The sequence below is a fragment of the Rhinolophus hipposideros genome (assembly GCF_964194185.1).
Source record: "Rhinolophus hipposideros genome assembly, chromosome: 7".
In the NCBI taxonomy this organism is placed as follows: domain Eukaryota; kingdom Metazoa; phylum Chordata; class Mammalia; order Chiroptera; family Rhinolophidae; genus Rhinolophus; species Rhinolophus hipposideros.
This window is the reverse complement of record NC_138053.1, coordinates 23,386,415-23,530,593: the sequence shown is the minus strand read 5'-3', so window position 1 is coordinate 23,530,593 and position 144,179 is coordinate 23,386,415. Positions and strand designations below refer to the sequence as shown.

Genomic DNA, 144,179 nt, shown 5'->3' with positions numbered 1-144,179 from the left:
AACAGCAGTTGACTTTTGGAAAGTTACTTACATTCTTCTCTGGATATCACCTGTGAAATGGGGATGCACTTCACACAATTATTGTGAGGATTAAATGTGGTAACTCCTGGCATAACACCCCATATTATACTGTAATTACATTATGTCATAATGGTCTAAAGCAGAGCCATTCTACCATTTCAGGCCCAAGTTACAAAATGACACTCAGTGTAATATAGATCTACCTTAGAACGTTCTACAAGGGACTCTGTAAACAAATATGTTTCAAGCATCTAGTGAACACTTTTCTCAACACTACTCGGCACTGTGGAGAAGCTGAAAAATTATATGGCCCCATATTTCAAGGAATTTTTATATTTAGTTGGGAAAAACACTAGAATATACATAAATGTTACAATATTAAAATATTAAAGTTAAGTAGATGAAGAAGTGCTGATTTGGGAGTGAATTTCCTCAAGCTTATAGGAGAGAAGAAAGAAATGAGACGGCTGGGGTTGCCGAGGGAGGTGTCAGAGTTTTCTCATACAGGCTCCTCTGGCTGGGAGGTGACCCATGGCAGAAGGTGGGAGCAGTGTCTTCTAAGACCACAGTTCCTGAAACCAAAGACCAGATATCAGAAACAATCTTTAGGGGCCCAGGATCACTGGGGGTATACATTCCACAATGCAGGGCCAAGGTCTGAGCTAAGGAAACAAACAAACAAACAAACAAACAAACAAAAGGTTGAAAAACCCAAGGGATCACATGGAAAAGTGGGAACCAAGGTTCAGTTTGGAAAAGATGTAAAGAGCCCAGGTTACTGATAAGTTAGGCGGGCCAAAGCTAGGGGTTTGGGGAGCAAGACTCGTGGTCAGTAGTAGGCTCGGAGCAAAGTTTCCGTCAAATCCTAGACGTGAGTGTGGAGGCATGCCGGGTGCATTTGAAGGTGGCTAAGCAGGGTTAGTTAGTATTATAGACAGAGGGATGGATGGAGGTGATGAGACAGGTGGGGCCTTGCGATAAGGGTAGGGGTTATACAAGTAGATATACATAGGTTAGACAGGGAAGGGGAAAAGCACCTGAATAAAACTCAGAGAAATGAATAAATGAAAAAGGACAAACCTTTACAATACGGACAATGCTGCAGTGAAATCGGGATGAATACAAAACGGCAGGTGCCCTCAGAAGGTTACTCAGTGCCCTGGGCTACCTCACAATGGATGGGACTCCGAAGAAAACACCAGTAGTCAGTCACAAATTTTCTGCTAGAGACCCAGGACACTGATAATAGATGAAGAAGCAAAATCCTAGGCTGGGGCCACAGTTGATCAACTGATTCAATCTCTTTGAGCCTCAGCATTCACATTTGTAAAATAGTGACAATAATCATATCTATCTCATAGAAGTGTTGCAAGGAACGAATAAGATAATGATGGGTAGTGCTCAGCAAAAGGCTAACACACGTTAGCTGTTCAACGAGTGCTAGCTGCTATTATTATTAACGGTCATTGTATTTATTCCATCTGTGCCATCGTTGTTTACGCTGCCTTCATGCATAACCCCTTTTTTCTCACCCAGATGCTGTGACAGCTCCTGACTGGACTCTCTGTATCCAGTCTGGCATTTCTCCTCAGTGTAGCCTCAGTATTTTTTATTAAAGACAAATCTGGATAGTTTATTCTTCTACTTCAAACTCCTAAATACATCTCCACAAATGCCCCTGGAACCTCATATCCTTCAGCATGTGGTTACTGCTATTCTCCCATAACTCTTTCAGATATTATCCTTTAATTGTATTCTCCACATCTCTTGGCTCTGAGCCTTCGTATGTGTTTCCGACCCTGCCTAGACTGCCTTCTCCCCTCTTTTATCCCTGACTCTGCCTTCATTTCAACATTCCCTGACTTCCCTCTTCACCCCATCCCCAGTGGGATCACAACACCTTTTATCACAGGCACATAACAGTCTACAGTGTAGGTGTTCATTTACTTATGTGTCTCTCCAAATGTTTCCATGGTAAATATCACATCTTACTTGTTCCTGGATTCTCAGTGAGAAATGCTTTGTAGGGCCTCAATAGATATTTGTTTTTTAAAAAGGAGAAAAACAAGAAAGTAAAAAAGAAACAGAAGGAAACAGGAAAAAAGGTCAAGACAAAAAGGAAAGAAGGAAGAGAAGAAAAAAAAGAGGGAAGGAAGGAAGGAGAGAGAAAAAAAGGAAGGAAGGAAGAAAGAGAGGGAGGAAGGCTGGAAGGGGTAAGTCTATATTATCTAAGGAAACAGGTAAACTCATTTTTAGTAAATCTGTTGACAAATGAGGAAAGAAGAGGAGCAAAAGGTAACAGGAAAGAGAAAAGGAGAAGAAGAAAGAAAAGGAGACTATATCAGGAGAGGTTTGACAATGACATATAATTACCATGGTTGATAATGAAAGATACCACCTGATTTTGCCTATTACTGCTGAAGTCATGGTGTGATGCGGACAAAAACTATTAATACATAAGAGTTCACAGCTGCTTCTCCTCTTCTCTACCCCCTACCCCCACTGTGTATTTGCAGATTAGGTTAATAGGGCAGATGAATAACCAAGAAAGACAGATGGGAAATCAGAAAAAAAAAGAAACAAGTTATATTTGCAGTACAGAAAAGAGAGTGGTGTAGAACAGGTGTTAATAAACATAATCTCTGAAGAGCCAGGTAGCAAATATTTCAGGCTTTGAGGGTAACACGTGGTCTCTATGCCAAGTTCTCTTTAATTTTTTTGTACACTTTAAAAATATAAAAAAAAAACATTTTTATCTTGAAAACTATACAAAAATAGGTTACAGGCCAAATTTGGCTGGCAGGCCATTGTTTGGCCATCCTTGGAAAAGGGGGTGGTGAAGAAAGAACAAAAGAGCATGAAGGCCTGGAAAGAGTTTCAGTTAAGAGTGTACAGTGAGGGATGAGAAGGAAGATATTGGAAAGCGACAAGGTAAAAGACATAGAAACATTGGGATTATAAAATGATAGTTGTAGGTTACTAATTGAATCTACTGTGAGGTCCTTCAAGAGTTACTGGACTGAGTTTTCTTTGAATGAAGAAAATAGGAAGCAAGGCTGGGCTGTGTGGACCCCAGATTTATTAGGTAACAATTGTATAGTCTGCATCTAGACCATACAACCTTGAGGACAATCAAGGAGAGGGGGATGTTTGGCCCTCAAACCAATGCCTGGTTGCATCACTGAGACTCAAAGGCCATCTAGCTCCTTTTCTTACTGCTGCTATTGATTCCTGTCTCTTTTATTTCTGCTAGATGAAAAGGCTTCTATTATTCATCAAGCATTATAGCTCTTTTAGGTTAATGGCTCATTTAGTATTATAATTCTCTGTATTGAAGGTCTGGAATCAGCTTCTAGGCCAATGACCCAATGACAATAACAACAACAACAATAATAATGTAAAAGTGGGCTTTACACTGTTTTATGTCATTTACCCCCACAATAACCCTATAAAGGAAGTACTGCTATAGATGAGGAAACTGAGGTTCAAGCCCGTTAAATAATTTACCCAAGGTCAGAGCTAGTAAAGGGCAGAGCTGTATGCTTAACTATGACGTGATGCAGTCTCTTAATCTTAAATCACTCAGTTTCCCTGAAGGATCACAAATGAGTATCTCAGATACAGCCCCGGCACTTAACTATCTCCACCTTGGAGTATGGTCCCTAGTCTCACTTTCCAGCCCCAACTTCCAGGAAGGCGGGGGCAGCCTTCTTTGTCTCTCTGAGCCCTAAATGGGGTTCCAGACACCAAGTGTAGGGAGTCTTGGGAATATGATATACTTATAATTTGTAGTAACTGGTCCAGTCCTCCCCATACCCTCCTTTCCTCACGTCTGAATAAACTTTTCTCCCTGAGCGTTTGCAGGTACCTGTGTAAATTACGAGCCCACTTTGATTTTTCTACAGCTGAATTTGCAGCTGGAGGAGGTCTTAGAAATATCTAGTCCAACTATGTCCTCTGACAGATGAAGAAGACCACATGTTCAATATGAATACATTTTGACATTCTCTTATAGTTGGCTCATTCCCCAAGGATTTTTTAAAAAGATATATCTTTCTTTCTTTTTTTTAATAGAACTTGAGATACTATTAAATTGGCTAGAATTCAAATGAACACATCCTCCCCACATTCTCTCTTCGATCTGCTCTCTCAGAGATGGAAGACGCTACCTCTGAGACTGTTGAACACATGGGGCCTCTGTGCACGTGCCAAAAGTCCAGCAGTGTCTGGAACTGCCACGGGGTGGCCCACCAAGGGAGAGCATTTGGAGTGAGGGGGCCAGCTGCCTGATGCCGGGACAATTGCTAGAAGAGGGCCAGAAAATAGCTGTGGCTTTGTTGAGCTTATTCAGGAGTCCTTTGGGGCTGGAAGCTGGTCACTATTTGGGGAGAAAGAAAAGGAGCTGGGAAAAGGGACTAGGGGGAAGAGGAGGAAGGAAAATGAAAACTACCTTGAAAACTATAGAATTGAAATGTGGATTCTACCACCGCTGTAAATAGAATGAGGAACACATACAACAGCTCACAATGGGTGGTTTCTGTCATTTGCCTACTCGTAGCTTCCAAATGTTTTAAATTATTCTGAGGCTTAGAACCTTTTTCAAGAGATGGAACATGCCCAAGTTGAGTGGGAGCCGCAGTAGTAACAGGGTCAGTAGGTCTTGCCTCCCCTTTCTTCTCCTTTCTGGTGCATAACCTTTGAAAGAAGAACATATGTGGAAGAGCTATGAGTCTGGTAAGGACACATAACTCGTGAAAATATCATGGTTTCAGACATGGCTGGCTTCACATCAGAAAAATCCTTCCAGGGTAAACATTTTGTTTAAATATTAAACTTAAGTAAAGCCAGATGCAAGAAAACAGTCTAAGTAGCAAAGAAAGACAGCAATGACCTCAAGTGAAAGGGAATGAATAAATGCTTCCCCAGATAGACAGGCCCTAGTCACAGAATGATAGCTGTAGGACCAAAGACGCCTGAAGTCTTTTATTTTTCAGATTTGATGCACCGTCTTCAGCTATGAAACATAGAGACCCCATCTTTTTAAACATTTAGACTTGGTACTGATAGGAATAAATACCCTGTTTTTGCAAATCAAGGATTTCTTCTTTAATATTTCCCCCCTGGCATTACAAAATTGTCACCTTAAAAAATTGGTGCTGGAAAGTCCTTAGAGTTCAATGCTAACAGGGAAGGAGGAGGTGTCTAAAAACAAGGAGGGATGATCTTTAGTCTCTAAGACAACTACAAATGAAGACCTAACATTTGATTCTGAACATTTGATTCTGACGTTGTCAATCTTGTATTTGATTTACTCCTCTCTAATAAAGAAGGCTTGCAATATAGATTCAATTTTTAATTAATCCATTTTGTGGCATGTCACAGGTAAAATGAACAGTTTGTTTGTCTGGTGCTCTGATTTACTATTAATGCTCAACCACTTATTAGTTCCAGTCCAATCTCTAATGGTCACCAGGAAAATTCTACAGAAGACCAGCTTGCCTGGTTACTGGAAATAAAATAGCACAAATGGCTCATGAGCTAATCAACAATGTAATTACTCCCAGGTCAGGGCAGACCCTTACTGGAAGACAGTTTGATATTCCTCAGCACCAGGAATTTTAGTGAGAGGAAATCAGCTAATTGTAAAAGCTAAAGAATAGGACCTAGGAGGAAAGCTAAAAGAAAAAAATCACATAACCTGGAAAAGACAAGGCTGAAGAATGTTCTAATAAATGTTCTCCTTACATATGAAAAGCAGAAAAGTTGGTTGGTGCAAGGAAGAGAGAACAAGAATAAAATGAGACCAATATAGTGATGTCAGGAATTCAACACTATAATTGGGAAATAAGAAAAGGTCCTTTCATTCATTCATTCATTCATTCATTCATTCATTCAACAATGCGTCATAGGTATGTACTCTCAGCAAGACACTAGTTGGGGGCTGCCTCAGCACAAGCCAGTCATACACTTTCCTGTGATGATTTCTGTGAGGTTTACTCTAAAGACAAGGGATAAAGTGGAAATCAGCTACTTGAGATTTTCTTTTGTGAGGGAAGGGAGCAGGGTGGAGTGAAGTAGGAAAAGAGCAGTATCCAGACTTGGAGCAATCACTGAGTAGGATATGAGGTGAGACTGCCCATGAGTTACAGACGCTCAGCTCCAGGACAGTCTACATGAGGGTTTGGAAGATGAAGGAAGACAAGTACTAGGCAAGCACTTATCTGTTTGGTCACATTGGTCTACACTGATCCGAACAGCATCTTCAAATCATGACAAAAGAATGATGATTTAAAAATATATATGTATTGCCAGATTAGAAACTTTTAAAAATTTAGCCCTGTATGGAACAAGGAAAAGAACGCCTTTGTTCAGATGAGAAGACCTGGGTGGTCTCACATGTAGCTGGAATATGTGTATTCGGAGTAAGAATACATTTGGAATATGACTTTCTCTATTTAAAAAAGCTTACTTTTTCCTTTATGAAGGGAATGCAAGTTCGTTACGTACAATTTGAAGAACACACTGCCAAGATTTTCATAAATTTTTTAAGATACGATTTTATGGACATTGGAAAGGCCTTTCCCTATATATACACTCCCCCCAAGTCTCTAAAACTGAAATTCCTTCATTGGACTCTTTCCTTCAGGTAGAGTAGAAGTTCACAGTTAAAATCAACTAGTGGGTTGGGAAGAAATAATATTAAATGTTACCTTACTTACTTAGTTACCTTACCTTACCTTACTTATTTACTTACCTTGAATTTCTTTATTATTTTAAGCCTAGAGAACTGCCTCTAGGAATCTAATAGGCCACAGAAGGGCTCAGGCTGCTGAAGGGTCTCTGGGAGGAGGTGAAGGTGAAAGCCACGACTGCTGTAGGGTTCACTGTGGGCCTGGCCCTACTGGAGATACGGCAGCCAGGGACAGTTCTTTTGGCAAATATAATTTGACTGATATGATGCCCCCAAACCTGGCAGCATCACAAACAGAAATGTGTGCGAACCCCAGGAGATAAAGTATTTTGGCTAGGACCATTTGATTATCATAACGCTAGGGGACCCAGCAAGCATTTGAAGCCATTTAACAGATGTTCTCACAGCATATGCCACATGAAGAAATGCTTGTAAGGTAGTTCAGAATCTCCACCACCCTCTCTAAAGCTGATCTGGAATTTCTTTTCATAAGCATTTTAAAATATGTTCCCCTTAAACTGCCTCTTCCACAGTATACGTGTACATACACGCCCGAGAAAATGTCCTTCTCCGGAGGGAGCACTTTTGTAATGCACCATCAGCATCTCTGGGACCCTCTGCAGAATGCAAATTCCTGAAATACTTTTACAAAGACCTACCTTTCTATTCTGGAAGGGGATAATTAGTCTTCATTCTTATTATCAAAACGTATTAGCAGAAAGGCCTTTTAGGTTGTAATTTGTCCTTTGTGAGGACAGCACCTACCCTCCTTTAACAGTCTATTTTCTTCCCCATTCTCTCTCTGACCCCACACTCTTTCTGCCTTTTTTATCCCCATCATATTTTCTTTTCCACAATTGTATATTTTCCTTTCCTACCTATGATGTAGGTCAGCACGTGCCACTACACAGTTTTATCCCCTTAAGTGGAATTGAGAGGGTAAAATGAAAATCCCTACCAGATGGCATACTCCCGATCACACCTGATGAGATGCTTTACCCCAGGACCCTTCTTCAGCTCTTCTTCATACCCCTGAGATGAAGCCAAACCGTGTGTGGAGGGCTCCGAGGGGGTGGTGGTGAGGAGGGTTGGAGAGATTATAGAAAGGTGATATGCCCTTATTATAATATTAATAGCTAACACTTATTAAACACATCACATACTATGTTCCAAACAGTAGTCTACATTCTTTACATGTATGGAAGGCTCCATGCTTAAATAACAATTTTCAACTCCATACTTAGAAGCAGAAAAGAGAATATGCTTCATGTGCAAACCCTTTCATTTATGACCTCTGTGAAGTAATTCAGAGAAACTCTTCTCAACCAAACATTGAAATGTTTTTATATTTGCAAATAATTATACACATACATACATGTGTACATATCAAATTGTCAAAAGAAAAAGGGCTAACTGTAGAGGAAACACTAAAACAAATGTTTTAAATATGCTGACTGAGGTGGTATTTCTTTACATATATACCCTCCATAGGATCTTCCTTCTCTCTGCATTGTAACAAAAAGCCTTAAAATAAAAAAAAACCAATTCTTTGGGAAGAGATGAAGAAAAAAATAACAATTCAACAACTAGCATTTTAAATTCAATTTACAGTTTATCCAGCACATCTTCTTATAGTATATTACTGGTCACCATGACAAACCTGTGAGGTCAGTATCATTTCTATAATCCCTATTTTACAGATTAAGAAAACTGAAGTTGGGGATTTGCCCAAGCTGCCCACCAAGTGTTTCAGTTATATACTATTGTGTAACAAAACTACCCCACAATTTAGTGGCTTAAAAATTAATTTATAATTACTTGTGATTCTACGGGTTGGTTAGGCAGTTCTTCTGGTCCACAACATGTCCCCTGGGATCTTGGCCGGGGTGAAGACAACCAAGATGGCCTAACTCTCATGCATGGCTGTAGGTGCTGGTGATTGGCAGAGCACCTTGGTTCCCCTCCACATGGCCTCTCATCCTCCAAGATCTCTCTTTTCATGGTCTCTCTAGTAAGATAGCCTAGACTTCTTTATAGGACAGGACTTCCACAAGGGCCAAAACGGAAACTGCCAGGTCACTTCTATTGCATTCTACTGGTCAAAACAAGCCATGGCCAGGCAGATTCAAGGTGAAGGAAAAGATTTAGTGTGTTGATGGAGAAGCCACATGCATGTCCAGGAATGGTGTCGGCAGCTCTATTTGGAGACAATCTACTAGACCAAGAGGGGCATAGTTGGAACTCAGAAATAACAGTGAGAATGGCACTATTGCACTAATTTTTTCATGTCCAAGTATAGGGTTATGGTTTCAGCACAGACACATACACAAGTGCAGGAAGGTACGTCTCCATTTGCCCTCAGGTGATGCTGGCATCCATCAGCGCAACTCTGCCTTTTTGTGTCATTTATTTGGAAGGCAGAGATTAACATAGGCCCATAATAATTGCTAATTTGATTTAATAAGCTGTCTAATGCTAATGTTCTCAATAAGGATTTTAAGAGCATGGTATGAGGTGACAAACAATTGGCTGAGCCATGGTAATGGCAAAGAGCCAAGTGGCAGCAGGGATCATGGGAAGAAGGTTGTTTATGTGACTGACTCACAGCCTTTCTCAATTTTCCAGCCTGAAGGCACAGTTAGTGGTCAACCAATTAAGCCCTCTCCTTAGACAGAGATATTGTTACAGCTGAGATTCTTTTGGGTATGAAACTCCTCAAATGACTAACTCACCCACGGTTCTCGGTCCCCAACACACGAACATACACACACACGCACACACACACATGCACACACGCTCCCTCCCAGTACTAAAAAATGTTACAGAACAGCTCTTTTAAATAAGTGAATTTTAACGTTGACACTTTTTTTTTTTCAGATTTTCACAAATCTCTTGAAGCAGTTGGAAACTCCATGGAGTGTCAATCTACGCTGTCATCACCAGTGCTTCACAAGCAGTCCCTAGTCAGCAGTGGCTGCGACCCTTTCACCTTGCTAGGTCAAGGGCATGTATGATGATTCCCTTCTTGGTTTTGAACCATCAGGAAAGGTATTTCCCTCCTCTGACTTTATAGCTGCCTTCCAGTTATTTTTCTGCGTTGCCACAGTTAAACTGGTTGGGACAACAAGAAGAAAGTAACAGAAGATCCCTGGGGCAAGGGTGCGGGGACTAGTTTAAAAATGATTAGAGAGATAAATATAGTATAAAGACTATTTTAAAAAGAACCCCTCCAAATTTTTCCTCCCTATTAAAAATGGATTGCTCTGTTTGTTTTCGTTTTCATATAATTTAGTAAATTTTATAGCAGAATCGAGGGCCCGAAGCAGATGGGTTGCTTTCCTGATAAAGTGTCACTTTTCTATCTAGTTAAATATCAGTCATAATAAAACCCTAAGTAAGACTAATTGGGCTAAGAATTTTAAATGTTTTAACCTGGTCAACTGACTTCAAAGGGAGAATCATCAACAAAAATGATAAGAAGAGCATATAAATTCAAAAGATGTTCCTACATCATCAGCATTAACTGTAAGTGCTTCATATTTACTCTGAAGTGACATATTTAAAGAATTCTATTACCTACAAATTTATCAGTTGAAAAATCAAGTGTATATGATAGGAGGAATCAATGAACATATACTGTACATTTTGATAGTTATTTAAATATTTTGTCTATTATGTTACACAGAATGTACTAGAAATTATTAATCTGAGAGGAAATAATATGTGCATGCACACATGGAGTCACATACTGAATAATATTAAATAGCAACTGATATAAATAATTACATCTTGAGGACGTATACACACACATACTCAGAGATGTCATCCTTCACTATCTGTCCATGGTCTCCAGGGTAAAACCTACATTTTCATTAGACCCAGGTTACACTCCCTCTCACCTGTTTGCCTTACCTTCCCACCCTGCCACAGATCCAGTCCTACATGGCTTCCTGCAGTCCCAAAGCACGGCAATCCCATGCTCTTGCATCCTTTATCCTTTACTTGGAACACCCTTCTTCATGCCCATCACTTGGCTCAGCTGATGTTCCAGGCCAGCAGTTTCCAGGTCTCTCCTTAGAGCAGGGGTGTCCAAACTGCGGCCCGCGGGCCAACTGCGGCCCGTGATCCGTTTTTTTATTGGCCCGCAGCAAATTCCAAAACTATATTTAGTTTACTTAAATAAACCAGGTGAGGCAATATGTACTTCACCTTGAGTGAGTGGCCCGGCTGTTTGTGTATTTTACCGCATATGGCCCTTGGTGAAAAACGTTGAAAAAGTTTGGACACCCCTGCCTTAGAGAGACAAGGCTGCAAAGCCATCTGCCCTCTTGCCCAGCTTTCCTCACCCGGTATGCCTGTCCTTCACTAGACCAGGGATCCTTGAGGACAGAGGTGGCATCTTTTATCCTACCTTCCCACCACCACCACCACCCTCCATCCACACTTGGCACATGGTAGGAATTCACTACATATTATTTAATGAGTAAGGTTGTATTTCAGGGGTCTGTAAACTAACATAATTTATAGTCGGCCCTCCACATCCACAGGTTCAACATCCACAGATTCAACCAACCAGGGATTGAAAATATTCAGGAAAAAAATGGTACATTGTTGCTAATGTGTACTATGCAGTTAGGCCTGCGACAGTTGTGCCTGTACTGAACATGTACAGTCTTTTTTCTTTTCATTATCCCCTAAACAATACAGTATAACAACTATTTACATAGCATTTACATTATACTGGGTATTGTAAGTAATATAGAGATGATTTAAAGTATATGAGAGAATTGTGTAGGTTATATGCAAGTACTATGCCATTTTATATAAGGGACTTCCGCATCCTCAAATTTTGGTATCCATGGTGGTCCTAGAACCAATCTCTTTGGACACCTAGGGATGATTGTACGTGACAGGCTCTTGTCAGTGTTGATCCCTCAATGGAAGAGGCACAGAAAGTCTAAATTGGGGTGTGACCATTTGTTGTTTTATCCAATTAATATTTGTATTAATGTCTTTCTTTCCCGTGAATTTTCTCATCAGCATCCCTTCCTCTTTTTCTTCTCTTTTCCCCAAAACACAGTACACCTACTGTGTCAGTAGTTCCCCCAAGCTAATCAGAGAACTAACTTCCAACAATAAGGATAATGGCTTCTTCCCATTAAAAGCTGTGTGAAGGAATACAAAATCAATATACAGAAATTTGTTGCATTTATATGCACTACTGAGAAGCTACCAGAAAGAGAAATGAAGAAAGCAATCTCATTTACAATTGTATCAAAAAGAATAAAATACCTATCAATAAATTTAATCAAGGAGGTGAAAGATCTGTACACTGAAAACTATAGGACACTGATGAAAGAATTGAAGACACAAATAAATAGAAAGATATTCTGGGCTTGTGGATTGGAAGAATTAATATTGTTAAAATGTCCATAGTACCAGTATCAATCTACAGATTCAATGCAATCCTTATCAAAATTCCAAGGGCATTTTTCACAGAAATAGAACAAACAATTCTCAAATGTTTATGGAACCACAAAAGACCTCAAATAGCCACAGCAATCTTGAGATAGAAGAACAAAGCTGGAGGCATCATCATGCCTGATTTCAAACTGTATTATGAAACTATAGTAATCAAAACAGCATGGTATTGGAATAAAAACAGATACATAGATCAATGGAGTAGAATAGAGAACACATACATATATGGTCAATTAATTTATGACAAAGGAACCAAAAATATACAGTGGGCAAAGGACAGTCTCTTCAACAAATGGTGTTGGGAAAACTGGACAGCCACATGTAAAAGAATGAAACTGGACCACTGTCTTACACAATACATAAAAATTAACTTGAACTGGATTTAAGACTTGAATATAAGACCTGAAACCATAAAACTCCTAGAGGAAAACATAGGCAGTCAGCTTCTTGATGTTGGTATTGGCAGTAATTTTTTGGATTTGACCTCAAAAGTAAAGGCAACAAAAGCAAAAATAAACATTAACCTAAAAAGCTTCTACACAGCAAAGGAAATGATCAACAAAATGAAAAAGCAACCTACTGAATGGACGAAAAAAATTTCCAAATCACATATCTGATAAGTTAATATCCAAAATACATAAAGAACTCATACAACTTAATAGCAAAAAAAAAAAAAAAAAAAAATCAAGCAATCTGATTTTAAAATAATGGACAGAGGATCTGAATAGACATTATTCCAAAGACATACACATGACCAACAGGTACACAAAAAGATGCTCAACATCACTAATCATGAGCGAAATGCAAATCAAAGCCTCAGTGAGATTATCACCTAACATCTCCAAATTGTTATTTTTAAAAAGACAAGAAATAACAAGTGTTGGCGAGAATATAAAGAAAAGCAAAAACTTATGCACTGCTGGTGGGAATGTAAATTGGTGCAACCACTATGAAAAACAGTATGGAGGTTCCTCAAAAACTTTTAAATAGAACACCATATGACCCACTAATTCCACTTCTGGGTATGTAGCCAAAGAAAATGAAAATACTACCTCAAAAAGATAACTGCACCTCCATATTCACTGCAACAATATTTACAACGGCCGAGTTATGGAAACAACCTAAGTGTCCATCACTGGATAAATGGATAAAGAAAATGTGGTGTATATATACAATCGTATATTATTCAGCCATAAAAAAAATGAAATCTTGCCATTTGTGACATGGCACGGATGGACCTAGAGGGCTCTATGCTGAGTGAAATAAGTCGGGCAAAGAAAGACAAATACTATAGGATCTTATTATATGTGGAATCAAAAAACACCCCAGAGACAGAAAAACACCAAGCTCACAGAAATAGAGAACAGATTGGTGGGTGCCAGAAGTGGGGGTGGGGAATAGGTGAAGGGAGTCAAAAGATATAAAATATCTTTTGGTGAAGGGAGTGGGGGTGGGCAAAATAGGTGAAGGGAGTCAAAAGATATAAAATAAATAATCCATGGAGAATTCATGTACAGCATGGCGAATATAGTTAATGATACTGTATTGCCTATTTGAAATTTGCTAAGAGAGTAAATCTTAAAAGTTCTCCTTACAAGAAAAACAATTCTGTAACTATGTGTAGTGATGGACGTTAACTAGACTTACTGTGTGGGTCTGACAGCGCCACACTGGACATTGTGCGCTTTATGCCCACAAAGCTGCAGAAGAGAGGGTCAGTTTTAAGTCTCGGCAGCTTATAAATGCAGTCTGTCACGTCTGAGCAGAATTTTGGAGATAGATGTGGCTTGCTGCCTTATATTCGGCTGCTGCTACTCAATGTGTGGTCTGTGGACCTGTAATACCTGGGAGTTTCTGTAATACCTGGGAGCTTGTTAGAAATGCAGTGTCTCAGGTCCAACACCAGAACTGCAGAGACAGAATCTGCAATTTAAGAATGTCTCCAAATGATTTCTTTGCACATTGAAATTTGAGAAGTACTGGAACTTTATTGCATTTATTCTATTTAAGAAACATTTATAGTAATTACTGTAAGCCAAACACTTTTGAAAACACATTTTTAAAATAGTAACTCATTTACTTGTAAGAACAACCCTTTTTAGAATAATATAATAGATAGATACTATTGTACCCCCATTTTACAGATTAGGAAACCAAGGTATGAAAATATGAAGTATTTGCCTAAGGTCACACAGCCAGTATGTAATGGAGTCGGGATTAGAACTCCAGAATTCACCCTATATATCACAACTCTATACTCCTGCCTCTTGAAGACATACAATAAATAAGAAGAGATATTAAAGGAGGGACACTTTGCACCATTAAAAAATAGCCACAGGTGTTTAAAACAACAACGATTCTGGAAGCCACAGATTCTACCTGGAAGCCACAGATTCTACCAGCATGCCCAGAGGGATTCTCTGCTGCAAGAGGCTTGTTAATTCAGGAAGGGCTACAAGAAGTGAAAGCTTCTTTCCCGTGAGATATCAAGAATCCAAGACAAGCAGGAGTGACAGCTTACCAAACAGAGGACATACTACTAAATAAACAAAAATTATTACACTTTAGTAATATGTTTACAAACACTTTTAGAAATGAAGACGAGTCTGAATGGTAAAGTATAAAGGTTTAACTCACATGCTTACCTTGTGAATGCCCACACAACACATTAGAAACTGAGGGAAATAAATCAGATTTAAAAATTGGTACTTTTTCTTGCTTGACTTGTCAAAGTCAGGTCAAACTACTTTAAAAGTAGTTGCAGACCACCCCCAGAGCAGGGCCTCTGGCCTTCTGGAACTGTCCATGTGGTGATGAAACTTTGGCTGAACCAACCATTCACCGACTTTCTATTTCTCTTCTGGGCCCTGCATCCTTTTAAAACACCTTGCAGCTCTGATCTCAAATTTGCCCACAGACTTAGGTTTTCCTGGCTGCCTATTTCAGAGTCCCCGAGATAGTTTTCAATAGGAACACTAGGAAATAGCACCTCAGGGCGCAATATTGTCTTGAAGCCTCCAGAAAGTGGTCTTCACCTCCAGTCAAAGCAACACCTTTAACACATCTAGAAATGTTATAAACAGTGTTGGAAAGCCACCAGCCCAGAATCTGTGCACTTACTCAACCCTGAGTGCCAGGGGCATGCAGGCAGACAGAGGGCAGTTACATCAGACCATAGTGAATGAGAAAAACCCCAACAGCAATTTCTTCTCTAGCAACTCCAGAAAAACCTAGAAACCTCTCAAAAAGAATATTTTTTATGTTTATGGAAATAAACTGCATATGCAAATGAAAATAAATGTACTGGTGTACCAATTATGCAAAAATGCAATATTTTCATGTAATTCTAAGAAGCAAAAAGGACTTCATTGATTCTTTCCACGAATGTTTACTGAGTACCTACAATATGGCAGGTTACTGACTTAGGCCTGAGGATTTAATGGTGAACAAAAACAGACATAGTCCCTGTTCTCATGGAGCTTGTGGTTGAATGGACCAGAAAAACGCTAATCAAGAAATTCCCACCAATGAGCATATCATTACAAACTGAAATAAATGCTCTGAAGGCAAGGGAGATGGAGGAGCCAAGGAAGGTTGAAAAAGCGACCCTGGAGCTGAGTTTAGAAGTTTGAGAATAGTTAGATATGTCCCGATACATGGGAATTGGATGGGAACTGACAGCAGAACACACTGGAGAAACTGAAATTCAAAGACTAGAGTGGTTGGTGGACAGAGAGCCAGGAGGAGAGAGAACAAAATGATGCAGGAGAGGGAGGAAGAGGTGGAACCACGCAGGGCCTTTGTTGGCCAAGTTAAGGATTTTGACTCACCTGAAGGATTTTAAGCAAGGGTGATATGAGCAGATTGGCACTTCAAAAAGATTTCTCTGGCTAGAGTGGAAGATTGCATTGGAGGAGGGCCAAAAGAGACACCAGAAAGTCAGTTAGGAGTATCTGCAGTACTCCAAGGGAAACAACTAGGGTGGTAGAAATAGAGATGGAAAGAAGTGGACAGCTCTGAGAGAGATTTAGAAGGTAAAATAATAGGACTCGGCAATGAAACCAATATGGGAGTTGATGGAAAATCGAGCGTCAAGAATGAGGCCAAGATTTCTTCTGGCTTGTGTACGTGCATGTACTGTTGCCACATTCACTGAGATAGCAAGACTAGAAGATGAGATTTTTGTGGGGAGAGTTTCTGAATCCAATTGGACTTGTATAGTTCCAGATGTTTTAGAAATCCCTGGTGGAAGATGGTTTATAGGTACTTGAGTTAATTGGTTATACAGGTCTGAGGCTCAGAAGAGAAGCCTGAGCGAGACCTTTACTATGGGAGTCGTTGGCATCTACAAAGGCAACTGAAGCTGAAGCATACGTATGAGAGATGAAACACAAATGCCTAGAAAGAATATATGGGGTTAAAAGAAGAATGGGCAAAAGGTAATGCCTTGAGAAATTGTGACACCCAATTGCTAGGAAGAAGAGATGAGCCTGCAAATGAATATAAAAGGAGGTCCCAGACAGGTGGGAGAAAAGCAAGACTTCTGTGGAAACCAGGTAACGAGGGGGCTGCAAAAGGCAGGCAATGGTCAGCGCAATAGATTGAGGAGAGACCCTACAGATGAGGACTGAAAAATATCCATTTTATAATACTTGCTGACAAAATGGTCACTAGTGACCTTAACACTATTTCAATGGAGTGATAGTATGGATTGATGAGAGTGATAGATGCCAGTGTTGAGTGGGTTGAAGAGTTTATAAGAAGTAAGAAAACGGAGAAAGTAAGTATAGACAATCCTACGGAATCAAGCAGAAAACTTTCACTCAGACCAAAAGCCAAAGTCCTTACAATAATCTATAAAGCCATAAAAATCGGTCCCCCTCCTACTTCATCTTCGGCTTCTCTTCGCTTGCTCATTCCAGCCACACTGATCTCTTTATTTGAATGCACCAAGTCCTGTCTCACAGCTTTTGCTGTTCTTTCAACCAGGAAACTTGTTCTTCCACATAAATAAATAGCTGCTCTCTAACTCTTGAGGTCTTCGCTCAAGAATTACTTTCTCAGTGAGGTCTCCCCTAACTACCCTATTTAATATTAAAATTAACCTCCTATTCCTGGACTCACTGTCCTCTCCCTGCTTTATGTGGTACTTCTCACCATCTGACAGATCACATTTGGTTTTTCTGTTTAATTATTTATCTCACACCATCACTTTCTAAAGAATATAAATTTCTTGAGGGCAGAGAATTTTGTTTATTTCGTTCATGGCTATATTCTCAGTGCTTACAAGAGTGTCTATTATTTAGTAAGCACTCAATAAATGTGTTGAAAAATAAAATAATTGAACAAACATAATAAATAGCCTTAATATATTCAATCAATTATCAACTAGGAAAAAAGAGGTTTAAAAAAAACTCTATTCAAGCTAGCAAGAAAATTTGAAGGGAAAGATGGAGAAACAAAACCAAACCAAAAATAAAGCATAAATATGAGGAAAACCACAAAGTGACATTAAAAAAAAACAAATGCAAGTAAATGTAGAAATACACAATCCCTCCTGTGAAAAAACTGGCTTGCAGAGATAGCAATTCTTTCTATATTAATTTAGAAATGTATTACAATTCTATTTAAAATTGTATAAATTTATTGCAATTTCTAAAGTTCTTTTAAGAGGAAAAACAAACCCCTGAAAATAGCCAAGATGGGTTTTTTACTTATGGAGAGACAATGAGGGAAGACAATTCATATAAAACATTTAACCCTATTATAAAGCAACAATATTAATACAAGAAGAGAGATAAACAAAAAAATGTAGGATCTATAATCAGATGCACGTATATATTTTTCAAAGTTAGTGTACAATAATGTGTGTATTTTCAGATGAAATGAGAAAGGATGGGTTTAATAAATGGGATTAGGACAACTGACTAATCACTTGAGGGGAAAACCATATAAATAAGTTGTGAATATGTACTCAGGAACCACAGTGGAAGAGCCTAAAAAAGTGGACTATAAAATATAATTTTGAAAATCTTCTCTTTCTAAACCTTTATATACCCTGAAAGTGTCAGGATAGAACTGTGTGGGCAACTGCCTATCAACTTTTTAACAACTAGAATACAAAATGAAGAGTAGTTTTATAAGTTCACTTCATCTTATAACCTTTACTCAGGAACTGAGAAATGCTTTTGAAAATACTACTAATTACACGGTAGTAAAGGCTATTGGGTGGTTACCGCTAATACAGGGACATTATAGATTCATCAGGGTGTGTTTATACAGTTGACCAATAGAAACTAATTTAAACAGTGTTTCTTTCCATAAAAATATGGGACCATCAAAATTGTGAGCTGGTACCTAACTTCATAAAATCAAAGTATTTCAGTCCTGAAAAAGATGTTAAAATTATTTTAGAAAAGAAGAAACTGATTGGAGAGGTTTGTATGGCATGCCTAAAGTCACATGACTAATTGGGAGAGGAGCACGGAACACCCATCATACTGGTATTTTAGATTAGGTAAAATGCCCATGATACATATCTTCAAACATAAATTCCTCCGCTTCTAAGCTGGACAAAACCTGATAAACCTTTTCCTAAACATTCTAAAATAATTGTAATTACCATTACTTAATGTATAAGTTTATTTGTTTGATCTATATTTACTAAGTTTCTGCTATGTACATGTTGGGCACAGAGGTTACAAAGACAAAAAGACAAAGTATAGTCTCTGCCCTGAGTGTGGGGAGAAAGGAAATGGAAACAGTGAGAATATCACATGTGAGCAGTGCTGGCCTACAACCGTGTGTTAGGTACTGAGGCATCAGGAAAGTCTCTGGAGAGAAAGAGATGCATGGGGACTGAATCTAGAAAAAATGAGAAATTGCTCACCTGGCAGACAAGGGAGACAGAAGGGCACTTACAGAAGGAACTGCGTGTGGCAAAGCACTGATGTTTGGAACAGCGGGGCATACTGGAGGGTGGAGTGTGAGAGATAATACTGGAGCGGAGGGTAGTCACTGTGCCAGATGGGCGAGGGCCCTCAATTAAATGCCCCTAGCAGGAGTCCTAACTTATCTGTAAGGAACAGGCAAGTGTTGAAGGATATGAAGAAGAGCTGCCTACTCCATTTTGGGTTATAGAAAGAAAACATCAGTGCTCACGTACAGTATCCTGGAAAGGACAAGCCTACAAGCTAGGACACTAGGACAATAATTCTGATTAGAGATGAAGGACCTCAGGAAAGCAACAAAGGTCTGGGGATGAACAGCATTGACTTCACCCTTTGCTTATAATGAATATAAAACTGTCAACAGATTTTAAGAAGAGTAAATACTTTCCCAATAATATTCTCAGAGTGATTTTCATCCTGTTAATTGTTAAATGCACTCAGGTTAAAGCTCTACATAGTACATAAAATTGTCGATTGTTTAAAAGTTCAGCATGTACAAATTTGCCTCATAGGATTAACCTCTAATGTAGAATATTCTGCTAAGCTTGGTATTTCTCAAAAAGGAGTTCTGAATGTTTGCAAATAAGTGAAAATTTCTAACATTTAAAGGAAATATGGCCATATTTTTACAAAAAATGTCCTCTCTCACCCCTCCTATGTTCTTACTTCCTTCATCTGTACCACAAATTTGTACATGCTGAACTTTTAAACAACAGACAATAGGTGTCTTAACCAATGGCACTTGCCATAATGTTGAATAGATGCTCAATTAACACCAACATCAAGTCTAAGATGTGTTTTCAAGTATCTTCTACATCACTGATGTGAATGTTTAAAAAAAAACACCAAAAACTCAAAGCTCACCTATAATTTTTCAAGCAATAGTTTTAAGACTAAATATTCAACCTAGGACTACATTTGAATTCAGCTAACAACTGTCATATAAGACAAACACGTTAATGCTTATTGGCCAGTCTAGAAATTTGTTCCATTTCCATTTTCATTTTGTTAGGTAACAGGAATCCAAATGTCCAAATGTTTGAACAATGGTCCAGAGCATCCTTCTGCCTACTCAACTTTTTTTTCTCTCATCAATTAGTCATCAGTAATCAATGGCATGAATTTAGTAATTACTCATTTACATATTTAAACTGACATTTTGAAATGACAATGAGAAGCTGACAATTAACTGTTCTCTAAGGAAATGCCCTTTCTCTCCATATGGTTTCTATTCTGGGACTAACACTTAAAGAGATTTTCAATTTACTGAACAACAGAGAGTCTCCCCAGCTGAGACCCCCATGTAACTTCATTTAGAATGCAAATGCCTCACCTTCTGTACCAAGAATCTAAATGCCATTCCCATTTATGTTAGGAAGCCAGTTATAAAATGAAAATTCATCCCCACTATAGACCTTGGGTAAATTCTACAGTAAAGAACTTTAAGGCTTTGGAAGAAAATAAGTTTTCTTGTGTTAGCTTGGCAGCATATATGGTGGAAAAGGTCCTTAAATAAGGGGCTCTGATTCGTCCTTTCCCTCAGAAGCTATATTATCTTGGATCTTTGTCTTAAAATAGAGATATTAATTCCTGTTGCAAGGATTACATGAGAAAATGTATGAACTAACTGATTATAAACTATAAAGACTTCTATAAACATATGGAATTATTACTTTAGATGTTCACTAATATGCTGATTCAAAATATAAAGACTGTAAAATGGATTAAAGATGTGGGCTAGAGGAAAAAACAAAAATACCCTGAAAAATATAGTTATTAAAAATACATGTGGAAATAGTGTTGTATTTTGTAGAATACGTTACTTTTTAAAAAATCATGCCCTTCTTATTCTAATTATTTACCAGAATTCTATGTTTTTATGGCAAAAAGAAAGGAAAACTATACTACAATACATAAAGTTCAATGAAATCACTAAGTTTATGTCTTGGGATCCAGAAATTTCCAAAATGGGAAGTGGCCTGAAGCAGACCAGAAACAGAATGAAAAAAATAGAAGACTATCAAATGTTGACATTTTTATGGTATACGTAATCAGCTTTGTAAACCACTTCTCCAAACTTTAATTGAATTAGAGAGTATCACAATGCCTACATTCCAGCATGCTCTGAGAATTTATACCATCCACATACACTCTATGCCACATACACTCCTCCATTTTTTTCTTTATATATCCTGGAATAATTAAGTATAATGGGATTAAAATATTAACCTATTGTGAAATGACTTAAGGAGTTGAAGAAATAGAGTCTATATCCAAAAAAAAAAAAAATACATGTGAACAAACTGATCTACAGATTCAACACAATTTTTCAAAAATCTCGGCAGCCTGTTTTGAAGAAATTGACAAGCTTATCCTAAAATCTGTATGGGAACTCAAGAGACTGAGAACAGCCAAACATTTCTTTTTTTTTAAAGAACTAAGTTGGAGGATTCATACTTCCCGATTTCAAAACTTACAACAAGGCAACAGTAATCAAGACAGTTTTGTATTGGAATAAAAACAGGTATACATATCAAAAAAAAATTGAAAGTCCAGAAATAAACTCGTATATTTTTGGTCAATTCATATTTGACAAAGATGTCAAGAAAATGAAAAAAGAATAGTCTTTTCAACAATGTTGCTGGGACAACTGGATATCCACATGCAAAGAATGAATTCGGACCCTTTCTTCACACCATATACAAAAATTTAACTCAAAATGGATCATAGATCTATATATAAGAACAAAAACTATAAAACTCATAGAAGAAAACAGGAGTAAATCTTTGTGACCTTGGATGAGGCAAAGTCTTCTTGGATATGCGACCAAAATACAAGTAACAAAAGGTCACATAATGTATGATTCTATTTATACGAAATGTCCATAATAGGCAGATAGAAAGTAGATTAATGGTTGCCTAGGCCTGAGGAGGTCAAGAGAAATTGGGAGATTACTGCTACAGTGTACAGGGTTTCATTTTGATGTAATGAAAATATTCTAAAATTGATTATGATGATGGTTGCCCAACTCTATGAATATACTAAAAACCATTGAATTGTACACTTTCTTTTTTAAATTTTTTTAATTGTACACATTAAGTGGGAAAATTGTATGGTATGCAAGTTATATTTCAATAAAGTTGTTAAAAAATAACTTGAAGAAATAAATAGGAACAGCAGCGTCAAACAATGGTGAAGACCCTTATCTGAGAACCAGAGATATGAACTGAAGTTCAGGTCTTACTACCATTAACTGTGGAATCTTGAAGCAAATTACAATATCTCTGAGCCTGTTTTTCTCATTTTTAATTTGTGTGTAACAATAATTCCTTTTTCAAAGGGGCGATTGTGAGTATTAACTAAGGTCATATATATATAAAGTGCTTGCTTAGCACAGAGCCTAAAACACTATAACTAATCAATAAAGCTTGTTATTAAAAGGTATACTACCTAGACTGTAGGTAGTAGCTTAAAAACAATAAGTTGGTTGAGGTATTGCTGTAAATGTTCTTATAAAATTATTTATACATAAACTTAATAAACTTAATAAACAGAGTGCCTACGAATAGGCTTATTTTGGGACACTCAGTAAAAACAGAAATCAGGAATCCATTTCAGATTATTATAGAATCTCAGAGACTGGATGTATCTTCCTACCTAAAACAATAAGAAAACCAGACAAGATATATGAAACACTGATTTCCAGACAGTACACATATTGGACAGCACAAGACCCCGAGTAAAAGGGAAACTATTGTAAGCTAGCAAAGCGAGCCTGCAATTATACCAACTTACTATCTGAAGGCAGTTTGCGGGCTGCAGAACAGGAGGAAGAGTCCAAACAGCACCCAGTGGTCTCACTGAGTTGAGGAGACAGAGAACAAAGTTCAGGGAAGTCAAGGTGGATATAATTTGTGGTGCAGAGGGAAGAAGAAGGAATGTCTCAGAGAGAGAGCTCCAGAGATCGGTACAGGCTAAATTAGCCCTAGACTAAAGGCTTCTTTGATCCTTCCCAACAAAGCTTAAAGTCAAGCTTCCAAAAGATCCAGAGTAAAAGAATACAACAAAAGCCAACACCAAACAAAGTTAAAATGTTGGCACGTAATAAAAAATTACCAGGCATACAAAGAAGAAACATGTCCCATACCAGGAGAAAAATCAATCAATACAAACAGACCAGGAAATGACAGGCAGAGATAACGGAATAGCAGACAAGGAAGTTAAGACAGCTATTATACTATATGCCATATATTCAAACGGAACCTCTAGAAGTGAAAAATACAGTATCTGAAGTATGACTGGGATTAATAGCAGCTTAGATACTGCAGAAGAAAAGATCAGTAAATTTGGAGATATAACAGTAGAAACTATCCAAAATGAAATACAGAGAGAAAAAAGATGGGGAAAAAAATTAACAGAGCTTCAGTAAGGGGTGAGCAAATATCAAGCAATCTAATACTTGGGAATTGGAATCCCCAAGAGAAAGAAGAGAAAGAAGGTACAGAAAGGATGTTTAAAGAAATAATAGCTGAAATTTTTCTAAATTTTGTAAAAGCTTTAAATCTACAGATTTAAGAATTTCAACAAACTCTAAGCAGAAGAAAGCATAGATGAGCATTTCATCACCCCATTTTATGGGTAAGGAAACTAAGACAGAGGCCGGGACTGGTATCAAATCCCATAATTACTTAGTGGCAGAGCCTATCGTGAACCCAACTTTCCTGACTCAGACCCAGTTCTCTTTCCACTATGCTACAGATAAATAACATCGGACTTACTCTTTAATAAGTCACCTGGCTGCTACATGCATAGTCTGTGTAAAAGGAGGATGAAGGAGGGAAGAGCAGAAATAGGAGACTATTATTTTAATAATCTCAGTGTGAGATGGGTAATAATCTGGACTTGTGTGGTACTAGGGAAGGTGATGAGAAATAGTTAGATACAAGCTATATTTAAAGGCAGAATTGGTGGTTTTGCTGATGGATTGAATGGACTGTTAGAAAAGAGAATACAAGATGACTTTATTTTTTGACTTGGGACTCCAGCAGAGGAGTGATTTACAGTAATGGGAAAGCTCAGGAAGGAAGAGTTGGGGAGGGGAGTCAGGAATTTTATTTTGTATATGGTAAGTTGGAGGTACCTTCAGACATGCAAGGCAAGTTACTGCATATACCTGTCTGAAATTCAAGGGGAAAGTTGCAGTTAGAGATGTGGAAAGGTCATAAATGTGGTAGACAAATGACTCAATTTGGGGAAGCTCTAGGCTAGATGATCCTTCAAGGTCCTAAGAGATGAAGAATTTGTGATTCAGTAATGTGGTGCCATGTCATCAGGCTGAGCATCTCTTCCCAGTCTCACACAGAGCCCTTCCCAACATTATGGTTTCTCTTGCACTATTGCTTTACCAGGCTTATCCACTTTGTACCCTTTGCTTCTGTAGTATCTATCTTGCGTGGCTAATATGAGTGTTAAATAAACTATGTAAAATACCCAGTGAGCACTCAATCAATGTTAATTCTATCTAAGCTTCAATACAGAATCCCATTTCTCAAAACTAATGCAATTCAATTGTACGTAAATGTTCATAGTGCCTCAATTCATAATAGCCTCAAACTAGAAACAAACCAAATGTCCATCCACAAAATGAATGGATAAAAAAATGATGGTACATCCATGATGGAATGTTAGTCAGGAATAAAAAGAAAGGAACTGCTGATATATGTAACAGTATGTATGGATCTCACAAGCTCAAAAAAAGCCAGACACAAAATAGTACATGAAGTATAATTCCATTTATATGAAATACTGAAAGACAAATCTAATCCATAGTGACAGAAAGCAGATCAGTAATTATAGGGGCTGGAATCAAAGGAGAGATTGACCAGGCAGGAGAACAGGAAATGTTTGGGTTATGAAAATAAATTTTGATTGTAGTGTTGGTTATAGGGGTATATAAATGTATCAAAACTCATTGAAATATACACTTTAAATAGGTTCATTTTATTATATGTCAGTAATCAGGGAATACTGCATATCTGAGTTAGCTCTTCTGGGTGACTGGGTACCAAATTTGTCACATTCAGAATTCTCTCCCTCATATTAATTTTAATGTTTTTTCTTTTCCTCCTCCCTTAAGTTCAGTTTGTTTTTTCTGAGTGACATTATGATCTAATTGTAGCTTTGAGGCTTTCAGTATTATTCAGTTTCTTTGAAGTTTGGCTTTGGTTATTCTGTTCTTTGAATCTCACGAAAGCTCTTTTAGAAGTTGTGTTCCAGAATTATCACCTCTAAGAATAACCCTTATGTCATAAGAACTACTTGGCCATGAGACAAGGAATTTAGAGGTCATAGTCTTTTTATCCCATTTACCTTTTGTTTAAGTGGCTCCTCTAACCCTTTAAAAGCCAAATGACTCCTCTCTCTAGCCTCCTCAAATGGATTTCTGCTGATCAGGGCAAAAATAGTAGAGTATGTATAATATGTAAACCTGTAGTTCTTTAGTTAAATACACTACAGTATTCTCCATTCAACCTGAAAATATTTTTTGTTGTAGTAGTTGTTATTATTTTAAAAAGATTGAGTAAAACGTTTACAAAGCAATTCTAGGTCACACATTCACTAATAATTCCTGTCTTGACTCATTCTTTAATAATACAGTACTTGGAACAATGTATGTGTTTATTCTAGCACTAGATATCATATTTCAAAATTTCTGAGACGCACAGCTTAACATTGTGAAATCTGAATGTTTCTTACAATTCTGTTGGCCTACTGATGACATAGATATCATTGCTTGTGTGGTGTGAATTAGGTTGTTATGCCTGGTAATATGACAAATAATTGCAACTCTCAATGCTTCCTTAAGATTACAAGTCCTGGTTATTGTCTGCGAACCTTCCATCAACACTTTCTGTAAGACTAGAAGTACCAACATCAATATGTGCAGAAAGGTGTCAGCGTCTTAGAAGAAAATCATGCAGCAAGCAGTGGAGCCTCCTTGAAAGAAACGCCGCATGCCTGAATATTCTGATGCCACAGAGACTGTAGTGAAACATGACATCAATACTCCGAATCAAACATGATTTAGAAGACTTGGAATTTAAATCTGAAGAAGTTTTAGGATTATTTTGAACAACATAATTAGCTATTTTCCTTTTCTATATATGCACAATAGTGAAATATGATTTAAAAAATCTATGACTAAAACAGATTAAAGGAGACCTTTCTTTTTTCATTTATTTTTTTAAATTAAAGTTTATTGGGATGACAGTTGTTAGTAAAGTTACATAGATTTCAGGTGTACAATTCTGTATGACATCATCTATCAATCCCATTGTGTGTTCACCACCCAGAGGACCTTTCAATAAGAATAAGAAAATTTAATTGATGAGATGTGTCTTACCATAGTTTGATTGATACATAAAACAATGTGTCCCAATCTGTGGCATCTTAGATTTAATTCCAAAGCAAATAATTGGAAATAACCTAAATGTCCAACAATAGCAGAATAATTAATTAATTAAAATAAATAATGGGGTATTATAATTACAAATCACATTTTCCAATCTTTTTTTTTTTGGTGACAGCTCTATTGAGATATATAATCCATTTATAATAAAATTCACACATGTAAAGTGTACAATCCAATGGTTTTTAGTATATTCATAGAGTTGTGCAACTATCACTATAATTAATGTTGGAAGATTTTCCTCATCTCAAAAAGAAATCCTGCACTCTTTAGCTATCATGCTTCAACCTCTTCCCCCATTACCTCCAGCCTTATGCAACCACTGACGTACTTTTTATCTCTATAAGTTTGTATATTCTGGACATTTCATATAAATGAACTCAGGTAATATCTCCAATTTTTTGACTGTCTTCTTTCACTTTGCGTAATGCTTTCAAGGTTCACCCAATTGTAGCATGTTTCAGTACTCCATTCTTTTTTATGACTGCTAAATATTCCATTGTGTGGATATAGCACATTTTGTTTATGCATTCATTAGTTTATAGACGTTTGGGTTGTTTGTACATTTTAACTGTTAGAATAATGCTGCTATGAACATTCATGCACAAGTTTGTGTGAAAACATATGTTTTCAGTTCTCTTGTCCATATACTTAGGAGTAGAATTGCTGGATCATATGGTTAATTCTATGATTAAGTCTACAAGGACTTAGTAGGCATTTTCTAGAGTGGCTGCACCAGTTCACATTTCTACCAGCAGTATATGAGGTTCTGATTTATCCACATCCTTGTCAACACTTGCTATTTTCTGACTTTTTTATTATAGTCATCCTACAGGGTATAAAGTGTTGTCTTGTTGTAGTTTTGATTTGTACTTCCCTAATGGCTAATATGTTAAAATCTTTTTATGTGCTTATTGGAGAAAAATCTATTCAGATCCTTTGTTCATTTTTAAATTGGGTTATTTCTCTTTTTTTATTATTGAGTTGTAAGGCTTCTTTATATATATAATTTAGATACAAATTCCTTATCAAATATATGATTTGCAAATATTTTTCTCCCATTCTTTGGGTTGTCTTTCACTTTTTTGATAGTGTCCTTTGAAGCACCAGTTTAAAAACATTTGATGAAGCCCAATTTACCTATTTTTCTATTACATCCTCTGTTTTGGTGTCCATTATAAGAATCCATCGCCAAACCCAAGGTGACAAAGAGTTTGTCCCAGGTTTTCTTCTAAGAGTGTAATAGTTTTAGCTCTTACATTTAAGCTTTTGGTCCATTTTAAATTAATTATTGTATATGAGGAATGTAAGGAATATATACATTGTGTATATGAGGAAGACATACATTTCTATATGTGAGGAAAGTGTCCAACTTCATTCTTTTACATGTGGCTATCCAGTTGTCCCAATACCATTTCTTGAAATGTCTTCTTTCCCCATTCCACCTTTGTCTTGGCACTTCTGTTGAAAATCAACTCACCATCATATGGGTTTGTTTTTAGACTCTCAGTTCTATTGCACTGATCTATATGTCTATCCTTCTGCTGGTACTCTGCTGGCTTGATTACTGTTGCTTTGCAGTAAGTTTTGAAATAGGGAAGTATGAATCCTCCAACTTTGTTCTTCAAACGTTTTCAAGATTGTTTTGACTATTTTGGGTCCCTTAAATTTCCATATGAATTTTAGGATCAAATTGTCAATTTCTGCAAAAAAATGACAGCTGGGATTCGAAGAAAGGTTGTTTTGAGTCTGGAGATCAATTTGGAAGAGTATTGCCATCATAACAATATTAAATCTTCCTATCCATGAGCGTTGGATGTCTTTCCTTTTATCCAATCATTTTTAATCTACTAGAAGAATGATAGGATGCAGATGTATCACCAGGAAAACAAAAATGATATTTCTTGGTTATGGGATAATGGATAATTCTGATTTTCTTTTTATACATTTCTGTATTTTCCAAATTTTCAATAAGAATATATTTTATATAACCAGAAAGCAGCTATTTTTAAAAGCAAATATTCTTTAGTAAAATATACTATATTTAAAGTATTTCATAAACATGAAATATGCTTGACAATGAAAATGCTTAGAGATTTGTCAGTATACATATTCTTCATCATTTATTCATCAGAATTTACTGATTGCATGTTGTATGTCAAATACTGCATGAGATCCTGACTGTACTGTTTCAACAAAACAGACGTGATTCCTGCCCTCATGAAGGCTACATCGGGTGGGGAAATGGCAATAAACGGGCAAACAAAGTAGTAAATAGAAATGCAATTACAAGTTGTAAAGAGTGCTTTGGAAGAAAGCTATTGGTACTACGATGGAGAATAATGGTGGGGTACAGCAAACCCACCTTTGATATAGTGGTCAGGGAAACTCCTCGAAGGCAGCAACGTTTGAGCTGAGACTTGGTGACTAAGTATAAATGTAAGCATTAGTTTTAGACATTTGCCAGAATGTTCAAGATAGTTTCTTAAATTTAAGGGTAAACGCAGAAGCTTTAAAATACTATTTGTTAATTTTAACTAATAGGGTAACCCCACCATCTCCTATAACATCATAAATAGGGTCCAAAAATACAATACCATAAAATGTGGGATCAAGTCACTGAACAGTTAATGAAATGCACAGAAGAGCCTGCTGTGGTCCCACTGTGCAGCCCAAATCCTGCCATGTTCAAGCTGTGGTTTAACTCCACCTGATGGAGTTATTTGTCTGCTCCAGCTTAAGGAGGATGACTCTGGGTCCAAGAGAGATGACTCTGGGTCCCTCTGGCAGACTGGGAGTTTCTTGGCAGAAACAGCTGTTCCAGAAATCTCCAGTTAGCTGACGCCCTTTTTGCCAGCCTGATGGGGAAGGTGGGCCAAGAGAATATTGAAGATTCAAAGCCCTCCCTTTTACTTCCTTCTCTCTGAGATGGTGCACCCTGACATTTACCTTTTTGACTCAGTCTATCAGTCTATCTTTCACTTAACCTTTCTCCAAACCTAAGATCTCTATCCCACTCCTGTTTGAAAATAAGGGCTAAGCAAAGGACCAGAGCCAATATAGTTGAATGTGCATTATTTATTATAGTATATGTTTTGATTTTTACCTGCTTACCTAATATCCATTCCCTGCTTTTAGTAACAGAACTCTGATTTTGTTTAGGAGGCAATGTGACGAACTGACTTACAAACTTCCTTGAATTCTTTTTCTTTTTAATTTTTATTTTATTATTATTATTTTTTTACTTCCTTGAATTCTATTGCAAATACACATAGTAAGGTGATGTAGTTTGACCAATAAGATATCAATTAAGGGAGCGGGGAAACTCTGCTTTAATGATATAGGCACCACTGATTTCAGCTTCCTGTTTCAAATTCCTCCCTAGAACTTGGAGATGAGGCTGAAGATAAATCAATCATTTTAAGACTACAAGATAACCATGAGGGTGAATGCTTCATGGGAAGAACCGTGATGCACAGAGATAGAAGGGTGCTGGGCATTGACGCCATTTTGGAGCAGCTGTCCCAGCCTGATGGACACCTTCAAATTTCTAGTTAAGAAAGCCAACCCTTTTTTGACTGTGGTTAGATTTCTTTAATTCTATACAGCCAACTGAAATCCTAACAATACAGCTGTGTACCATGAGCACAAAGTTAACATCTTTAAAGAATCTGAGGTTTAGTGGGGTTTCATGTAGAAAGTGCAACTCGCATGTTTAATAAAAGAGAATATTCATAGCATTCCACACCATATCACCCAGTGGTCAGTAAAGTTCATTAAAGAGGGCTAGCACAGAGGAGCAGCTTTGGAGAGGGAGTCATTTAATGCCACTTATTTTCATTAACCCCATACCAAATAAATATGTATTCCAGGTAAAACTGTGCTTGTTGTATAAACATACTTCTAGAGAAGTTCCTTGGTGCTCCCTTTCAATAAGATTTCCATCCCTGAAATCCTCCTATATGGAAATTTTGTAACACCATAACTTCCAGGACAACTCTGCCCGCAGTTGAAGTTACAGCTTAGGGTTCATTACTGCATATACCTTTCAACTTTGAAGCAGATATATTAAAATGATGTGCCTCAAGGAATGATACAGTTTTTTCCACTTTTGCCCCAGCAGGTAGGTGTCTACACACAATGCCTTACCCTCCAACACAAAGTCCTCAAATTATGCTCCGTAAGGATAGATTCAGCCATCATTCAAAATAATATAAGCATTTGTACAGAAAGTCTAGTTCAGATAAGGCAAGATATTACTGGGACAGATTAGAGGAAGGGAGGGAGAGAATTCTGCTAATTTTCTATGTGCACTCTTGTTCATGTGAATTACATTTTTTTTGCATCCTAACTTGAAGAGTGTAGATTTTTATTATTGAAAATTAGATAATGGCCTTTCGAATAGGAAAACCACCACAACAAATCCAAACTATATGATGACATTTTTAATCCCAGAAGCAAAATAGGAAAAGACTTCCAGATAAAAATCTATGTGGTCAACTAGAGTTATATATTATTTTTCAATTTCAGAACAGAATTACTTCATAACATTTTCTGATATCTTTCTAATGTTTCCCAATGACACTTTAGAAAAGTAAATAAAATTCAGCTAAGAAGTCTCATAATAGAGTCAAAAGTCCCAAATAGATTATTATTTTTCTAATGGTCAAATTTTTACATGTCAAATTACCTGTTTCAGAGATCTTTAAAAAAATTCTTTTTTTTGGGGGGGGGGCGTTCCCCACTCTTTTTTTCCCTTTAAGTAGGCAAGGACAATCATCAGGAGACAGCCTGGAATTATCAGAGACCTTTCACATCACCAAGACAAAGGTGTAATACACAAAAATGTAATACACAGGTGTAATATACAACTTAGGCGGTCTACTTCCTTGAAGGCAATTCAAATTTCGGCGCATAAGGTCTTCAGCGACCTATGCCAACCTTTCATAGAAGCATATGGTAAAAGATTACGATTGCCTTCTTCACCATCAGTGTCTGCTAAGTGATGAAAATTTGGGCAGACGTAATTATTTTGCCAAGCCCTGCGGCTGGAAGCCGCCACACCGCCCCTGGAGGGGATCTGGAGGCAAACACTGCGAGGATTATAAGAGGTCGCGCAGAGGCGCGGGGAGACCCCTCTGGAGGCTCACCTGGTTAGCGCGCGTTGCCGGGGAGGGAGTAGGGTCCCCATGCCAGACTCGCCTCTAAACCCCCCGTTTGCGCCGGAGTGCTTCGTTCCCCTCAGGCTAATAGGTTTAAATCAGTATACTGGTGGCAAACCATGCCTGTTCTTTGGATTACTGAGTTTGGAACGCAGGGACTCTGTGGCGCGTGAAAGTTCTTCAAGGCTTGTTTCCCTGTTCAACTCTGTCACTGCGAGAGGGAGAGAGCATCCCTGCCCTGGTCCGGCTCCGGGGCTGTTCACGAGCAGCCGGACCGCTCGCTGCCCGGTGCCACCGTGTGTTGACACCCAGGAGCCCGAGGCTGCAGGGCAGCCCCTCCCACCTGGGACACGCGGCCACAACCCGTTGCCCCACGGGCAGGGGCGCTCCGAGACCCAGCGGAAGACTCGCATCTTCACCAGATAGCTCGCAACGCCCAGACAAAGACAGCGCTGGGAAAAGTTGGACCAACTGGCACCTCCAGAAGGCGAGCCCCGCAGCCCCTCGGTCTCGGGGACCGAGCCCGCGCTGCGCTCTCAGAGTCGCAGCCAACTTTTCCCGGGAGCTTCTGAGCAACTTGCTGCAAGTTGGGGCGAGAGGGCAGAGGAGGGGTCAAGGGCGGCGCGGAGAGGCTGGTCTCGCCCCAGCCGGTGTCGCGTACCTCCCCGAGTACCTGCTAATGTATCCGTCCCCGTCGCCGTCGCACGTCTGGAAGAGGCGCCGCATCCGCTCCTCCTCGCCGGTGCTGGACGTGTCGCTGCTGCTGCTACCGCCGCGGCCGACGCTGCTGCCGCCGCTGGCGCTCCGGTCCGCCGCGGCCGCCATCATGCGCCGGCTGCCTGCTCGGGAGGAGGAGGACGCGCGGCGGCAGGAGGGATCCGCGAGCCTCGCACGCTGCTCGCAGCCGCCAACCTGCCTGACGACGGAGCATGCCCAGTGGCCGCCGGGGCGCTCCGGGCGACGGATTCCACCTCTCCGGGTTTTGTCGGCACTGGGAAGATGGGCGCCCTGCAATCGCAGGAGTAGGCACCTTAGCGGAGAGGGAGGAGGGGAAGGTGGCTCGTGGAGTCAAGGAGCCAAGGGTGGCGACGGGGACGCGAGGGGTGGCAGGATACACAGGAGGCGCGCGGGGAAGGTGTCAGCTCCGTGCACCCGGCCACCACCGGGGCCCTGACACTTGGGGACGCTTCAGGCAGAGGGCGGGGGTTCTCCCCGCAGAACTCTTCAGACTGCCCGGGAGTCGTGGATTCCTTTTTCAGGAAAAAGATAAACACTCCCGTTTTGCAAGCTCAAAGCGGTGCCCCTACTCCCACTTTGCGATCTGGGCTTGGTTCTGCACCCAGGGTCCCAAATGAGACTTGGAATGACTGGTCTTTTTGTAAGTTTATTATTATTATTATTATTATTATTATTATTTTACACCTGTCAAGATATCTTACCCGCTTTAGCCTCCACTGGTCTTTCATCTCTGGTTGGAACAATTTGCACTCCTGTGTGGCATTATGCATATTTGGTCCATTTCTGGAACTGGCTCAGTTTCCTGACCTGGCATCACTACAACTTGCCCCTGCAGCTTTAATAACATCAAGAGAGAACATAATAGATGGTCCCATCTGATCTACACAACAGACCTGAAAGATGTCTCTACTATTATCATCCTTATGGTATAGGAGGTAGGTAACTATCTCACAGGTTATCTTGGTTATAAAATAAGATAGTATATAATGCACTTAGGACAATGTGTGGCTTCTACTAAGAATGCAATAAATGTTAGCTGTCATTACCACCAACTTACAGATAAGAAAAGTTGAGGCACCAAGAGAGATTTGCTTAAGGTTCCAGTCTCAGTAAGTGTCAGGGCAGAAGCAAGCCCAGACAGGCAGTCTAACTCAAGAGCAGGAGCACTTAAACACCGCAGTATCCTTCTACCACAGCAGAAAGGGACCCACAATGAACCAATTTGTGGTTTAATGAATGACTCATTATTCTGTCCCAGACTTTCTGCCAGAGGTCTATGAAATCCTGTGGTAGTTTGAAAACACATCCGCAGATTTTTTGGTGCACCTCTCATCAAGAGATGGAGCCTGTCACCTCCCCTGGAATCTGAGTGGGCCTCCTTGACTGTCTTGACTTGTGAGACCAGATTAGAAAAGTCAATGCATATTCCAGCTGGCTCTCTCACTTGGCGCACAGATCTCTGAAGTCCAGAACTGCCTTGAAAGAAGGCCACCCTGAAGTTGCTAGGCTGGAGAGACCATGTGGAAAAAACCATGTAAAGACAGAAAGAAATGCCCAAGGAGCTTCAGATGTCTGAGCTTCCCCAACCCAGGAACTAGATGAATGAGTGAGCCTTCAGACACTGCTGGCCCTAGACACTGCAACTGCACAAGAGACCCTCAGCAAAAATTGTCCACCTGAGATCAGCCAATCCCAGAGATACGATGATAATAAAAGGATTGTTGTTTTAAGCCACTAAGTTTTGAAGTGTTTTGTCATGCACCAATAGATAACTGGAACACGTCCATATGTCTTGAGACTGTCTGCCAGGCCATAAGGAAGTTTTCTCTGCCCTCTTCTCTCCTTTCTCCACCCCATCCACTATTCCTACTTTAGCTCTTTTGAAGTCTGTAAGTTCTCAGTATTTCAGGGCACTTACACAGTAAATAGGCTGACATCTTAGAAGAACTTTGTCAATATATCCAGCATTTGCATAATAGGTGCTACTAGCAACACAAATATTCCTGTCTACAATTGAAGAAGGACCAGTGCCCAAGTTTCTAAAAATAAGTAAATATTAAAAACCTTTATTTTTCTAATTTTTCATAGAATAAAATGTTTGTTATTGTCTGACAATACAGTGAGACAGGTGTTGTTATCCCTCAAATCTGCTAGAGCATCGATGGTTTGGAGGAGAAAATAGAAAGAAAAAAAGCTTTTATCTAACTACAACACGTGTGGAAACCCAAAGGATTTTCCAGGATTTGAGAAGATCTCTTCATAACCACACTCCATATAGACAGAAAATGGAGTGTAAACCTCAACCAGTCATATCTCAAAGCAAAAAATGTTTTTCTCCTGAGAGAACACACGCACAGAGCTCTGGAGGTTTAAATTTAAATCGTCTTGAATTAAATCTGAACACACAAAAAGTGGATCTTGACACATTTCCTAAACAACATTTGCTCATGCTTGGGTAACTCAGAAATGGCTGCACAGATAGCTTCAACCTTCTAGAAAAGAATTTGCTTCTGAGCTTATATGAAGCACATGAAATTTCAGCTGAAAAGGTTACTAGGAAATGGAGAAATGTGTAAGACATTGAAAATAGAGATGCCATATGAATATAAAGATGATAAATGTAAAGCAGGAGCTTGGAATGAGAACAATACCCGTGGCCACAAATCTAACTGTACTGGTTATGTCATAATTTCAAAGGTTTTATGTGTTTATCTGAGATGAGTACATAGCTCAACATCGTTGTTCTTATCCCGTTTATTTTTCTTCTTTTCACATTTCTCTTGGTTATAACAGCACTTCATATTTATGTAATACATTTCAAAATACACTGTATACACTAAACGATATACTGTCCTTTAGGTCTAAAGTTACCAGTTAAAACAAACAAAACAATTGCAGCATTGTGCAGACCTGATTACCCGGTGTTTGCCCCTCCTATTTACCAGAATTAGGACTACATTCTAGAATTGGAGTGAGGACCCCTCTGATGCCCTCTGCCCACTTTTCTCTCTCTCTTAGGTGTTTTTAAGAGCTCAGCTCAGTTCCCATGTCCCTGAAGAAGCCTTTCTTCACCATCCATGTCACACTGATCTTCCAGAGCTTTCAGCTTGAAGCACACATTTTGAGAGCAGAATCATATAATTTAATGGTGATTTGCCTCCCCCACTCCTAATTTAATATTAAATGAGGTTGTAAATTCCTGAGAGAAAACAGTGGAGTTGAGGGAGCCGACTAACTTTTATGGAGCCTTTATCACAAATCAGTAAATACTGACTTAAATGCTTAAGAATTTTACCTTACTTAACACTATCTAGTGGGGAAAGGTACTTATCATCCCTATTTGTGGGGTGGGATAGTAGTAAGGGGAATTGAATCCAAAAAATTTAGAGTAATGTGCCCATGTATATAGCTGGAATGAAACTCGTGTTGACCTGTCAGGCCCATGTTCTTCATATTTATTTCATGTTGTCTTAATGTTTGGGCCAGTGCTATTCATGTTAAGTATTATACTTTTTGAAAAACACTGAAAAGGAGTAACAAGGATAAACCTTACATTTGTATATGTGTTACTTATATATTTGTAATCATAAGAAGCCATCATGAATTTTTCTATCCATCCCAGTTTGCGTTTTCTGGGAAGCAGACTCCAAGACAGATTCACATTCTCAGGGAAAGTGCCCTGCAGGCCCATGTGGAGGAGGGAGCTGACGGAAGCAGGAGTGGACAGAGGAGAAGTTGTGTGTGACACAGTCCCCGGAGCACACTCATCTGACCTCACAGAAGCTCTGGAGCTACAATGTTCTGTGTTGGTAATCTATTACGGTTGGAACAAATTACCACAAACGTAGTGGCTTAAAACAACCCATATTTATTATCTTACAGTTCTGGAGGTCAGAAAAGAGAAATGAGTCTCACCAAGCTAATCTGGAGGTGTCAGCAAGACCACGTTCCTTCTGGAGGCTCCAGCGGAGAATCCATTTGCTCGCCTTTTCCAGCTTCTACAGGTTGTCTGTGTTCCTTGACTCTTCCTCCATCTTCAAAGCCAGCTGAGTAGCATTTTCAAATCTCTCTGACTTGATCTTCTTATCTTTACAGGACAAAGGACAACCCCTGTCACCCTCCTCCCCCCATCATCCTACTGGGCCAACCCAGGTAATTCAGGATAATCTCTTTATTTTCAGTTCAGCTGATTAGCAACCATAATTCCATCTGTTACCTTAATTCCCTCTTGCCATGTAACATAACATATTCACAGGTTCCAGGGATTCTGTGGTGGATATCTTTGCTGGGAGTGGCGGGTACATTATTCTGCTACCACACAGTCCATCAGATTGTCATGCACTGAAATGAAATGGCTGGACCTTTATACTTCTGCTTCAATCACTAATTGAATGTAGAGCCACAGCCCCTTGGATCCACAACCCAGGAAGGTTGTGACCTTGGTAAGGTAACTCTCTGTAGCACAGCCCATCCCTGATGGACTGACAGCTGAAGGTTGTCTTCCGACAGCACCCTTAGACTAAGCTGGGTAACAAGTCCTTTTCTGAAGGGAGAACTGGTTGCTGCACATCTGTGTTCGTCACAGATCACTCCTTGGGCCATTGGATCCACTTCTTCATATCTGTTTGGGGAACATCTCCTCCTGAATTCTGATAGGCCTCCCTTTCTGGGGAATCTCAGAAGAGGAAAAATGATAATCCCGAGCACTGTTGCAGGTTCTAGCGTCCCCATTGCTACTCATTTGTTTCCTGCCTCACTTTCAAGTCTGTATGCCCAACACCTTCATAGAGGTGGCGAAGGCTGCTTCCTCGGTGGCACAATCCAGGTGCTCATCTCTGATTGCTGCACTTGTTCGTTTACTGTTACCACTGGACAAGGGAGTACAAAGAGGTGCCCAAACAAATCCCCTTTGTGCTAAACATGTTGCTCCTTGCCCCTGTTTTGTAGCTATAGCCCTGCCTCTTCTGGATGATTTGGGTCAATTGCCTCAACGAGGATAGTAACCCTTCTTCTTGCTTGCTGATATCTGATATCCCTTGGTGGAAGTTGTTTTACATTGGACAATAAGGCTTCAAATCCTGTAGAGGTGAGAGCTTTGGAGACAGGAGGCACAAATTTCCAGATGGATCATGGCGGGGGGAGTCAAGGTAAGTGTGGTCACTCCTGCTTCCACCCCTTGGTATCTAGATACATGTTGTCTTCCTATTGGGGATGCAGCACTATATAAAGTCTGATTCAAGGTATATTCTGTGTCTTGGAGGATAGTTTACCATCCTCATAAAATATCACCTTCAAGCTGATACTTGAGCTGTGCTTTCAAGAGGCACTTCTCTTTCTAGCAGCTTTTGGGTGGTTCACTGTGTGATATGACCAGTGGATCGGATGGATATGAGCCCATTTCTGCACTTCAGGTGATGTGGGTTACCTGATCTGACACAATCTTAGGTAGGATCCCATGTCAACAGGACAAATACTCTACAATCCCTTGGATAGAAATACTGGCTGAAGACCTGCATGAATCACTGGCCCTTTCAGGGTAGAAGAGGCCCAGTGTAGTTAACTTGCCATCACATGGTCAGTTGATCTCCTCAAGAACGGGTGCCATATTGGGGATCCAGCTTTAGTCTCTGTTAATGGCAGGTTGGCATTTGATGGCAATAGCAGTGACATCAGCCTCGTTAAGTGGATGCCCATGTTGTTGAGCCCAGGCATAGCCTCTATTTCTGGGGTGACATTCTGGGGAGCTAGCTGGCACCATCTGGCCAAATCATTTTGTCTACTTGGTTGCTTAGTACCTCTTCTGTGATGGATGCTCTTTGGTGTACTTTAATATATGATAGAAAGCTCTTCGCATTTTATGTCCAGTCACGTATCTCTACCCAGTCCTTCTTGCCTCCCTCTCCTTCCATTCTTCCTCTTTTCATGCTCCTGACAAGCTGGCAAGGCCACTTGCCACTACTAATGAATCTATATATATTTTAACTTTGGGCCTTTTTTCTCCATATAAAGTGGACAATCACCTGAAGCTCTGCCCATTGGGAGGATTTTCCTTTGCTACAGTTTTGGTGCTCAGGGAAGCACACCCAGAGACAGACTGGGTATCTATTAAGGAGGGTGTTGCAAAGGATGGTGGTAAAAGAGAGAGGAAGCAAGAGTATGCAGAGGGGATGCCCAGCTCGGTATAGACCTTATGGCAATCTTAGTTGACTTGATAGGGAGCCCTGGAACCAAAAATGATCTTCCAGAGTTGTCCTGTGTTGGCCTGCTGTGGCAGGCCTTATATCTCCACCTGTCACTCACTGGATATAGGCTGCTCTGAGAAGGTCATGACTCTGGTCAGGACGTTTCTTTGAGGCTGAGTCAATCCCTGAACAGTTTGACAGCTGAAGGCTGCCACTGAGGGCATTCCCAGCATCTGGAGCAACGCGTCCTTTCTTGAAGGGGGATTGGGTGGCACACCTTTGTGTCCACACGGAATCAGATAGTTCAAATTCTGTCTACGTTGATTATTTCTGGTTGACTTTGGAAAAATTACCTAACCTCTCTGAATTTTGGTTTCTTCACTTGTAAAATGGGGGTTATGGTATTATTTATTTCACAGGGATTTGTGAAGTTCCAGGACATAATTCACGTAAATACATCATCACTAGGAAGAGCCCAATGAAACTCCGCTATTATTTTTTTTAGTATGAAACTGGATCAAACTATACATCATGATATTTCCAGGACCTTTTTTGTTGGATATCTAATAGCATCAGAGCTTATCTCAGAGCTTTTAAATTTTTTAATATTTTTCCTTCTGGGTAGAGATACAGGAAGTTAGCTGTACAATACTTAGATTCAAATCTCTGGAGAAGGGCCTTGGTACTTTCTTTGGATACAGAGTGCCTCTTATACGTAAAAGGCTTGTATTTCTTTTGCAGCTAAAGGGTATAGAAACACAATAGGGAATCTTGGGACACGATCATGTGCATGGCCGAGTGTGTGTGGGTATGTGTCATCATCACTGTCTCGTCACCTCAGATGATGACTGACTCTCCAATTAACTCCACTTCAGCATTTTGGTGAGCTATGATCAGCTATTGTGAAGGGAAGCCTTCCATCTGGCAGCTACTCAATGTTGGTTGGGTTTAAGTAATCCCTAGCTAAATATCATCTCCTGTAAGGAGCCTAGGTAGCTTGGATTTAAGATGAGCAACGATACTCTGCAATGGATCAAACTGGCCCCCAGTGAAAGAAATGGTGAGGCCAAGAGCTCGAGAGAGAAAAGTTCCAACCCAGCATCTTAGACAAAGCCCTTAGGGAGTGGTTTTCAAACTGCAGGTTGCAACCCATCAGTGGGTTGCAAAATCATTTTAGTGGATGATGACAAGCTTTTTTTTTAAAGAGCTAGAGAAATAGAAAACAGAAAATATCTGAATATATTTAGCCTAGTAGTCTTACATATTGTTTCAGAAAACGTTTTCGTTTGTGCATGTATGTTTTTTTTCCCTGAAATACAATATTTAAAAAGTATGTATCTGGCTGTGTATCTTTCTGAAACACACCGCCTTAAGGGGAAAATATTTATAGCAAGAGCAATTACCCTGACACTCTTAACCCAGAAGACTTACTTTTCTTTCCTTTCTAAAAAACATATTTTTAAGCATGCTTTTATTGACTGAATAATAGTCCACTATGTAGATATAGTGTTTCTTCTTTCTTCCTTCATTCCTTCCTTCCCTCCCCCTTTCTTCCTTCCTCCCCTCATCCCTTCTTCTTTCCCTCACCCTTCCTTTCTTCTTTCCTCTATTCCTCCCCTCCTTCCTTCCACAATTCCCTGATTATTAAGCACTCACTTTGTTTCTAATTTTTCCCTGTTACACATAACTTTTTTATGTTTTATTTGTTCATTTATTTTGTTCTTTAGATTCCACATATAAATGAGATCATATGGTTTTTGTCTTTCTTAGTCTGACTTATTTCACTTAGCATAATATCCTTTAGATCCATTCATGTTGTCACAAATGGTAAAATTTCATTCTTTTTTTATGGTCGAGTAATATTCTGCTGTAAGTGTGTACCACTTCTTCTTTACCCATTTGCCCAGTGATAGATAGACACTTTGCTTCCATATGTTGGTTATTGTAAATAGTGCAGCCGTGAACATAGGGGTGCATACATCTTTTTGAATCAGTGTTTTGGATTTTTTAGATAAATACTCAGAAGTGAAATTGCTGGGTTATAGTGTAGTTCTATTTTTAATTTTTTTTGAGGAAACTCCAAACTGTTTTCCATAGTGGCTGCACCAATTTGTAATCCCGCCTACAGTGCATGAAAGTTCACTTTTCTCTGCATCTTTGCCAACATTTGTTGTTTGTTGGTTTATTGATGATGGTCATTCTGACAGGTGTGAGGTGATATCTCATTGTGGTTTTAATTTGCATTTCTCTGATGATCAGTGATGTTGAGCATCTTTTCATATGTCTATTGGCCATCTGTATGTTCTTTTTGGAGAAATGTCTATTCAGGTCTTCTGCCCACGTTTTAATTGATTGTTTGTTTTTTTGTGTGTGTTGAGTTGTATGAGTTCCTTATAAATTTTGGACATTAACCCCTTATCAGATGCATCATTGGCAAACATCTTCTCTCATTCAGTAGACTGTCTTTTCATTTTGTTAGTGTTTTCCTTTTCTGTGCAAAAACTTTTTAGTTTGATTTAGTTCAATTTGTTTATTTTTTTCTCTTTTTTTCCTTGCTTGAGGAAATATATCTGAAAAAATATTACTAAAGAAGTCTCAGAGTTTACTGCCTATGTTTTCTTCTAGGAGTTTAGGTCTTCTATGGGTTTAGGTCTTACATTTAAGTCTTTAATTCATTTTGAGTTTATTCTTGTATATGGTGTAAGAAGGTGGTTTAGCTTCATTTTTTTGCACGTATCTGTCCAGTTTTCCTAACACCATTTATTGAATAGACTGTCTTTACCCCAATGTATTTTCTTGCCTCCTTTGTCATAGATTAACCATATAGGCATGGGTTTATTTCTGGGATCTGTTTTCTGTTCCATTGATCTATGTGTCTGTTTTTATATCAGTAACATGCTGTTTTGATTACTATGGGCTTGTAGTATAGTTTGATATCAGGTAGCATAATACCTTCAACTTTGTTCTTCTTTCTCAAGATTGCTGTGGCTATTTGGGGTCTTGTGTTGTGCCGTAACAAATTTAAGATTATTTGTTCTAGTTCTGTGAAAAATGCTGTTGGTGTTTTGATAGGGATTGCATTGAATCTATAGATTGCTTGGGGTAGTATGGACATTTTAATGATGTTAATTCTTCCTATCCATGAGCATGGTATATGCTTCCATTTATTTGTATCTTCTTCAATTTCTTTCTTCAGTGTCTTATAGTTTTCCAAGTATAGGTCTCTTACCTCCTTGGTAAAAATTCTGTGTGTGTCTTTCAATCTGAAATGGTTCTCTTGTAGGCAGCATATGTATGGGTCTTGTTTTTCTTAATCCATTCAACTGCCCTATGTCTTTTGATTGGAGCATTTTATCCATTTACATTTAAAGTGATTGTTGAAGATACATAGTTATTGCTATCTTATTATTCATGTTTGTGTTTTTCCCCCTCTTCTTCTTCTTCTTAAAGAAATCCCAATATTACAATGTTTCTTGTAATATTGGTTTGGTGGTGACAAACTCCTTTAGGTTTTTCTTGCCTGTGAAGTTCTATTTCTCCTTCAGTTTTAAATGATAGCCTTCCTGGGTAGAGTAGACTTGGTTGTATGTCCTTACTTTTAATCATTTTGAATATTTCATGCCAATCCCTTGTGGCCTGCGAAGTCGCTGTTGAGAAATCATCTGACAGTCTTATGGGAGCTCCCTTGTGAGTAACTAGTTGCCTTTCTCCTGCTGCTTTTAGGATTCTCTCTTTGTCTTTAAACTTTGACATTTTAATTATGATGTGTCTTGGTGTGGGCCTCTTTGTGTTCATCTTGTTTGGGACTCTCTATATGTCTATTTCCTTCACTACGATAAGGAAGTTTCTGTCATGATTTCTTCAAATAGGTTTTCAATTTCTTGCTCTCTCTCTTCTCCTTCTGGTACTCATATGATGCAAATGTTGTTACATTTGATGTTGTCCCAGAGGTCTCTTAAACTATTTTCAATTTCCTTTTCTCTTTCTTTTTTTCTTTTTTTCTTTCTTTCTTTCTTTCTTTCTTTCTTTCTTTCTTTCTTTCTTTCTCTCTCTCTCTCTCTCTCTCTCTCTCTCTCTCTCTCTCTCTCTCTCTCTCTCTCTCGCTTTCTTTTGCTTTTCTTTCCTTTCTTTTTTTTTTTTTTATTGATTCTACTTTTTTTTTTTGCTATTCTGATTGGGTGTTTTCTGCTACCTTGTCTTCCAAATCGCGGATTCAGTTCTCTGCTTCATCTAGTCTACTGGTGATTCCTTTTAGTGCATTCTCCATTTCAATTATTGTATTCTTCACCTTCAACTGGATGTTTTTAACAGTTTCTGTGTCCTTTTTGTCCTATCTGTTTATTGAAGTTCTCACTAAGTTCCTTGAGCATCCTTCAAACCATTGTTTTGAACTCTATTTGGTTGCTTGCCTCCATTTTGTTTCCTTTTTTCCCCCTGAAGCTTTCTCCTGTTCTTTCATTTGAGACAGATCTACTATGTCTCCCAGTCTTGGCCAGCTGGCCTTATGTAGTAGGTGTTGGGTGGCCCAGTGACACAGTTTCCCTGCTCACCTGTGCCAGCTACTCTAGAAGTGTCCCTTGTTGTGTGGGGTTGTGTGGGCCTTCTTGTTGTAGTTGAGCCTTGATTGCTGTTGGCACATTGGTGGGTGAGATTGACTCTTAGGCTAACTAGCTGTAGGCTTGGGCCACATCCACAGCTTACAGGCTGCTGTGTGGTTGGCCTTACCCTGAGGAACAGGATTCTCCCCAGCTGGCTCTGGTGCCTGCTAAGGCCACGCTTTGGGTGTGCTGCCTTTGGGGCTAATTGGGTGGTTTTCTGTTGTGGTCTGAAGACGGCCTGGGTATGTTGGCTCTGGGGCCTTTTGAGAGGTTTCAGGTTCAGATCCGCTACTGCTTGTGACTGGCCCAGTACTACTTAGTAGGTGCTACAGAGCGATCCACAGTGGGTTGCTTCCAGGGCTGGACCTGGCAGTATGTGGAGAGGGCACACTGCAAACTAAGAATGCCTGCCCTGAGTAGTTGTCCTGTAGAAACTCTTCAAAAAGCCCAGGGCACCCCAAGGACTGCTGCCACTTGTCAACTCCTGTAAGGCTCACCTGCTGATAGAGCCTCATGCAGTATGTGAGCTGGATTAGGCAGAATCCCACAGAGTCACTAGGGTGGAGTGAGTAGTGTTCACCAGGCCGATGCAAGTTCAGATTGGCCGTGTGAAGGGAAGGCTCAACATAGGCAAGATGGCAGCTGCATTTAGGCTACACAGGAGAGGGCTCAACCCAGGGAAGATGGCAACTATCTCTCCTGTCTTCTCCCTGAAGCTGCACAATTCAGTCTCTCCCTGTATGTCTCTGGAGCCTCCTGAGTCACCATCCCTCTACCAGAACCCAAGGTGAGTGCCTGTGAGCGAGTGAGTCTATGTGCTGGCCCTTCAAGAGGACATCTGGATCTCTAGCAGCCTTCCATCTCACCTGGACAGTGGGAATCCCAACTGTCTTTCACAGCCAGATATTGTCATGGCTCCTTTTCCTGGCACCTATCCTCTAGTCTGGGGAACCTGGTGTGGTGCTGGGGTCCCTCACTCCTCCACAGAGGATCCTGTGTGGCTGAGATATCACTCCTGATTCTCAACTGCCACACACAGGTTTGGGCACGGACTGTTTCATATTTCTGCCCCTCCAACCAGTCTCCATATGGCTTCTTTTTTATATCCTTAGTTATACCCTGTTTCCCCGAAAATAAGACCTAGCCAGACAATCAGCTCTAATGTGTCTTTTGGAGCAAAAATTAATATAAAACCCAGTATCATATTATATTATTACATTACATTACATTACATTATAAAGATTGGGTCTTATATTGCAGTAAAATAAGACTGGGTCTTATATTAATTTTTGCTCCAAAAGATGCATTAGAGCTGATTGTCCAGTTAGGTCTTATGTTCGGGAAACACGGTAGGACTTCTGTTCAGCTCGTCTTCAGGTTGATTGTTCTATAATTTAGTTGTAATTTTTTAAAAAAAAATTTTGGGGAATATTGAGGAACAATGTGTTTTTCCAAGGCCCATCAGTTCCAAGCAAATCATTGTTTTTAATCTTGTTGTGGAGGGTGTGGCTCACTGGCCCATGTGGAAATCGAACTGTGACCTTGGTGTTATGAGCAACGCGCTCTAACCATTGCGCCAAGTGACCTCCCCAAGTTGTAATTTTAATGTAGTCATGGGAGGAGGCAAGCACAGAATTTATCTACTCTGCCATTGTGTCCCCCTTATTTTCTTTTCCTCTTTCTTTTTCTTTCTTTCTTTCTTTCTTTCTTTCTTTCTTTCTTTCTTTCTTTCTTTCTTTCTTTCTTTCTTTCTTTCTTTCTTTCTCTCTCTCTCTCTCTCTCTCTCTCTCTCTCTCTCTCTCTCTCTCCCTCCCTCCCTCCCTCCCTCCCTCCCTCCCTCCCTCCCTCCCTCCTTCCTTCCTTTCTTTCTATCAGGAATGTTCTGAAACATGTCTCTTAATTCTCTCTATTTCATTCACTTTCTTTTCATCATACTTGGTGTGATCAGTGAAGAACATGTTTTATTTCTCTTTCTTCTATGTCCCTTCTCAGTTCTAGATGGTGCCAAGGGTGGGCCAAGAATGCTGTATTGCTCCATTTATCTCTCACTTCAGACAAAAAGCAGTCAGGAGTGAGATAGGCTGCTGGGTTCTTGGTGAGGTTGAAGCAGACTTCTTATCTGAGATGGGTGGAGCCAATGAAGAAATTACTGGAAATCTCATTTGAATCCTCAAATCTAAGTTGCTAGGCAGAAATCTAGAGCCAATGTGCAGAGACAGTGTCAGTAACAAAGTTGGGGGAGGAATGGTTGATTTTGCAGTGTTTAAATGGGAGGACGGAGGCCAAAGGGAAAAATTCCCCAAGTGAGAAACATCCATAGCAATGCTTCAGGATTTGGAAATAAAGGAAGCTAAAAACATGTAACTGTTTTCTTATTTTCCAATTTACATATTTTACACATGCCCAAAAGGAGATGATGGGGGAGGGTTACACAAGTGTGTCCATTTTCAAATTATATAGCTAAAAATTGTGCACTTCAGTATTCATACATTTTACTCTAAAAAATGGTAGACCCCTTCCTCCATGTGAGAATTCAGTGAGAAGGCACAAGCTTTGATGCAGGAAGAGGGCCCTCACCAGAGAAGACCATGCATCTTGATCTTGGACTTCTGACTTCCAGAACTGTGAGAAATAAATTTCTATTTTTTTAATCGATAATAATTGAGTAAGTGTGGGAAGTGTGTTGAGGTATAGATGGATCAGGAATGGCAGATTGTTGAGGCTGGGTGATGGATACATGGGGATGCATTATACTATTATGTTTACTTAGTATTTGAAATTTTCTACAATATCTCTGATTGCCTTTAATACCCTTCTTTGTTATTAATCCCTAACCTAAAACCTACATGGAAGCAATGAATGGGCTACAATTTCCACATTCTTAGCTGCTTCCAACAGCCAAGACCTGAAGTTGAGACAGGTGAAGCTCTCCAGGAAGGGCTTATCTTCCATAGTCACACAGGGCAATTGGAAGGGATCCAAGGATGGTAGATTTGTGTCTGAAATATTTATTAAGTACAGCATTTTTCCGTCGACTCCACAGATTTCTCTAGGAAATCTGTCAACTTCCTATGAGCCTGTGAAGGTAAGAAGAGACGTGTGCTTGTTATTTCAGTTGTGCTTTGATAATTAAGGAGGCAGTAAGACCTGTACCTACCTAGAAAATGGCCAATGTTGTGAATTATGAAGAGAGAAATTGGAGTGGCAACAGCTGGCAATTCAACATGTGTGGTTTGCTTTAATAGGAATCCATAAACTAATCTTTGAGGCCCAACACAGCATGAATCCTGTGGAATTGCTTGCTCAGGGCTAAGAATTTAAAGACTTGCTGGTGAGGAAATGGTTCCTCTCATCTACCTCCTCATTAACAGATCCAGAGTAAGGGTGTGCTGCCAGAAGCTGACCTTGATGTCTAATGATATGAGGCAGAATTGGAGCATTGATGTGAAATGGTGTTGTAGAAAGGTATTCTAGTCTTGAGTCTTCAAGTGACTATATAGTATTGGACAATCCATCCAGCTAAGCTACACTTTCATTTCGTCATCTGTAAAATGATCCAGTTGAATTCCAACAGTTCCTTTCATTTCTAAAATTCCGTAATTTATTTGCCATAGTTAAAGTTTCACTCATCCATTACATTGGCTAATTATCAGTAAGGCAGAATTGTCCTCTGCTCATGCATTACCTACTTCTTGACAAGAGTGAGTTTCACAAGCAGAGAGTAGTAACTACTTCTATGTGGTGATTTAGAGCATAATGAGATGGAACCACAAGTTTGATAACTTCTCACTGGCTATAGCTTTTCCTGAAATTAGACTAGAAGAGATTTGTTTCTTTCCCTTTAAGACTCCCTTATTAAAATGGAAATGTTCCTGGAAGACTACTCAGTACTTAACACTGCTTTAAAACTTTATAGAAATAATCCATTAGGTCGGTCTTGTGGGCAGAAGGAGGGGAGAGGGCTAAAGAGGAGTACAAAGGCACTGATATAAATCTAGTGTGTCTTAGGCTTCACTGCCCCGAGTGACAGACCAGTTCTTACAGGAGAGGGAATAATGAAGGGATTAAGATTAGACAATATTTGGGGAGACTTGAATCACTTGGAGTCCACGTGAATTTTAGCACATGACTCTGAAGTCCCTTACATCTCTGTTATGAACTGAATGCCTCTGCCCAAAATTCATGTTGAAGCTCTAACCCCCAACGTGATGGTGTTTGGAGATGGGGCCTTTGGGAGGAAAGGACAATCACATGAGGTCATGAGGGTGGTGCCCTCATGATGGTATTAGTGCCATTATAAGAGGACATGCGAAAGAGCTTGCTCTCTCTCCACATTCACATAACAATAAAAGGCTGTGTGGGCACACAGCAAGAAGGTAGCTGCCTGTGAGCCAGAAAGAGAGCTCTCACCAGAACCAGACCCTGCTGGATACTGATTTTTTGCTTTCCAGCCTCTAGCACTGTGAGAAAACAAATTTCTAGTTTAAGCCACACAGTCTGTGGTATTTTGTCCCAGCAGCTTGAGCTGACTAACACAATCTCCTTCCAGTCACATGGCCCCCTTCACTGTCAGTGTTAGCCAAGAGCCAACTTGTCATGAAAGACATGTCCCTAAAACATCTGGCAAGAGATCGTTTTTAAACATTACTGCTCTCCCAGAGGTCACCAGGCTGGTCTTTCTTCTGGTGCTGTTGCTGAAGTTGATTACTTTTGGATGAAGTTGACTACTTTCAGACTATGCATTCAAACAAGGTGATTGTATTTTCTAGAAAAAACAAACTTCTCCCTTACCCTGTTCTACATGTGAAATAGGTTTACTAACTTCATATGTGTTGGACTTGGAAAGACTATTAATGATTTTTTTTTTTAAATTGTGAACATTTTCAAAATACTCCAAAGTAAAGAGAATGGTACAAGGAATACCCATATACTTATCACCCAGATTCAGTGGTTACCAGGATTTTGCTTGTGAAGACGTTAAAGAAAAATTTCAGTGAGAGACAAAGAATTATATTTACAAAGTATTAAGTTTGCCACAGGGAAAATAAACTCATTATATTGTGGGGTGTAAATAAACTGTCAAGCTACAGAAAAATGTATCTAATCCTTCTTCAACTACGTGTAAGGGTAAATTTGGCCTAAGCTTTAAAAACTCGATTCTTTAATAAAAGAGAAACATTAAATATTCAGTGATAAACCTTTTTTTTCCCAGCAGGATTTTGATGTTTTCTTCTCTTCAGAGGGCCTCGGGAGGGAGTTCCCAGGAGAGGGCTCCATGAATAGACAAGACTCTCCCTCTTCATATCTGAGTTCTTCTTCACAGTTTCCCAAGGGAGAAACCTAGGGGCATTTAATCTCTTAACTCAACTGGCATCTTCTCATAGATTTTCATCGGATTCTTTTTATAATCACAGCTAAATCCTTAAAGTGTCATCATTTCTACACTTGATTTTTACAGCCTACTCTTGACTGGTGTTCTAACAACATCCTGTCCTTACAAATCTATAAGGATATATGCCAGCTGACATATTTATATCACTCCTGTCTTTAAAACCATGTAGTGGTTGTACTTCCCAGTAAAATAAATTTCCTCTGCTACCAGAAAATAGACTAGACTTGGATCAATCATCTGGGGTCACTGTTTTCTTCCTTGTTTCCTTCAATCTGTCTCTCCGTGTTCCCACTGAGTGGTCTTCATGGTCGTGACACGGTGCTTCCAAATCACCCCTTTGCTTAAAAAGTTCTTCCCTGTTAGCTTTTCCAAATCTCTTCTTTCTCTTTTATTGTGTGTCTCTTTAAAATTACATCTATTTAAACAAAAAAACCCCCAGCAAGACCACCTAGAAAGGATGGTTTTCCTCCTCTCCTTAGTCACCCCCCACGTGAGATAGCCAGGGCTCAATAAGTTGCACAATGCATTAGCTGACCTATTGTGTTCACATTTGGGGACTGAGCTTTAGTGTTTGGGGGATGGTTTAAAGGTGTTCCAGATGTTTTTGAGACACATCTTGTAAAAACACTCATTTACATTTTAAACTCCAAGACCTAAGAGACCATGTCTATTTATATTTTTTCTGTATGAATGCTGACTATAGTAGGGTTTGATGTTTGGGGTAATGATGGGGATGATATGGTGTGTAAGAAAAAGATGAAGAATATGAACTAGATTATAGCATCCCTAGAGAGAGTCTATTTTTATGATTTTTAAATATAGGCATTAGCTCACATGAACCCAACTGCTGCTATCTCAACCTTTACTATGATTACTGCTATTATTACAATAGTTAGGCTGTATGTTAAAATCAAGGGCATTCAAGACGGAAGACTTAGAGCAAAGGATAGCTTTCTAGTACCACCTTGTGGCTAACCTATGAATATACATTTAAAACTGTTATGTAGACATTCACAGCGTATTAGCAAAATAAGCATTTCAAATATATATATATATATATACATATATATGTATATATAATTACATATGTAACAAATTATAGATCTGGAAGAAATTTTACAATTACTTAAACCTTAGGTAGTGGGGATAAATTTCATTCTACAAATTCAGATATGCAGGACTTAATTTATCTGTAATTAACTTAATCTCAGTTATTTGGGGTCGTGCTAGTCCACTCTGAGGCTTGCTTGCAAATTCTGGAGGACTTACGTGGTGTCAAGGCATCAGAAGTGTGGAAAGGGTTTTCTGATCCTTGATTGTCAAACAATGTAGGTCACTTCTGAGTACTTCGTTGCTTGTTCCTAGTTACAAGACACCTTCAGGTATGGTGTATATGTCTGCCAATTCTGGACACTTCTTGGGCATCAGGAATCCTCTACAGCGCTACACCACACTGACCCTACCTACCTAGACACACCACACCACCATTCTTTCCTTGGGCTGCGCCTCTGGGCAGCCCATGTCATTCTGTTCTAGGATTTCCCAAACCATTGGAAGTTTTGTTTTATTCTCCTCTAGGAAAGCAGGGCTTGAGATCCTTTTTAGTGACTCATTGACATGTTAGTATATGACTTGTTCCTCCCATAAGTCTCCCTATTTCTCTTACTCCCAGCCCTTAGCAACTACTTTTCTGCTTTCTGTTTCAATGTTCAATGAGTTTCACTTTTTTTTTCTTTTACTTTTCACATATGATACCATGCAGTATTTGTCTTTCTCTGTCTGGCTTATTTTACTCGGCATAATGTCCTCCAAGTGGTCTTTCGCAAATGACAGTGTTTCCCCCTTTTTAAAGGGTGAATAATAGTCCATTGCTTATGTACCTGATTTTCGCAATCCATTTATTTGTCGACGGACACTTAAGTTGTTTTCAAACCTTGGCTATTTTGATTAATGCTGCAATAAACATATGAGTACAGATATTTCTTTGAGATAATGGTTTTGTTTCCTTTGGATATATACCCAGAAGTGGGATTGCTGGATCACATGGTAGTTCTACTTTTAATTTCTTGAGAAAACTCTATACTGTTTTTCATAGCGGCTGGTACCAATTTACGTTCCCACCACTCATGTGCCTATTAGCCATTTTTATGTCTTCTTTGGAAAAATGTCTATTTATGTCCTTTCCCTATTTCCTAATTGAGTTATTTGATTTTTTTGCTATTGAGTTGTATGAGTTCCTATATATTTTAGATATTAACCTCTCATGAGATATGTGGTTTGCAAATATTTTCTCTCATTCCATAGGTTGCCTTTTCATTTTGTTTCCTTTGCAGAGCAGAATTTTTAGTTGGATGCAGTCTCACTTGTTTATTTTCGCTTTTGTTGCCTTTGCTTTTGGTGTCAAATCCAAAAAAAATCATTGCCAATTCCAATATAAAGGAGCTTACTCTCTATATTTTATTTTAGGTTTTTTGTAGTTTCAGGTCTTAAGTTCAAATCTTTAATCCATTTTGAGTTGATTTTTGTGTATGGTGTAAGATAGTGGTCCAGTTTCATTCTTTTGCAAGAGGCTCTCCAGTTTTCCCAACACCATTTATAATTAGAATCCTTCTGTAAGGAAGAGCTGTCCTTTCCCTCATTTATTTATTCGTTTAATTATTTATTAATATCACTGTGGGCTCATGGATGTGTATTTTATTCTATGAGTTATAAACCAATACTATCGTTATTTTATCATTCAAGTTGTGCCAGCATTAGTTCTCAGGAAGGAGTGTCTTGAGATTGGCTCCTGTGTTGTTTTGATAAACTTGTGTCCTGTTTTGAGCAGTTCCTTACTTTCTGACATATCAAGATGTTTTAGGCTCATCTTGTTTTTGTCCTGTCCCAGCCTCCGAGTCAACCTTTTCGATAGGGAGTCCTGGTTTCCTTTATTGGAGAATGGAATTTCGAAACTAGGATCTGGGTGCTAGGTATAATTAATGATATTGGGGTTGTCATTGCTGTCCTCTCAGTATTTATACTAGTAAGTACACATGTACACATTTATTTTTATTTCTCTATCCAGCTGTACATATATATTAAAAGCTATGATTTCATACATACACTGCTAATTCCATCCCAACAGCAAAGATCTCATTTTGCTTTCCCTCTTTCCTTATTTGTAATTCCCCCAACATCTGGCTGCTGACCAGAGGAAAGGGCAAATCACAGGAGCAGTAATGTAAATCACTTGTGTCCACATTCCACTGGCCAGAACTTACCCATATGGCTTCACCATTTCAAGGCAAAAATAGGGCAGAAACATAGAAGAATATGGGAAAAATGTAGTCTAGTATTGTACTTAGAAAGAAGAGAAGAAACATGAATATTTATGAGCACTTGCCATACCCAGCGTCCCCTGGAAATATTATTATTTTCTATGTGTTCCAGAAGGTGAAAATTTGAGAAAAGTACTAATCTAGAGGACTAAATGTAAAAACTAAGAAGTGGCTAGATTTCTTCCAATTACATCATATTATCTAATCAGAGCCGAACACAATTTTATTATTATTATTGGGAAATATTTTGACATGTAAATAATAAAGTCAATGGGAAAACACCAAAAGTTAAATGTAATAAGTAGATTTAGATTTAAAGTTTCACTTTGGGGCATATTTTTTCACTTCAGTCTTTAAATATGTGAGTATTTATATATGTATGCCTGTTTGTTAGGTTGGGTTTTTTGGTTTTTAGTTTCCAAGTTATCATTATTTGTAACTCTATGACATCATGTTCAGCCCTCTAATTAAGTGACTTGCTAACATGGTGGGATGAGATGACAATTACTCTTTGATATTGAGTTGCAAATTCAAATTTGATATAGATGTACTGGACTTTGTATGGTCTTTTCTGCTTCAGTGAAGAAGACGATTGTTTTCTGTGGCTTACCCTCTGATGCCTTGTAGAGTTTGTAATGCATCTTCTGGGAATTAGGATATTCTACTCTCCCCTTTTAGCATAATTGTTTCTCTGATATTTTCTTGTGCAAAATAGGACACATTTACTTTAGATAAATTAATTATCTGAGCTAAACAAACCTGTTCATTAATACCTTGTATAACAGAATATTTAATTAATACAGAATATTTGATCATGCCAATTGAGCTAGAATTACATTTCAATTTAAAACATCAAATATTATGTAACAACTGTCTATCCGGAGATCCCAGAATAATTTTTATAAGGGAGGGAAAAAAAAGTCTATCCCTCATGATATTATGTAGAAAAAAATCTAATAGACTCATGATCTTGTAGGTTATTTTAAAATATAAATTTATCAAGGTATAATTGAAATACAATAGCACACATTCATGGTGTACAATTTGAAAAGTTTTAATATGTGTACACATATGTGAAACCATCACCAAAATAAGGTAATGAACATGTCTGTCATCCCCAAAAGTTTCCTCATGCCCCTTGGAAATCCTTTTCTCTCCAGCCTATCCCTAGGCAACCACTCAATCTTTTTCTGTCACTATAGATTAGTTTACACTTTCTAGAGTTTTACATAAATGGAATTATGTAGTATGTACCCTTTTGTCTGATTTCTTACATTCAGCTTAATTATTCTGAGTTTCATCCATGTTGCTATGCATAACAATAGTTCATTCTTTTTATAGTTGATTAGTATTCCATCATATGCATGGATCACTATTTGTTTATCCATTCACCTGCTGATGGACATTTGGATTCTTTGCCTATTACAAGTATAGCTGTTACGAACATTTGTGTTCTAGGTTTTGTATGGAGATATGCTTCCATTTTCCTTGGGTGAATACCTAGAAATAGAATAGCTGGATTTTACGATAACTGTTTTATTTTTTTAAAGAAACTGTTAAAGTTTTTTCCAAAGTGGTTTCTTTCCCATCAATAATGTATGAAAATTATAGTTTCTCTACTTCCTCTCCAATACTTGGTAAAATCAATTAATTTTAGATATTCTAATATGTATGCCATGGTATCTCTTTGTGTATTTAATTGGATTGTTTTCTTATTACAGAGTTTGAGAGTTATTTATATATTTAGAACATGTCTTTTATCAGATATATAATTTGCAATTTTTTTCTCTCAGTCTGTGATTTATCTTTTCATTCTTTTACCAATGTTTTTCAAAGAACAAAAGTTTTTAACTTTGATGAAATCCAAGTTATCAATTATTTTCTTCTATGGTTTGTGCTTTTGGTTTTACATCTAAAAAAATCTTAGTTGAATCCAAGGTGACAAAGATTTTCTATTATGCTTTTTTTCTAACAAGTTTTGTAGTTTCAGCTCTTATATTTAGGTAATATTTTTAATAAATATTTATATTTATATCCATTTTGAGTTAATTTTTGTATATGGGGTGAGGTAAGGCTTGGAGTTTTAAAATTTTTATTTGCATCTGTGCATTCAATTGTTCCAGCACCATTTGTTGAAAAGGCTGTCTTTTCTTTACTGATTTTTTTTTTTACCTTTGTTGAAAATAAGTTTTCCAAATATATTTCCAAATATATGTGGGTGTATTTCTCTATTCTCTATTCTGTTCCAGTGATCTATTTGTTCACCTTTATGTCAATACCACACTGTCTTGTTGAATTTAGCTTTATAATATGTCTTTAAATCAGGCAGTGTTAGTTCTCAAACTTTTTTTCTATTTCAAGGTTGTTTTGGCTATTCTAGTGCATTTCTATATGAAGCATCAGCTTGTTAATTTTTTAGAAAAAAATTGTGCTGAGATTTTGATTAGGATTGTGTTGAACTTATAGACCAATGTGAAGAGAATTGATAATACTATTGATTCTCCTGATCCATAAACACAGTATATGTTTGCATTTATTTAGGTCTTTAATTTTAGTTTTTAAAATCAATTATAATAATTCAGTTTCTTTCTTATACATAGTTTGCTAGTTATTTGTAGCTAATTATAGTGAAAAGTGAGGTCAACATGACAGTAAAATAAACATATCACTTCAACTCACTACTCATTAGCTGGAACTAATCATATATTCCCATCCAACTATAAAGGGGCCAAGAAGACCAATTCTGTTACATACCTGGAAGGAAGAAATAGCAGAAATATTTGGTGAACATCACTGTTTACTACTATAATATCCTTGGTTGCCTACTTTTATTTCTTGCTAGAAGAACTCCAGTTTTTGTTCACCCTCTTCTAGGTTACCATCTGCTTTAGGAAAGACCAGACTTTCATGGTAATCCCATTCCTTTTTACTGGTTAATGAGTTATCCATGTTTTGGCTAGAATATATAACGATGTCTATTTCTGGGACTTCTGGGAAAGTTTTTCTCTTTTAAAATGGGGTATCAGGCAAGGGGCACTTACCTTTCTTGCCTTTATACTGGTGCTGTGTGATGATGTGCTTACTTGGAGCTGCAACTAAGAGGGGACTGAAAAGCATTTAAAGGATGGCAGAGTGGTAGCTGGACAGATTCTGGATGACTGAGGACAGTGGTGTACAATATTAAAACAATCAACTCTGCTACCATGCTACCTCTCGACTTTTTGCTATGTAAGATGATAAATGTCCTTATTTTGGACGCTTTTTCCTTGGTTTTCTGTTACTTGAAGTCAAAAGCATCTAATTAGTACTGAATGCTAAAGAGGAAACAGTAATTGTGCTAAGTACTTCATCTGCATAAAGGCATTATAATCTAATTTAATCCCCATAATAATACTGTGGTATAGGTGTTTGATCATACACATTTTACAGATGGAGAAATTAAAGCATAGAGAGGTTAAATTATTATACAAGGCCTCACAACTACAAAGTGGTAAAAACAAAGATTAAAGCTTAGGTCTATCTGACATTAAAGATAACTTGAAATAATTCCATATCTTCCCTATTTTAATTTTTCTCTGAAGCACTTGTGAAAGGTAGAATTGTTTTACCCTAAGAACCCAGAAATTTCCAGGGGTATGCAAAAATGTTAGATAATATACAATCTGATTAACCTTATAATTTACTCCTATGTAACTTTAGGCAAGTATTCTCTTTTATTTTAACAAACATGTTCCATATCCTTATGAGGCGTTAGGAACACAAACATTTAGGCATTTATCCAAAAAGAAAGGGAAGAAGGAAAGAAGCACATTAAATCAATGCTTGATATTTATAGATTCCCAACAATTCTATAAAATGAGTATTAAATATATCCATTTACAAATAGGAAACCTGATGCTCAGGAGACAAAGTAAGTAGACAGCCACAAAACTCATAAATCTTGGAGCCAATAAATGGTGGAACTAAGAAGTTACGAAGTGAGATTGAAAGCAGTATGTGGCTGCTGACCCCATGTCAAATGTTTTTAGTCTTGTTACAATATAGTATTTGGTACATCCAGATATTATCTACTATCTAGGTTTTGTTGTGTAATGAAGCTAGGCTTCATGATCAGCTGGGCCTGGTTTTCATCTCTAATTACTTACTAGTGGGGTGATCTGGGACCAGTTTTAATCTCATCCAGCCTGTTTTTGCATTTATATCATAAGGTAATATAACTACTTCATATGGTTTTATGAGGATTGGGAAAACAGACAGTGCCTCTGGGCACTTAATAAATGGCAGGCTTTATTGCACAGCTAAGGAGATTAGCATATACAGAGATCTAGGTAGTAGTAGTAAATGTTTACAAAATTTACTGGTAACCATGAAAGGACCAGAATATAGGACTTATTTCTGCTTATCCAGAACTCTTTTTAGTAGCCAACGTTGGGAAGAGATTAAGAGCTCAAGGAAACAGAAGAAAGTTCTTAAAAGGTCTAGAGACAACCAAACCTAATTCCAGATTCTAAAATATGGCCAACCAATAAATATTTGTTGTGTGTCTATTCAGTTCTAGCTGCTGTTTGAACAGTGGCAAGACAAACAAGGTTCCTGCTCTTAAGGAGCTTATATTCTAGTGGGAAGAGCAAATAATAAATAAACAAAATAATTGTAAACAGTGGTAAATGATAACTGATTGATGTGGGAGCCTGTCCAGCTAAGGGATGGTATCCTGCCTTAACTGATGAGAAAGAGGCATCCATCCATACTTGTATGAAGTACTGGGAGGAAGATTGTCCTGTGCAGAAGGAAACTGTGCAATTGGAAAGTTTCCCTGACTGTAATGAGGTTGGTGTGTCCCAGGGAAATAAAGAAATTAGTGCGTTTGAGCACTGTAAGTGTGGATGAGAGTGCTGAGAGATGAGATTCATGGGGGTAGGCAGAGGGCAGATCCCGCAGGGTCTTGAGGGTCACGGTAAGGAATTAAGGGTTTTTTACAGTTGCAGCGGCGACCTATTAGAGAGTTTCATTCTACCTGACTTATATTTTTGACAAGATCACTCTGTTTGCTGTCTGGAAAATGGATCACAGGTAAACCAGACTGGAAGCAGTTAGGGTGGCTGGGATTAGGTTTTTGTTAGTGGAATTGTATACAAGTAAGTGAAAATTCTCAATCTTCCACCCAAATTCCATCTTTCTATTCCATCATCTCATATAGCACTTACAACTATCATTTAATCATTTACTTGTTTGTCATTCCCATTTAGGATTGCCAGATAAGATCGACGCTCGGTTAAATTTGCATTTCAGGTAACAGATAATTTTTTACTATATGTTGTCCAAAACATTGCATGGGACATATAGTTACTAAAAGAAAAAAAAAAATCATTCAATATCTGAAATTCAAATAAATTGGGCATCTTGTATTTTTATTTGCTAAATCTGGCAACTCCCCCCCCCCCCCCCCCCCCCCCCCCGTCCCCCAATGTAAAGTCCAAGAGGGTGTGAACCATGTCTGGTTCCCCAATGGATATCATAGTGCCTGCTGGGCACACAGTAGAAGGCAACCCGTACTTAATGAATTAACGAAGGGTTTAACAAAATCATGAATGACCGAATAAGCGTATGAGCGAGAGCCGCTTGTTGCAGGGGTGGGGGGTGGCTGGGGACGGGAGGAGACCGGGGTGACCAGCTCGGCGGGGGCTTTCGAGCGCCGCGCAGCTGCCCGGAGGTGAGCGGCGGCCCACGCGCTGAGGTCACGAGCGCAGGCGGCCCTCGTGACGTCATCACGCTCTCCCGCCGCCTCGGCCGGGCTTTCGGTGCGGAGGGCGCCTGCTCGGCTGTTGTGACAAACGGGGGGGCTTTCTGGTGACTCCCGCCCGGCACAGGCCGCCCGGGGAGACATCCGGTCCCGGCAGTGGCCCCGGAGGCCTACTGGCCCCATCACTGCCCGTCAACCAGCAAGCCTGGCCGCTGCTCCGCGGGGTGACCCCTGCCTCAGGGCCATGTCCAGGCCGAGCGGCGTCTCCCCGCGGCCGCCGGCTCCGGGCGGCGGCGGGGGCGGCCCCGCTCCGTGTGGCCCTGGGGGCGGCGGCCGGGCTAAGGGGCTGAAGGACATCCGTATAGACGAGGAGGTGAAGATCGCAGTCAATATCGCTTTGGAGCGCTTCCGCTATGGGGACCAGAGAGGTGAGGTTCCCGTCGGGGACCCCGCCGCCGGCCCCAGCTCTCCCGCCCGGGGGAAGGGGCTGCCTCGGGACGGGGAGGGGAGACCGGGCCGGCCCTGCGCCGCAGTCGGTAGCCCTCCCGTGGCGTGGGAAGACCCGCGCAGCGCGTCCTGCGAGGCGGCGGCGTTGCCGGCCACTGGCGCGGCGTCAGAAAGGGAAACAGTCCGGTTGCTCCCTGACAGGAGGCGTTTCTTGCGCCGGGGAAGGGCTTTCCTGCAAAGCCACGCTGTTTAAGCATTGATAAAGCCCGTACTTTTTTCTTTTTCTCAATGCGCGTGGACTGAGTCACGTGTAAGCTCCAGAGCAGAAGTGCTGCAGGGCATCAAACAAGGAAGGGCACTGGCGACGTGCAGGGCTGTATTGACTCCTGTCGGCGTCGCGGGCCAACGCTGACAACCATTAGCCTGGGTTCGGCCCGGGAAACGTCCTGCCCACCACGTGAGGTTAGGAAGCCGGCGCCCCCGGCGCAGACCCTGCAGCTCACCTCTGCTGATCGGTGCCGCGCGTGGGGAGCTCAGTGCGCCCCGCTGGCCTGCGTGGGGGGCGCCTAACTCTGGAAGCTTGCACGCCCCGCCTGGGGGTGACCTAGACAGCGGGTCTGAACTCGCTTGGAGCAAAGGTACAGCCTCCGAAAGGGAGAACAACAACTGTAGTCTGAGACAGTGACATAGGAAGTCGGCACAGTTTGGAGGATAAAGACAGCGGACTTTGGTGTGGAGCGTTCCTAGTGCTTGAGTGCATCTCGTTATGGAAGGAAATACACATTTTGTTAATTAAGCAAGTAAGAGCCAAGTTAAAAAGAATAAACTGTGTTCGTTAGTCGTCACACCAACTCAATATCCCAGCAGAAATAATAAGAGTAATCTTTGGTGACTATTGGAGTCCTGTATCACATGGAGGTTTCATTTTTAGTAATATAACTCCCGTAGACATTCGGTAGTTATTGAATGACTGCCTACTTTTTGCATAAAATATGATGATAAATTTGATCCTATGTTTCTATGATTTTTTTCACATATCGATCGATGTATGCGTCCTGAAGCACCTTCAAAGAAACTTGCCTGTCCCCGAATGGCACTTTGTGTTTTTTTTTCTTGTAGAAATGGAATTTCCTTCTTCTTTGACCAGTACTGAAAGAGCCTTTATTCATCGATTGAGTCAGTCTCTTGGCTTGGTCTCTAAAAGTAAAGGGTAAGCTGATAACTTCTTATTTTTTAAAAAAAATTATTTACCAAAAAAAGAGAAATGTTTTGGACTACATTTAAATAATTATTACTGTTTTAGATTCACGTCCTTAATTATATTGTATATAGATAAACTGATTTCATGTTTATACCAAATTCAGCTCTTTCCTTTTCCCCCAGGGGCAAAAGAAAAAAAAAAAGTTTTAAGATGTAAGAAAATATAGCTGAAAAGTTGAAGTTGCTTGCTTGAGAAAAATATTTTCTTTTTTCATAGGAACTAAATCAATCTCTTTTTTTTTTTAAAAAGAATGAATGAACTAAAGATAATAAGTATAATTATTTACAGACTTCTCTCTTTTAATGTCACTGTACTGTATTGATAAGCTTTAGAACACATGTTCATTGTTTTATTTCTTACCAACTCAAGAATCTGATGATTAGAAATGATTCAATAAAACGGAACTGGGGGAAACAGTACATATTTTTTGAGAGTCACTGATCCATAGTGGGGAAAGCTAATTTGAGCCATCCAAATTGAAGAACTCTAAAATTCTGTGGAACTGTTTCATTTTGGGACTAAAGATGGTAGGTAGGATATAGCAGGGTTTCTGAGTATTGATGCTACTGACATTTGGACTGGGTAAGTGCTTATTGTGGAGGGCTGTTTTGTGCACTGTATGATGTTTAGTAGCAGACCAAGCCTTTACCCCTAGAGATACCAGTAACATCTTCACTCCCAGTTGTGACAACCAAAAATGCCTCTAGACATTGCCAAAATGTTCCCTGGGGAGCAAAATTCCCCCTGGTTGGGAATCACTAGGAAAGGGGGGAAAAATAAAATTTCAGCTTACTAGTTTTTATACTAAGAGGAAGGAAAACAATACCTTATTAAGTAAACATATTAATAAATAAATACCAAGGACGTTCTAAATGAAAGTTGCTGATATAGGAATGTCTTACATATGAATGGTGACAGCGATACATTCCTGACAGAGGATTTAACTTAAGTGAATGTGCGTTTTGAACATCACTGAGGCCAGTGTTTGAACAGTGGTTAGATTCCTGAGCATGCACATATTGTAGTCCTCTGGATAGGAAAGGTACTGCACTTAAAAATAGAGTATACGGTTATAATCCTGGACCAAATGTGTTTTGAGATTTTAGAAAGTTATTCGGGTGTATTTGCAATATGTAATACCCCTAATAAGGTCTAGGCATCACCTTTAATCGCATTGATATTTCTACTGGAAAATATGAATATTCACACTAAGATAAATAAAGACTAGAAATAGTCTCATGTCAATTTAATCTGTCTTTGCTGCTAATTGAAATTGCTGCAAATTTATAAAAATCTTTCAGAGCTTTTCGGGTTTAAGTGTTGCAGATAAGAAGTGGGTTTGCACTAGAAAACATCAGTTATAAATGCACAGTTCTGCAGCTATATCATTTCTGTGGTTAGATGGGGTTTTTGAATTCTGAACAATTGACTTAGAAATGACAATTAGGAATTACTCTTAGAAAAGCAGTTTATTAGAATGGACTACCTGTGCTTCTGTTTAGTAGCGTGATCGTTTAAGGGATGGTCCAGAATGGAGAAATGTGGGTCAGGGGAGAGCACAAAAGAAGTTATCAGGACAAAAAGGGGAATGAGAAAACATTGAAGAGACAGAGGAAAAAGGAAAGAGATGCTAAGGGAAGCAAGGCAATGCTGCCTACTTATTCATTCAGTCCCTAATACCAATAGCTAGTGTTCCGCAATACCTCTTACGAAATTTTCTACCTCTTTTCCTCCCCTTTTTATCTTCGAGCAAACTTAGTACAATATTTGTCTAGAGGTCTTTGTGATTTTCTAATGCATTTTTTCTTTTCAGATTATAAATAACTAAATCACTTTGAATATATTCCTTAAATAATTTCTTTTCATTTATTGAGAATTTGTATCTGACTTATATTTCATGGGTTTTTCTGTTCACTCTTGAGTAAAGATTTTTTTTCCAATCCCCTAGCATTAACTTCATTAATTTAGCAAGTTAGTTTTTCTGCTATTTTTATTTTGTGCATGATATGGTTCCTTAATACATGTTTGAAAGAGAACCTGGATGTGTGGAAGAAAGGACAGGAAACTTTGATTCTACTCCCTCCTTCTCTAGCTTTGGTCATTTCCCTTATGCTTTAAAAGCCTGTTTCCTTAAATTTAAAATATGAAGGAGTTAACCTCTTTGTTTTAGTTAAGATTCTGTGATTCTGTAGTTTATTTTGAGTTTCTCCCAAGGTTTTAAAAAAATAGATTCTAGGCTTACTGTGTGATAAATTACGATTTTTTTCTTTTCTTTTTTTAAAATTAATATATATTGGGGTGACAATGGTTAGGAAAATTACACAGGCTTTAAGCGTACAATTCTGTAATACTAATACATCATCTATATATCCCATTGTGTTATTTTTTTCCTGATCTCTTTCTCTTTTTTTTATCTCCCTTTTTTCAAAATGAAGCCATATGTGTTGGATTTTGTTTTTTATCTCCTCCTAAAGAGTTTAATTTACTTTACAATTGGTTATTTTTTATTATTGCTCATCTGTTGGTGAAAATACTCTTGTTGGAATAACATCCCCGTTTTGTGTTCTTTAAATATATCCTAAAGTTTTTTTTGGTATTCTAGTTAAGTTTTCCTATACCAAAAATTTCACCTCCTTAGAATTTGTTTTCTATTTCCTCAAATGAGATCACTGTGTTTTGGTTTTAAAAGTCACTTTTTTGAGTCTTAGACTTGTTCATGAACATAACAAAATCTCTTTTTTATTCTTAGGCGAAGTTAGACAAAATGAAAGTTACAAAATAAGTTTTGTTAAAAACTTATGGAAGAGAAAATATAAAATATGTGAAAAAGTTTTCCAAGTATAGGTTTCTTATCTTGATGGCTGCAATCACTGCTTAATAGGTATCCAAGTGATCAACTCACCCAGACCAGGAGTCTCTACCCTACGGGAAAGCTCCCTTTTCAGACTTGGGTTACTGCCTCTCTTGCCTTTTGCCTTGGAAGGTGCATACTGCACTCCCTTTATTTACCCCTAGCTAGGAAATAGGAAAAAATGGGTTAAAAGTGATGAACATTTTTAGTGGATTTTTGGATACCCATGAAAAGAAAAAGCTTACAGTGCCCAATAGTCATAATAACAGAATTTAACGTTTTTTAAGGACTCCTGTGTGACAGGCATGTACTAGGTGCTTTAAGTAGATTATCACTTAATCCTCACAATAATCTTACCTGGTAGGCTCTGACCGACATCTGGTCCCTGTGTAACAGATGAAGCAATTCAAGCTTGGAGAGGTTATTTTCTCAAGATCACACAGCTAGCAAGTGGCAGAGCCAAGATTTGAACATTAACTTTTGGTGTTCACAGTGAGTTCATAGGAACAGCCTGGGAGTTGTGAGAAGTCAGAGAAAGAACAACTTTACCACAAACATAGTGTCCATGACCAATTGCTTAGTGACAATTGATTGGTTTATTAATTTCTAGGGAATCATAAAAAAGTACAAATTAATATGCAAATTTTCAAAAACTTGCAAGTCCTTATAGTATTGGAGAGAGAATGGTTTGGAGTTAGAACTTTTCATCTATCTGCCTAACAGAAGTATAAATTAAGGAGATAAGAAATTAAGCATTTACTAGCATCAAATGAATGTGGTTTTTTTTTTGTTTGTTTGTTTTTTGTTTTTTTTTTTTTTTAGAGACATTAGCTCTTTGGTGGCTGTGAGCTTTTTAAGTAATCATTTCAGATTTTGGTTCTTTAGATCATCTTTTAAACTGTTTATAGATTTGGGAAGTGGGGAATAATGATGCATATGGTTATATTTGAATTAAATATTCAGTAACATGCTGTGTAAATGGCTAAATATTAAAATTGCATCAAATTTGACTAGTTATATCATTTTTCTAAAAGGAAGAAGACTTTGAGATGCCAAAATGTTATTGTAGTGTGTATTGATTATGTTTACCCTTTAAAGTTAGATGTTATGATGTTCTTACTGTAGTTTTAGTACATTTATTTTTATAGTTAGAAATTGCACGTGGGGCTTGTATTTTATCTTAAAAAGGTCATGTGAACTGCAGATATCTAGCATCTCATCCACATCTGCAGCTAGTTTCTAGTTAATTTTGCCTTGTAAAGGAACCTCTTATAGTAGTTTTCATCAAAACAGAGTCAGTTACTTTGGAATGAAAGCATAATGAAGCGATCTCAATGTGTTAAATTACACAATAGGAAAAATCTCTATAGTATTGAATGTTTCCATCCTCACATCAAAAAGGTGAATATTTTACCAAAAATTTCACTAATCTTTTTATTATATGTCAGTGTCACTGTGGTGCTGAATGTGCTAGGAACGAGCATGAATAGCCATAGCAGAATCTTACTAAAATATTGAAACTATCAAGTTGATGTTATCTTTCTACTCCACCATCTGTGTTCAAACTGAATTCAGTAAATTTTAAATGGTAATGGCTAAATACTCACACCTGCTTTGTATGAGTTATTTTTATTTATAAATTTTTATGTATATGTGTGTGTATATATTTATGTACAGAGGGTGCAAAAATATGTATACACATTTTAAGGGAGGAAAAAACTGTATTAAAATTGTAATAATATACGCCGATAACAAAAGATGAATATGTCATGTGTATACATTTTTTTGGCATCCCCAGTATATAAATAATTTTATAAAATTATTTTTGTACATAAATGCTATATTATTATTAGGCATTTTTATTAGGAAAATTTCAGTCTGACTCATTATTTTAGTTGTTAGCTTGTTGTGGAAAGAGTGTATTTTACTCATCTTTGTAATCCCAGCTTCTAGCCTCGTGCCTGGCAGATAGTAGGTGCTCACTAATTTGATGAATGATTGAATGAAAAAGTAAAAGAAAATTAGTTAAAGATGAAATATAGCAAAACTTTTCTGAGATGATCTTTAAGAAAATCAGAGCATCTTGGAGGTGATAGAAATACTAATAAGAGATTTTAAAATTAAATAGTTTGCAGTATCAGAGAAGTAAAGTGATTTATTTTTGATTGTATAGATAGTTGACAGATTGTTACTAGCTGAACACAGCCTCCTAAATCTTGCTCTAGTGCTTGTTTCAGTATACTTCCTGCTTTCTGTAGTTAAAATTTTATGAAGTAAATGGCACAGAAGGGGAATGAATGATTGAGTCTATAGCAACTGTGCTGAAGTTTCAGAAAGGTACATGGGAAAGGAATCTAGTACAGAAACTGTCTATAGAATCCAATAATTCTAATTTACCATGGAAATAACTAAAATTTCTAGATCAGGTTAAATTTAATTATTTCATTTTTATACCATCATTTAGCATCACTAAGCACTTGTTCAGAGTAGATGACAGCATAGAAAGCATTCAGAAATTAAAAATCTTGGTAGATTGAAAGCACTTGGAAGGCTTAGATACCGTGTTTCCCCGAAAATAAGACCTAGCCAGACAATCAGCAATCATGAGTCTTGGAGCAAAAATTGATATAAGACCCGGTCTTATTTTACTATAAGACCAGGTCTAATATAACGTAACAATATAATATAGTATAGTATAACATAATATAATATAATATAATATAATATACCAGGTATAATATAATAAGACCTGGTCTTATATTAATTGTTGCTCCAAAGATGCGTTAGAGCTGATTGTCCGGCTAGGTCTTATTTTTGGGGAAACACGGTAGCTAAAACTGTAGAGGTTAATCCCCAGTTTTACATCATTCTTACAGTGACGATGTTATTGAAAAACTTTAACTCTAATGAAAATTAAGAAAATTGTACATGCAATTTTCATTGTATTTGTGGCTATGTTGCTTAGTTCTATAATATGAGAGTGACATTAACAAACGGTAAAGCATTTTATCAAATATGTTGGGTAAATTTTTTAAAATGCAAAAAATGCTATTTTTCCCTCACTATAAATATAATTATAATAATAGCTTTCATTTATTTAGTGCTTACTCTGTAACAGATACTGCCCTTTACATGCATTATCTTATTTAATGATATTAATAGTCTTTTGAGACAGATATTATTATTTATCTTCGGCTAGCTATTAAATAATATGCTGATGGTCCCACAGCTGGGATTCAAACCTTTCAGAGCCTGAGGTTTTTACCAGTACTACTTTGAACTATATTATAGACATGTATTATTACATCATTTGAAACACATTTGAAACTTCCTGTGTGTTTAATTAGCATGGTTAGTCCTGGACCAGTTGAAGAAACAAATATACCTACATCAAATAATTTGAGAACAGTTATAAATCATCATTACCTTATATTTGAAGACTAGAGCCAGAAGCTTTGAAAAAATATTTTTCCTCAAATATACATCTGAAAATACTCCTCAGTAATGCTGATTTATGCTTTTTTGGCCCAGCCACTAAACTTGGTCTCTTAACAGGTTTTCGTGGGAGTGTGACATTACCAACATACTGTGGAAACATTCAGTAGGATATATTAGTCTGGAGAGTGAACCATGCATTTTTATTATCATTTTTAGATTCTGTTTTTCTGATTGGTTTTTCTCCCTCTGTATGCTTCCCAGCATGTAGTAACTGTTGATATTTCATACACCATGAAATCTGCTAAGACAAACTTTAACACTTTTGGGTAAGTAAGCCATTTTTGCTGATTTAAAATTGGATTTGCAGTATTTGGAAATTTTAATTGAGAATGGTCTTGTGGCTACTTTAGCACCATATCCCTCTTTAATTGAATTTTTTAGGACTTTCAGCATCTTCTCCCAAAGCATTTTTATTTTTTTTCAATGTTTTGCTTGAGATGTGTTTTCTAAGTAGGCATACATCATATGTGAACAAATTGACTACATATAGTAAATAAATGATTTTTATTAATATTCAGAAAGGGAGCAAATAGATACCTAACTGTGAAGAAGAAAGATGGATCAGAAACAGCTCATGCAATGATGACCTGTAATTTGACTCATAATACAAAACATGCTGTTAGGAGCCTAATTCAGAGATTTCCTGTCACCAATAAAGAGCGTACTGAACTTCTGCCTAAGACAGAAAGAGGAAATGTGTTTGCAGTTGAAGCTGGTATGTATTTTCTTGGGAGCTTCATGTTTATCTTATTATTTGATAACTGTTCTTCCATTTTAAATTGATTTTTAAAAACTAAGATGAAGAAAGATTTCCCGATTTGAATAGCTTGTTAGAAATGATTAACACTTGTGAAAATTTTGGAATGAAATGTAGTGTTAGGCACGTCATGAAGTTAGACAAGTTTTTTTTTTTTTTAAAGTGTCATATTAATAGCTACCATTTATTGAGCACTTATTGTGTGCTAGGCAGTGTACTAAACTATGTATTGCCTCATTGCAAACCTTGCAAGGTAAGAATTTCCCCTATTTCGTAAGTGAAGAATCTGGGCTTCAGAGAAGTTGAATAATTTGTTCAACGCCACTCAACCACTCAGTAAACTATAGAACTGGGGTTTGACTCCAAGGTCTAGATTTTCCTGTATTATGCTGCCATGACACACTAATGAATTGAGTTTTGGAAATGGGGCTTTAGCTTCTGGTAGGAGACAAGACAGTCTTCAGTACATTAACTTGCTGAAAAGTAGGTAAATATAAATTTAGGTTGTAAAATGAAATTGTAATTTCCCTATTTGAAAAAATAACTTCCCTAGTGAGAAAAATTATTTATTACCTGAAATGACAGAATTTACATGATTTCCGCTGTCTATTGGAGTAGGTTTACACATTACAGAAAACACATGGTCCTAGCTATCAAGGAATTTAAGTTTTAAATACACACACGAAAGAATTTTGACTTATGTGAAGACTATAAAACACATCATGTCTCTGTTTAGTTAAGTGTAGATGTTGGCTAAAATGCTGAATTAGAAAATTTGTTAAGCATTAACAACTTATATTTACCCATTTTATTCTATTTGATCACATAATCTTACATGTTTAACTTAAACCTATAGCGTATTTTTCTTTTTTATATGGTGTTTTTGCATTGTATATAACAGACTTTATAAATAAAGTGCATTGTTTCGTACTATAAAATTTTAATTTTCTGTGTCATTACTGATAGAAATAAGCCTGAAAATCATTTTAGGATATCAAATCGTGCTTGTTTTTAATGGTAACTGAATGATTGATTTTTGTTCATTTGCAAACATTATACAGCAGAAATACTTTTGAGAAATTGCTTCCTAATTGATACTGAAATTTGTAACATGCTCTCTAAGAATATTAAGTGTAAGAGTACAGCAATTGAGGCATTGCATGCTAAATTTATGTAGACTGATTAGAGAAGAAACACTTGAGCGAAATTGTATTAGATATTACTTATTTTTAACACTTTCTAAAATGTTGATCATAAATTTTTTTCTTTTATTAATTTTCAAAGAAAACCGGGAAATGAGCAAGACAAGTGGTCGACTCAACAATGGCATACCTCAGATTCCAGTGAAACGAGGAGAATCTGAATTTGATTCTTTCAGGCAGTCTCTGCCAGTGTTTGAGAAACAAGAAGAAATTGTTAAAATAATTAAGGAAAATAAAGTAGTTTTGATTGTAGGAGAAACTGGGTCTGGAAAGACTACACAGGTTTGTTTCTTTGTTGTTTATTGAAGAAAAAATATTTTATCCCAATGGCAAATTTACATCAAATTTACACAACATGTATTTTAACAAAATCAAAGAAAAATGGGTATTTTCGAAATAAAATATTATTACTGGTAGTACATTTTCAAAATTTGTAGAAAGGAAATGTTTTACAATATTTATTCTTAAACTTGTATCTCGGACTTTCAATTAAACAGAGGTGAGGATGTGATTTGGTGTCATGGGAGGAACATGGACTTTGGCCGTCAGTTCAAATTCCAGTTTACTCATTGAACTTTTAGACTGGTCTTGTAACCACTGAGCCAGAGTTCTCATTTGTAAAATGGAACTAATAATTGCTACTATTTAAGGTGAAGTTTAGAGATGTGTATAAAGTACCTAACATAGTGTTTTGTAAATAGCTAAATTAAAAGCAGTGTTAATAACAACAAATGTTAATATAAAGTTGACTATAGAATAGAATTAATATGAGGTCTGACAGTTAAGTTCGTGAACACGTCTTAGAAAAAGCGCTACATACCTCCATGCTGAATATCACTACGGTCACCATTGAAGTACTCCCCTTGGGAAGCTATGCACCGACGCCAGCGCCTAGTCCACCCTTCAAAATAATTTTGGAACTCTTTTTCTGGACTGGCCATCAGAGCTGTCATTGTATTACCCTTGATGTCCTGAATGTCATCAAAATGTCTTCCTTTCAATATTTCCTTTATCTTTGGGTAAAGAAAGAAGTCATTGGGGGCCAGGTCAGGTGAGTAGGGAGGGTGTTCCAATCCAGTTATTTGTTTACTGGCTAAAAACTCCCTCACAGACAGTGCTGTGTGAGCTGGTGCATCGTCGTGATGCAAGAGGCATGAATTGTTGGCGAAAAGTTCAGGTTGTCTTAATGTTTTCATGCAGCCTTTTCAGCACTTCCAAATAGTAAACTTGGTTAACTGTCCAGTTGGTACAAATTCATAATGAATAATCCCTCTGATAGCAAAAAAAATTAGCAACATCGTTGCAACAAGTTCGCGAACTTAATTGTCAGTCTTAATTAGGTTTGACTTGGATATTAATACTTTATTATCAGCAGTTGGACTCATTAGGGTGACAGTTTGGAAGTAAGTGTGGCACAATGATATGCCCTTTTCTTGGTTATGTTCTTTAACGTGTATGTTAAAATAGTAAAATTACTTTGCTTTTGATAGAGGTTCAGATAGAATAATTAGTATAGTTTTACAATCTTTTATGGACAATAAATTTACTTTTGACAATTCCTTAAGATTTCCTGTGGTTATATTGGTTGGTTTAATAAACTTAGCTAATAGGTAAGGCAAGGTGGTAGGAGAGGTTGATATAAACTTTACGAATTATTTACTCGTAAGACTCAACCATTTTCACAGAAGTATAACTCTTTATCCCTGAAACTAGAGTCTATAAAACTAAATAAAAACATGATGAAATTTTAATCTAAAGGCAATACGAGTATGTAAGATTTTTCTTTAGCCTGAGTCATTTTATGATTAAGTGAAATTTTATAGGGTCACTCCACTGAATCTGTCCACATGTCTTAGAGTGTTGTAATTGTTTTAATATTACAGTAAGTTTTGCCAGTAGGTATTAATTGTAGCAGTTTGAATTATATGGAATAGATATGAAAATTTTGGTAAATATAATAAATGTATTTTTATTTAAATTATTTGAATGTCCTTGCTAATGATATTTGTATACTGGAATTATATATGTCTATTTTCACAGTTTTGTATGTCATTTTACTAGCTATGAGCGGACAGTTGAAAATTTAATTAGGAATAAATATTATGCTCTTTGGTTTTCAAGGAAGATTAATCTAATGGGTTCAAACCGAAGAAATAATTCATCTTGTTCAAGGAGTTAAAGTAAAATTACTAATGTTTTTGTTCTGCGAAATATAAGAGAATTTAGTTAATATCATTTGGCTGTTTCATCTTGCTGTTAGTGGCATTAGGAAGTTAAGTGCCTTTTGAATTTTCGTGTTCATTATCCATGTTTATTATGTAAAATTCAAACATTATGGAAAATATTACATAGAAAGCGGAAGATTTCTAATTCTCTTGTCACATTCTCTCCCTGCATTATTTTCAGAACCTTGGGGTATGTGTTTCTGGTTTTTTTTTTTTTTTTTGGTGTGTGTGTGTGTGTTTCATTTTCATTCTCTAGATAGTGTTGATATATTTTATTTTTTAAAACAAACATGGGATAGTGTCATACATACATACATTTTACATGTTGCTTTTTTACTTAATAGATATTGGAACCTTTCTATATTAGTATCTAGAGATATACATCATTTTTTAAACAATTTTATAGTATTCTTGAACATTTTTGTAGAAAAATCATTTTAAAAAAATGACAGTCCATTGTGTGCTCAATTTTTACAAGAGATATCTCATTTAAGCCTCTCAATAACCCCAAGACAATTAGGCTATTTATTATCTCTTTTTACAGATGAGGAATAAAAACTAAAGCTTGCCAGTGTTAATCTATCCAAATTCCCATAGCCAGTAAATGGCAGGGCAGAAATATTAGGTTTGTACTTACTTTCTTATATTGTATCCTAATATTTCTTTGCCAAGTGGAAGTGTTTTAATATAATAAATTCCTAGAAGTGGAGATACTGGATCAAGACTGTGGCAGTTAATATTTTAGTAGGAAGTTTAATTATTGTCTTAACTTAAAAAAGAGTTATTGTATTAAAGTTGTATTGAAAGTATTGAAAGTTTCTGATTCTCTAAACCTTGGGCAACAATGTTTTTACTGTTATCAATCTGATAATGTTTAATTTGCATTTCCTTGATTATTAGAGAGTTGAATATGTTTTCATTTGCTTATTATCTATTTGTATTCTTAGTTGTTTATTTCTATCTCATTTTTCTTTTGTATTTATTTAATCATTTTAAATTTATTCCTAATAGTGCTTGATGTATTATGGATACATGCCTGTTGTCTGTTAGATATCATGAAAAGAGTTTCTCCCAATTTTTTGTTTCCTTTTTTAGCTTGGCTTATGGTATCTTTTTTATTAGCTTGCATTTTTATTTAGTCAAACCTGTCAATATTTTTTTTAGGGCTTTTAGCTATGCTAAGAAAGGCATTTCCTACTCAAGATTAAAAAACATTTTCCTATATTTTTCTAGTATTTTTATATTTACAGTTTTAAAAATCCACCTGGAATTTATTTCATTTTATCACATCAGGTAGAAATCTTACTTTTTTCCTCATGTTAATATCTACTTGTTGTAATATAATTTTTATTTAATTATCCTTTCTTCTCTGATTTAAGATACAACTTTTGATCTACTACTAAGTTTCTGTAGTACCTGGGTCTATTTCTGGAATTTTTGTTATGTATCTTTAATTCTATTTTTTGTACCAGGATCCCACCTTTTTTCTTTTTGTAGCTTTAGCATAATATTCCTCTTCATTATCTTTTAAAATATTTCTTATGTCCATTTTTGCTTCTGGGTGAACTAGTCAAGTTTGAAAAAATCCTAGAGGTTAAGACACGGATGAAGAGATTCCCTCTCTCTCTCTCTCTCTCTCTCTCTCTCTCTCTCTCTCTCTCTGTGTCTCTTACTCATTAAGAAATGAAATGAAAACAACGTTATTTTTCAGTTATCAGGCAGAAATTAAAAAATTGATGATGTATAGTATTTGCTTCATGTGGAAAAAACAGTGTCTTCTGCTTTGTTGATCGGAGTATGAATTGTTTTGGAGGGCAGTTTGATACTTTTTCTGTCCAAATTTAATTTATGTACTCTTTGACTACACATAGTCAAAGATAGATCTTCAAAGATAGATATTCACTGCAGCACTCTTTATAATAGTAAGGAACTTAATGTATAGTTATATTTGTTAGATTGTAGTATATCTGTAGAATATATAGCTATTAAAATGGATTCGATAGATCTGATATGTTCAGTGAAATTTGCAAATTACAAGCATTAAGTACAATTTATTCACACTTTGTGTGAATAAAAACCTATTTATACGAGTATATACAAATATTCCAAATGTGTAAATCTTTTTTCCTGAAAGAGTTCATAATAAACTTAAGAGTAGTTACTTTTTTGGAGAGGACTGTTGGTGGTTGTAGGGGTGGGAAGACTTGCTTTTCGTTTTAAGTCTTTCTGACCTGTTTTAATTTAATTATAGAATAATGTCTGTAGAAAAATATCTGAAAGCTTGGTACTAGGCTATTTTTGTTTTGTTTATGCTTTTCACTATTAAAAAATCCTAATGGAATTTTGATTGTCATTTCATTGACTTCACAGAATAATTTGGGGACAGTTGACATTTTAGCAATATGAATTTTTCCCATTCTGGAATATGTCATATTTATATGTCATCTCTATATTAATATAGGGATCTTTTATGTTTTTATAAAGAGAGATAAAGAGAGATTCTTATAATGTTTTTGTGTAAGCTTTAACTACTTCTTTCTGAATTTGGTTTTTAGCATTTTAGTTTCTGTTGTGGTAAGATCTTTTTAAATTACCTTTTCTAGGTGTTTATTAGCAGTTACATAAACGTTGTTGATTTTATGATTATTTTATATTTGAATATGTTACAGAACTTTTTTAGTTCTAATATTTTTTTCAGTTGTTTAATTTGGATTTTCTGGGTATACAAACATGACATTTTATAGTATATTAAAACTTTTGTTTCAGATTCCGCAGTTCCTTTTAGATGATTGCTTTAAAAATGGTATCCCCTGCCGTATATTTTGTACTCAACCAAGACGATTAGCAGCTATTGCTGTGGCTGAAAGAGTTGCTGCAGAGAGAAGAGAAAGGATTGGTCAAACAATTGGGTATCAGATACGATTAGAAAGCAGGTAAAGAAAATTCTCCTGTAGCCTTTTATCATTCTTAGAAAAGCTGAATGTTTATGTTTCACTAAATATAGAGAATGTGTGAGTTGAAAAGTTAATCATTTAGCAACAAGTAATACCAGTTTATGACAGAACATTGAGGTCATATTTAACCTTAGTGAGGTTTTGAATAAATAGTTTGGACCATAGATTCAAATTTCAGTTCATAGTTTTATGATCAAGTACAAGTTATTTTACCTCTTTGAGCCTCAGTTTTCTGATCTATAAAATGGGGCTAATAAAAGCATCACTGAAGTTTATAGTAAGCACTCAATCAATGTTAGTGACTGAGTTGGTTATTAGTAGTAGTAGTACTAGTAGTACTTTTTTTCATGAGTAGTACTATTTCTTTGCTCTCAGTAGTTTAGATATAGTGATTCATAAAGCTGATCTCTTTCTTTTATGATGTATTTGTTTTTTCCCAAGCAAAAAGTATTTAAGATATTTTTAAAAAAATCTTTATGGTCCTTTAAAAAAATAATCATTTAATTAATAAAAGGCTGTTAGTAATGAAAACATTTATGAGATTGTCAGATGTAAAATACATTTCACATAAGTTTTCTAATAAAGTATACATACCAGTACACAATTAATAACTTTAACATTTGTTAAAGTACATATGAGACTAGCATTTAATGTGATCATGTTTTAGTGCATATACCATGTGTAATTGTGCATGTTATTTTGATTTTTTAAAAAGGGTTTCTCCAAAGACACTTCTGACATTTTGCACTAATGGGGTATTGCTTCGTACATTGATGGCAGGAGATAGTACATTGTCAACTGTGACACATGTTATTGTGGTAAGAATATTGCTGAATTTGCCATATAACTCAGATTGCTTAAAATTTCAGTACGTAATTACATATTTGGAATAGGTTTTAAGTGAGAACCAATTTGTTTTTCTGAACAGGCTGTGATAATCAAGTTATTTTTTATTTTCTATAATTAATTAGAAATAAATATTTTGTATTAAATGTACTCTTATCATCAGGTTTTACATGTGAAAATAAAATAAGCAGCTAGTGCTTTTTTGTATATGAAGCTGATACATGCATGTACTTAAGAGTTTTCCAGAATGGTGAAAGTTTTTTTTTTTTCTGAGTGCTTAGTCATCTGATGCCTCCTGTAACTAATATGTATTTCCCAACTTTAGGGCATACTTTGTAATAATTTAACTTTGTGGTTAAGATCCTAAATTAGGAGTTGATGAAGTAAGTAGATGAATTGCTATCTTATTAAAGAATTATAAGCTTTTATCCAGTTTGTGTCAGAAAAAATTACATTAAGTTTTATAAACTTGCAATAAGTTTACTAGTTGTGTGTATTCAAACCAAAGGATGCTTCTGATTCCTGATGCTAATAGGAGCATATTTAAGTAGTTTTTGTATATATTAAAAATACATTAAATTAGACTTCACTAATTCAGAATTTGTTTTAGTTTGTGTGGTTTCATATTCTGTGGGAAAAAAAAAAGACCAACCCACAGTAGGTTGTTAATGTCTGATTATTTCTGAATTGTCCATAATACAAAATTTTCACTCATACTAATTGGCCTTGTCCACATTTAATTTGGATTGGTGTAAAACCCAATAGCTCCATAATTTTAAAGAGTTAGTCATCCATAATGTTTTAACTGTTCCATTGTTTTATTTTTGTTTACTGCAGGATGAAGTACATGAAAGGGATCGATTTAGTGATTTTTTACTTACTAAGTTAAGAGATTTGTTGCAAAAACACCCATCTTTGAAACTAATTCTTTCTAGTGCTGCCTTGGATGTAAATCTCTTTATAAGATATTTTGGAAGTTGTCCAGTGATATATAGTAAGTTAAATTATCAGATTTCTTCTAGAATTTTTATGAAAGAGTAGTTTTTGGCATGATTATATTTATTGTAGTCAGAATTAGGGAATATTCTAAAGTAGAGAGCATCCATTCTGTTTCCTCTGAGATATGCTTAATTAGTCATCTGTATATTTTCATCCTTTTCCATCTACAGCTTTTTGCTATTGTGTTATGAGGCCAATTCTCTAGTCTTAAAAGGAAGTATCTTTATTTTGGTTCTGTATTCCCCTTTAAATTTTGTCCTATCGCTTCCACTTTATTGCTAGACTCCTTGAAAGAGTAGTCTACATTTCCATGCTGATGTGCCATGTACTTATGAATATGCTGCCACTTAACTTTTGTGCGTATCCTTTCATCAAAATGGGTTTGCCCATTTAAAAAAAATTAAATTCCAAAAATGGAAAAAATTGCATGTGTTTACCTCAATATTATAGCACAAACATCGGTAGGAAAAAGGTTCACAATTGCCCCTATTCTCTTGTTATTTCATGTCCTTCTTTCCCAAGATTAGTTGATGTTAAAGCCTAGTGTATATCCTTTTTCACCTTGTCCATTTCATACAAAATATACAAACATATACATATATATCAAGTTTACAGAAATTGATTTTACAAAAATGAGTACATACATTATTTTGTACTTTGCCTTATTCATTTGACATATCATGAACGGTCCACCAGTTCAGTAGTTCCAGGTATAGTTCATTATTTTAAGCAGCTGTTTTAATATTTCATAATAAGAATGTACAGTGATTTAACCATTTCTTTATTTTTGGATATTCAGATTGGTTCTAGTTCTTCCCTTCCCCCACCATAAACAGTGTTATAATGAACATCCTTGTACATATATCCTCATATACTGATGCTTATTTCTATGGGTAGGTTCCTGAAAGTGAACTTGTTAAGTAAAACAGTGTATGTATTTTAAATTTTAATACGTTTTGCCATTTTACTTTTCCCAAAGTCTTAAATGATTCACATTTCTGGAGTGTATAGGGCTGTTCATTTGTGTATTCTTACCAGTATTGTTTTGACACTAATTTAATTGCCAAACCTATGGTCACATTTTATACAAAAATCTTAAATTTTCTGTAGCACTTTTCAAGGTTGGCTAATCCCCCACTCCCATCATTTCTGTGAAATGTTCAGATCCCACAATTGATTTGATAGCTTTGCCATCTGCATCTCATTCTACATGATAGCCTATACTTTATTTTGTGGTTTCCTCTGGGGCTTCTCTTCTTTTGCATGGTGCTTACATATTGGTGTTTTCTAGGATTATTTCCTTGATCCATTTTTTAAAAATTCCTTACTCACCTTCCCTTCCTTTCTTTGTTTTTCTTTGTTTTCTTCTTCTTTCCTTCTCTGTACTGCACTCTACTAGGTAACTGGAGATGCACAGTTAGTTTTCCTGCAAGTTCTCATTCATGCCCTTTCTTGCCTTCTACTTTCTCTTTTATACCGATGACACCTGAATCTTTATTTCCAATTCAGACTGTTCTCCAGAGCTCTGGACTTAGATGTCTTATAAGCAGCTCACTTCTAAAATACCCCCAACTGAATATTTAGTGTTTCTACAAAAGCTACTTCTCTTGTATTGCCTGTTTTGATTAATCATACCATTGACTTAGTCACCTAAGTCACAAACCTGTAAGTCTTTCTTCTCATAATATTCTTGGATGATAAGACACACGAAATTTATACTACATCTGCTAATTGGAAGCTTATTTTGGCACCTCATATTTGACATGTCTAAAACCAAACCCCAACTCCCACCAGCTAACCTGTTCCTCTTTCAGCTTTCTTTGTTACCTTGGGGTCTGACATCATCTATCCAGTTTTATAAGCCAGACGTCCAAGAACTGTGATTGATACTTCTTTATCATATCATTCCTCTATATCTAATCTAAATGCTGAGTTCTGTGGATTTTACTTCCTGACTGTGTAGAGTCTCTCTTTTCTATTTTCACTATCACCAATCTCATTCAAGTTATTGTTCTCTTTTACCTAAACTGTTGGATTAGCTCTTACCTGGTCTGTTCCATCCACATTGCTCTTTTTAAAATCCAGTCGGCACAGTGCAGTGAGAACAGTCTTTCTGAAGTAGAATACCGATGATGTTGAACATTCTCTTGAGCTTAAAACTTGGAATGACTTTTACCTCAGGATAAAAACCTAACCTTTGATAAGACTTACCTATTTCTTTTGTCTCGTCTTGAACTACAACCCCCTCCTTACTCCTGCTCTTCTACTGTGTTCCAACTAGCTTGGAACTAGTAGCTTGGTCTTCTGGTTTCTTGAAAACATCTACTCTTTCCACTATAAGCACGTGTTTCCGCATGTGCTGTGTTTTCTTCATGGTACATTCTTTCCTATCCATATAACTTAGTTATTTTGCTTACCCTCTTCTCTTGGTCCTCATTTTCTCGGTGAGGTTGCTTTTCTTGACTCAGTTACCTCGCCCCTCCCCCCCAGCCCATTATATACTGTCATGTTATCTTGTCTTTCTCTCTTATAGGACTTTTCTCAACTCTATTTTTACATTTATATTCTGGATTGTTGGATTAATGTCTGTCTCCTCTGCTAGCTTATAAGCTTCAAGAAGTCAGAGGTAGCTCTGTTTCTGCTTACCATTTATATTCCTGGTGCCATCACATGATGCCAAACACATGATAAGTAGACAGTAAACAACTGGGGTGGAAAAAGCAAATGAACGTTTGTCTAAAATAAAGATCAAAATTATATTTAAAAGACAATATCATGAAGATCTTTTGACCTATGGAATCGCTTTTGGATCGCTTATGGAATTTTATACTCATGTTCATTCACTTGGGATTCTCATGTTTTATGTGAATTATCTCTAACATGCAAATTAAATACTTAAAAAATTTCTATTATTTAGTTCAGGGAAGACCATTTGAAGTAAAAGAAATGTTTCTAGAAGACATTTTAAGAACCACTGGATACACAAACAAAGAAATGTTAAAATACAAAAAGGAAAAACAGCGAGGTAAGCTTTTTATCAAACAAATATAAAAGAAAAGCACTATTCCTATTAACTTTTCAGAATACTCCAGTATTATGCTATGGAGATACAAGGACAATTGAAAGTATTTCTCTTTGTGTATAACTGTATATTAGAATACTGTCCCAAATGTACCTTTTGCATTCTGGTTTATGTCCAAAAGTAATAACCGATAGTGAGGAACTGGAAGTGGAGCTCGAATTAAAGAGGTTGTGTATGTCTATATTCAAAGACTCAACCACTGTTTTAATGGAGAGAAGAGCACATGCTGCCACGCGTTTGGTAGCCACAGCATATCTAATAGTACAAGAGTGGGGAACAGGAGGGAGGGAGTGAAAAGTGTAGCATGTGAGCAATGCACTCATCTTTGATACAAGTGTCAAGGTTTTCAAATCCTGATATTGTTATGAATTGCTTCTCTATTTTGGCTTTAGCATTATTTGCTTATTAATATATCTCTTCTCTTGAGTTATATTATGTCTCCGATCTTGAATTAGGGTTAAGTTCATTTTGTTACTTTTAGCTGCATTATTCATGATGAAAGATTTGGCTTCAAGTTTTGATTCCTTTGTTTTGTCTGTATGACCTTGGACAAATACCTTAACTTTGGATTCTCCACTTGAAAACAAAGCAATTAGCAATGCCTATTTCACTATGCAGTGCTGAATCCCTAATATGTAAATTATAAAACTTATATCTTGAAACTTTTGAAGATGAAAATTGTATATAACTTGTTATATTTCAAGCAACTAGTATGATGGCAGGAGTTCAATAAATGGTTTTCTATAAAGTGCTATGTGAATATTATTTAAATCATTGATTTAAATAATATTTATTGTATGGCTAAAATACTGTTGTTTGAATTATGGACTTAGAAGTAAACTTTTTACGAATAGATGAATAGGTGAGGTTTTTAAACAGTTTCATGTGTCATTAAGGTTCAGCATAACATATTTTTGAATGTTCCTAATTAACATATTTTTAAAAAGTAATTCAAAATAAGGCCAACTTTTAGGTATTTTTAGATTCACTTAAGTTTTTAAAACACAGGAATGTATTTTAAAAAGCAAAGAATTTATCTACTTACTCTCTTTGGTAATTAATTTAGAAGAGAAACAACAAACCACACTTACAGAATGGTATTCAGCTCAAGAGAATACTTTCAAGCCTGAATCTCAGAGGCAGAGAACTGTCCCAAATGTGACTGAAGAGTATGATTTACTGGATGATGGTGGCGATGCTGTCTTTAGTCAGTTGGTAAGGCTGGTAAGGCTGCGTGGTATTACACTCATGTTTTGAGGGAAAATTGGATAAAGAACATCTTATGAGATAATATTTTACCGCATTATTAAAGTGTAATTCTTTTAGTTTGTTTTAGGCTACACCACACTTTTCAGAACAATTTTCTAACACACTTTCTAACACACAATGCAACATCTTTTATTTTTTCATTGTAACTTTAAATTATTTCAATTTTTTCTCCAAAGTTTTGGAAGAAAATACTTATGGATATTATGCATATACATTGTTATTGCTTGATATTTTATCATCTCAAAAGTTTAAGATAAACAACGTCAGATCAGCTACATTAGGAGAAGGTTGAGAAAAGACTTGGTGTTAGAGAAAATAATCAATACTGGTGTTTCTACCACCAACCAGCTATGTGACTTTATAAAATCAATTACACACTATAGACCAAATCAGCTTCTTCTTCTCTTTTCCTTTCATTTGTTCGATTTTGCCACAAAATCTTTACAAATGAAATATTTCATAGAAGCCCTGCTGGCTCATCCATCACTCTCCACCTCCGTCTTCAGGTGGGGCTTCTGCTACCTTGGGTTCTCTGGAGTCTGTTTGAAAATGAACTAGCTGATTTCCTAGGACACTTCTTGTTTTTGATTCCGTTTAGAATTCTTTTAAAGGCATTGGTGATTAGTATGATGAAGAATATAGGTGGGACTATGCACTTTTTAGAAAAAGAATTTAACTTTTGAGCATGAGAACATACATAATGCAGATATGCTTGTAGTTTTCTTCCAGTGCTTATAGTTCTAATGTATCTAAATGAACTATACATACTTTTATAAAAATACTTTTAAAGAATGTTTAAAATTGTTATTTAATATAGGGAACATCCATTTAGTTCAAGGAACAGCATTTTGATTACTAAGTAAGCTGTTCTTAAGCCTGGCTACACATTAGCGTCACCTAAGGAACTGTTAAAGCCATATGGAATCTGGCCTCCATCACCAGAGATTCATGTACCAGCTCTGGGGTGGAGCCTGGCATCAGTGTTGAAAAGCACCAGGTGATGGTTCCTCTGATGTGCAGTTGGGAGAGAGAATCACTGGTGTACATTTAACAACATCCTATCAGAAGCATACTTAGTTAATATTTTGACTGGATCATACTCCTTTGTTGACAAACATTCTCATTCTTAGATAAAACGATGAATGTAAGAATAAGGTACGAGGTGTGATAAAAAATATGGTGAACGTTTGAATAAAAAAAAATTGTTGCAGTAAAAGATACATTGTCATTAATCACCCTCAAAATGCTTACCCTCACTTTGAACACACTTATCTCATCATTCTTGCCACTTTCTGAAGCAGTCTGGAAGTCCTCTTTTGTGAGGGTCTTCACTTCATCCTGGCAATGCTCCATGTCACACATTGCTTCCAGTACAGCAATTTCTGTCAAATAAAAATATTACGGTATGTCCTCATCCACCTTGCTGACCAGATCTGGCACCGTGCGACTTCTGGCTCTTCCCCAAAGTCAAAATGACCATGAAAGGTAAACGTTTTGAATTGATTCAGGACATGGAGACAGCCATGACAGCGCAACTAAAGACACTCACGAAAAAGGACTTCTAGAACTGCTTCAGGAAGTGGCAAGAACAATGGGATAAATGTGTTTGAAGCAAGGGGGAATATTTTGAGGGGGATTAATGGCAATGTGTCTTTTACTATAATTCTTTTCCTGAAATATTCACCATATATTTTGATCACACCTAGTATAATATTGTGAGTGACATTTGTGATGAGATGAGAAACTTATGTCAAGGCCTACACTATAATATATGGTTAGTAATTCTTGTGACCATTATGGCCACCTCACTTTCTTTGCAAGCAAAGATTAAGCTGTTAGGTAATTTATAATCTTTCCTTTTTTTTAAAGACAGAAAAAGATGTGAATTGCCTTGAACCATGGTTAATAAAGGAAATGGATGCTTGTCTTTCTGACATATGGCTACATAAAGATGTTGATGCCTTTGCTCAGGTTTTTCACCTTATTCTAACTGAAAATGTTAGTGGTAAGTGTAACTTAAAATTTTTTTATTACTCTTTTTTTTTTATTACTCTTTTATTACAGTTATTTATTGTGGACATTTATTTTAATTCAAATTGTATGTGTTACATTCTTCATTCACAACCAATAATTTTTCTTTTTGAGTACTTATTTCAAATGCACAAGTCAGGATCTTCTTATTAGCCTAGTATAATAAATAAACATTATGTTAAATCAGGGATTCTTAACCTAGTTATATCCAGAATAGTTTTTTGGTTCTGTGAATATATGACAATTATGTGCAAAAGTATTTTTATTGAATAAAAAAGTCCTTCCTCTTATATAGTCTCTGGCAGTTGATCCCATTCTCTACTACTCTTTTTCCTTGTTCCCTGTGCTTAGCCACCCTCACCTTCTTGCTGTTCTTCATGTGTTCTGGCACATTGCCATTTTTGTGCCTTGTTCTGTTTCCTATGCCTGGAATGCTGTCCCTACAGATACTCATGTGGCCCAATGTCTATTTCATTTAAGTCTCTACTTGGATATTGCCTTCTCAGAGAGGCCTTTTCTGATCATTTTACTAAAATTGAACCCTTCTCTCACTATTTCTCCTTACTCTGTGTTATTATTCTTTGTTGTACAGTGGACCCTTGAACAATGCAGGGTTAACAGTGCAGACCCCCCTACTTAGTTGAAAAATTCTCATATAATTTCTGACTCCCCCAAAACATAACTACAGTTCCTTCGTATCCTTGGGGGTTGGTTCCAGAAGCCCCAACTTGGATACCAAAATCTGCTGATACGTAAGTCCCTTATATAAAATGGCACAGAACAATGTATATAGTTCGCCACACGCATCCATGGTTTCCCAACCTCAGATTGGAAAAATACTGTTTGAGTAAGCACTCAATAAATATTTATTGAATAATGATAAACCTTTTAAGTATCCTACTAAATGATAATCTATTTGAATATGGTTAATGATGGGAAGCTCACTACCTTTCTTAAGGACATTTTAAAAAATTTGGTTTAATTGTTAAATTTTTAAAAATATGTTTTGAAGTGCAATCTACCTCTATAGCATCTACCCGTTTCTCCTTCTGTAGTGATAATGAGGAGACTTAGTATCTATTTATGCCTGACAGATCTTCAGGTATATGAAGATAGTTATTCTTTCTCCTTTTTTTTTTGTTTTCTGCGCTGACCATTCCTGTGACTTCAACTACTTCTCTTTAACATAACGTGTTATCTAGTTCTCTCCTGTCTTTGTCCACCTTCTAGGGTTATATTCTAGTTTGTCCCTTTTAAAAAGCATGGTGTTCAGTCCTGAGTGTTAATCTCTTAGTGACCAACTTTGGGTAGAGTAGGTTTATCAGCCTAAAAACCTCTACTCTTTAATTCCTCTACTTACATTAATTCGGCTCTAGTCAGTGTAACTTTGCCAACCAAATTGTATTACTGATTCATATTGTCTTTGAAACTTCTAGTTCTTCTTCTTCTTTTTTTTTTTATATGTGATTAATCCCTCCTCCATTATTTACTTGTTTTGAATTTTTTGAGCTTAAGACATTCCATTCCTTTTAAATCTCATCTTATAGTTAGATTTGGCCTATTGTTTCCACTTAACTACTTTTTTTCCCCAGTTTTAATTTTACCTAGTATATTAATAAACTTTCTGTTTATTAACTTGAGGGGCCTGGGTCAATGACCAAGCACTGTGTATGTGCTACAAAAGGCTTTAGGTCAGTGTATGGGTGTGGTTGTTCAAGTGGTTATAATTCCATACATCTACTAATATAAAAAACCTCTTAAGAAAGCAACGAAGATCTTTTGGCATTTCTTGTTCTTTGTAAATGTATTTTGGCTCCTATTGACTTACTTTTTCTTCAGCTTGTTATTCTTTTAAAAAAATAATCAGTATTTTGAAAAGTGATTTTTTGTACTTGGAAATGTGGACATTTGTTCATCTCTAGTTTTCCTGCAGTCTTTTTTCCTCCATTAGTTTTAAAAACATTTACTCCTAATAGTTTAGAAATATTACCTGAAAGTTAGGAAATTTGAACTCTGAGACAGGTTGCTATAAAATATTTAGAAAGCATTTTTAAGTATTTATGTGTTATCTTTGACCCTCTTCCTAGATAGTCCTTTAGTGAATACTAACTAGACTATTACTTTGATGATGATCATCCTATGGACACAGGTCCCTCTTCTTTATAGTTTTATTGGGCATTTTCCAGAGCCCAACATTCTGCTGTCTTAAGCCTTGTGAAATAAACTAAAACATATGGTAGCTCAGTTATTCACTTCCAGTCTTTTTATTTCTCTTCTAAAATCTCAACTACTAATTGGCATCAGAGTTGAAAATAATTCTGTGATCCAGGAAACCTTGGCCCTCATTGATGGCATTTTTAATGCCATCAGTTTCCCAGTGTGATCCTGTGGAAGCAGCTGGTTTAGTAAGACCGGGCATTCTCTGTCATGCTCACTCTCGTAGTCATCTATTGTTCCATAACAAATGGTTCCCAAATTTAGCAACCTAAAACATTTATTATCTAATAGAGTTTCTGAGAGTCAAGAACCTGGGAGTGGTTCTGGCCCCTACTCACTCATGTAGCAGCTGTTGTCAGGGGCTCTGGTCATCTGAAGGTTTACTGGAGCTGGAGGATCTGCTTCCAAGAAGGCACCTCACAGGCTGTTGGCAAGAGGCCTCAGTTTGTCCTTGCTGTTGACAGAAGGCCTGTTTCTTGCCATCTGGAACTCTCTATAGGGCTGCCTTATTCTTCCCAGGATGTAGCAGCTGGCTGTTCCCAGAGTAGGTGATTCAAAAGAAAAGGAGAAAAGAAAGTAGGAAGCTGTAGGTACCTTTCATGGTCTAGTCTCCAAAGTTGCACCCCATCACTTCCACTTTATCCTGTTCATTACAGTGAGTCACTTAGTCCAGCTCATGCTAGAGAAGAGGAGAATTAGGCTCCACTTCTTGAAGGGAGGTGTATTAAAGAATATTTGGACATTTCAGAACACTCACACTTATTGATACCCCTCTGCTCAAAATACACATATTTTGGTTCTATACTCCAAGGCCATTAATTGAAAATTTAATTAAAGCAGTAATTCTCATATAGTGAATACATTACATGATCTTTGCAAACCTCTTCAAAAATTCATATGCCTAACCATCCCAGACCTACTGAATTCGAATCTAAGAATAAGGTATAACTACCTCTGTTTTCAGAAATAGAATGCCTGAGGTCAATCTCTTGTAAATCCCCCAACACACCTTAAGAACCATTGGTTTATATTAGTAATGGATACCATGTTTTAGAGTGTTATTAAATGATGAAGATAACTGGTTATATATGGAATATTAAAATTTTCCTCTTGTAATCATCTTAAATTTTACTACAAAGGTTTTTTTCAGTGGTGACCTCTTTCTGAAGTTACCAATTTTGTAATTTAAGCAAATTACTGCTAAGCAATTATAATATAATGCATTCCTTGAGAAATGTATTCTAGGAAGGAATTTAAATTCAAGAGAACTTTGTTTTTCTCATGGAGAGGTTTTATGAGAAGTAAATTTTCTGCCAGTGTTATTCCCATTAAGAATCTTAGAGAATAATATTATGGAATGATGGGGGAATAAAAGCTAAACAAAAGAACAACAAAAAATGGTCTTAAACTTTCCATTTGCACCTTTAAGCATTTGTTACCACCTGCTGATGAAAATTAACTTTTTAATTCTTTAGTTAAAGAAGAATTGTCATGTGATGATCAAGACAGTATCTAGATTTAGGAAGATTGAGGGTTCTGCAAGTTAGTAGCTTTCCTTTGCTGTTTTAATCATCTTGGTGAGCTTAAATTAAGGCAGTTTAACAACTATGTTTTCTTCTCCAGCCTTCCAACTGATAGTCTCTATTCTTCTCCTGTTTATACTAACGGCTTATCAATAACAGATCTCCTTTGTTGATACGGAGTTAAGGGTTTTGTAAGGCTGTTATGTAGTTAGTTGAAGGAGAAAGTCCAGGTTAATTCTCCTGATACTCAATTCTTTCATTCAAATATAAAAAAATTAAAATGATTTACAGTAACTTGGAAATATGACATGTATTTATCTTTTCCTTATTTTAGTCGACTATAGACACAGTGAAACCAGTGCAACAGCTCTGATGGTTGCTGCAGGACGAGGTTTTTCAAGTCAAGTAGAGCAGTTAATTAGTATGGGAGCTGATGTCCATAGCAAAGCATCAAATGGCTGGTAAATTTTAAATGGCATTCAATCTTGACGTATCTTTTGTGATTTCCTTTGTTGATATGAGTTACACATATGTTGATATGAGTTACACATATGATACACATATCTTTTGTGATTTCTTGTATTTGTCTTTATAGTAAAAGCTATTGTGTAATAATTGCTGATAGATCTCTAATGGGTGAATGAATAATTTTGAGTGACCACTACTTTTATGATTTTGAGAACATTATTTCTCTGTCTTAATTTGTTATCTTTGAATTTTGGCAGGATGGCTTTAGATTGGGCTAAGCACTTTGGGCAGACTGAAATTGTGGATCTTCTAGAATCTTACAGGTAAAACTTTATACTATGTTTAATAATCCTAAGTCCTTTTAAAAAAAGCTTAGCCATGTAAATCATAGATTATGACAAATGTAGGTTATTTATAGTCTCTTACCCAGAGATTTTTCTTTTTATAATTCTAAGTAATTTTTCTGATTTTTTTGTAGGTTGCTAATAAGATCTACTGTGTTATAATATTTACCTTATTTTTTATTTTATTTTGAAAAAGGAGAAGGAGAATTTCCAGTTAAACATGGTAGATACAATCACATGTATTTATCTCTGCATTTTCCCCAAATCTCACTAAAATGGTAAGGAAGGAATATAAAATGTGTAAACTAATGAAATTTTTGACAGATCCAAATGCTAATTCTGGTATAGTGGGTTTTGCTGCCATTTGAATAATATCACTCAGAACTTGCAATCCTTTTAATGCTCACACATTGAATGTTCTAGATATTCTTAAGGTGTTAGGTATAGCTCACTATATACTACAGATTACCAAGTAAAGCAATTACCCGGATAATATTTTAATTATTTTGGCTAACTGGGCTTTCTGTTTCACAGATCATGACATTATCAATTATAAATTTCAAATATTTAAAATTAAATTTATTATGTTTGCTGGATAATTGATGATTGATATCTCCAGTTTATAGCTGAAAACAAAGAACATAATACCCTCTTTGTTTACATGTTGAAAAGTAAGAAAAAAAGGAATGTTAAAATTACTTAAACTTTAAATACTGCAGTTATAAAATTGCATAAGTTTAATATTTTCCCCATTGAAAGCAGTTTTATGTTTATCTTTCTGCTAAACTTTTTAAGAGAGATGATGCTAAACTGAACTGCGTAGAAATTTAATTGATAATTGCTAGTGATAGCAGTAGATTATATTTTTACATATAGGATGAAGAAGCAAGGCATTTATTTCAGTCATTTATGTTGATTTTAGCTTTTGGAAAATAGCATAATTAACCTGCTTTTAGTGTAGAATTATCAAATTAAGAGTCACGTTAAATTGGTACCTATAGAATTTTTTTTTAAGGTGAACTTTTCTTCAGAGTACTGTTTATAATAGTGAGGAATGAGAAACAACCTATTAAGAAAATATAAATGATAACCGGAAGTTTGTATTTTTAAATTTTTATTGAGATAAAATTCACATGCCATATAATTTCCCCATTTAAGTGTACAATTCAGTGTTGTTTAGTATGTTAGTGTTATGCAATCATCACCACAATCAGTTTTGAGAACTTATTTATGACCTCAAGTGGAAACCTGTACTCATTAGCAGTCATTCATTCCCCCAACTCTCCCAGCTTTAGGCAACCACTAACCTACTTCCTGTTTCTATAGATTTGTCTGTTCTGGACATTTAATGTAATTTTAATCGTATAATATGTAGTCTTTTGTTAATTGGCTTCTTTCACCTAGCATAATGGTTTCAAGGTTTATTCATGTTGTAGAATTTCTGATTAATATTCTGTTCCATGGATAGACCACAGTTTGTTTATCCATTCATCAACTGATGGACATTTTGGTTGTTTCCTCTTTTTGACTGTTAAGAATAATACTGGTATGAACATTTGTATACAAATTTTTATGTGGACAAATATATTTATTTATTTTGCATATACCCCTAAGAGTTGAATTGCTGGGGCATATGGTAAAACTATGTCTAACATTTTGAGGAACTGTCACATTGTTTTCCAAAGTGGCTGTACTGTATTTTACATTCTCACTAGTAATATATGAGGGTTTCAATTTCTCCACACACTCTCTAACACTTACAATCATCCTAGTGGATGTAAAGAGGTGTATCATTGTGGTTTTAATTTTCATTTCTGATGACTAATAATGTTGAACATCTTTTCATGTACTTATTGGACATTTGTATATTTTCTTTGGAGAAACGTCCACTTAGGCCAAATTTTACTTTAAATTTGCTGAAACCAAAATGTGAATTATAACTAGAACATTAAGTATCATTTACCCTCTTTAGTGTATATCGAAAATTTGAAGAAGGACATAATGGGACTCATTGACCTTAAAAGGGTTACTCTTTTTAATGAAAATTGACTTGGTCTTTTTATTTTTATTTTTTAAGTGCTTCATTGGAATTTGGAAATCTAGATGAAAGTTCACTGGTTCAAACAAGTGGAAATGACCTCAGTGCAGAAGACAGAGAGCTCCTGAAAGCTTATCATCACAGTTTTGATGATGAAAAAGTAGACTTGGATTTGATCATGCATCTTCTATATAATATCTGCCATAGTTGTGATGCTGGTAAATAAGTATTGTCTAAAAGACCTGGAACAAAAATGGATATACTTTGATTTAAAAATTATTGTTTTGTGTACAAATTTTTATATAATTCCCTGTAATCTCTTAACTTGAAAACATGTGATATAGTTCATTGTAGCTAATTTTATTGACTTGTTCTGGTTTTACAATGATATTTAATATTAAAAGAAATCCTTCTTCTCCAAGGTGCAATATTAATTTTCTTACCTGGATATGATGAAATTGTTGGACTCAGGGATCGCATCCTATTTGATGACAAGCGGTTTGCTGACAATACACATAGGTAAAAGCTAAAGCTTTATGTTTATTGCTTTAAATAAAAAATAGGTACCGTAGTATATTTTTCTCTTTTAATTGTCAACAGATATCAAGTCTTTATGCTTCATTCAAATATGCAAACATCTGATCAAAAGAAAGTATTAAAAAACCCACCTGCAGGTGTTCGAAAAATAGTAAGCTTCATACAATCTTCTTTTTTCCATTTTATTAGTCATTGGTTCTGTTTTCATATTAACTATAACATAACATCCCATTGCAGATCCTTTCCACCAATATTGCTGAAACCAGCATCACAGTCAATGATGTTGTCTTTGTTATTGATTCTGGTAAAGTGAAAGAGGTATGTATGGACAAGTTGTATGTTCAACTCAAATGAAGAAGGTTAAATTCCATTCAAATAAATGCTTTTATAAGCAGAATTCACTGGTTCTAGATAAATTTAACACTAAAATGAATGTTCTACCTTAAATCAGTATGTAGGATCTATCTTGTGTTTTTAACAAATAATACAAAAAAATTAGACTTTTCTCACTAAATACTGGGAAGAAAGTAAAAGGTTTGGCTAGTTATAGTGAAAATTTTGTGAAACAGTGTGGGGATTTGATTACATATTTTGAATGTTTTCCTCCTACACATGGGAATGGCCCATGTCCTTCTTGTTCATTGTTATATCTTCAGTGCTCCACATAAAATAGGTATTCAAAAGATATTTTAGTGCAAGAGAAACATGCTGACAGAAAGCAGACAAAACCATGGGTCCATTACTTGCTTGTATAAAAATAAATTTCATTGGAACACACCATGTCTACTCTTTACCTATTGTCTATGGCTGCTTTCACACTGCAGTGGCAGATTTGAGTAATTGTAGCAGAGACACTCAGCAAAGGCTGAAATATTTAGTACCAGCCCCTGACATCAATAAAAGTCAGGCTTTATTTCCTTTTAGTATTGGAATGCCTAGCAACTCTCAGTATCCTTAACTTTGGTAGATCCTTTCGCTGAAAGAATTGAAAGTAATAGAGGTAGTTGATTTTTCAAGGAAACACTGTCCATGTTGTGGAAGGCAAATAATGTCTGTTCTAGTGGATATAAATGATCATTTTTAATTGGAAAAATTTGTTAATTATTTTGTAATGTTTCCAATGTAATTTTTAGGAATAGTCTATAGAACATAAAATTTTATAAAATTTGAACATTTCATTACAGTTAAATACTATAAAGGAAGGAAAATTTTATTTTTTGTAGGAAGATAATGATGAATATTATCAATAAAAGGCTGAATAGTGAGTCAGTGAAAATTCAGATTTTATTGCCCTAAAATTATCTAAAGCTGATGAAGTAGATTTTGAAAATATTAGAAATTAATTTCAAGTATTTATCATGATTTAGAACATGATGGTGGTGTCAATTTATTTTACATACAATGTTGAGAAATGCAACATTTTATTAAACCAAATAAGCGGCATCTTTTCTAAAAATTCCATAATTAAACTATTACAAGAAACCATTTGTATTTGCTCTATATAGTTATTTATTGAAAGGGAAAGTTTAAGTCATTGAATGATTGAAGTATATATTTTATTTAGGAATGCAGTCTTCTAAAGTATTTCCCTACAGTAAATTTTCACGTTAGATTCTTTAAGGAAGTTTGGGGCCATAACGTTCTGTATAGGCTAACTGCTGTCAGTAGCTCAGCAGGAGGTAAATGGAAGGGTTTAAAATTTTTTCACTCTGGGATAGGATTGGTTTAGCGATTGTTGTTATTCCTCTTCTTCCATCTGAGCTCGCTGGAAAGTATTTCAGAAAACTGTCTTTCCCAGATCATTTGTATGCCCCACAGTGGTGTAAATCTGATAGAAAATGATGTGATAACAATAAATCAGTTCTTTCCAATCTTCATCCTTATGTGTACTGACTACTATTATCCAGCTGTAGCAGAAAGCAACAAATAACTCAGCAAGGCACAGAGTGAGGAAGTTTCACAGCTCTTCTGCGTTTAGTGTTCATTCTTTTTCCTTAAAATGTTTGTAGCCAGAAATCTGGATTAAAAAAAAAAAATTAGTACCCTATTCTAATTATCTAATCAAGAGGGGCTTTAAATTGGCATATTAAAATGCATTTGTAATGTTTTTCATTTCTTCTTAAATATCTGATATTTTAACATGAATATATTTAAATATTACAGAAATCCTTTGATGCACTGAATTTTGTTACAATGTTAAAAATGGTGTGGATTTCCAAAGCTAGTGCCATACAACGAAAAGGCAGGTAATGTATACTTAGTGTACATTCACTCAATTGCCTGTAAAATGGGAACATTTTCATCTGTATTACATATTCATGTATATTCCACCTTCTATAAAATGTTAAAATTTTCATGTTAGTCTTAACTTTTATATTGTTTTTACAAAGCAAATTATTTTAATACTTTTAAAGAAGTATTTAAAAAAGTGTGTTGACTTTGAGTTGACTGTGGAAAATCAAGTAGAGCTAAGAAAGAGGCTTTAGTAGTATAGGTCTAGTATTAGGATAAGGAGATCTAGATGGATGGAAATTGAAGTCAGGGAGATAATAAAGATCACTTTGGGAGAATGAGCAAAGTGATGAGCAGAAGTCTGAGGAAAACCTCAGAGGAACATCAACATTTAAGGACTGGGCAAAGATAGAACTCTCAGAAAAGGCTGGCTAGGTGGGAAAGCTGATGAGTCTACAGAGAGGGAAGTATTTGATGAAGGAAGGAATGGTCCAACAATGTCAGGTTTTGTAACTTGTATCACACTGCATTATGTTTATGTTGGTCACTCTGAACTGTGAACTTTGTGAGGATAGGGATATTTCTGTATCTTAATCTGAATATTAGCATATTCAGCCATGCCTTTAGCTGATACAGCGACTTTGGGTGAAATTAAGAGACTCCTTTTCTTCAAGATATTTTCCTGTTAATTCCCAGAAAATTATACAAATCTTTATGATGATGGGGTAAATGACACTCCCTTGGAGTTGCGTAATGCATAATTTGGGCCTGAACACAGTGCTTGGTATCAGCTCAGTAAAGTTGATTAAATTACCATGTATTCATGCTTTATTTTTTACTCATTTTCATATGTAATGTTTTTATTTTTACCATTATCCTAGAAGGTGTATCAGGTAGGTGTGAGTCTCACTTTGTAAATGAGATAATTGAGTCCTAAACAAGTGAAGCGCCTTCTGAAAGGATTCATAGGGTTTAAGTATCAGAGTAAGGATTTAATTAAACTCAGATATCCTGATACTGGTTCATTGTTCTGTCTCCTAAATCATGTTGGTTATACAGTTTCCTTATTACAGTCTTTATTCCTTGTTTGAGTCTTAATTTTATATTTTACTTTTAAGGGCAGGGCGATGTAGACCTGGAATTTGTTTTCGGCTGTTCAGTAGACTCCGATTCCAGAATATGTTGGAATTTCAGACTCCAGAACTTTTGAGAATGCCATTACAGGTAGAATTTTTACTCTAAAAGGCTATTTTTGTGGGTGAGGGAAGAGAGGGACCATTTCAACTAATGCTGATTGGACTTTTAAATAATGTAGGAAACAAAATTATGAAATATATATTATGGAAGGTGGTTATGTATATAACTAATTTTTTTTCTATATAAGAAAATTTAATCCATAAACCTCCAAAATTTTCAAGAGTACATTTAGTTTATAGTACAGTTTCTAAGTATATTGTTTTTATGCAACATTCTAAGAGTCTGTCAACCATATAGTGTTTACCTTTTATTCTCAATGAGGATTAGAAAACAAATTATTTAAAGTGCAAAAGATACAACCAAAATCTCAGTGTAAGATGCTGAGATTACCTTGGTAGTTTTGGAACTGAGTTCACTGAGATTTTCTGGCCTTTATTATTTTCCTTTAGGTTTTCTGATTTTATGGAACAGCCAGACATTGTAGTTTCTAGGGAAACTACGTGTACCAGCAGTACACTAATTTGATTCCTTGGTGTACTGAGCCAGATGCTGACTTCCAAACCTTTAAAGAGAAACTGGATCATGTTTTTGGCACCCACATCCCTAGAAGACATTCTGCCAATTTCTATTCCTCTTAGAATAAAATACAGAATTCTTAACAAGTGCCTGAATTCTCTTTCCTGCTTGTATCTTCAGTTTTAAATTTTTAATTGTCTTTTGTCCTTTCTCTACTCATACCAGTAGTTTCAATTTCCTAAGCACATCTTACTTGTTTCTATCTTAGGGCCTTCATATGTGCTATCCTTCTCCTTAGACTCCTCTCTGTACTCCTTTTATAATTAACTCCTACTCAGTCTTTACATCTTAGTTTAAGTGTTATTTTCTCAGAGAAATTGTCTTTTCTCATGGCCTACCTCTGCTTGTTCCTGAACTTGATGAAGTCTTTTGTTTTACTTCTTTTAGCTCCTTGTATCTTATCACAATTGTAATTAAAGAGTTAGTTACATAATTACTCTGTTTTTCACACACAATGAAAACTCCTTGAGGGCAGACACTTGTCTGACAGTCTGTCGTCCTTTTTTTTTTCCCTCCAACTTTCTGCATAGTACCTAGCACCTAGTAAGCACTCAAATATTTGTTGAATGGATAAAAGATCACAGAATGTAATAGAACGAAAAAAAGACTTTTTGGCTAGTAACTCTTATTGTTATATACAAGAACTATGTGAGGAGACATTGCTGATGATGGCAATGATAATCTTGCTATGAGTTGATGGAGGGTGTTTATAAAAGTTCTGGCACCTCGGTCAGAGTATGAGCCCGGTCAAAGTATGATCCCGTCTTTCACAGAAGCACATTGTTTCCTCTATTGTTCATTTTAGTCAGAGACTCTTGGTCTTTGTTTGGGAACTGTAGTTCCCATGATTTCTTGAAAAATAAAAATTGATTCTAAATTTCAATATTTTATTTTACTGTATTATTTTTTATTTTTCAATTTCAGTTGACATTCAGTGTTATTTTTACATTAGTTTCCTATGCTGTACTTTACATCCCCCTGATTATTTTGTAACTACCAATGGAAAACAGTATGGAGATTCATCAAAAAATTAAAAATAGAACTACCTAAATTTCAATATTTCAAAATTATTGCTATTCTTATTTACAGGAACTTTGTTTACATACCAAGCTGTTAGCCCCAGTTAATTGTCCTATTGCTGATTTCCTTATGAAAGCTCCTGAACCTCCACCAGCTTTAATTGTAAGAAATGCTGTACAAATGCTAAAGGTTGGTGTCTTAGTAATTTTATGTATAAGACTATTTTACTTGAAATTTAAACCAAATGAGAATACATTTTAACTAATTTTGTACTTTAAAAAATTATCTTACATAATCATGTACTTTGAATAATACTGTTCTGATAGTTATAGTAAAATAATAGATACAGTTCTTTATTATGTATTTGAAGCAAAATATATTTTTTAATGAGATGTGATAGCAAAAGAAAATTGACATTCTTATTTCTTTCTTACAAATTTTTAAAGTATGTGGTTTGATTAAACATAGTTTTTGGCCATGTCAAATTCTTTTTTTTATCCTTTTATTTAGACAATAGATGCAATGGATATATGGGAAGATCTCACTGAATTGGGATATCATTTGGCTGATTTGCCAGTAGAACCACATCTTGGTAAAATGGTCCTGTGTGCTGTTGTTTTAAAGTGTTTGGACCCCATTCTTACAATTGCCTGCACACTAGCCTATCGAGATCCATTTGTCCTGCCGACGCAGGCCTCTCAAAAACGTGCAGCTATGCTTTGTAGGAAACGTTTCACTGCAGGAACTTTCAGTGATCATATGGCACTTCTCAGAGCCTTCCAGGTACTATTAATTGTCATTTTATTTCTGAAAATGTTGCTGGTTAAACACATTTCTGGGACAAGTGTAAAAAATTAAAAAAATGATATAATTCCATTAATTTTGTTTCTTTATACAGTCACATTTTTTTAATAGCCCAGAAAAAAATAATCTTCCTACTGTTAATAATTATCACATATTTTTTCTTTCATTTTTCTCCTTGTAGGAATACATGTATTGTATATATGTATGTATATAATTATTTTTCTTTATACTTGTATTTATTTTTAATATCCAACCTTATCTTAGAATCATAGCTTGAGCAAGGAATGCTCTAAAATTTTAGTTAAGAAACATTATATGTTATTCATAGTATACAAAACAAAGCTTGGAAGAAAATTATCTTGAATTTAATATGTATTTATTGATTTTTTTGGAGTACATCTTTATGTGCTCAAGACACTATACTAAGAATTTACTTTTATAAGGCAAAAATCCAAAAATCACTTAAAACCTATTAATAGAAGTGAGAAATTGAGGAAAGTGCTAAATGGGAACGAAAAGAAGGAAAGTGTGACTGTGAGTAAGGGAAATGACATATAATTTAGAAATTCAGATATGTGGGGAAGGATATATTATTTTTTGAAAAGGTAGACATGTTATTTATCCTTAACTTCTATTGAATGTAGGCTCTGCCTGTACATTTTTAACAATTTTCATTTTGTTTATGTGTAAAGTACTCTTTTCCAGGCATACAAAATTTTTACAATACATACAATTTAAAAAAATAATTGCAAGCTCTTTGTGATCATTATTGAACAAGGGATGGTGCATTGCAATTAGTTGTGTCTATTATACCACGTATTATAATAGATCAGTTGAGTGATAATAATTAGAGGGAGATTTGGAGAATTCCTGTCTATTCTTTGCTTTTTCCCCAGCTCCTTCAAAAGCAGAGAATAAATTACTGCTTTGGTCTTTCAAAGCAAGAGAACTCATTTTCAAAGAGAAACTTTTTTATACTTATACTGCACACTGATGATTTATAGAAATCCCTCTTTCCATTCTCAGATTAAGAGATTGATATAGAGGTTATTTTTGGAGAAAGGGAGTAGCAGGATTCTTAGATATAAATGGTGTTTTCATGGCTTAGTTGAAAAACCTCCATGGTTTGGTGGGGGAAAATTAGCAGATGTATCCGAGAGGTAAATATTTTTGCATAGCTGGTTGTTCAGGTTACCTGATAACTTAGTTCTCATTGGGATTTTATAAACTCAGTGGCTTTCATAGCATATGAGTATAAATTAACTAATGATAAATTTTATTTAATCATAAAGTCTTAGATTTTATTTTTTATGTTTAATTTTTTAATTATTTTTTAAAAATTGAGATATAATTGACTTATAAATTTCATGTGTACAACATAGTGATACACTATTTGTATGTATGCAGAATGATCGCCACAGTAAGTCTAGTTAACACTCATCATCACACCTAGTTACAATTTTTTCTCTTATGATGAGAACTTTTAAGATCGACTCCCTAGTCTGTTTACTAGACTTATTGTGGAGATCATGTCACAATATATACAAGTATTGATTGCTGTGTTGTACACCTGACACTAATATAATGTTATATATCAGTTATAGCTCAATAAAAAATTTTATTTAGAAAAAAAGATTTACTCGCTTAGCAACTTCTAAATATACGATACAGTGTTATTAACTGTAGTCACCATCAAACTCTTATCTTACATCTCTAGGACTTAAACTCATTTTATAACTGGAAGTTTGTGCCTTTTGACCACCTGTACCCATTCACCCCTCCTCCCCACTGCTGGCAACCCCCAATCTGTTCTCTGTATCTATAAGTTTGTTTTTTTTTTCATAAAGTCTTAGGTTTTATAAAATAATTAGAAGAAGGAGAATTGACCTTGAGTGGTTAATGTGGTGCTTTTCAGTTACTTTGCTGCCTAAGAAATGAGTGGTAAGTTTATCTTGTTATGTAATTATGTTTTTATAGGCATGGCAGAAAGCACGAAGTGATGGGTGGGAGCGAGCCTTTTGTGAAAAGAATTTTCTTTCACAAGCTACCATGGAAATAATCATAGGCATGAGAACTCAGTTGCTTGGTCAACTTAGAGCATCAGGTAAAGTTTTCCCCCAAAGAACGTATTTAAACAACTGAGAGTACCCTGCCCATATCTCACAGTATTTGTTGTTAACTGATGCCATCTTATTTTTATGACATTATCACATTGTTGTATATCTTATATTCATGAACTGCTTTGGAGACTTCTGTGTGACCTCAACTTTTGTTTGTTGATTAAAAAAATGATATTGTAGAAGTTGTAGTAGAGAAATGAATACATTTTGATACTGTTGGCAATGAGCAATTCATAATGTATTTGTTGGTAAAGATCAATTTAGATATTATAGTTCTATTTTATCAGTATTAATAAACAATTATTTAGTTCTATGAAATAAAAATTTTAAAAATTTCAGTACATTGATATGAATGCTGGTCTTCATATTTTTGGAACATGAAACAAGTAATCATTTTAAGGCACTTTGAAATTATTTTTTTAAGAGAATGCCAGTATTGCTATTTTATTTTAAAATACTTCTTTAAATTTCTTTTTGAGTAGCATAATACATTGAAGAAATAGCTAGAAGAAAGTTACCAGAGCCTGGATTCACGGATTAGCTGAAGTGCCAAAGTAATATAAGAAATGAACCAGAGGGTTTAGAGTTGTCTCAGCTGTAGGGACTTTTGAAATTTAAGCATGAATACTCTATATTTACTTGACTTCACCTCCAGAATTATTGTCTGTCATAACCAAAATGTTATTAATACTTGTCAAAAGAATGGTTTAGGTTTTCAGCTATGATTTTAGTGTGTTTCAGATAGCAGCTTATGAAGAACTTTATTACAAGAATGTGTATTTTTAAAAAGTGCTTAAGTCCCCAATGAATCCTCTACTTTCTTTAACCTGAACAAACCTAAACTTTCTTAGAACATTCTATATTTTAAACTTTCCAAAGGAGATTTTATTAATTATTGTGAAATTTGATTATAATTAAACTTACATGAATTATACAATTATGTGTAAAAAACACACAAATTTAAAAGTATATTTTGAACAATAGAAAAAGTTGGTGTGGTTTGTTTTTCCTCTTTCTAGGTTTTGTTAGAGCACGAGGTGGTGGTGACATTCGAGATGTTAACACAAATTCCGAGAACTGGGCTGTCGTTAAAGCTGCACTGGTGGCAGGCATGTATCCTAATTTAGTCCATGTGGACAGAGAGAATGTAGTATTGACAGGGCCAAAGGAGAAAAAAGTACGGTTTCATCCCACTTCAGTTCTCAGTCAGCCTCAATATAAAAAGGTAAAATACATTTTTAATGCTCTTAGACCTTGAGGTGAAACTAATTTATTTTAGATTGTTGAAGATCAATGAGAAATGTTCCAACATTACTGACCTGCTGTAAGAAATTAATCAGTTATAGATGTCTAATTCAATATTGGAACAACATTTTGATTGAATCTTTGAGTTGGAAGAGATAATGTGTTAAATAATAAGGACTTTGTACAAACTACATGAGCAATGACTTGCTTTAATTTTTGCTTGGGTATACATTATCTATTTCTTTGGGGGATTTTTTACATTTTAAAAGTATCGTCAGTAAATTAGGTGATAAGTACAGTTAACAATTTTTTTTTAAATTTTCTTAATAGATTCCTCCAGCCAATGGTCAAGCTGCAGCAATTCAGGCACTGCCTACAGATTGGCTTATTTATGATGAAATGACCAGAGCCCATAGAATAGCTAACATTAGATGTTGTTCGGCAGTGACACCTGTCACTGTATTGGTGTTCTGTGGACCAGCTAGATTGGCAAGTAATGCTCTTCAGGAACCTTCATCCTTTCGAGGTAAATGTATTATGAAGGTAATAAAAATCTATTTGAAATGAAAATTTTCTTTTTCTAAATCAAACAAATTTTGAAATTATAAAAATTTATGTAGTAGTAGCTCCCTTTTGATATATTAAGGCTAATTAAAAAATACTAAAGCATACCGCTGTTTTTGAAATTAATTTCTAAGGTAACTTAATATTGATTTGTGCATTTTTGATTAATCTTGCTGATAGGAAGTTTTGTATTTCTCCTCCACTGAATTTAAATGATGGTTTAACATAAACAAAGGTAATTGTTTAAAGGAAATAATAATAGTCATCCATAATATTATTAGCCTTATGCAAACATTTTTTAATATTATATTTTTTTATATGTGTACATATTTTAAATTATTTTACCCATACTGTTATTTTATATTCTTCTATTTTCATTGTACAGAACATTAAAACATTTTAATATTATTTATTAATGGCTGCAAAATATTCTATTGCATTAAAGTGGCATAATGCATTTAAAACGTTTCTTTACAGTTGGACATCTTGATTGTTTCCAATTTTTTGTTATTCGGTGACTCAGCAAATATTTGCTGCGCAACTACTGTATGTCAGGTATTGCGTTAGGCATTGAGGATGTAACAGGAAATAGGATAGACAAGGGGTTTCAGTCCTTAGGAGTTTACGTCGTAGTTGGGAGATAGATGGCAAAAAGTAAGCTATCTATGTGGTACTATGAAGGAAATGAAGAAGGCTGCCTTAATGGTGACCTACTTTAGAAAGGGACCCTAGACAAGTTTCTCTGGGGAGATGTGATTTAAGCTGAGACCTACAGTGTGAGAAGAGGCCAGCCATATGAAGATACATAAATAAGCTCTAGGTAGATGAAGATGTCCAGAGCCAAGATTCCACACCAGGAAATGACCTAGGAATTGACAGAAAGGTTGTGTGATTGTAAGCACAATGATCAAGGAGAGAGTGGGGTGGAATAAGGTTGAAAGAAAGGCATGGACTTGTAAGTCATGGTAAATAAAAGGGAAAACACTGAAGGGTTTTAAGTAAGGGAGTGACATGATGTGATTTATGTTCAAAAAGGTCATTTTGGCTGTGAAATGGATTACTGTGAGAAGGAGCAAAAATGGAAGGGAGGAGGCAGGTAGGAGGTTTTGCGGTGGTCTTATGACAGATAATGATGGTGCAGAACTACAGTGGTGGCAGCTGATATGAAGAGAAGTAGACTCACATTTATTTTGGAGGTAGTACTAGTAACTGCTGTATGGAATGTGAGCGATGAGTGAAAGGGAGAAGTCATTAACTCTCAGGTTGTGGCTGTGGTACCCTGCTGATTAATTGATGACACTTATGTGAGATTGAGAAAACTGGGAGGATCAGGTTGTGTAGAGCAGAAGTCAAGAGTTGGTTTAGGCGTGTTAAATTTGAGACAGCTAAGTCATCCTAAGTAAGATTTTTTTTTCTTTCTGGAGGCAGTTGGATTTACATATCTGGAGCTCAGGGAGGAAGCCTGGGCTAACAATACAAATTTGGAAGTCATCAGTTAGTAGATAATATTAAAGACACGAGAAGGGATGTCCTAAAGTGAATGTGTAAATATAATAGAAAAACCATTGATTATAATGTTAATTTTTGTTTTAATAAAAGTACTTTATTAAATCAAGGAAGAATTGTACTGCTTTTAATGCTTTAAAAATATATTGAGGGGCTGGCCTGGTGGCTCAGGCAGTTGGAGTGCCGTGCTGCTCCTAATGCCGAAGGCCGGCAGCCAGTGGCTGGCCTGGCTGCTGACCGACCTGACTGCCTCAGCCAGGGCTTGAACCGGAGGGGGGGGGGGGGCGTGGGCAGAAGAAGGGGAAAAAAAATATGTTGCATTTTTAAAATAGCTTTTGAGCATTTGTTTATATAATCAAAATTTGTTTAGCCTATTGGCATTGTGGATATGTTTTCTTGTGGAACTGTCATTTTGTTCCAAGAATAAACCTTCCTTGGACTAAGGAGAATTTATTGCAATGCTGTATATTACGCTAATATTTTATTTAAAATTGTTAACTTCATGTTCATTATTGAGGCTGACCTATATGTGTAGTGTATGCATGTGCACATTTAGGTATCTTTTGGGTTTTAGATTATATTAAGTTTTAGAGTTAGGTTCAGATTTGTCTCAGTGGAGTTGGTATTTGATTCCTCGGAAGTTTGAAAGACTTGGTGTTCCAGAATTCTTTATTGTTCTTTAAGGACATCTTTAATTTCTTAAATAGTCTGAGTTTTTCTAGTTCTTGTTCTTTCAGTTTTAGTAATTACTTGTTTTTTCAGTTTGTTTTATAGGAACAAATAAATTTTTTTGAAGGTTTCAAATTTATTATTCTATAATTATGCATACTATATGTTTTTAGCTTACAACATTTTGTATTAATTTTTATAATCTTGTTCTTAGTTCTGATTTTGTAGATAGATTTGTGCTTTCTTGGCCCTTTATTAAATTTACCAGAGTTGCCTATTAGTCTTCTCAAGGAATTGAATTATAGTTTTAACTGTTAATACCATTTTGTCTTATTTAATGTATCAATTTTTGCCTTACTATTCTTAGTGTTTTTATTCTTTTAATTATTTTCTTAGTTTTCTTCTGCCTCTAGTTATTATTTAAACATTGTGTTTTGATTTTTAATTTCTTGTTCTTTTTTTTTTTATTAGGATGCATTGTGATTAGAGATTGTAGTCTTCACAGTGTTTTTTTTTGCCCCCTCCTTTTGATTACTGAGATTTAATTTGTGATCCCACACAAGTTGTTAATATATTGGGGATTTGTGTGAATATGAAGTATTTGTATTTACTTACTTTTTTTGCTATGATATAGGATGGTAAAAGTGCAATTTTTTTTCTTTCAATATTTGTTTGAACAGCAGATGGCATTCCTAATGACAGTAGTGATAGTGAAATGGAAGATAGAACTACTGCTAATTTGGCAACTTTGAAACTTGATGAGTGGCTCAATTTCAAACTAGAGCCTGAGGTAAGTTGCTTTATAGTATGTGATAAATGTCTTTCATCCAGTTGGTATGAGTTGATATACAATATGGTAAAAATTATATCTTTAATATTGAGCTCTTACTATTAGAGAATAGAGCTTGTTTTTCAGTTTTCATAGGTCCCTAATGTACTTTCTGCTGTATTGGGGTTTGTTTCAATAGAGGATTTGAAAAACCTAGGTGTGGGCCTGTATTTAAGCATGGTAATATTTGAGTATTTCTGTGTATGTAAGAAAATATTGAGTATTAGGTACACAAGAACTCTATTTTGTATAACTGTTTCCAAGAGAAAGATGTGAGTTCATTCTGTTTTCTCTTTTCATATATCTCTGAATTGGGAATGTTTCATTTCAAATTAAAAATTTTCTTGACAAAGTCTTCCCTTAATTCCATCTCTACTTTTAAAGATCATTTTATATCCCTTTTTGTTTTATTTTTTGGCAGCTAAGCTGTGAATAGTCAACACTGGCTAGATTTACTTTTTTACCATTCATTCATTCATTCATCACTTTAACTTACTATAATTTCACTTTCAGTTCCACCAGCCTTTCACTTCACTGAAATTGTACTTGCTAAGGCCAACATTTTCCTCCAGGTTGTCAAACTAGCCTGCTGCTCTTGACAAATTTGGCCTTTCTCTTGTTTTTGGAACTGTTGTCCATACCCTTCTTTTTGTAATTCTGTGCTTCCCCATTTTTCCTCCTCACCCCTGCCCCAACTGCTTTGTCACCAGTTACTGTGACATTAATCTTTCCTGATTCTTCTACTTTCTGCAGAGGTCATTGCTTCTTAGGTTCTTTCATTGACTCTTCTGTATGAGTTTATGACATAAATGTTAGATGTTTGCCAGTATTCTAGGCTTTCTTTACTTTGCTCTTCTCACTATCTCTGCACAATTTCTAGTGACTGCACATCTACATGTAGATTTAGTAACCATTTATGCATTGATGACTCCCAAGTCTATCTATATGTATCTAGCTTAGGCCTTTCTCTGGACCTATGAATCCAGCTGCCTTCTACAAGCACTAAAATAAAAGATGTGGATGGTTCTACAAGCACTAAAATAAAAGATGAATGGAACCAAATATATATTTTTAAATTTACCCTGCTGTTGTTTTTCCATATTAATCACACTGTGCCACACATTGTTTGCTATCTCTCTCATTAAACTGTTTCATTTGATTTTGTGTCTCTAGTGCCTCAAATATGGTAAATAAGAAATTTTATTTCACTCATGCAACAAAAGTAATGAAATTAATAGTAAATTATATGAAATGTAAGACTTGTTCTTTGGAAGCAGTTGCAGACCTTAACTAATAAACAAATAGGTGTCTTGTAAGTGCGATATACATTTTGCGTATATCTATTTGAACTGAGGAAACTATTTTGTTACAGGCAGCCAGTTTATTGCTGCAGCTCAGACAGAAGTGGCACAGCTTATTTTTACGCCGCATGAGGGCTCCATCTAAACCTTGGTCTCAGGTTGACGAAGCTACCATTAGAGCAATTATAGCTGTTTTAAGCACTGAAGAACAGTCTGCAGGTTTACAACAACCATCTGGGATTGGCCAAAGGCCAAGGCCTATGTCTTCAGAAGAACTTCCTTTGGCATCATCTTGGAGGTCAAATAATAGTAGGAAAAGTTCTGCAGATACTGAATTTCCTGATGAGCCCACTACTGCAGAAAGGTAAATTTATAATTTATTGAAATGGGAGATATTCCCATCCAGGAAAATGAGTTATTTATCATTGAATCGTATGCTTTTATAATATTTAGAAATTACTTTCTTATAATATAAATACATAAAAAGGTTGCAATAAAATAGGAAGAGATTTTTACTTTTAAAACAATTTTTATAAGTATTAAGATAATATGAAGGATTTCAAGTGGCTAGTATCTGAGTTATTTAATAAGGAAAATTTTTGTCAGGAAAAACTCAAAATGTTTAATTTTCATAATTCACAAATTTAGGGTCTATTAAAAAGATAGTAACATTTTTTTATTATATATTTTAGTCAATATAAGTCAAGTGGTGTCTTCCCTGGGTATCCTACAGGAAGTAGTATTGGCCATGGCCATGTAAAAGAACAACCTCCCCACAATTGTTACCTGGACATCAGTATCACCTACGGGTATTCTTACAGAAATATTCATTCATTCATTCATTCATTCAGTGTCACACTAAATGGCCTGTTTTTGGTGTGAGGGATATAGCAATATACAAAACAGACAAGATCGCTTCCTTTCAGAGAGTATATTTTATTGAGGGGAGGTGCAATAAACAAAGTAAATAAATTTACTGTCTTGACAAAATTTGTTACAATATAGCCAAATTCTTGTATTTGTTCTGGCATTTAGCAATTAGATGTCATTGTTTTTTTTTTTATTTGTTACGTGATTATCAATAAGAAAGCTCTTATATTGAATTATTTGCCCAAAAATGTAATATATATATTGCATTTAATATATATATATTACATATAAATTACAATATAATATAAAGTGGTTATAATGAATCATTGACCATGATTCAGAAATATTTCTTGTAAATACACTGATTAGAATCAAATTTAATTTTCTTTGCATACGTTAGAAAAAATTTTTTACCTTGTTAGAATTAATGACAAAGACATTTTGCTTGTGATGCTAGTTTTCACAATATTGGTGGAAAGTGTATGATTTCACTGTTAAAAAACTAAAAATAGAAACATAAAAGATATGTAATGCTTACTGTTTTTTCAAAAATCATATGGGGTTTTTAGTACCTTCTTTTGATCTTATTTTGCATATTTCTGTGAGGCATAAAGTCATCATCAGTTCAGACTTCAGTTAAAGGTGAATAATACGTACTGGTTTCCAAGTTTTTCAAATATTATATTTTAGGAATAATGCATCCAGTTGCCAAGAAAACCTCATAATGTGTGTGCCTGAACCTTTCTCTCTAACGTAGCTGCTCCTGAGAGAAAGGAAAATAGTAAAAACAAGCACCTTTCTACTTGGACTTTTCCCACTTTTTGAAAAGATTGTTCTCAAAGCTTACTTGAACAATGAATGTTTAGAATGTGCGAATACATTTCCATAGAAATTGTTATGTGGTAGTGTTATTCCTAGACCCATCTATAAAAAATTTGATAGATTCATAGAAACTATGTGTATATATTATATATACATATATATGTATATATAAATGCATGTTTATATATATGTGCCTATATTCACATACACGTACAAACACATCTTTTTTAAAAAAAGCTTTCTTTTTCCTTTATAAACGTAAAACATACTCATTTAATAAAATTTGGAAATACAGAAGAAAATCAGAATTATAAAACGTAATTATTAGTTATACTTTAGAAACTGATTATTTTATAAATTCATTTTTTAGTACCTGTGATACTGGGATCAACCATTTTCATTTACTTACGAGCTGCAGCCCAGCATTCTTCATTCTCTTATTTGCTGAACAGCAGGATATAGAATTTCATCTATTAGGTTGGTGCAAAAGTGTTGTGGTTTAAAAGGTTAAAAATAATTGCAAAACCCGCAATTACTTTTGCAGCAACCTAATACTCTCAGAACTTTGGTAGTATTAATAGATAATGCCTGGAGTTGATGTATCTTGGTGAGGAATAGAATGAGCACTCTTAGGAAGATTTATTTTTGAAGAGAGAAGTTATACTCTTTGTGGGGTTACTTTTTTGGAGTAAGGTATTTCTAGTTAGTTTTCACTCTGGGATGGCAAGATACAGATTAAATAAGTTAAGAAAGTATTTTTTGAAATAATAGAAATAGCCCATGTACCATTCTAAAATCAAACCCTTGTTTTTTCTTGTCATTTTCTAAATAATAATGTCATGGCAGAGGACAAACATATTTTCTATAAGAAAAATGAGATATAAATGAATTCTGTATCAGAGCTCTTCCTCTTAAATGAAAATTTAGGTGGAAAGGTTTATGGGAATACTTTGATTCTACCTGAATTAAATTTTTGTGGGAAGCCAAATATGAGAGAGAAAAAAGCTAGAATAGAGCTCAGAGTAAAAAAATCTATTTGAAAACTACAAAAGTAGACATTTAGTTCCATTGAAAACATCATTTTTATTCTAATAAGTTCTTACCTTCATTAAGTCCTGTCACCTAATTTTCAGGTCAATTAGGTGTCAGGATAAGCATTTTCGAGGTTGGAATTTTAGAGGTTGTAACTAGGTAATTCATTTAACTTCAATTCATGAGAGAGAAAAAAATCCTGAAAAGTTATTCTTTATACTTTTTATCAAGTTGTTATGATTCAGATATGCATTGATTATATATTTTTTTGTTAATATCTTTAGGCTATTTTATTTCATTTGTGAAAGAAATAATCCTTGATCTAAGATACATAATTGAAAATGAAGTGATAAGCTATTGTGGGGATAAGTTATTTCGACTTGTCTTGAAGGCAGAGTAATTATAATTGCAAGACTCTATGGAAGCTTATGAATTTTCCAACACATCCTTTTTTCTTTTAAATTTACTTGTTATAAACATTGTTAAATACAGCAAAGTAAATGATACACAATAATGAGCTCCATATCCCAGATTCAGTAGTTACCAAGATCTACTTGCTATATCTACACAAATATTTTTTCTCTTTTCCTTTCTTTCTTTTTTTGTTTACATCTTTCAAGATAAATCCCACACATTGTGTCATTTTACAGTTCCATATTTAAATATGCATCACTTAAAAATAGAAGCATTTTTCTTACATAATCAAAATCCAGTTATCAATCCCAATAAAATGACTATTTCCCCAAATCTCAAACGATACATTTATTTGAATTAGCATACAGGGAGGGCTCATGCATTGTATTAGGGCATCATGTTTCTTGAATCTCTTGTGCAATTCCTTTGTTGAGTTATTTGAATAAACTAGGTCAATGGTACTGTGAGATGTACAACATATCCTCGTGTCATTTCATTCAAAGTAGTTTCCTTACAGTATTGATGGGATACCATAGGACCTTAACTCTTGCTTATATAATTTAGCCTATGGTAAAATTGGTTTTGTTATACATAGCCTCACTTAAAGTTGCAGAACCTGTTGATGATGTTAAGTGAGTACTTTACCACATTCTGGATTTGTCTGTGTTTCTTCCTGGCATTATTTACTGCTATACACTTAAATATTTCATGTAAACTGATAATTAACTCTCACCACTTGATTAGATGCAGTGTTTTGGCAAAAATATAGGTGATGCTGTGAACTTAATGTTGCACAACTTTAGAAAGTACTCAATTAAAAAATAAGTCTGGTTGTTTGACCAAGGCATATATTTTTTAAGCTCAGATAAATTAAGAGACTTGCTCAGTATCACAAACCTAGTTAGTTATAAATTTAGCACTGTCCTAGAAATCTTCTTTCCTGACTCTAGTCCAGTATTATTTCCACTTTACCATCTGTAATTTTTAATGCTATTAAAATCTATTTTACTTGGCTCTAAGACATTCTGTGAAGCTGGAAGGGAAGTGGAATAGGTGATATTCTAGTAATGGTTATTAGCATAGATGTATTTCAATAACTCATAATGTTAAAGGACATTAAATATCAATGTAAAATATAATTGTTAAAGATGTTTCCTAAACTATCATAAAAGAGGTTAGGAATTTTGTAAGGGAAATAATACTTGAGTAACTGTTAATATTAAGTTAAAGATTTTTGTAGATTGTTTTAAATGTATTTTTACCTATTGTTTTTGTCCTAATAATCCAACTGTTTTTTAACTTTGAAATGTAATAGAAGAATGAAATTCCCTTTTTAAATAATATTCTATCAATCATAAAGCCATTGAAATTTTGGTTTGACATGGCATCTGCTTTGTATTATGGACTTATGTATGACTGATTGCTTCTTCCTTCTTACTCAAGAGTATTGATGAAATCTCCATCTCCAGCCCTGCACCCACCTCAGAAGTACAAAGACAGAGGAATTTTACATCCTAAACGAAGCACTGATGACCGATCAGATCAATCGTCTGTGAGATCTGCAGACAGCAGTAGTTACCCAAGTCCTTGTGCGAGTCCTTCTCCTCCATCCTCAGGGAAGGTACCGTATCTAAAAGTCTGCGTGGCAAAGAACAGATTTGTGGCATGTCTGTCTAATATTACATATTTAAACAAAATTATAATCCGTTCTTTTCAGTTACTAGTTGTGCCCTCTGTTCTAGATATATATCAAAGTGGCCAAACTTTAGACACTTTGAGTAAATTTTTTAGTTTTTCCTGCATGCCAAATGTTTCTAGTTATTACTATCTTGGGGTGCTTTAAAACTAACTGATGGCATGTAGCTAGACAGATCATGATTTGCTTCTATATGTTTAGAACTGTTTTTCTGTTAAATGAAATAACCAGATTATGTTACTTTTGGTTTATAAATTCATAATTGACAACAGTGGTTTCTTTCAATTGTTAATTGATTTCTTCAATTCATTGGTTGTATTATAAAACAAGATAAGATAAGGTTAGGAAGACAGGAAAAGTTGATAGAGAATTGAGAACTATTAATGTGTATCTTTCAAAAAGTTGTAATGTGAACGATTTCAAATGTTTAGAATATATTTACATTTATTTCCCTGTATTATTAGTACCTGAGTAAGTATTTGAGTAGAGTTTTTTAGCTGTATGTTGTGTTGTGAAAATGTCTGTTGAAACACCTGTTAAATAAGAGGAAAAGAAATGTTTTTGCAGATTTGCATTCTTAGGTTTTAGGTTAATTTTAAATACCTTTTTTAAGGTATAATTTATACACAACAAAATTAATCGATTTAAACTGTACAATTTGGTGAATTTGACAAATGTATATAATCATATAACCATACCACAGTCACATATGCAACATTCCCATTCTCCCTCACCCCGGCTTCTGACAACCACTGAGCTAACTACTCTCTGTCCCTAGAGTTTTGCCTTTTCTGGAATTTTTTGTAAATGGAATCGTGTATGTAGCTTTTTGTGACTGGCTTATTTCATTTTTTAAATTCATCTATATTTTTGAGTGTATTATTAGTTTAATCTATGAGAGTTCCATTTGCTCCATATTCTTGACAATGCTTAGTATTATTAGTCTTTTTAAGTTTAGCCATTCTAGTGGATATATAGTGATATCCCATTGTAGTTTTAATTTGCTTTTCCCCATTGGCTAACAATGTTGAGCATCTTTTCATGTTCTTATCTGCCATTCCTGCATCTTTTTTGGTGAAATATCTGTTCAAATTTTTGTTCAACTTTTTTGGGTTGTTTATTGGTTGTTTGTCTGGATACAAGCCTTAATTATATATATATTGCACATTTTTTTCTAATACTCTGTGCTTACATTTTTATTTTCCTAAGTGTCTTTTGAAGAACAAGTGTTTTTAATTTTGATGAAGTTCACTTACTCTATTTTGGTTTCATCTATTTTTTTCTATTATGGTTCATGTTTTTTATGCCCTGAGAAATGTTTGTCTAATCCGAGACTACAAAGATTTTCTCCTGTTTTCTTTTAGAAATTTTATGATTGGAGCTCTTCACATTTAGGTATATGATCTATTTTGACTTAATTTTTATTTATAATATGGGTATCTCAAAGATCATTTTTTGGCATTTGCCTATATCAGGGGTGTCCAAACTTTTTTCAATGTTTTTTTTACCAAGGGCCATATGCGGTAAAATACACAAATAGCCGGGCCACTCACTTGAGGTGAAGTAGTATTGCCTCACCTGGTTTATTTAAGTAAACTAAATATATTTTTGGAATTTGCTGCGGGCCAATTAACAATGGATTGCGGGCCGCAGTTGGCCCGCGGCCGCAGTTTGGACACCCCTGGCCTATGCAGTCGTTCCAGCACCACTTGTTGAAAAGATTATCCTTTTTCCATTGAATTACCTTGGCACCTTTGTCAAAAATTAATTGACCCTAAATATCTGGTCTATTTATCGGACTCTATTCTGTTTCATCGATATTTCTCTTTTTGCTATAGTGACTTGATTATAGTACCTTTGTAGTAATTTCATAGTAAGTTTTAAAATCAGTTATTGTTTTTTCCTCCAAATCTGGTCTTTTTCAAAATTGTTTTGGCTATCCTAGGTCCTTTGTGTTTTTATATAAACTTTAGAAAAGGCTTGTCAATTTCCACACAAAACATTTTTGGTTTTTGAGTGAAATTGCATTGAATCAAATGAATTTGAAGACAATTAACAATTTTTAGTCTTCCATCCATAAGTATGGTGTATATCTGTATTTATTTAGAAATTCTTTAATTTCTCTCAACAGAGTTTTGTAAATTTCAGAGTTTAGGTATTATAACACATTTTTTGTTACATTTATCCCTAAGTAGTTTATATTTTTGATGCTGTTTTTAAATTTTTAATTTTTAGTTGTTCCTTGTTAGCATATAAAAATACGTTTGAGTTTTGTATATTTATCCTATATCCCATGATCTTACTTCATTTATTCTGTTAGCTTTTATTATAGATTTTTCAGTTTTCTTCGTGGATAATCATGCCTCCTGTTAATAAAGATAGTTTGACTTTCTAATATGGATGCTGTTTATGTCTTTTCTTGCCTTATCTCTCTTGCTAGAACCTCCAGTAAAATGTTTAATAAAAATGTTGAGAGCAGAAATATTTGCCTTGACCTTAGAGGGAAAAGAAGGCCTTAATTAAGTTTTTTACTGTTTAGCATTAGGTAATTGTGGGACTCTTTCTTTTGTATTGAGATTGCTGAGAGGCTTTATTATGAATAAGCAATAAGGATTGAATTATGTTCAATTCTTTTTTTTTTTTCTACTTGAAATGATAACATAATTCCTTTTTTGGTCTGTTTTTATAGTAGATGTCACTGATTGATTTTCTAATGTTTATACCTCATTTGGTCATGATATATTGTCCTTTTAAATATTGCTGGATTTGATTTTGTTCAGTCAAAAATTTTGTTAAATGAGGGATCTTTGTTCATGAGAGATCTTCTGTGATTCTCTTTTCTTGTGTTATCTTTCTATGTTTTGGCATTAGGGTAATGCTGGCCTCATAAGATTAGTTGGAAAGTCTACCTCCTCTTCAATTTTTTGGAAGAGACGTGTAGAACTGGTATTTCTAATTCAAACGTTTGGTAGAATTCACTAGTGAAGCCATTTTTAGCTTTCTCTTCTGATCAGTATTATGCCACTTTGGGTGTAGCTTGAGAATCTTGCAACAGTGTACTTTTATTTTACACTTCAGTCCTTTGTGTTACTGGTTTCATAGATTTTATTCATACATATGTTATAAATGCCATACTGCATTATTTTTACTTACATAGCTAATTATCAATTATTTTGTACCAAAAGTCAGACTAATGACTTTTATATTTCCTCAATATTCAACTATTTCCTTTGCTCTTTGTTCTTTGTTTTACACGAATTTCTATCTTGGATCATATACTTCTGTCTGAAAACCTTTATATGACATTCCTTCTAGTACAGATCTGCTGGAAGTGAATTCTTTAATCTTTTGTCTGGAAGGTCTTTTTCACTTGTATTTCTGCAAAGTATTTTTATTGTGTATGTAATTCTAGATTGACAGTGGTTTTCTTTCATTACTATAAAGATGTCACACTATTTTCTTTTGGTTTTACATAGTTTCTGATGGGACGTTTACCACCATTCTTATCTTTGTTTTTCTGTATATAGTGTATCCTTTTTTCCTCTAGTTTTTTAAGATTTTCTTTTTGTCACTTGTTTACAGTAGTTTGATTTTGATATAACTTGGGTTGGTTTTCTTTATGTTTCTTCTTCAATCTGTGTATTTATAGTTTCCATCAATTTGGGAAAATTTAAGAACATTATTTTTTCACATTTTTTTTTATATTTCACCTCTTCCCCTTACTTTCTGGGACTCTGGATACACAAATCTAAGACCACTTGACATTGTTCCACAGGTCACTGATACTTTTCATTTTTTTCAGTTGTTTTCTCTTTGCTTCATTTGAGATAGTCTCTATTGCTGTATCTTTAAGTTCACATAAAAAATAGTTTTCTTATTTGTAATCTCTACTGTGCATTCTTTCTAGTGTATTTTGACTTCAAATATTATATTTTCATCTCTGGAGTACCCTTTGGGTTTAACAAAATATCTTCTATTTATCCTCTCATCAGATTCATGATTCCTTTACCTTCTTAAACATAGTGAATTATATTTATGATAGTTGTTTTAACATTCTTGTCTCCTAATTGCATCATCTCTGAGTCTCTTCCTATTGAATTTTTTTTTTTTCTGGTGATAGGTTATAGTCTACTATTTCTTTGCATTCCTTACAATTTTGTTTGGCTGCTATGTTTTTGTTGTATTCCTTTAGTGTTAGACATTCTTCTTGTATACAGTTAAGTTAGTTGCAATGTGTTTAATCCTTTCAAGATTTACTAGTAAGCAGTATTAGGGTGGGTCAGGAGCAGTTTTTATCAGGTACTAATTTAGTTCCAGTATTAAGGTGTGATTTTTCTGAGGGCTAATGCCCTATGTATTACGAACTCTTTCCATTCTGGCTGGGGATAGCATGGAATATTCTCAACCATGTGTGAGCTCTGGGAATTGTTTGGTCTACTGCTTTCCTTTGGGTCTTTTCCTGGCTTCAGGTCATTTATTCTCATCATGTGCAGGTCACTACTTAGCCAAAAACTTGTGAGGACCCTTCTGCAGTTTCCCAGGAGCTCATTCTATGCATTTCCCCTCTATCTAATACGATGCCATGCAAATTCTAGCTACCTTGGTCTATCTCTGCAGTTCAGTGAGACCACTAGTTTCTGTTTGTTTCTTTTCCCTACACTCACCTGGAAACTGGATCCAGGCAGTCAGCTAGAGCATTGTTGTTTTGGTTTCAGACTTAAAAGTTTATTAAAATATTTTCTGAAAGTACATTTGGAATATAAATCAAAGTTGGTAATCCAGGATCCTTTCTTGATAAGGGATTTTGAATGCTTTGAAATTGAGTGCTTGGGTTAGCTTATCTTTAACCTCTTTTTGATTGAGCCTTGTGTAGGTTTTCAGGAATGATAGAGCAATTTGTATTTGTTGAATGTTTGGTAAAATATTTTAGTTTATATGTTTATGAAGATGTTATTTAATGGAGCCTATTGATTTCGAAAGGTCAAATTACCTTTCAAGAATTTATGCATTCTTTTATAGGGCTCAAAATCTCCTTCACCAAGACCAAACATGCCAGTTCGATACTTCATAATGAAGAGTAGCAATTTGAGAAACCTTGAAATTTCTCAACAGAAGGGTATCTGGTCTACAACCCCTAGTAATGAGAGGAAGCTAAATCGAGCTTTTTGGGAAAGCAGCATGGTTTACTTGGTATTTTCTGTTCAAGGATCTGGACATTTCCAGGTGAGCCATCCTGAAACAATAAAGTGGGGTCGTTCTGGCTGCAGGTTAGACCAAAGAGATAAAAACAAACAAAGAAAGAAAAAACTCTGGCTTTTTATTGCATCAGAATGCAAGAATTCTTTTTGCTTGTCTGAAAATGAGGAATATATTGTACTTCTTCAAGGGAATGAAAAAAGGGATCCCATTGTTTTGGCCTTATCTCACTAGAGCCTCTCCAGATAAAAAATTTCTCTTTCTGCAGACAGCTTTAGATTTACCATTTCTCAGGTAGATTGAAAGTAATGAGAAGCGTGACTATTGGTAAAATGTTTGTTTAAATAGGCTGAGCAGTAGATGATTGGATAAAGAAATTTGTATATTTATACAATGGAATATTACTCTGCTCTAAAAAAATAATGAAATCTTACCATTTGCAACAACATGGCTGGACCTAGAGAATATTATGCTAAGTGAAATAAGTCAGACTGAGAAAGACAAATACCAAAAGATCTCACTTATATGTGGAATCTAAAGAACAGAATAAATAAGCAAACAAAACAGAAAAAGACCCAGAGATAAGAGAAAAAAACTGGTTGCTAGATGGGAGGAGGGTTTGAAGGATGGGGAAAGTGAAGGGATTAGAAAGTACAAATTGGTAGTCACAAAATAGTCACGGGTATGTGAAATATGGTATAGGGAATATTATCAATAATGTTGTAAAGATGATGTAGAATGCCAAATAGGTACTAGACTTACCAGGGGGATCACTTCATAGATTGTTTAGACGCCTGACCATTGCGCTGTACACCTGAAGCTGAAGTAGAATAATATTAAATGTCAGCTGTAATTAATATAAGTGTGTGTACACACAGACACACACACACACACACACACGGGGTGCCAAAAAATGTACACACATTTCAATAAAGGAAAAATATTAAAATTATAGTACTTAACATATACCAATAACTAAAGATGACTACAAGTCATGTGTATACATTTTTTTGGCACCCTCGGTATTATAGTCATGGGATGTAAAGTACAGCATAGGGAATATAGTCAGTGGTACTATAATAGCTATATATGATGTCAGAGGGGTAGTAGACTTAGAGGGATTATCACTTTGTGAGGGGTGTAAATGTCTAATCATTATATTGTTTTATACACTGGAAACTAATGTAATAAAAAAAATAAAAAATAAAATAAATAGGCCGAGGAAGTCAGTATTGACAGTCAAGAAACTGGGTGTTTATTTTTTTTGATTCATCTTGACTTGATATATATCTGAATTTACAGAATAATGAATTTGTTTTTTGATATCATAATTTTTGGAAGTAAATACTTAGAGATTAGATTATACCGATTTATCATGGAATAAAATGTGGATTTAAAACTATTGGTACATCATTTACAAAATATCGGTTCATATTTGAAATTATGTTAGAGGGTTGGAATTAATCTTTTCTCTTAAATTTGCTAATATACCTTTTTATTAAAAAACAATAAGTAGGTTACTTTTTGTTTTTGTTAGTTAAGTATTATTTTTCATTATTTTTTTACCTTAAAATAAAATGAAAAAACAAAGAAAACAGTGCTTTCTCAGATATTTTGAATTCAGACATTTTCATATCCTCATTTTCACCCTTCACCCTCATTTTACCCACAGGGATTTTCAAGGATGTCGTCTGAGATAGGAAGGGAGAAGAGCCAGGATTGGGGCTCAGCTGGACTAGGAGGAGTATTTAAGGTGGAGTGGATACGAAAAGAAAGTCTTCCTTTTCAGTTTGCACATCATTTACTCAATCCTTGGAATGATAACAAGAAAGTCCAGATAAGCAGAGATGGACAGGTATACAATGGCAATTAATATTTTTCTTCTATTTTTCTTTCTCTTTTTTTTTTTTTTTTTTGCTGTTATTCAGTGATTTGTGTGAGGAGCAATATAAGAATACATGTTATATTTTCCAAATACACTTGAGAGATAGTGGTTCAGATTTGTAAAAGAGCTATAAAACCTACTTGTAAATGTCTCTGACAGAACTCATTGCTTTTTTAACATTCTGTAAATTTGGCTTCTCTCATTGCACATATAAAATTTTTCTTAAGTCACTTTATGGAGTCACTTTATGGAGGCTCCTATTGTCTAGTTAGTAAACTAAGGTATGATCAAACTTGAGTGTAATTCTGAAGTAATTTCATTAAAGTCTAAGAATAATAATATCTAACTTCTTTATGGCTTTCACTAATTATGTAACATAAATAATAACCTTTTAGTATTTTTATGGCTTGTTTTATTTCTATTGTGTTTTGCTTTGCTTTCATGATGCATTTTAAACTAGTTAGATTGATGGAAATTAACATATATATGGACTATTGTCCTAGCTGCTTAAATGAGGTAATTTAATTTAATGTGTTTTAATGACTTATTAGCCCAATTTTATGTAGGATAAAATAGACTCAGAGAAATAGGTCTTGCCTGAGGTCACACAGCTAAAACTTAATTTGAACCAGTGTGACTCACTTCAGATCACCATATGAAGACTGTTTGGATTCTTTTAAATGCACATCATATTACAAGAGGACAATAAATGACATTCTTTTCAGTTGTATAATAATATTTTAATTTTTATTGTATAATAATGATTTTGAAATAAACATAATACTAAGATAAGAATATTATATAGTTGCTAACATAGTTTTTTAAAAAGCCCCAAAACATCTAATATGCCAAGTTTCACAGTAAACCTTTGGAAGTTCAAGCTGAGTGCTTTTGCTAAATCACCATTAGAAACAAAATTCAGTATTTCCAGATGCAAAAAAATTTAGAAGAACTTTATGGAAATCTCTTACCAAGTTGTAACAAATGGTTACGATATTTGCAGGTTGACTGCAATCCTGAAGTCTGGAAGACAAGTCCATAAATCTTAATGCAAAGTATTGGAGTAATGCATACCATATGATTTTAGCATGTTCTGGTAGAAAAATGAAATTTAAGGTGATTTTCTTACAGTTTTCTTAGTATAGATATTGATGATTTAAAAAACTTCAATTCAGTTCTTTTTATGTTTATTTTGACTTTTGATTTCTCTAGGAACTAGAACCTCAGGTTGGGGAACAATTGCTCCAGTTATGGGAACGCCTTCCATTGGGGGAAAAAACCACAACCGATTGACTGACACTCAGGTTATGCCATGCTTTGACTTTGGGCACTGGCAGTATTTGTGATCATTCAGTATATCTTTCAGGTTATATATCTTTTCTTTTTTATTTCTTTTTTTTAATAAACCTTCCTGGAACTCTTAGCTATGGAAGTACATCCTTTTTGTAACCTCTGAATGCACTGAATTCTAAAAAGTTAGATGGTGTGTGTGTTACAAATGGGCTTTTCTGATTTAGAGTGTTGCTAAAAGAGTGTCATATAAAAGAGAAAAGGATAATTTCAATTTTTATAGTTATAGGGAATGATTATGTAATGTTTGTTAATGGTATGTTTATAATTGAATAAAATAGTTTCATTATTTGACAAAACAGCACTTATTTTAAATATACTTAATTTGAAATTGAACATTTCATTTGTGTAAAACACTGAATTATAATTCTTGTTGATGAGTTTTTTAATGCAAAGTAAATATTTTACTTTTAACAAAGGCCTGAACATATCAGTACATCTGAGCACCATTTCAGAGAGTTAACTCTTAAGATTTATCATTACAAAACAAACAAGCAAACAGAAGCAAGCAACCAAATTAAAGAATGTTCCTTTTAAAATAGTGTATGCTGATTAAGGGTGATTTATTCTACCATTTTAAACCTAATATATGGTAAGTAAAAAAAGGGGGAATATTATTTTTTCTGCCATTATAAAATGCAGTAAAATCTGAAGGCAGAGTTTCTCCCTGTCTGTGATCAGATTAGATTCAGTGCTTAGTTTTCTTCCTTGATCTGTCTCTTTTCACCTGATGTATACAATACCGCTTTCGTTCTCCCATGTTACAACCTTCACACATCTCTTATATGAGCATTTTAATTGTGACCTCTTTGTTTTGTCTAGGGAAACTTGATTTAGACAAGTTAAAAATTTAAACAAGTTATACAAGTTATAAAAAAATGCTCAAAGTTAGTGGTAACATGGTTTCTGTACATCTTCCAAACTAAAGCCCACAAACATTACAGTTCCTAATGCCTTCTATTTGTTTTCTAGTACTTTTTATCCTGCTTAGGTTTTTGGCTATGGTTTCTCTTTTTTTTTTCATTTATGGTTTAATAAATTGTGGGGTAATTTTTTGTAAACCTATGTTAGTGCCAAATGTCCATTTCTTTGCCATTTTAGAATCATTTGGTTTGAACTCTACCACCATTGTCTATAAAGTTTCCTAAGAGGCTTTTCATAGGGAAATAGAGGTACAGTAAAAAAGAGAGAAATGTCTTGGTTACTGAGCTCTAAATAGAACACGTTTGATAGCACTTCTCATGATACGTTTGGGTGGTTGTTATATAACAAAAAACAATATTAATTCAATTTAAAGACAAAAAGAAAATTCGAAGTCCTCTGCTTCTGTATTTGAGAACAAAGAAGTGAAAATCATAGGTCAATGTAAAATCTTGAGATTCTACTTGTCTGGAATAGAATTGTATTTTGTTGCATTAGTTTAGAATGTCAGCTGTGATTTTTGCCTGTATTTATATTATTGGATTTTTAAATATTTGTTCATTTGTTTTATACTTTGAGACATACCAATAAATTGAGATTATATGAATTATGTTCCATTGTATGTGTATTACAGTTCTTTCTTATTGGAGCAACTTGTGTTTCTCTGGTAATGTACACATTTGTTTAGGTATATATTAAGGACTTTCAGTGTCATTTTAGGTATATATTAAGGACTTGTTTTAAATGTCATCTGTTTTCTAATATCTAGCATTGTATGTAAATGATGAGTTTATTGATATTTAAAATGAATACAATTTGAATGTAATTAAAATGCTGGTTTTGGAAGAGGTGAACTTTAAATATACGTATTAAATGAAATTCTGTTAAATTACTTATATCTTGTTATTTCTGATACTATATAATATGACTAAAGTAATAATGATCAGTAATATCTTTTAAGATATTAATGATTTTCAAGCACCTTGAAAAATACTAAATTGATTTGGAAGGTGATGGTTTCATATCAGTACCTCCTCCTCAAAAAAAATTGTCTTAGAATGATAGGTGGATGGAAAAAAAATCTCATGACATGTTTTAATATAAAATCGTTTGAATATTAATAAAATATGCAGTCATCCACCTTTTGCTCTCAGTCAGAACCCTTCAATATGGTAACTTGCCATTGTATCCACTGAGTTACCCAGCCTTACTCTACCAATTACAGCAAAGACAGGCAATGAGAAAAAAAACTAATCTCAGTGAGTATTTCAAGAAAAGACATATTCATTTAAGAATTTGTCCTCAGAGAATAATTCTTCATCATTTACAATCTTATATCCTGAAACAGAGAAAATCTTGAGGAGTAAGTCAAATGAGTGCACCCCTGAGTCAACACCATGGCAAAAAATACCTCTTTCTAGCTACCCCAAACCCAGCACAAGCTGCAACCAGTCTCATCTTGCAGTGTAACACCCATCAGGTAGCCCTAAGTCTGGAATAAGCAGTGGCCAGTTTTGGCTTTGAACATAGCTTCAACTAGGCGGCCACAAACCTGGCACAAGTGGCAGCTGGTCTCAGCTCATATCATAGTGCCCAGCAAAGTTTCCCAACCCGGACACTCGTGGCAGCCTGGCTCAATTCAGAGAATAACCTCTCCCAAGTACCGCCAAGTACAGCACAAGCAGCTACCAACCACAAATCACTTTGTAGCTCCTACTTGATGGTACAAAGCCACCAAAACCAATGGTGACCTTCACCTACATTGGAACCCCTCCCAAGAGGCTCCAGAACCAACACACATGGTAGCTGACTTCAGAGTACTACCCAACCAGCTCCACTAAGGACACACCAGAAAGGTGGACTTGGCTGGCACTAGAGCCCTGCTAAAGTGACTCCTGACCTGTGGGGTCAACCCTGGCACAACAGCTCATCTGCTAGAGTCATGGCCAACCCTCATAGCCAGTCAGCAAGAGGGTCAATCCCACCCACTGATATGCCAATCGCAGTCAAGGCTCAATTATAGCAGGAAGGCACATAGAACCCACATAAGGGACAACCTGGAGTACCTGACTCAGGTGACCAAGAAGAGTGTGCTACTGGGCCCCACTACTTAAGGCCACTCTGCCAAGACCAGGAAATGTAGCAGATATACATAATACATAGAAACAAACACCAGGAGTCAGCCCAAATGAGGAGACAAACATGTCCCAGATGAAAGAACAGGACAACCTCTAGAAAAAGAGAAACAGAGACAAGCAATCTACCAGATGCAGAGTTCAAAACACTGGTTATAAGGCTGCTCAATGAACCTAGAAAAAGCATAGATGAACTCAGAACTTCAACAAAGAGATAGGAACCATAAAAATTGAGACAGAAAACATAAAAAGTAAAGAATGCAATAATTAAAATGAAGACTACATTAGAGAAAATCATAAGGATTAGATGAAGCAGAGGATTGAATCAATGATCTGAAAGACAAAGTAGTGGAAAATATCCAATTGGAACAGCAAAAAAGGGGAAAAGAACCCCCTAAATGAGATAATTTAAGAGACCTCTGACAAAGTGATAACCCCCCCATACCCAATCTACTACCCCTCTGACATTGTAAAACTAAAAAAAAAGAAAGAAAGAGAGAGACCTCTGGGAACACATCAAGCATAACAGCATAACAACATTCACATCAAAAGGAGAAGACAGAGAGCAAGGAATTGAAAACCTATTTGAAGTAATGACTGAAAACTTCTCTAAACTGGTGAGGGAACTAGACATCCAGGTCCAGGAAGCACAGAGAGTCCCAAACAAGATGAACCAAAGAGACCCACACCAAGACACAGTAGTTAAAATCCCAAAGGTTAAAGACAGAGAATCTTAAAGGCAGCAAGAGAAAAGCAGTTAAGTTACATACAAGGGAGCTCCCATAAGACTATCAATTGATTTCTAAACAGAAACTTTGCAGACCAGAAGGGATTGGCATGAAATATTCAAAGTAATGAAAGGAAGAGACCTACAACCAGTATTGCTCTACCCAGCAAGGTGGAGCAATTGAAGGAGAGAGAAGGAGTTTCCCAGACAAGAAAAAGATAAAGGAGTTCATCACCACCAAACCAGCATTACAGGAACAGTTAAAGGGACTTCTTTAAGAAGAAAAGAAAATATAAAAAAATATGAATAAGAAAATATAGGAAAAACAACTTCTTACTGATAAAGATAAACACTTAATAAAAGCAGTGGATCAACCAAGTATAAAGCTAGTACAAAGTTTAAAAGACAAAACTAAGAAGATTATGTGTAATTACAACAATAAATTAAGGAATACACACACACACAAACACACACACACAAAAAACAATGACAAAAACACAAATGTGGAGGTGGTGAGTAAAAATTGTGATGAATTTAGAATGTGGTCAAACTTGAGCAACCATCAACTTAAAATAGACTACTATAAACATAGCTTGGTATATGTAAAGCACATGATAACCACAAACCAAAACTCTATAAGAAATATAAAAGAAATAAAAAGAAAGGAATCCAAACATAACACTATTTAAAATCATCAATATACAAGAGAAAAAAGCAAGAGTTTAAGAAACAGAGAAGAACTACAAATACAATCAGAAAACAATTAATAAAATGACAATAACTACATATTTATCTATAATTATTTAAATGTAGATGAAATGAATGCTCAAATCAAAAGAGAGAGGATGGCTGAATGGATAAAAAAACAAACAAACGAAAAACAAGACCTGTGCATATGCTGCCTGCAAGAGATCCACTTCAGATCGAAAGACACACAGAGACTGAAAGTAAAGGTATGGAAAAATATGTTTTATGCAAATGGAAATGAAAATAAAGCTAGGGTAGCAATATTTATATTAGAAAATATAGACTTTAAAACAAAGGCTATAACAAGAGACAAGGGCATTTTATAGTGATAGAGAGCAATTCAACAAAAGCATATAACTCTTGTAAACATCTATGCATCCAACATTGAAGTCCCTAAACATATAAAGAGAATATTGACAGACATAAAGAGAAAGATCGACAGTAATACAGAAATAATAGGGGAATTTAACACCCCATTGACATCAATGAATAGATCACCCAGACAGAAAATCAACAAGGAAACAATGGCCTTAAATGACACATTAGACTAGATGGATTTATACTTTTAGAACATTACACCTGAAAACAGAAGAGTATACATTCTTTTCAAGTGCACGTGGAACATTTTTTCAGATAGACTGCATGTTAGGCCACAAAACAAGTTTCAATACATTTAAGAAGATTGAAATCCTATCGAACATCTTCTCTAATCACAATGGTATGAAACTAGAAATTAATTACAAGAAGAAAATTGAAAAACACACAAATACATGTAGACTAACATGCTACTAAACAATAAATGGGTTAAGTGAGATAAAGGAAGAAATCAAAAGATGCCTTGAGACAAATGAAAATGAAAACACAATGACCCCAAATCTATGGGACACAACCTGTCGCGTCCAGCGCAACACGGGCAGTGAGGGAACGAGAAGGGGCGGCTTTAGGTTAAGTTTTAAGAAAAAAAGAAATAGACTTAATGCAGTTGACTCTCAGAGGACCAAGGATTTCACAGTCATGAGAGACTGGAGCGCAGAATCAGGCCAACTGGTGGCTTTTATTGATTATACAAGGAAGTAAAAAGGACTTTGTCTACGGTCTGTGAAACTCATCCATCATATCACAAAGGTGATTTAATCCAATTATCCCTGTTTGCAAACAGCTGGAGCAGAAAGTCTTATGATGACTTATTTAAGGTATGTACCCTCCTGGGGATAAGCCTCTCATTATAAAACTTTGTTATTGAGCTAAACAAGGATAACTGATATTATCTCTCTCCTAATCCTCTCTCACAATCAGGAGAGAGAGAAAGCCAGTGTCAGCAATGGCTTCCTTTAAGCAGGGGGAAGGGGAGAAAATTCTCCTTCCCATATTTTCCATAGTAGCTCATTGGGGGTTCCCACACGGTTCCACCTGTCTTAGGTTGTTCCTCACGTGAAAAATCTTACCCGTCCTTGGCTGCAAACCATCTTTTGGGGACCGGACAGAGAGACATGAGGTGTAAACATAAAGATGAAGCAAAGTCCCAAGAAGGCACAATCTCACAGACTCTTCTTTCCTTAGGGAAAGGTACGAGGGGACAGTTGGCTAGACTGTTGCGTGACAACAACAACCAAAGCAGTTACAAGGGAAATTCATAGTGATACAGGCTTTCCTTAAGAAACAAGAAAAATCTCAAATGAATAATCTAATTTTACATCTAGAGGAACTAGAAAAAGAACAACAAATAAAGCCCAAAGTGAGCAGAAGGAAGGAAATAATAAAGATCAGAGTGGAAATAAATGAAATAGAGTCTGAAAAACAATAGAAAAGATCAATGTAACCACGAGCTGGTTGTTTGAAAGGATAAACCAATTTGATAAACCTTTAGCCAGATTCATCAAGAAAAAAAGAGAGAGCCCAAATAAATAACATCAGAAATGAAAGAGGAGAGGGGACAACAGACACGGCAGAAATGCAAAGGATTATAAGAAAATGCTACAAATCATTACATGCTAAAAAAATTGTACAACCTGGAAAAAAAATTGATAAATTCCCAGAAACAAAGTCTTCTGGGACTTAATTAGGAAGAAAAGGAAAATCTGAACAGACCAATAACTAATGAAATGAATCAGTAATCAAAAAACTTCCAACAAACAGAAGTCCTGGACCAGATGGCTTTGCAGGTGAATTTTATCAAACATTCAAAGAAGAATTATTAATATCTATCCTTCTGAAATTACTCCAAAAAATAAAACAGAAGACTCCTAAACTCATTTTACGAGGCCAGCATTATCCTGATACAAAAACCAAACAAAAGAGAAATTATAGGCTAGTATCGCTGATGAATATAGATGCAAAAATCCTCAAAAAAACGTTAGTAAACTGAATTCAGCAATGCATTAGAAAGATCATAATTATTAGCTATCCACTACCAAAAGCTACTAGAATTAATTAGTGAATTTAACAAGGTTGTCATATGCATATAGTAGGTCAAATACTGCTCCCCCCCACCAAATTGCATTTTTATATACTAGCAAAGAATTGGAAATTGAAATAAAAAACGACCATTTATAATAACATAAAAAGCATCAAATACCTAGGAATAACTAACAAAATATGTGAAAAACTTGTACACTGACAAATACAAAATATTGCTGAGAGAAATTAAAGAGGACCTACAAAACAAATAGAGATTTACCTTGTTTATGGTTTGGAAGACTCAATATTGTTAAGATGTTAATTCTTTTCAAAATCTATAGATTTAACACATTCCAATTAAAATTCCAGCAGCTTTCTTTGTGGACATTGACAAGTTGACTTCAAAATTCTTATGGAAATACAAAGTATCTAAAATAGACAAGACAACTCTGGAAAAGAGCAACTTTGGATGTCTCACACTACCTGATTTCAAGACTTATAAAGCTATAGTACACAAAACAACATGATACTGGCCTCAACACAGACAAATAGGTCAATGGAATGGAATGGAGAGTCCAGAAGTAAATACAACATCTGTGGCTAACTGATTTTTTAAAAATAAGGGTACAAAGACAATGTGGTGGTGAAAGCATAGCCCTTTAAACAAATGGTGATGGAACGATTGTCTATCAATATGCAAAATAACAAACTTAGATCCATACCTCACATAATATATGCTTAAATGTAAGAGCTAAAACTATAGAAATTCTAGAAGAAACATAGAAAATCTTTCTTATCTTGGTTTATGCAGAGATCTCTTAGATCCACTATCTCTAAAAGAATAAAAGGATAAATTTGGCTTCATCAAAATTTAAAACTTCTATTCTTTAAAAGACATTATTAGGAGAATCAAAACACAAGCTATAGACTGGGAGAATCATTTGGAAGACATATTTAATAAGTGACTTGTATCCAGAATAACTAAAAAATTCTCAAAACTCTACAGTAAGAAAACAAACAACCCAATTAAAAAATTGGGCCATTTGAACAGATACTTCACCAAGGAACACACAAGGAAGACAAATAAACACATGAAAAGATGCTCAGATCATTAATCATTAGGGAAATGAAAGTTAAAAAACTCAATAACATACTATTATACATCAATTAGAATGGCTAAAATGAAAAAGACTGACCATGCCAAGTGTTTACAAAGATGTGGAGGAATTGGATTTCTCACACTGCTGGTGGGAATGTGGAATGATACAACCCCTTTAGAAAATAGTTTGGCATTTAAAAAAAAGTTAAATATGCACTTACCACATTCACTCCTATGTACTGACAGTTCTTTTTCTTCACTGCTTTGCATATTTTCATTATAGTAATCATATTGTTTTATGATTGTTTTCATGTCTGCCTCCTTCTGCTCTGTCCACAGGCTATCCACTCCTTGGAGGTGCAAAATCTTTCGATTTTATATGCTGAGTATCTTGCAGAGTGCCTAGTAGGCATTTAATAAATATTCGTTTAAGAAATCACTAAGAGTAATAAAGGAAATGACAATGAGAAAAATTCACTGTTGAATATGAATTTTACCTAGTCTTTTTTAAAGCATAGTGTAATATTTTATTCTATTTATTTTCACTTAAAATTATAGGATAAAGTTTCCTCCATGTTATTGCTGACTTCTGATTCATAGTAATGGCTATATAATAATAAATTTTATTTATTATAAAATTCATAATTTTATTTTTCCCTATTGTGAATAGTATTATTGCAAACATTTTCTTATTTTAAATAATTTCATTGGGACAGATACCCAGGAATGGCATTATTAGATGAAAGGTATGAACAATTATACCCCATTATTTAAAAATACACTTAGCTACAAGTGCAGCATATAGTTTCTTAAACAGAATGGGCTGAGTATGCAACTGGTCTTAGCTATACCTGGGTAAATTTTTTTTAAAATTTATTTTTAAATCAGGGAAATAATTTTTTAAAAATTTGGGCCCATTCTCTTTGAGTTTGCAAAAAACAAACAAAACCCACCTGTTTTCAATATTGGTGGTTCTTTCTTCTTACATGCAGCAATAACTTTTTACAAATACTTCTGCACTTGTAATTTTTTTCTGAGAACATATTTCATCCACTCTTAATTCATCCTGGCCATCCATCAGAAACCCTTATATGAGAATGTAAATATATAAAATACTCTGTCTTGTTGTAAAAAGGATTTGTGATTGTATTAAATTCTGGTGTGAAATGCAGGGGAAAATATCAGAACAAGATATAACTTTTTCTTTTTTTTTTTAAGATATGACTTCTTGAAGGACTGTATAAACTGCAAAGTGGAGAGTTCTTCAGGTGAGAGAAGTACACCTATAAGTCTGTCCTAGACTGCTGGAATATACTGTCAACACTTTGGTTATGTTTAGAGAAGATGTGACTTGTGGAAATTTTGATTAGTTTTTGGTCTTTTGCTTTAGGTAAAAGTGCTGTTAAGTAAATAATAAAATATGTTACATTGAAGGTGAGTTACCTTTCTAGTCACCGCTAAGAATTTGATGTGTGTATTAATCAAAAACTTAGGCATTACTTAATTGTAAGTAACACATTCTGACTTAGCAGTGAAGAAATCTATTGGAAGGATGTCAAACAGTTAACAGAATTGATGGGATTGAATAACTAGATATGGAAATGGACAGGGAAGTGGGTAAATATAATGAGAGCCTAGGAAAGTTTGGGCCAGGACCTCACCCCTGGCTTTACTGCCACTGGACACTGTTAATGTTAGATTCTCACTTCCTCCTCCAATAATTTTCCAGCTTCCCTGTATCTGTCACACCCTTTCAAGAATCAAAGTTAGTGGGAACAAATGATTGTGAGTGCCTTCCTGTTAAGGAATAGGAAGCAGAAGGATCTGGCCTCTTCTGCCATGGAAGGTAGGACCCTGCTTCCCACCAGCCTTAATACAATGAAATATCACCCCAAAAAGGAAGGAGGTTTGGGTTCTACATTTTTTTCAAAAAAGACATAGATCTGTTATAACATCTATAGATTCCTTATGATGGTGGGATCATTTTCATTTCCCCAGTGGTTGAAATAATGTATATACAGTGGAGATTGTTAAACTAGGGCCTGTGCATAATTGGGGAGGGCTGGAAAAGGCCATATGTTTCCTAAAATTGTATGCAGAATTTTGACATATGTGCATTTTGCATTTCTGGGGGATGGGAAGGGTCCATAACTTTTGTTAGATTCTCCAAGAGGCCCACAATTTACAGAAAGTTAAGAAACACTACCTGGAATGTTCTACATAATTACTTTTTCCTTGTGAAATTTCATTTGTCTGTCTTAATTGTCGCTAGTATTACTTTGACCACTAGATGGTGATGTTGTATGCATTTTCAAACACCCATCAAGCTTTATATATATATATGTGTGTATTCAGTTACAATCATGTCTGTAAAATCTGTTCCTTCTCCCCTGAGGATCAGTGGTAAGGCAGAGGAGAGTTTTAGTTAAGGAGGAAGCTTGCACCAATCCTTCCTGTAATTAACTCTCTCCCACCTTCTTCCCTGGTTGGTTTTAGATATATCTTACAATTATGTGCATTATGTTCTTTCCAAAGCCATTGGTTAACCCTATAAATGTATGTATAAGCAGTAGTGACACATAAGGGACATGCTGTACATATTGGGGTTTGGAGACCTGAAAAGAGGAAAACTTGAATCAAACAGGGAGGCTACTCTGGGAAAGTGGCTGGACAATTTCTATGTGGCATCTTGTGTGCCGATCTCTACACCAAGGCGCAAAGAGGAGCCGTGGCATGTGCTCATTACCAACCTTTTTAGAGGATAATCCCTTCACATTTCTCCCAAAAGAGTCTTGAAGTGTCTAAGTCTTCAAAAGAAATGCTATTTGTTTTTTTTCCTCTACTTCCCCGTTCTCTGTTCCATGGTCCTTTCTAACTTTGGCAGTATCCTCGGAAACACCTAGCCAAGACAGGAACCAAAGTGCTCACAATTCACACCAAAGCTAATAATATTGAATCAATAAAGTGCCCTCTTAGAAAACAACCTTTTTATTTGCACTGATAAACATACCTAATTATATCTAAAGCTCAGTGTTGTGTCTTAAATTTCAGTAAGCAGTTGTGAAGGTCGCTGAGATTGGATAGCCTCTGTTTGTCCCTACAGATCCACTCTCCTTTGTGCCCAGGAGGCTGACTTTTCTGTCTTCTGCCTTCCCTTTGGGTTTGGCTAATAGGACGCACCAGCAAGAGCTGGGAAGGTGAGAGGAAACAGAGCTGGAGAATTTATTTCCGCATGTCTCTGTCTGCTGGGTCACTGGGCAGGTTAGCTGTGTCCGTCATCCTCTGCCAGAGGCCATAGCTTCCATCAGACAGCCCTTTACTGCAGCAAGGACTTTCTGGTTTCCAGTAACTTCCTGTTTATTCCTTTGTTCCCTCAGGCCTAAGGGTGTTAGTACTGTGTTTCCCCGAAAATAAGACCTAGTCGGACCATCAGCTCTAATTCGTCTTTTGGAGCAAAAATTAATATAAGACCCAGTCTTATTTTACTGTAATATAAGACTGGGTACAGTACAATACAATACAATACAATACAATACCTCATCTTATAATATAACATAACATAACATAACATAACATAACATAATATAATATATAATATAATACTTCCAAAAGAGGCATTAGAGCTGATGGTCCAGTTAGGTCTTATTTTCTGAGAAACACAGTAGCTTTCTACATGGGGTGCTTCATCCTCCCCTGTTATTTTTCCTGAACGCTGCTTCCTCCTTTGTAAACAGTCCCTTCATTAACCTCTCTTCATTCTTTCCATCTATTTTCAGCCAAAACCCTAACCCATTTAACCGGAAACTTCACTGAATTTTTATAATATGAGATTCCTTATAAACTTTGATTTATGCGGCTGGATTTATAATGTGTGTGAATTTTCAAAGTGAAACATGAACGGTCGAGTTTTATTAGATTCAGTTTGAAAACATCTCCTGAGTGTCAGGCATGACACGAGCACTTCAGTATGTCATCAAATCTGATCCTCATCACCACCCTCTAGGTTGAATCAAGGATTTATAAAAATGATAAGTTGGAAGTTTTTAGGCATTTATACAATGGCTGAACATTGACATTTTGATTGTGTGTGTATTTGTATGTATGTTTTTAAACATTATTATAAAAACCGATTATTATAAAAACCGATTATTTACTGTTTGTGATGTTACCCACATACCCCATAGAAAGGAAGAAATTATTCCCCCCAAAACTGGGTGGGCTGCTGGCATAAGGCCCTCAGATGTCAGGCCCTTGTGGGGATTGCCTGAGCTGAAGAGAACTGCCTTGTCCAAGTCATGCCCTTCCCAGGGTGGTCCATCTCCAGTGTCTGATTAATGTTTGGGGTATAAAGACTCAGCCTTCTTGTCCCAACTTGAGACAATTTTAAAGAGTCATCCCAGCTTCAAGACTTCCGGTAGAGAGGACTGAGACCGCCACTGAGATTACATTGTCGCTTATCTCTCGCTGCCTAACTCTGCTTCCCTTGCTTCCCTTTTGCAGGTATTATTGGAAGAATACTCCTGCATGCCATTATCCGTGTCAGAGTTGGGCCCAACCTGTGACCTTTGGTGCCAGGAGTGTGGACCTTTGGTGCCAAGAAAGCAGATGCTGGGATAGGATTTTGGATGTGAATTATGCCCCACCTCATTGACTGTGAGAGCTCTCATCACCATTGGTCAGTAGAATGCAGATAACCCCTAGCACAAGGTAGCAATGCAATTATTAAAATTCTCTAACCCTGCTTAAGTCCCAGGACTGCCTACTCACTGTGGACTGGATGAGAGGGGACAGCGCTGAACATGATCTGGGTCATATACTTTGCAGCTGGGGAATAGGCAGGCATTATAATGGAGATTCAACAGTCCCACGTGGGGGAGTGTGGGAGTTCACTAAAGAAAGGGATGATGAAGTGTTCAGTGCAATTTGAGATGCAGTCATTGTTACCGAATCCTTAGTATGGCCTGCAATGCTCCACTTGCCCTGCGTTGTCTTTCTAAACTTTGTTTCCTTCCATTCCCCAACCCTGCCTCCCAGGTTTCTAGGCAACACTGGCCTTTTTTTTCCTTAAATAAGCCAAGCCTTTAATTCTTGCCCCCAGGATCTTTGCACCTGTTGGCTCTGCTTGGGAGGCTGTCCCCCTCATCTCACCGTGATTACTTCCTCACTGCATTTGGGTCTCTGCTCAAATGTCACTCTCTCAGAGAGTTCTTCCCTGACCCCCTCCAGGGTCACTGTATTCATCATACTCTTTGCCTAGCTGAAATTTTCTTCATAGCATCAAATTGCACTTGAAAACAAATAATTTTTGTTTGTTACTTTGTACCATCCATTTGAATATGAGTTCATAGAGTAAGAATTGTGCCTTTTTAGCGCTGTATTCATAATCCTTAAAATAATGCTTGGCATATAGTAGGTGCTGAGTAATAATTACTGAATAACTGAGGATATAGTGTAGATGGTAAAATAGAGATGCAAAGCAGGGAAAGGTGAGAACAATGCAAAGGCTTCATGGAAGAGAAAGAATATGAATTGGACATTGAAGGATGGGTAAAATTGACATAAATAGAAAAGTTTAGGTAGAGAGACTTTTGTGGGGAAAGGCACTTTTATGGGACATGTATAGGAGTGAGTAGTTCCTTGTGACTGGAGTTATGGGGTAGTCTGGTGACTCAGGCCAAGTGGTTTTGGGACTGGTTCATACTCTTGATTCAGTTGATAAGTAGCATCCAACCACGGAGTTCATACTCTGAAAAGGTATTGCTGCTGCTCTTTCAGTTATTTCTTTTTTCTTTTTAAAAAAATTCTATTGGGGAATACTGGGGAACAGTGTGTTTCTCCAGGGCCCATCAGTTCCAAGTTGTTGTCCTTCAGTCTAGTTGTGGAGGGCGCAGCTCACTGGCCCATGTGGGAATTGAACTGGCAAGCCTGTTAAGAGCTTGTGCTCTAACCAACTGAGCCATACGGCCGCCCTCAGTTATTTCTTATAGACATTGTGCAAACCACTCATTTATTGTTCCTAATCTTAGTTCAAACTAATTTACTTACCTATTTACCATTTCAGTTATTTGATGGAAACATAGTATGTGCAGGTTAAATAGATACCTGCCTGTTATCTCTGTGTTCTTATAGGGTCTTAGCATAATGTGGAGAAGACCAAGACTCCTATTAAACCAATGGCTAATAAGGGAGTGAGTGTTGTGATGTCTCAGGCCTGCATCAAAGGTTCACATTTTGAAGAAAGTCTCACAATGACGTTGCGAACAGGTTTTAGATGTTTGCATTTTTGGTATCTTCTTTTTGATATTCAGTTGTGTATAGCTCTTCCTATTTACATATACAATATTTGATCAATATTTTGATAGTCAATATTTAAGCAGGTATTTAAATATTGAAGTTAGACACGGTTCTGGAAAGATGGTAGAATGAGTAGGTTTGCCTTATTCTTCTCTCTGAAATCTACAGAAATAAATAGAAAGAACCAAATATAGAGGGAAAAACTTATCTGTAATGAAACTAGGAAACAGCTAAATTCCACATCACAGATTAAAGAATATCTTCTAGATGCAGTATCTTTTGAACTAAATAGAAGAGGGCTGCTCAGACGTGAATCCTATATCCTCTGATACTGGGGAAGGGACAGATTTCAAAATGTAAATTAGTAGATTAAAAAAGCCCCACTACTAACCTTTAACTTAATACAACAAGTATTAATCCTGTGGGTGGATCAAGGAGAAATGAGGAGGACTTGACTGGTGCACATTTCTATTCCAAAAAAACTGGCAAGGGAGATCACGTTGAAAGGGACCAAGTGCCTACTCCATCTTTATCGTTTATGGCTCGCTCCCAGGTTAGGATAACTTTCAGAATGGTCAGGATCCTAAGAGAGTACCCTCACAGAACCAATATGTTTACATAACAGAGGATTAATCAGTTTTGTAGGAAAATAATTAATATTAAGCCTCGGTTTCTATGTAAAGGCCAAAAACTGAAAAAGCAAAGGACAAAAACTAAGAGGAAAATGGAGATTGTGGCACAGATATCTAAAGCAAGTAATTTTGACAATAAAATAGTCAAGAAAGAAACTAATGGTGAAATTGTTGTACTATTCCGTGCTATTGTGGCTTAAGGAAATGCGCAGTTTCTGGTTAGGACATAGAGAAAGGAAATATTGAAATTTCTCACATGCATAGCTTATTCCAATTCTGTTTGATTATTGCTTCTCTGTAGTTAGATCTTTGCGGTGTGAGTTCTCGGCACCTCAACACTTTTTTATACTAAATAAGAAAAGGAATTGATGAAGCAAATTTGGAGCTTCTACCAAGACTTCCATGATTTAGGTAATTTCTCTTTTCTGTATCTTGAGATGATCAAGAGTTGACTTAGAGGTGAAGATTACATTGAAAATCTTTGTCTACTTCTAGGATTTCTGATCTACTTAGGTTACCAGTTGTACCTTACCATTATTCCCGATAGAGGTTCAGTAGTCCAAATGCAAGTTATTGTTTTACGGCTCTGCTATTTACTTTTCTGGGTGACTTTGGGGCAAGTTTCTTAATGTGTGCAGGTTTTGCCTTGTAAAAAACAGATAATATTTACCTTATAAGGTTGTTGTGATAATTAGACAAGATATCATGGAAAACACCTGGTTTAGAGTCTGGGCCAGAGACAACATCCCAATAATATGCTATTGTTTCTTATTCAACCATAAGAGCTCATAAGTGATGAAATATGATAATGCCAAAAAAAAAAGTGCTTTCTTCACTGAAGGATTTTGTCCCTCCTAGGTAGCAGCCCACCCACGACATCTGTTATGTTTCTCTATATTCTTAAAATTAGCATAGCATAGCATTCTTCTGGACATTTTATGGATGGAAATAATTAGAAATTTTATGTTTGGTTCAGATAATGGCCTCTGAGCATATGGAAGTCTCCTAATTCATTGGCAATGAGTTCATAAACTCCGTTGGATCTACAGCTGTGAACCTACAGTACACATCCTCTGGGAATTTAAAACAGATTTTCACTTGGTGATAATTAATAAATTAATAATTGGTTCTAAGAGAATTTAATGTATCATGCAAGGAGAAGCAGAAACAGCAGAAGCAAGAAATGCAGGTTTTTGTAGGGATATGCTATTAGACAAAAGGAAAGCTTGAAGGGTGATTTGACCTTGGTCCCCACCCCCTCGTGATGGTAAAATGACTGTCCTTCATTTAAACATTGAATATTGATGCTATGAAACTTACCATGCTTTATTGGAATAGAGGTATGATGGGAGCTCTTGAATTATTAATGATTAGTGCTTAAGTATTAACTTCATACAGAATACATCTGCAGCCTTGTAAGGAAAAATGATGCACATATTGTCTTTGAAAAAACTGTTGATGTGGAAAGTCATATCCTTCTACACGATTGCTCTCCTTTAATAAGAAAGATCTCTGTGTTCAGTCTCGTCATGATTCTCAATCAGTTACCCAAAGTTCAATACAATTGGAGGCCCCAATAACAAGAATTCAGAATCTATTCATTGCTTTTCAAAGAACTCCCTCAAGTTATTTTGCATTAAATCTTTTGTTGTTATTATTACTTAATGTCCAGGTATTGACAATCTTTGTTTGTCAGAGATTATAGGTTATAGCTCCCTTCAGATAGAGTCATGGCCCGAGAATGAGGCTGTTCTGGTAAGAAGAGTGCTCCTGTCTTCATTAATTTCTTTGGAAAATGGAGAAAAGAGGAAGAAAGGTGCAGGAAGAGACTATTTTTGTGCCTTTTCTTTCTCTTTTATCTATGATCAGAGGCCACGTGAAAGGCTGACCGTTTCACTGCTGGGTGTGAAAGGAAACTCAAATCACCATATCTAAAATTGCACCAAGCTCAGTATCTGGACTCCCTGAGCCCACCCCACGTGGCACCACAATTCACTAAGATGCACATGCCAGAAACTAGGGGGTTATTCTTCATTTGGATGTGTCCTTCTGCTTCAGCTCCCACAACCATAATTAACCATTTTACTGCTCACTGTCTTTAAAATTGATCTGGTTCTCTCCATCTTCACTGGCACTTGTCCTAGACAAGCCACCAGCATATCTTACCTGGAGTATTGCAGTAGCCATCTAACTGGTCTCTTCATTTCTACTTTTTCCTTCCAATCCACTCTCTGCAACTCAAGTGACCATTGCAAACCTAATTGGATCACGTCATGACCTATTTAAAATTTTTGCTCTTTGGATCTGGCCTGTTTGAACTGGCCTCTGCTTGTCTCTCCAGGTTTCTCTGAAAGCTCTTCTTCATTTGCCGCATACTCTCTTCTTAGAATCCTCCACGTGTGATGGGTCCTTCCCACAGCACAACTCACCTCAGTTAACGCCTTCAGACCACAGAGTAAAAGTTGCTCCTGGAAAGCCTTCTCAGGCTTAGTCAAATCTCCATTATGTGCTTTTGTTGCACCAAGTACGTTTTCCTTGAACGTTTATCACACGTACACATTGTGTGATCATTTGTTCAATATTTGTCTGTGCAGGAACCCTGTCTAATAGGTGCACCATTTAGCATACTGCCTGGGACTTGTAGCCTTTTGTGGTTCTTCCTATGTTAATCCATTAGCTGCATTCATGGTTCTTTTCTGTGTGTCATCTTCAGAGTTGGGTTGGAGGAGGAAGTAAGGGCCTATGATAATTAGTCATCTTACCAGGAACAGAGAGTTCCCTGTTTCTATTCCCTATAATTTTCATAATTAAAATTTTAGTGGCTTTGGTATATTCACTCTTATTGATGTGCCACATGAGACATTCACTAATGCAAGATAACTAAACTATAGTATTTAGGATCATACATAGGTGGTAAAATTATACAAAAAGCAATAAAATGGTTATCATAAAAGTCAAGATAGGTATTATCTTCATGGGGAGGGAGCTTCCAATCTCTTTTTAAAATGGTTCTGAGAAGAGGAAATGCAGTTGTGGGGTAAAGAAAGACACCTTCCAGATAGAAATGAGTGTTCTTTTGGCGATCAAGAGAGAGGATCTGAACATATTCAGGCATGTTTCCCCTCTACAGATCCTGCATAAGTGAGGACTTCTTCTCTCGGCCTGCACATTCTCTAAGATAGTTCTAGCAGCTTCTGAAATAAGACTGTGGATAGTAAGAGGACACCAGGTTATCTCATACGGCGTATCTTAACATGAAGCTTTACTTCCACTAACTGTAAAATCAGGAAACAAAAACAAATAAAACAAACCACCTACTCATTTTTAAACCATAAAAGTGGGTTCCGTGGTGGAAGAGACAGCCATGTTTTAGGAAAATATATCAATAAAAACAAATAATGCTGAATGCACACAGTAAATGAAGCCGGTTTCAAAGCAAAAGGACTAAATCAAAAGTAAAAAACTGTCAGGCAGTTCAGGGAACACAAGAAGTACGACATTAAGATGAGTGAGTTGTGAGTAAGGAGGAATCCAACATCTGCTTGGGAAGCTTTTCCCATTTAGGCCTGTGAAAACTAAGCCCTGTCAATTACAGATGGACAGGTTAACCTTTTGAAAAACAAGCCTTTCTCTGTACAGGTGTCTTGCTAGCCCCATTCTCTCCCATTCAAGGTGGCACTGAGAGTGCAAATAATGTGAAAGAAGGCCGCAGCTCTTTCCCTAAATCAGAGATATAAGTTGGTCATGTTTCCATGGGGTCTACTGTATTCTGTAGCATTTTAAATTCTATTATGGACAGAACTGGGGAGGTGGGAGAGTGAATTCATATTAATTCTTTCACCCTGTTGCCCAATCTTAGACTTGTCTTACTTCTGAAGCATTACCACTTTTGGAGTCGAGGAGAGAGAGTTGAGCTAAATCCTCTAGGCTCACGTCCTTCTGGTTCTGTGTTGGAGCCCTGTGCGTGGCTTCCCTCCCACACCCAGGGGTTACATCTATTTGAGACGTATCCGCTCTTCCAGCTTGGCACTTCAAAGCAGATGAAGCAAGCAACAGACAAATTCACTTCCTTGTTCAACATTGCTGTAAAGTACAGAAAAATGCTCTATAACTGGTTTCATAAAAGAAGCTATTACTGTTTTTAAAATTCCACTAAGAACTCACATTATACTAGGCACTGAGCTAGGTACTCGAACATACACTATTTCATTTTATTCTTAGCATCATTATTTTCCCCAAGGTTCCCATACGAAATCAAGATACGGAATCAAATGATACGGTAAAGCCATTTATGCTGAACCAATCCCAAATGCTTTCCTTTCCCAGATCAGATTGTATTGTTTTTGCCTCTTTCCTTGAATCTTTCACAAAAGGTCTGAGTCTCACACATTGTCACTGCGAGCACTGGGACAGTGTAGACATATTTGAAACGCACAAACTTTGCAAGGACGCCAGTATGGACCTACCTTTGTTAAAAAGTCCATTTATTACATTGATGCCGGTAAGTTCACACCCCATAATTTTTTTTTGAAATTTACAGGCTACTTTTTTTAAAAAAAATATTAGTTTCAGGTGTACAAAACAATGTAACAGACATTTACACCCCTCACAAAGTGATAACCCCCATCCCCCAATCTACTACCCCTCTGACATCATATACAACTGTTACAATTCCACTGACTCTACTCCTATGCTGTACTCCACTTCCTGTGACTATATATATATATATATATTAAATTATAGTTGACATTCAATATTATTCAGTGTCAGCTCAGGAGTACAGTGCAGTGGTCAGGCATCCACACCGTCCATGAAGTGGTCTCCCCAATAAGACAAGTGCCCATCTGACACCGTACAAACTCTTTACAACATTGATTATATTCCCCAAACTGTCTTTCGTAGCCTGGTGGCAATATCGTGGTTACCGATTTGTGTACAAGCTGCTTTTAAAACCCCTAAGAAAAAAACATCCATCTCATTGTACGGATGCATGCAATGAGATTTTATGACAAGTGGAGAAGTGCGTCCCTGAAGCTTAATTCCGAGTTCTCCCTTCAGATGAAATGTTGACAGCGGGTCCAGGAGGAAGATCAGGCGTGTGGGGCTGTCTGAGTGACTGGACCTCAGCATGCATTTCTAGTCACATCCCTATTGCAGATAGAAAGTTCTTTCTAACGGCTGCAGGGGAGAGGACTTATGGCTTCAGTTTTTAACCCTTACTCCAACTCAATATATGGAAAAGCATTTAAGCACAGAGGTTATGACCCTTCCAAGACAAGGTGAGGGTCCAAGCCTGAGGGCATTCATGTGGTCTAGTGCAAGGACAGGAAATAAAGGGAGAACCAGGAGATTCTCTAACGTCACCATCAGCACCTTTCAGTTCCCTCCCTCCTCATTCAGGAGCTAGGGTGAAGTTCTGGAAGTCCTGGCTCTCCTTCCTCCCCACTTCACACTATAAAGTTTCAACGTCTGAATCTTTATTGCATGTTCAGAGTGATACCATCTCACTGTCAGGATGTTTTCTGAGGGGAGCCCTTTGAGTTTAGCAGACACCAAGAGTGGAAGTCATCACCTGGGGGAGACAGGGAGGCAGCACAGGCAGAGTGAGGTGCTTTAGCCAGAAAAGCTGAGGTCCTGGGGTCCCCTTCTGCATCCTCCTATTCGGGATGAGGACGCCCCTGTCCAGAAGCATGACCTCCACATAGAGGAAGGGGTTATACTACTGGTAAATGTGTGCCTCAGAAGACTTGTACTTTAAAAAGAAAATCAAATTCTCAGCAGTGCATAGCAAGTATAAGAGCATGGGTGAGAAACATTTTATATTACAGGGAGAGTAAGGACAAGGACTCAGCTTTCAGTGTGTGTGTGCATGTTTGATGTTGTGGTTAATACATATACAGAGGGTGCCAAAAATGTGTACACATTTTAAGAAAGGAAAACTGTATTAAAATTGTAATACTCAATATATACCAATAACAAAAGATGAATACACATCATGTTTGACTTCTGCAATTACAAGAGGTGCTCAAAGAGGTTACCATCAGCATCCAGACACTTCTGATTATGGCGAACTACCGTTTGAGCAACGTTGACCAAAGTGTCCACTTGTATACATTTTTATGGCACTCCTGGTATATATAACATAAAATCTTCCATTTTAACAATTTTTAAGGGTATGGTTTAGTGGCACTAGGTGCATTCACAGTGTTGTGTAACTATTACCACTATCCATCTCTAGAACTTTTTCATTCCAAAATGAAACTCCATATCCAATAAACACTAACTCCCCATTTCCGCCCTTCCCCAACCCCTGGCAACCACCATTCTACTTTCTGTCTCTATGAATTTGACTATTCTAGATACCTCATATAAGTGAAATCATACAATATTTGTTCTTTTGTGACTGGCATATTTCACATAACGGGTCTTCAAGGTTCATCAGTGTTGTAGTCTGATGTGTTACAATTTCCTTCATTTTGAAGGCTGAATAATATTCCATTGCATGTGTATGTCACAGTTTGCATATCTGTTCATCTATCAATACACATTTGTGTTGTTTCCACCTTTTGGCTATTCTGAAAATGGTGCTCTAAAGGTAGGTGTACACACATCTGTTTGGGAACTTAGTGTTTTTACTCTGAAAAATTACATGATAGATATTTATAGTTTGGGACTGGAGCACGATGTATTCTTATTTGGGTTAATGTTTTCATCCTTGAAGAAGATCCCAGCATGGGAGAAAAGAGGATCATTTCAAATTTTTGGCTAGAAAAACTAGACGCAACCCGATTGTCTGAAACAGAGTGCCTGCAAATTAATGCTACTTAATTTCTCAGATTAGTGCGCTGTCAGTCAACTTCAGACTAAAGTGTTGGCTGGTTTGACGTCCTGAATCCTAACTGATCTTTTTCACTTTCGTTTCCAGTGTTTCAGGAGGCAGCTCAGGTTTAAGTGCCTAGCAGTTGCTGACGTGGGCCTGCTGCCCGCATTTGGTGGGAAGTGAGAACTCTGTTTATTTTACTGCCCCACACTTTGCTAAGAGAATGAGTTGGCAGTGACGCAAGGAAATAGTGACTTCTGTGTGTGGTTCGAAGAGGAAAGCTGAAAAACAGCAAAGTGCCTGTTGTGAGTGAAAGCCCAGCAGGGAAGTGAACATAGAAGGCTACATCCATCAATCGGCCTCCTGCAGAGTATATTGGGGCTACAATGCTGACGTGATAGAGATCGCCTATGAAGTTAAGGATTTCTGTACATTTTCTACCTGTAATTAGAGTAACTAATGCTGCTCCTCTTTGGTGCACTGTATTCATTTTGCTATTTTCAGAAGAGTTAAGATCTGAGGTATTTGTTTCTGGCTTGCTATTGTTGTTATTGATACTGGGAGAAATTGTGGAAATCGTTCTCAGCCACGAAAATCCACTCCAGCTGAATACACTGTAAAACAGACCATCAGAACCACATTAACCACGGTAAAAATGCCTCAGAAATGAATAATACCTAAAGCAATCGGTGCTAAATGATAAAGAGCACTTTCTGGCGTTAATCTAATTATTCCTTGTAGCTTTAAAAAAATTTCAGTTGATATCCAATGTTATATTTGTTTCAGGTGTATAACAGTGATTAGACATTTATATACCTTACGAAGTGATCACCCCAATAAATCTAGTACCCATTCGATACCATATATAGTTATTGCAATATTATTGACTATATTCCTGATGCTATACCCTACATCCCCATGACTACTTTGTAGAAACCAATTTGTACATTTTAATCCCTTCCCCTTTTCATTTATTACACCAGTCCCCCTCCTGGCTGGCAACCATCAAAATGTTCTCTGTATCTATGAGTTTGTTTTCATTTTGTTTGTTAGTTTACTTTTTCTTTAGATGCTGCATATAAGTGAAATAATATGGCATTTGTCTTTCTCTGTCTGACTTATATTACTTAGCATAATACCCTCTAGTTCCATCATGTTGTTGAAGATGGCAATATTTCATTCTTTTTGATGGCTGAGTCCATATCTCCATTGTATATATTTACCACCTCTTCATTACCCATTCATCCATTGATGGATACCCGGTTGACTTCATATCTTAGCTATTGTAAAGAATGCTGTAATGAACATATGGATGCACGTGTCCTTTAGAAGTAGTGTTTTGGATTTCTTCAGATAAATACACAGAAGTGGGATTGTTTTCCTATCTATTCAGTCTTTTGATTGGGGCATTTAATCTATTTACATTTAAAGTAATCATTGATGGGTATGTAGTTATTGCCATTTTGTTATTCATATTTTTGATCTTTTTTCCTTCTTCTACTTAAAGAAGTTCCTTTAACATTTCTTGTAATACTGATTTGGTGTTGATGAACTCCTTTTGCTTTTTCTTGTCTGGGAAGCCCTTTATCTGTCCTTTGATTTTAAATGATAGCCTTGCTGGGTAGGTCCTTGCTTTTCGTCACTTTGAATATTTTGTGCCAATCCGTCTGGCCAGCAGAGTTTCTGTTGAGAAATCAGCTGACAGTCTTATAGGGGCTCCCTTGTAGGTAACTAACTGCTTTTCTCTTGATGCTTTTAAGATTCTCTCTTTGTCTTTAACCTTTGGCATTTTAATTATGAATCTTGCTGTGGGCATTTTTGGGTTCACCTCGTTTGGGACTCTGCACTTCCTGGGCTTGGACGTCTATTTTCTTCACCAGGTTAGGGAAGTTTTTTGTCATTATTTCTTCAAACAATTCCTTGCTCTCTCTCTTCTCTTCCTGGTACCCCAAATGATGCAAATATTTGTATGCTTGATGTTGTCCCAGAGGCCCCTTAAACTATCTTCACTTTTTTGGACCTTTTTTCTTTTTGCTGTTTTGATTGGGTGTTTTCTGCTACCTTAACTCCTAAATTGCTAGTGTGATCCTCTTCTTCATCAAATTTATGTTGATTCCATCTAATGTATTCTTTATTTCAGTTATTGTAGTCTTCCTTTCTGATTGGTTTCTATCTCTGATTTTTCTTTAAATATCATTTTGTGAATTTTTTTTTATTGATACATTTTATTTTACTTTTTTTTTTTTTAAGGAGGTCTCAGCTCACAGTGGCCCATGTGGGGATTGAACTGGCAACCTTAGTGTTATTAGCACCGCGCTCTAACCAACTGAGCTAACCGGCCACCCCTGTAGCTCTGTTTTTATGTTTCCTATCTCTTTGTTGAAGTTCTCACTGAGATCATTGAGCATCCTTATAACCAGTGTTTTGAACTCTGTGTCTGGTTGATTATACTTGTCTCCATTTTGTTTAGTTCTTTTTCTGGAGCTTTGTTCTATTTTTTCATTTGGCACATGTTTCTTTGTTTCCCCATTTTGCCTGCCTCCCTGCGTTTGTTCCTATGTATTAGGTAGGCCTGCTATGTCTCCTGGTCTTAGGAGAGTGGCCTTATGTAGTAGGTGTCCTGTGGGGACCAGTGGCATAGTTTCCCTGGTCACCTGAGCCAGATGCTCTAGGAGTGTGCCTTCTGTGTATTGTATGTACCCTTCTGTTGTAGTTGAGCCTTGATTGCTGTTTGCCTATGGGAGGGATTCACCCTTGGGCTGATTGGTTGTGAGGACTGGCTGTGACTACAATGGAGGAACCATTGTGCAGAGGTTGACTTTATGGAGCAGAATTCTCTTTAGCAGGGCTCTCATGCCTGTCTGGTCTTCCCTTTGGGTAAGTCATCCATGGAGGCAACTGGGTGGTGCTCTGGCCTGGTCCTAAGGCAGCCACTGGGTGCGCTGGCCACACCTGGGAGGGGCCCTGCTGCAGGCCAAGTTCAGTCTCAGCTTGTGTCCTGCCAAAGGCCACCTAATATGAGCCAAAAGTGATCTGTAGATGGCAGCCACCCGCACTTGGCTTGGAGGTACCTCAAGAGGCCAAGCCACGAACTGAGGCTGGCTGCCACTAGTGCCAGCTTGAGGCTGTTCAGCAAGAGGTACAGGGCATGCTGAGGCCAGAGACTGCTTGTTTGGGTTTTGTGAACCTCTGAGAGATTTTAGGAAAGTCCATGGCAGGAGCCGAGATAGGCTGTTTATATTGAAAAGGCACTGGAAATGGCTTGGATGAGTCCACAAATTAGGTGGAGCAGGATCTCAGGGAATCACCAGTGTGGGGCAAACAGTTACCCAGGTTGAAGGAGACTCATATGTAGTGGCCGCCTGTGTCTGTACGTTGGGAGGGAGGAGAGTTCAACAAAGAAATAATGGATTCGGCCAGTCCTTCTGTCTGGGCAAAAGCTGCCCCTCCAGCTTGTCCTGAGGCTAGACAATACAGTTCCTCCCCTTATGTCCCTTACACCCCTTCAGCTGCTACTCCAGTGCTGGAGCTGAGAGCAAGTGAGTCCACCAGTGAGTAAGTCTGTGTGTAGGCCTTTTAAGAGGAATTCCTGGAACTGTAGCTACCCTTCATCTCACTTAGCCATAATCTCCACTGGTTCTCACAGCCAGAAGTTGTGGGGACTTCTCTTCCTGGCACTGGAACCCTGGGCTGGGGAGCTTACTGTAGGGCTCCTCCCAGGAAACCTCTGCAGCTGAGATAACCCTCTTGATATTTAACTGTATCCGCTGGTGTGGGTCAGCCCATTCAGTGTCACCACCTCTCCTACCAGTTTTGAGATGGTTACTGTATGTCCTTAGTTGTAGAACTTCTGTTCAGCTAGACTTCAGGCGAATCTCAATGATGGTTGTTCTGTAGTTTAGCTGTAATTTTGATGTGGTAGTGAGAGGAGGCAAGCACAGCGTTTACCTACTCTGCCTTCTTGACTGGAAATTTTATTCCTTGTAGTTTTATCTCAATAGTAGACTTATATGTACCTATTATTAATCAAGAGAAGGGTCAATTTAAAATCTCATAAGTGGCAGAAGAGATAAAAGAACATCTCCAAGGTTGAATAGGGGAACATTTTAAAGAAAAAAAAAGTAGAAACAATGTTTACATGCAAGAGTCATAGAACATATGCACACTCTTATAGCTGTTAAATGTGGGTGCAACTGGAGTATTATTCTTAAAAATATTTGTCTTTTGCTTTTTTGTTTTTTTTCCATGTATTTTTCTTCTACAGCCTGAGGGATTCATATGGCTGAGGGTTGGAGTGAGACTATAGGATTGTTACAGTAGGAATATAAAGAGAAAGAACAAATTAACATTCATTTCTGCCATCAAACAAGGTTTTACATTAAGGCAATAGACTTGCAAGACTTTATTGAGGAAGAGACTATTTTGTCAAATTTTAGGCATATCAATAACCAAACAGGGAGGACTTGGAGCTGAGTGTCAGAGTTTCTTCCATAAAGGTAAATCCCCATCTACCTATGATGGCTATTTCCTAAGACTTATTGCCCTGAGGATGGAATGAAATCCTTTTTCCCGAGGGATTGTGGGATAAGGGGGGAGGAGAGAAGCAGAGTAAGTAGGGAGTGAGAGAGCCCAACCTCTTCTCTCTGGGCTAAAATATATTAAATAATCTGAAGGGAATGACAAGAGCAGGGAGCTGTGTCCCTGATTGTTATTTTGGTGTTGAGGATAGGGGATATTTGTAAATTAACCCCTAATTAGTGGCAGAGACCACATCAAATGAACTTGGTAACTCAGTAGTTCTAAGCATAAAAGGGAGATGATTTCCAAGAGCCAAGTAAGTCAGTGAGCATTGCTAGGCCCAGAACAAGCCAAATGGACCAAAGTACAAATTATACCAGGCACTGATTTGTGCTATAAACACCAGCAGAGGGAGAAGTGATGTACATTGATGTACCGGTCAGAGAAGCAAGAGGATACTGCTCTGATCATAGATCTCTTTCCACTGCCATGAGTGTGCTCCCCATCTGAGGGCAGGGGTGGTAGATGGGAAGATTTCTGAACGCCTGGCCTTGCTCCCTGCCTGGTAGTCCCAGCAAAGTCTGGCTTTGTCTCCTGTGTGATCCCGTCTAGGGGCTCTGCCTTACCATCTTCAAAAGAGATGCTACCTCAAGAGATACTTCCAAATATGCTCTCAGATAGACAGATTACTAGATTGAACTAAAATGTAAATGTTTTCTCTTTGCTACTAGCTGGTTGGTGCTTGTGAGCATTATAAGAAGAATTATAGAGTGAGAAATGGACACCTCCAATAAATCATTAACATACTTAAAAAACAAACAATGTAGTACGCCAAATGATAGCTACAACAAATTAATGTCAGAAAATCCATGTGACAGATTTTGACATTTTAAAATTCTAGAAATGTATTCAGGAACTGCTATAAACCCTGGGGTTGATCTGACTGGTATGTGCTCGGCAGGGAATAATAACTACTGTTCCTAAGGCCAGTGGGTGTACATGTGAGAGCATACATTCTGGGCTCAAATCCTGACTCCACCATTTCCTGCACTGGAGCTTGGGCAAGTTACTAGGAAGGATCAAACAGTTTCACAGCGTGGTTTTCAGACACATGAGTTAATATGTATAAACTGTTTAGTAAGTGTTCATAAATATTTACTCTCATTAAAAAATGTGAACTGTTGACTGTGTGAAATCATAAATTTGAGAAAACTGCCTAAGAGTAAATAAATCACGGGAGTTCTGTTCGAGGGACTTGTCTGCGGGAGATGCATTTTGAGTGTCCTGGGTTTGTATACTTGGCAGTAACTTTATTCTAAATCTGCAGTTCAGTTGATGATAAATCATTATTTCACCTGATTAGGAAGAGCAGAAAAAAGACTATGATGTGAATGGGTGATGAACAAGGATCCCATTGTATTTTATCATATTAAATGCCATTTTTAGAGATCAGAATAAGATCATGAGATATAAAAAGCTGTTACAAATGAGCTTGTTATATATTTTTTAAATGTCACAGTAGCACTCATCTTGTGGCTAGGAATAATTGCTCCCAATATTCACGTGTTTCCTATAATTTACTTTGCATTTTTTACTCATGAATTTGTTTAGATCTTTGAAAAAATCCACTGTCATGATCTCTTAAAGGTAGTGAGTTCCCTCAGTTTTTGCCCACACTGTTAAGTAGAATTCCTTTTATTTGTAATAAAACCACCTTATTAGCTAAGACAAAAGAAATGAGAAAAAAGATGTTTCTACTTTCATGATGCATAATCATCTTTAAAATGAGATAGTTTGAAAGTAACCTGGCAAATGAAATAGATTACTTGCAAAAACACAGGAAACACTGTTCTTTCTACCCCAGTAAAAACAAATTATTTCTTAAAATGGCTGCATACTGTCTCTCACTGTAAAATCCAAAGCCACCCTCAAGAGTTAAAGTTTGGGGATTGTTGTCTTGGACAAATTTTCTGATCAAACCTTTTCTGCTTTTCTGAGTCATGGTTAAGTATGGCACTCAATGTGGATATTCTGGTCCTTACTTTTCACTGGAGAACTAAGGAAACAAGGTCTAGATGACTAGGAGGTTTTTGTTTTTTTAAAATTAGTTTCAGGTGTGGAAAACAATGTGATAGTTAGACATTGACACACAAAGTGATACCCTCCCTCCAGCAATCTACTACCCCTCTGACATCACATACAGCTGTTGCAATTGCATTGACTCTATTCCCTATGCTGTACTCCACATCCTGTGACTATATATATATTG

The 144,179-nt window shown here is 36.2% G+C and overlaps 2 protein-coding genes across 7 annotated transcripts in view; one reads left to right on the top strand and one right to left on the bottom strand.

Annotated features, from left to right (window-relative positions):
• The window catches only part of MCC (MCC regulator of WNT signaling pathway), a 385,746-nt gene extending 353,134 nt beyond the window's left edge, over positions 1–32,612 (bottom strand). Inside the window, exon 1 of the mRNA XM_081053748.1 lies at positions 32,447–32,612. Within this exon, the coding sequence (XP_080909874.1) occupies positions 32,447–32,601 (155 nt within the window). The 5' untranslated portion in view covers positions 32,602–32,612. The remainder of the gene's footprint in view (positions 1–32,446) is intronic.
• Positions 32,613–57,783: 25,171 nt separating this feature from the next.
• On the top strand, positions 57,784–117,433 carry YTHDC2 (YTH N6-methyladenosine RNA binding protein C2). 6 transcript variants are annotated; one of them, XR_013993622.1, is made up of 29 exons: positions 57,784–58,171; positions 59,310–59,400; positions 66,319–66,515; positions 67,842–68,041; positions 72,751–72,917; positions 73,654–73,756; positions 74,622–74,778; positions 77,701–77,808; positions 78,932–79,089; positions 81,004–81,139; positions 85,240–85,366; positions 85,631–85,696; positions 87,795–87,973; positions 88,178–88,274; positions 88,356–88,443; positions 88,530–88,610; positions 90,456–90,538; positions 91,643–91,748; positions 93,387–93,506; positions 93,828–94,100; positions 96,099–96,225; positions 97,261–97,466; positions 97,817–98,012; positions 100,906–101,015; positions 102,427–102,719; positions 106,963–107,114; positions 112,209–112,412; positions 114,058–114,240; positions 115,483–117,433. XR_013993622.1 is itself a non-coding variant. In XM_081053408.1 (29 exons), the coding sequence occupies exons 1-29, from the start codon at positions 57,988–57,990 to the stop codon at positions 115,561–115,563; spliced, it is 4,287 nt and encodes a 1,428-aa protein (XP_080909534.1). In that variant the 5' UTR covers positions 57,784–57,987; the 3' UTR covers positions 115,564–117,433. The 6 variants fall into 6 exon arrangements, 5 of the variants coding, with proteins under 5 accessions (XP_080909534.1, XP_080909533.1, XP_080909532.1 ...); XM_081053408.1 differs by having other exon boundaries at positions 78,932–79,080; positions 100,909–101,015; positions 106,937–107,114; XM_081053407.1 differs by having other exon boundaries at positions 78,932–79,080; positions 106,937–107,114.
• Positions 117,434–144,179: the final 26,746 nt, after the last annotated feature.

Excerpts from the sequence above, each read along its gene's own strand:
- YTHDC2 (XM_081053405.1), top strand. The coding sequence starts at position 57,988 with ATGTCCAGGCCGAGCGGCGTCTCCCCGCGGCCGCCGGCTCCGGGCGGC. Across the intron at positions 102,720-106,936 it reads GAGCCCACTACTGCAGAAAG|AGTATTGATGAAATCTCCAT; the intron begins GTAAATTTATAA and ends TTCTTACTCAAG. Across the intron at positions 114,241-115,482 it reads AGATAAGCAGAGATGGACAG|GAACTAGAACCTCAGGTTGG; the intron begins GTATACAATGGC and ends TGATTTCTCTAG.